At 37.4% G+C, this 144179-nt stretch overlaps 1 protein-coding gene and 2 pseudogenes across 2 annotated transcripts; 2 read left to right on the forward strand and 1 right to left on the reverse strand.

Annotated features, from left to right (window-relative positions):
• The first annotated feature begins 14610 nt into the window (after positions 1-14610).
• On the forward strand, positions 14611-96500 carry PGR (progesterone receptor). 2 transcript variants are annotated; one of them, XM_036745314.1, is made up of 8 exons: positions 14611-16262; positions 17703-17854; positions 46491-46607; positions 72559-72864; positions 83752-83896; positions 85496-85626; positions 95398-95555; positions 95959-96500. In XM_036745314.1, exons 1-8 carry the CDS (start codon positions 14611-14613, stop codon positions 96112-96114), a joined length of 2817 nt encoding a protein of 938 aa, XP_036601209.1. In that variant the 3' UTR covers positions 96115-96500. The 2 variants fall into 2 exon arrangements, with proteins under 2 accessions (XP_036601209.1, XP_036601210.1); XM_036745315.1 differs by lacking the exon at positions 72559-72864 and having other exon boundaries at positions 95959-96266.
• Positions 61502-69606, forward strand: LOC118839905 (annotated as a pseudogene).
• A 7606-nt stretch (positions 96501-104106) lies between the features above and the next one.
• LOC118840540 lies at positions 104107-104204 on the reverse strand (annotated as a pseudogene).
• Positions 104205-144179: the final 39975 nt, after the last annotated feature.

Genomic DNA, 144179 nt, shown 5'->3' on the forward strand with positions numbered 1-144179 from the left:
ATTGAATATGCCCATTCTGGTCCCTTGGTGTTTTCCTTCAGCTACACCTAGCAGAAGACAGAAGGCACAAGGTACATGTCAGAGGAACTTTTGGCCCCTCTTCTTGCCTGAGGAGGCTGTCAAACAGGTAGCAGTAGAAAGTGGTAGATTCCATTGCACAAGATAAGTCCTTTGGGACAAATGGAATACACCCAGCCCTGCAGGTCCCTTCACATTTTCCCTCAGGGGATATGCTATACCCAGCAGAAGGAAGGCACAAGGCTGGAGGTGAGAAGAGCTCTTGGCTCCTCTTCTCACCTTAGGAGACTGGCAAAGAGTCCCTCTCTCTAATTTGTTTATAATATTACCTTTTATAGTTATGTCATGTTTCTATTTTGAGCTTTTTGTGGTATGTAATGTTTGTTTAACTCTAATTTCTACCATACTGTTTTATAGTTTTCCCTAAAGGTTTGGTCAAATCAGGAGTTCTTACCTAAGTAGATGACATCTTTGAGGTTTATCAAGCACTATGCTACTATGTTTAATTGTATTTAAGATATAACTACAAAATCTATACCATTGATCAAATTTTCTATTTTTCAACCAATGATAGTTTTGATGAGTACCACTTTGTAGTACGATTTGAGCATTTGTACTTCTGGGCACATTTCCAACATTTGGTGAGTTTTTTTTTTCATTATTCCCCCTCAAAATTCTGGACCTCTTCCTCCATATGTATTTTGTTATTTCTTCTAGCTTTATAAAATAACCATTTCGTAGTTTGGTTGATATAGCATTCAGTAAATCATGTTAGGTGGTACTATCATTTTTATTGTATTACAAAGTGCTACCATAAGCAATTAATGTTTCTACAAAATAACAAAATTCGAGAGCTGTGACATCAGAGGCCATCTTGTACAGACCATAGACAAACATAAAAATCCCCACTATGAGATCAGTAAGCCTCTGTTTGAAGGCGTCCAAGGAAGGAGATCCTGCTTCAAGTCGAGTGACATTTATTCAGTGTTTACTATGTGTCAGGCATTGAGCTAAATCTGGAGTTATAAATACCAGCAAAAAGATAGCCCTTACCTCCAAGGCACTTACATTCTAATTGGAAAAGACAGCACACAAAAAAAGATGAAAAGTGCTTGGGGATAAGGAGTAAGGGAAAGGTACATGCATAGGGACCTGCTGGTGAAGTGAGGAGTTTCAGAAGCAGAACCACTAGCCTGAGCCCTTCTTCAAAATGAAGAAACTCAATAATGGGAAAGGGAGGCTGCAAAGGTAGAGGGATAGCTCAGAATACTAAGACCACAGAAGACAAGGGAACTTCCAGGATAAGAAGGCAGCAGGGGCATGATGGTAAAATCTGAAGAGTCAGAGGCAAAGATAGAAGAGGAATTCAAGACCTCAAGATAGGCCTAGAATTCCACTTTTTGATAGCTGTAATTACTAAGTTTTCCTGACATCAACTTAATATGGCCTCTCAAAATTTCTACCCATTGCTTCTTGTTCTCTTATCTCACAAGTTGAAGAAATCTAATCCCGCCTCCAAACAGCCGTTTAAATGAAGAAAGACAGCTATCATGTTCCCTGAATCTTCTCTTCCTGATTAAAACTACTCTATTGATTCAAGTGATCCTCTATATTGCAACTAAGTTTAGTCCAGACATGGAACCATCTTTCTAAGTTGTTGGTTTTATAGGGATATAATTAGAGTATTTTAAATAATAAAAAGAGTATTTAGCAATTTCCTTTATTTCCCATTTGTTGTGCATTTTCCTTTTCCATTTTTGATACTGGCAATTTGGTTTTCCTTTTTTCAATTAAATTAGCTAATAATTTACCTATTTCATTGGTTTTAACATCTCCTGGGTTAATATAATGAATGATTCGGGAGTTAACTTTTTTAAAAATTGTGTTAATTTTTTCTTTGAAGTCCAGAATGTCTGCTTTAGAATTTTTTTTTTCATTTTGTTACTTCTAGTGTTTTAAATTGAATGTCCATCTCTCTCTCTCTCTCTCTCTCTCTCTCTCCCTCCCTCTCTCTCTCTCTCTCTCTCTCTCTCTCTCTCTCTGAGATATAAGTTTTTCCCTAAACACTGCTTTGATCATATCCCACAGAATTTTGATATGCTGTTTCATTGTTGTAATTTTTAAATTTTTATATTTGTGTGTGTGTGCTGTTTAACCAACCATTTCTTTATGATTACTAGTCTCCAATTAATTTTTAGTTAAAACTTCAATGGCCCCTCATAAAATAAAAATTTTATTGCATTGTGATCAGTAAAGGGTATATTTTATATTTCTACTCTTATGCATTTCTGAGATGTATACTGTGATGCATGGTCAAATTTTTAAGGTTATATGCACATCTGATCAAGATGTGTAGTTCTTTCCACTCCCATGCAATAATAGCCAGAGGTCAATCATATGTAACTTTTCCAAGATGCTATTCAGGTCCTTACCATCTTCTTTTTTTTGTTATATTGTCTAAGAATGAAAGAGATACCTTGGTTTGTAATTATAAACTATGGTTATAATTTTACTATTTTTTCCTCTATCTTGTTTAGCTTTTCCTTTATCTGGGAGCTTTGTGATTTGGTACATACACATTAGGTATTAATATTGTCTATGGTACCTTTCAGCAAAATGTACTTCCTCTTTTCATCTCTTTTAAGTACCTATTTTTGATGTTCCCTACTTTGAGATCATGAGTAAGCCTGCCTTTTTAGTTCAGCTGCAGCATATTTTTCTCCAGTCTTCCCCACACATTTTTAACTCTGTATACATCTTTATGTTTCAAGTGTGTTTCTTGTAACCAATATATTTTGTAGATTTTGCTTTCTAATCCATTCTATTTTCTTTTGTGTTTTGGTGAATTCATCCCAATCATATTCACTTATGATGGTTGTGTATTTTCCTCTATACCTTTCCATTTTTCCATTTTTTTTCTTTTACCTCTCTAATTTGGTTTTTAAAGTCTTCCTTGAGTTCTTCTAGGTATGCTTTTTGGACTGGAGACCAGTTCACCTTCCCTTTTGAGGTTTCAGATGTGGGTATAGTGTCCATGCTGTCCTCTTCTGAATTGGTATTTTGATCTTTTCTGTCTCCATAATAGGAATCAATAGTCTTGGGCTTTTTAGTATGCTTTTTCATGGTGTTTCCACCCCACCTCACCCCTGCCCCAGCTTTTAAAGTGGATCTCTACTTCTGGGGCTCAGGGAAGCTTCTGGTGTTGGGAACTGTGGCCCTGCTCACTGGCTTTGTGTGCTATGGCCTCTGGTTTTGTGAGGTGTGGGGGAGGGATGGTCTGATTGCTAGAAGTCTCCTCTTCCCCAGGACTGCTCAATAGCATAGGTAGTCTCAGCTGTTGTCTGTGCTGGTGTCTGCCACTCCCCCTGGCTATGCAAAGGCATGCCTGGGGTCCTGGTGTTGAAGTTTGCTAGCTCCACTCCCCTGGGAATCAGTAACTCTCCTTGTTCCGCTGAGATGGGGCTTGCTAGGATACCTCTCTTCCTGCACTAGTCTCCTTCCGCCACCATAAGAAGGGCCCTCTCCCCAATTTCCCTCGCTAAAAGGCTACTGAAGTCCTACTTCTGGCTCCTCTATTTCACATATCTCCCAAGGTGATATTCTCTGGGTGAGGAAGGAAGGGAGAGCCAATTTACCTGGCCATCATGGCTCCTGGAAGTTCAAGAAGGTGAGTTTCAAACCTTTAGACTGTGTGTGGGCTGGAGGCCTCTGGGGTAGCTGCTCCCATGGCTGAAGGCTCTGCGCTGGTGTCTCCTAGTAGCTCTGACAGACTCCCAGTCCTAGGCTGAGACACCTGGGACTCAATTGCACCATAGCTGGTACTTCTGCCCTGGGCCTACTCCTGTTCCTGCTTTTCGCTTACCCAGCTCTCTCCCAGACTGGCGCACTTGCTGGGCTTCTCTGCTGCTCCTGGTTGGTGTGGTCTAGTGCCGTTCTGCATGCCCCATGCCCCTGCTACTAGTCTACTAGTGGCTTCTCTCTCAAATCTGCTCAGATTCACTTTTTTAGATATATCTGACAGAATTTGTGAGAGAGCTCCAGTGGTTCCCTCCTTTCACAGCACCATCTTGGCTCTGCCCCTGAACTTCCTCTATACCTTTCTTTTATACTTTTGCCTTTCTTTGATCCCCATCCCACATTAAGAAGAGAGTAGTGAAAGACAATTGTGTTCTGCATCAGTGCTCTAAGTTTAATGCAATCTTCTGCTTCTCTGACCTTCTTTACCTCACCTAGATCTAAATCAAAAGTGGTTATGCTTCCTTTCTTTTAAACTCCTCTTATGAATCACTGCCCCCCCAACCTAGAGTTTGTTTTATGACTAATTCCCCACTGAATCTCTTATTCTCCCTTCTCCCCTCTACATATTCCCTCCTGTTTCTTTTTAAAATTGTATTTTTCAGTCAACAAGCAATTTTCCTTCCCACCTCCCAACAAACACATGGGAGAGAGGGAGAAGGAAAAACGAAATGCTTATAATGTGAAAAGAAATGCAAAATGGCAGAAAAACCTCATGCTTCTTATTCCTCATATTCACCTTTTTAGCTTTCTCTCCATCTTCATATATACATTTCAAAGTTTCTACTCAGCTCTGGCCTTTTTGTCTATAATTCTTGCAATTCTCAATTTTATTAAAGGTCCGCATTTTTCTTTAGTTTTGCTGGCTAAGTTATTTTTGGTTGTAAGCTATACCATTTGCTTGCTAGAAAATTGTATTCCATGCCTTCTGCTCCTTAAAAGTAGTAGTTAAATTTTGTATAATCCTGACCAGCTCCTTTATTTCTGGCTCTTTGAAACATTTTTCTTTTGAACTGGGAGTTTTATATGTTGGTTACAATGATACTTGGATTTTTATTTTGAGGTTTCTTTAAGGAGGTGATTGGTGGATTCTATTTTCACTTTGTCCTCTGGTTTAAATGGTCAGGACAGATTCTTCTACTGATTTCTTGAGATATCTGGGCAATATTTCTGGTATATTTTTGGGAGGGTGGTCATGGTTTTTAGGTAGTTGAATGATTCTTAAATTATCCCTCCTTGATCAGTTTTCTAGATCAGCTGCTTTTAATAAGATACTTCAAAGGGCAGCTAGGTGGCACAGTGTGTAGAGCACTGGCCCTGGAGTCAGGTGGACCTGAGTTCAAATCTGGCCTCAGACACTTGACACACTTACTAGCTGTGTGACCTTGGGCAAGTCATTTAACCCCAATTGCCCTGCCAAGTCCCCTGCAAAAAAAAAGATACTTCACATTTTCTTCAATTTTTCAATAATTTGACTTTAATATTTAATATTTTTGTCTCATAGAATCATTAACTATTTTTGGTGGAAGAATATTTGGGTAAAGTTTGGACTTGAACTAAGCACTTAATTATTCTTTCAAGTCTCCTCCAAAACTCTCATTTCTTTTTTGATTCTTTCGTCTAGTATCATAACATCACTTTAAATTTTTTAAAAAAAAATTTGCTCCATTTCTTCTAAAAATTCTAATTGATTTTATAGCCAAGTTTTTTGAGGTTTTATTTGTAGGTGTTTTACAGTTATTTTCTTTTTCTGGGTATGGTCTTGGGTACCCCTGGTACCATAAAAGCTCTTCATTATTGTGTGTGTGTGTGTGTGTGTGTGTGTGTGTGCGTGTGTGTTCTAAATTCATTCTTCTAGTCTTACTTCCCATAAGACTTTGCTCTAGGATCAGATTCTACACAATTTTGGAAGGAATGCTAAGGCCTTGTATGATCTTGCTCTGTATTATTTGGGGTCAAGCTACTATGTTGAATGTTGTGTTCTTTATAAAAATCACAGGAGTGGCTCAAGCAAGAGGGCTACAAACTTTCAGCAGGCACTGTGTAGTCTGCACAAAGACACAAGCTAGTTTGATCATTGCCCTCCTGGACTTTCAAGGTTCCAGATATGTCTGGGACTAGGCAATATAACTTGAGACTTATTCTTGGGTGAAGCTCCAGTAGCCGATTGCTATCCCTGGCCCATCAGCTAGCTAGACAATTCTGCAAGTTCTGAACAACAGAGCTGTTGGCTTATCCTGGAGTTAAATCTGAGCTCCTGTTAAGGTTAGAGTATGAGCACCATGGCCCACCTATTTCACAATTCCTGCTTTGGTGTTTTGCCTATGGGCTGAATTTTTTGACAAATGGTGATTTCTCTTTGCATTTCCCAACCACTACTCAGGTTTGGTCTTATTTTTAGAGCAGTTGTGGGGAGACCTTGGCCTTACTGCTTCCACCCACTTCACCATCATGGCTGGTTTCCCATTGTAGTATGATACTAATTCGTAATGTCCCTTTCTTTCCATCATCTTCCTTATGCCTTACATCATCTAGGATTCTCTGGAATCTAGTCCCAAAAGCACCAATTATTGATGCAGTTCTAATTATAGGGTGCAGTAAGAACTATTCCTACTGGGGGGAGAAGGGGAAGCAGGAGCAGATCTTGTCACTTCCTTTTGATGTTGGGCAACTGTCCCTTTGAACTTATGAACATCTGATCTAACTTCCCTAAGTTATACTTTCCCAGATTCTTGGTCATCTATGAGGTAGAATTGAGATTCATTGTAGGACCTTTGTACCATGAAAGGTTGACACAGAATGCTGAACTTGAGAATTATGTAGATAGGCTCAAAGTCTTTCTCAGATACTTGTTTTGTCAAGTCACTTGACCTCAAGTTCTCATCTTTAAAATGGTGTTTAACTAGATGGCTTCTAAGGAATCTTCCCATTAAACATCTGTGAACTCTATATCCTTTGATATCTGCCCTCATGTTTTGATTCATACTGTTACCTGATTGTTCTCATTTAGCTCACTATATCTATCTTCTATTCCTCCCCCTGGGAACTGCTCCTCTATTTCGGTCCTTACTCTCCTACCACAAAAATGGAAGGAAATGTCAATCCTCTCATCCACCTCTCCTTTTGAGTCCCCACAAATAATTACCTGGTGCTCTGTGATTCACCCTGTCTTCTTCCCAATGAAAAGGTATTCCTTTGAATTATATTATCATGTATGGTATTCATAATAAAATGAGAATTTTTTCCTTGAAATATTTACTTTCTACTTTTATATCTTTTACTCCTAAGATTCTTTAATTCATTGAGGCTGGTTTTGCCTTTTCGTAGCCACTCAATGTTGAATTTACTTTTTATTAAAGAAAATCAAACAAGCATAAATTCATGTCCCACTCACATTCATGACCTCTTCTAGGCCTATACATAAGAAAACAAATGTTTGATTTCTATAATCTTTATTACTATCTAACAGAATTTAACTCCCTGCCATTTTGTCCATTGCATATTCAGTCTCTTGCTCTTTTTTGAAGGAATAACTTGAATTCCTCCCTTTTATTGAATATCCAGTTACTTACTTTGATCTTTAGGCTTAGTTTTATAGGATTTTTTTTCTCCTCCAGCCAATACCTCACACCCTGTACCAGTATAAGTTCCACATGAATACATGACCAAGATATACAAGGCCACATTATAAAAAGGACAGCTAGGTGGCACAGTGGACAGACTGCCAGGCCTGGAGTCAGAAAGACTCCTCTTTGTGAGTTCAGATCTGGCCTCAGACATTTACTAGCTGTGTGACTCTGGGCAAGTCAGTTAACCCTGTTTGCCTTAGTTGTCTCATCTGTAAAATGAGCTGGAGAAGGAAATGGCAAACCACTCCAGTATCTCTGCCAAGAAAACCCCAAATGGGGCATGGAGAGTCAGACATGACTGAACATTATTTAAAAATTTAGAGGAGCAAGGAAGACATTATCTTTTGGATCTATAGATGAGGAAGAGTTCACAATTAAGCAAGTGATGAGATCACACAAAATGAACAGCTCTCATGATATAATTTTTAAAAGGTTTTGCACAAACAAATATAATGTATTAGCTAGGTGGCATAGTGGAGAGAGTCCTGGGCCTGGGGTCAGGAAGATCTGAGTTAAATTCTACCTGAGACCCCTCCTAACTGTATTACCCTGTTTGTCTCAGTTTCTTCAACTGAAAAAATGGGGTTAATAAAAGCACCTATCTCCTAAAGTTATTGTGAGGATCAAATGAGATATTTGTAAAGCGTTTAGCACAGCACCTGGCACATGATACACATGATATAAATGTTAGCTACTATTATTAACAGCTATGGTCAAAATCAGATGAAATTGGTAACTGGGGAAAAAATTCTGTGAAAAATTTCTGTTAGAGATCTCTTATCCAAAATATATATGGAACTGATTCAAATTTAGAAAACAAAATCATCCTTCAGCTGACAAATGGTCAATAGATATGAATAGGAAGTTTTCAAAGGAAGAAATGAAACAAACATGAAAAAATATAAGTCACCAGTAATTAGAGAAATGAATTCAAAGCAACTTTGAGGTTCTACTTCATACCTATCAGACCCTAAAAGAGGGAAATTATTTATAAATGAGGGAGTGGCAGTGAGAAGATTGGTCACTAGTGCACTATTGCTGGAGGTGTTAATTAGATGAGCCACTGTGGAATTTGGACCTATGCCCCCAAAGCTTCTAAGTGTACAAAACCTTTGACCCAGATACTGGGCCTATATCCTCCAAGAAATCAAAAAATAGGGGGAACTATATGTATAAATGCATTTATAGAAATTTTTGGGATAGCCATAAATTAGAAACTTTAGAGAATCCTGTTGTAAATAAATTATAGCATACGAATGTAACAGATTATTATTATGCCATAAAAAGAATGAAATGGACAGCTACAAAGGAAATGAAAAATTGAGCAAATTCTGGAAAATAAAGCTTTTAATCTATAGTTACATAATCCAGCAAAACAAAATTCCTACATTGGCCATATCTGCACTTTAAGTTCATTATCTCCCTGTCAGGAGGTGAGTGGCCTTTTTAAAAAATCTTCATTCTTTTGGATATGTGGTCTGTCATTTTGTTGATCAGAGTTCTAAAGTCTTCCAAAATTATATATCTGTATAATGATATCACAGTATAAATTATTCTCCTAGCTGTGCTTACTTATTTGTGCATGTATAACCTATATTGAATTGCTTCCCTTCTCAAGGGGGGAGGGTGGTGGGGAGGGAAGAAGGGAGAGAATTTGGAACTCAAAGTTCTAAAAAAAATATTAAAAACTGTTTTCTTACATGCAACTGGGAAATAAGATATACAAGAAATGCAGTATAGAAATCTATCTTGCCCTACAAGAAAGGGGAAAGAAGGTTGGGGGGGGTTGATAGAAGGGAGGGCAGACTGGGGAAAGGGGCAATCAGAATACATGCCATCTTGGGGTGGGGGAAAGGGAGAGATGGGAAGAAGATTTGTAACTCAAAATCTTGTGGAAATGAATGTTGAAAACTAAAAATAAATAAATCAATCTTAAAAAAAGATTTAAATTTAAATTTTTTAAAATTATATCCATGTGCAATATTCTTATTTTAACTGAATAAATGTATAAATTATCTATATAAAACAATTTCTAAGAGCTTCCTTTGTTTACCAAGTCAAACTTACACCCTTTGATCTTGTTCTGTTTTTAAATTTGTTCCATTATTTCTCCTTCTGTCTCTGCACTTTTGTGTTCATTTGCTTCAAAGATATAATCAAAATAAAAGTCACATACAGTTTGTGTTCCATACGAAAAGCAGTTTGCGGATATTAACCAATATACTTGCTCAACCAACAATATATTCAAAAGTAAAATACACTTAGTATAAAGTAGGTGCAAAATAGCAACTTTTCAATTTAATTTTACCTTATTAATGCCTTGGGAAAAAAAAGAACTAAATGAGTCCTAGAATAACAACACACATAAACCCTGCGCCCTAGAATATATGTCAAGGAATATGTCAATGTGCAATCTAGAAACATATTAGAAAATATATCTTTGGGACTGTTGCAAAGGTTTTAGAGCAGTTTTCATCCTATGTGTCATATCTATCCATATCTATACTGGATTTGGAGTCAGAAGACCAGGATTCACATCATAGTTTTACTAATACTGTGTGATCTCGGGCAAGTCGCTAAAGCCATTAAAGGTTTGAACTGAATGATCTCTAAAGTCTCTTCTAATTTTAAATTCTGTTTTCCTATGCTTTATTTCAGTGCTGTCAAACTCAAATGGAAACTAGACCTCTGCTGTCCACATAATGATTTAGAAAACCACCAATGAACATTATGTTATATTTTTATTTATTTTGTTAAGTATTTCCCAATTACATTTTAATCTAACTCTGGCCTGCAGGGAAGTTTAACACTTCTGCTTTACATCATTGTCAACATATACTCAAATTATGATTGATTTACTGAGTGATTACATTATTAATTAGTGATACTACAAATCTTTCATAATTTCTTTTTAGCTGGTATTCCTCGAAGTGGGTGCTCATGTACTGATTATAGTTACCAACCACTTTTACCTGCCTTTCCTCCTAGGTCAACTTCCAGACAACTGATTAGTTGCCTGGAACTCTGTCTTAGTTGTGCTTCACTGGCCCATTATATCTGAGGAGAAGTCCAGTTGTGCTTCACTCTACCCCAGGCTTTCTTCCCCTAGAACCATTGCCCTTTCCACACCACAAATTCCAGTTCTGGAGCCATAAAAAACTAATTCTGCCTTTTTCACTACAAAAGTCATTTATTTCAATCTACTCCTCATTGGGCTGTACTCACTCCATTTCTCTAATTTCCCAAAGCAAACTATCTCTTCCAGTTCACTACTACCCTATATGTATTGTCTTATATTCGAAGGACTGTTTTGCTTTTGTATTTGTATACCTGGTACTTGTTACAGTATTTGCACATATTTGCATATTTATTAAACACATGAAGAGCTTAATGCTTTTTTTCATACATTCAATCAAGATAATTGCAATACCATCAATGTTCACTTATGCCTTTGATTACATTGGAAAGGTCTGATATAAGTAATTCTTTGAGTAGCATACATTGCCATTGTCACAAATTCATATAATTTTTTGAATACAGGCTTCCTCCAAATGCATGAACAGTTTCTCAATACAGGAATTTCTTCTGTGGTACCCCTGAGTTCTGACTCTTCTTGAATACCTCCAATGATAAGGAGCTTGCCATCTTACATGCAGACTATTACTCTCATCAGCTCCAGTTGCTACAAAGTATTGTTATATTGAGTCAAGATCTTCCTTCCAGTAACTGTTAACCATTGATCCTAATTTTAGTCAATAGAGCACTACAGAACAAGACTATTCTTCCTCCATGGTTATTACTCATCTATTTGAAGACATGATTATCTCACTTTAAACTCACATGTACACATGTACACATGTACACAAAGACATTAATAATTCCTTTTACATTTTTGGTCCCCATTCTAAACAAGCATGGCTTCTTTAGCCTTGCCTCATAGGGACTATTTTCAACATTGTTGATTCATTTAATAATGTCTTGATGAGTTTTTCCAAATGCAAAGAAAGGTTGTGTGGTATGGTGGAAAGAAGACTTGATCTGGAAGCCCAGATCTTAAATTCTAGTACTGGTTCTGCCACTTACTTGTTTAAGTAATCCTCTTCTTGTGGCATCTACCTCATTCTACCTTGTATTATTACAGTTATTCATCTATATGTCTTTGCTCCCCCTTAACCCCATCAGACTGTTAACTAGAAGCCACTAGGCATCACAGAAGATGAGTGCTAGGCCTGGAGTCAGGCAGACCTGAGTTCAAATCAGATACTAGCTGTGTGACCCTGGGCAAGTCATTTAACTTCTGCTTGCCTCAGTTTCCTCAATGAGGTACCTATCTTCCAGGGTTGTGGTGAAGATATCAAATGAGATATTTATAAAGCTCTTAGCACAGTACCTGGAACACAGTAGATATTTAATAAATGCTTGTTTCCTTCCTTAAACTCTTTGAGGCCAGGACTCTTTATATTCTCTAAAATACCCAGCAGTTATAGGTGCTCAAGACTGATAAATTGATATAATTAAGAAAAAACTTTTAAGCCTATTTGAAAACATGGATAAAGGAATGGAAATTACCTCTAGGTGTCAGAAAAAATTCATGTCATCTACATGAGAGTATAGTGGTATGGATTTTTAAAACATTAAGAACATCATTATATACAATTGAATATAAAACAATGCTGCCACTATACTATTTGTTGGACAAAGAATCTGTGCCTCATTTTTGATAGTTAGTACTTTAGTGCTTTAGTACTTTTGATAGATAGAAAGTAGTCTAGTCCCTGCTTTGCTATTAACTTGTTGAGTGTCATTTACATCTTTTGGGAGTCACTTTACCTTTCTGGATCTTCCTGTTAATTCACATACTAAAAAATGAGGAGGTTGTATTGCTTGATCGCTAAAGTATTTTCAAATTATAAAATGACATGAACTTAGAGACAGTTTGGCGTAGTGTTCCAGTTCCTGGGGCCCAGCAGAGGTCTTAAATGTTAGCCAGATATAGATGATAGCCTGCACAGAGAATCAGCGTGGAGAAATAGAATGTCATTTGCAGGGAGGCCAGTTTGGTTGTAAAGTTGAGTGCATGAAGTAAATAAATCTGGAAAGGAAGGTTGCATCCAGATCACCAATGGCTTTAACAGCCAAACAATAGGAGTTTATATTTTATCCTGGAGGGGAGAGGCAATAACTGGAGAGTGACATAGTCACATCTGTACTGAGGTCAACCAAGCAGCTATATGGAGGAAGGATTGAGAGGAAGAGACCAAATGTTTGGAATCCAATTAGGAAGTTATTGTAATACAATCCAGTCAAAAGATGAAAAGGACTTCTACTATAACATATGTGAGTGGAGCAAAAGGGGAGATGAAAAACAGATAATGGAAGTAGAGGGAACAGAACTTGACAGCTGAGTGGATTTTTGGGGCAAGGCAAAGAGAAAAGCCCAGGATGACTCCCATAGCCAAGCATGGATTGGACATAAAGACAAAATTTCCTGAAAGTAGAGACTGAAATTGGAATGCATTAGAGACAGAAAAACAGAAGTATGACGACTAGAATTTAAACTTCTTGTGTAAAATTACAGTGACAAATAACGACTCCTTGCACATACATTGCTTTATAGTTAACAATTCTCCCCTTTGCTATCAATAGTTTGTGTTATACTCCCAATATTACAAAGGAGGAAACAGGGGCTAAGAGAGAAGATACCATTATTTGGCTTCCACTTCCAAATTCCACTGCCACTTCCTTTTCCTCTTCTCCCGTTGCACGGAGAATGAGCATTAGGGAGAGGATACCATGCTGCTCCAAATAAAGGAGATCTGGAAATGGTCCGGCTTTATAGAAACTTTGGTGTGGTTAGGAAAGAAAATTATTTTTAAATTTTAAGACAATGAGCCGTCAATTAAGAACACTAATAGAGTTTTCTGTCCAGTACTTTAAATTCCTAACATATTACTCTATAAATTGCAACTATTTGTGTCTATGTCATAGTGGTACAATTTATGAGATTCAAGAGAATTCGTTGTATCTAATAGTATTCTTCTTATGATTTGTAAGGAAAGGGGAAATTATTTGTCAGCACATCTGACCAGACATCTGTAAAGATTCTATTTTTTACACATTGTAACTTGCTCATCCGACTTCTCTGGGTGAAGATAATACTTCGTTTCCCAGCCTCTGGGAGATGTCTGGGTACGAATGTAGAGACAGTGAGCTCTCTCATAATTGGCCGGAGGGAAGGGCCTTAGGCGGGGCCAAACAGAGGGAGACGGGTGGTAGCAAATCGATCCAAAGACTGGAGCTACTCCAGGTTGATAGGATTCCAGCTTCTTTCTACCCAGTGTGGGAGGACTCCAGTGCAGGACAGCATATACTCCAGTCACTCTGTGGTGTTAAGAGGGATTTCAACTAAGGAGCACCGAACACAATTCAGCGAAGCTCCTGCTTATTCAACCTAAGGGGTTGGACGATAAGCAGGAGCTGCAAAGACTGCGGCTCCTCCGAGTTTAAAACTGGGAAGTATCTTCTCCTCTTAATTCAGTCGGGGCGGAAAAAAGGAGCACCTAGCAGACATTGAGGGGGCGGAGGCGAATATTTCTTTAAGTCCTCCACGCTATCGTGCTGCACCCAGATTTGACTCGCACGAGGACTTGACGCACAAAACGAAGCTGGGAGAAAGGGAAGGAGTCCTATCTTAGGTTCAGTGGCTTGGGTTTGGCTGAGCTTTGCAGCCGAGGAAGTGAGACCTCCTCCGAGAGTCTAACTATTTGCCCAGTCTCAGTGCTAGAGTTGTGAGTCTACCAATCGCGCTAGAACTCCTAATGGCAAAAAGAGAAGCCGCCTGAGTTCTCTCCGCTGGAACGACATTAACAAAAAGATATCCCCACAATCACTTTCTCCGTCCACCCCTACCCCCCTAATCTACAAACCTGGGAAAAACATCCAGCCTCCACCCCTTCACAGAGGATGGAGGATCAGTGTAAAGAGTGACCAGCTTCCGCCCTTTTTAAGCCTAGAAGATTGACCATCCCCTGGGCTTAACCAAAGTGAGCTTTTTTTTTTCCCTCCCCTTCCTCTCAGACATCTCTGCCCCCCCCCCCCCCCCTTCTCTTCTCTATTCCCTCCTCCCTGCGGACGAGGGCGGAGGAGAGGAGGGGGTATCCCGGTCGTCATGACAGAGCTGAAGGCAAAGGATCCCCGGACTTCCCACGTGGTGGATGGTGCACCTTCCACCTCCGATGTTCAATCCCCCCTTTTGGATCAACCGGACCCCGACCCTTTTCAATCCGTCCAGAACTCGGAAACCTCTCCTGTGGTCACGGCGCTCCCCATATCCCTGGACGGATTACTCTTCACCAGAAGCAGCGACGAAGAGGAACCGCCGGACGGGAAGGGGGAAGGAGAGCAGGCGCTGCCCGAGGTGGACGGCGCGTATCCCGTAGTAGGAGCAGGATCAGGTGGAGGAGGCGGAGGAGGAAGAACTGGCAGCGTCCGACCCGCAGATAAGGACAGCGGGCTGCTGGACAGTGTCCTGGACACGCTGCTGGCGCCCCCGGGGCCAGGACACGGTCACGCCAGCCCCCCCGCCTGCGTCGCCACCCCCTGGTGCCTCTTTGGCACAGAGCTCCCTGAAGACCCTGGGGCCGCCCCCTCATCCCAGGGGGCGCTGCCGCCGCTCATGAACCGGCTGCCGGCCAAGGAGGGAGAAGTCTCAGGTGCTGCGGCCTCGCACAAGGTCCCGCCGGGGGGACCGCCTCTGTCCCGGCCGCTGCTGGCCGCCAGCCCCCAGTGGCCCGACGTAGCCGCTAAGCCGCCGCGGGCCGAGGATGGGCCCGAGAGCTCGGCGGGGCACCTCCCCAAGGGCAGGTCCAGGGCCTTAGCAAGCGGCGGCGCTGGGGCGGCGGTGGCCACGGCCCCGACCCTGCCGCCCGCGGGAGGCGTCCCCCCGGTACCTAGGGACGATCCCCGCTTCTCAGCGCCCAGAGCCGGCCCAGCGGCCGAACAGGAGCCGTCGACGGCCCCGGGGCGCTCCCCGCTGGCCACCTCGCTGATGGACTTCATCCACCTGCCCGTCCTCCCGATCAACCCAGCCTTCCTGGCGGCTCGCACCCGGCACCTGCTGGAGGTAGAAGGCTACGAGGGCGGCTCCGGAGCCTTCACGCAGCCCCGGGACTCGCCCGCTTCTTCGTCCACCCCGGGAGCTGGGGGCGACTTCCCGGACTGCGCCTTCCAGCCGGACGCGGAGCCCAAGGACGACGCCTACGCGCTGTACGGAGACTTCCAGCCGCAGACGCTGAAGATCAAGGAGGAGGAGGAAGGTGGGGACCGCGCAGCCCGCTCCCCGCACTCTTACCTGGTGCCCGGCCCCAACCCGGCTGTCGGCCCAGACTACGCGCTGGGACTCCAGCTGCAGCCTCCGCCGCCGCCGCCGCCGCCCCCGCCCCCGCCGCGGGCGCTGTCGTCCAGACCCGGGGACTTGACAGCCCCAGCCAGCGCTTCCTCCTCGTCCTCCTCCTCTTCGTCGTCCTCCTCCTCATCCGCAGCCGCCGCAGCCTCGCTCTCCACCCTCGAGTGCATCCTTTACAAAGCCGAGTCGGCGCCGCCTCAGCCCAGCCCCTTTGGGCCCCTGCACTGCAAAGGGCCGAGCGGAGTCGGCTGCCTCCTGCCGCGGGACAGCCTGCCCTCCACCTCGGCCTCGGCCGCCGCCGCCGGCTCTCCCTCAGCCCTCTACCAACTGAACGGGCTCCCGCAGCTGGGCTACCAGGCAGCAGTTCTGAAGGAGGGCTTGCCGCAGGTCTACCCCCCGTATCTGAACTACCTGAGGTGAGTGGGGCAGAGGAGGTGCGGGCTAGGGGGCTGGGAGCCTGCCTGCCGTAACGTCCTAGAATCCGGGTCCCCGCAGGGGAGGGGGAAGAGGGCGAAAGCTCGGGAGCGGAGGAGCGGGGTTGGTAGGAGGGTAGGGATGGAATTCTGTGGTTCCACATAGCGTTCGGAGATAACCGTCGTGATGGTTGCGCCTCGCGCCTCGCGCCTTATCAAGGCGCGCCTTATCATATTACAAGAGAGGGTGTAGGAGCTGTTCCGGAGGATACGCTTGGAGGAGGGAGGGAAGAGATTACATTTTTTTCCCCTTTTTTCTACTTCCCACCTTCCCTTTCTCCCCACCTGGCGTTCGGAGGTTAGCCACCGGGAAGGCGCTGAGGGTTACCTGGGGCCTCGAAAGCCCTTGGTAAAACTTGGGAGCTCAGCTAGAACCTGCGGGCCAACACCGCCCTTGAAAAATGTGCCTCGTCATCCTCGCTGGGTCAAATCTGAGTGGCGAGGGGCGGAAGCGGCTAGAGGGATTTGAAGGAAAAAAGAGAAATGGCGAGGGCTGTCGTTTTCGTTGTTGTTTTAAACTTGGGAGTTTTTCCGTTTCCACTTAGAATCAAGTTAGTGTGGCGTGAAGAGCAGCACATCAGAAACGAAAGCAGAAAAATCTTACGCTAAAGGAGCACTTAGTTTCCAACGGATCTTAAAAAGTAAAACTACCTTTCTTAAAGATAAAACTTTGCATCAGGCTTTTTGCATGGCATTTAATGCGCTGCTATACCCTCATGCTGCCTCAGAAAAGACAACTAGTCGCATATTTATACTTGTCAAACAAAACCACGAAGATTCTGTTATACGAGCCCTGAAAGTGGTGGGCTTGATTAAAAACAATACCTTTTTATCTATTTTTATATCAGTTACTTGGTTAGGTGAAGTGTGTACATAGTAAAGTCTATTTGTCTTTTCCTTTAAGTATTCCGTAGGTAAACATCTAGTTGCTACAGGGGTAAAGGAAAGAACACATTTCAAAGAACTCTTTAATTTAGACCGAAAAAAAAGTATTTTTACTGTCATTAAAAAAAGGCTAGCATTTCGGTTGACAGCTTCTAACTTCAAAGTTTACTAGGAAATAATTCATTTTTGCTATGGACATTGCTCTTCCCAGGCAACATGTCTTCAGTCATTTGTTGACATAACTTGGTGCTACTGAGTCTGGCTAAAAAGTTTGTGCCTGTGAAGAATGTTATAAATGAATAGTCTATTTATAAAGTTTATAAAGAAAAGAAAATTTGAAACTGTTCATCAGTACATTTTAAATTACTTAAATTTTGATTTGGAATCATTCCAAATCAATGTTTTGTTTTTTAAAATTAACGCTGAATTCATGGTTTAAAAAAAAGAGTTCATTGTTGAATATTGAAGATGTCAGCATATTTTTTATTTAATTCAAAGGCCAGATACAGAAGCCAGCCAGAGTCCTCAATATGGTTTTGAATCATTACCTCAGAAGATTTGTTTAATCTGTGGGGATGAAGCTTCTGGTTGTCACTATGGAGTCCTTACCTGTGGAAGCTGTAAGGTGTTCTTTAAAAGGGCAATGGAAGGTAGGAATGTTTACATTTAGTTATTATACTAATGTAAATGGAGTCGTTCTATTCATTTCAAACTTCTTGTTATACTTGCCTCTAAGAAGATAAAATCTAGTTTAAAATATTGTGTGTACCTCTGGGACATTTAGTCTTTGCCACTTAAAAATAGGACCTAGTAAATGTTATGTACCTTTAAGGCCTCTTAACTGATACTTTAAATATTGTATATGAGGCATTATTGTGCTGGTAGAATTATTACTAATTATAATTTAATTTTAGCAATTCAAAGGAAACTTCTTTATTCAATTCATATTTTTCCTGTTAAGTGCTTAAAATTAAATCTCTGATGAATAGAAAAAAAATTAATGAGCTAATGGGATGCTATGCTATGCAATATTTTATAAATAAGATAAAATATTAATTGCTAAGTTGGACTTCATCAATTATTTTATAGTTTGCTTTTTCACTACATTAATGTACTGTCCTGTTCAGTGACATTTGCACAATAAAATTCTATTTTTGAACACCTTGAAAATTGTTTCCTTTTTAAAATGCAGATGTTAATGTACTTTCCTTTGCTGTAATTTTAAGCATATTAATTCAAATTAAGACAAATTTGGATACCTTGTGAAGAGATGCCATTAATGGAGTTCTTTTACTATAAGTAACATGTGCTATTTGTTTTGTAGTGGTGGACTTAAAAAGTTCAAGTTCATTGAACTAGTTACTTTGACAATATAACATAAAATTCTCAAATAGACCTTTAAGTTCACTTTACACTTGTGCTCTAGACAACCAAACACATTTATATTTAAAAATTAGATTTTTTTTGCAGCTAACAACATCTACAGCAATAAAACCTTTTTTTTATCTGCTCATACCCAATCTTGGAATCTCCACAAAGGAATGGAGTGACTCTTAAGTCAGATAGCACAAGAGAGTTATTGATCCCTAAGAGTTCTGTTCCATTGGTTTCTGATCTCAGGGCGCTCCTTTTTTTTTTTTTTTTTGAATTCAGGAATCTCAGGTCTAAAGACTTCATGAAAAGAGGGAAGTAGAATGTGGTAACTTCTTGATGCTTTCAAATGGGTTTGAAAGATATTTCTTCCCAGAGGTCTAATGACTTTTTAAAATGCATTTAATTAAAAAAGTACACTGTGGATGCCAAACAAGAATTGAATATTTGATGTTGTGTAGAATTGAGAAATATTTATCAATATTCATGTAATATTTAAGTATTTTTTAGAAAATGTTTAATTATGTAATTCTAAGCTGTGAGGTATTTCTGCAGATATAAGAAAGCACCTTTGAAAATAACAATGACCAAGTACTAGAAAGCCCTTCAATTGGTACTCCACATTAATAATATTTATAAAAATTTAACAAAGAAATACTTGTATGAGAACTCATTCACTTATGCTAATTTACCATTATTTCTCAACTTTTCCAAGTGCACTTATAGGTTAGATTCTCTTGGAATTTTAGCAATATTTTTCTCAACTTTCTTGATGAATAAAAGTCTCAAATTAATTATTAAAGTGTCTGGAGGTATCCACCCCCTTTATAAAATAATCATCAGTGGAAGACGATGCTTATTGAGAAGTAAGAGTATCTGAAAAGTTTGAAGTATAATTTTCAATTGATGTTAATTTAGGTATTGCCTGTATATTTTCATTCATCTTACCTTTCATTCCTGCTTTCCTTGTCTTTCCCTTCCTTTTCTGTCATTTTTAACCTTCTTGTTCTATTATTTATATACTTATACTCTTGCCTTTGTTCATTCCTAAACTTAATCAGATCAGTCACCCTAATCCTGGGTTATATCCCATTTTCTCTATTCCCATTTTCAGTATCCATATGTTGTTAAAAAAAAGTCATAAAACTGTATTGACTGAGGCCAAAATAAAATCATACTCCTTAATCCACCTCTAGTCTTTCCCCCCAATACATTTTACGTACAATGTCAGGTTAATCTTCCTACTGTACAACTTTGATCAAATGATTCCCCTGTTTGAAAACCTTCAATGGCTGTCAATCTCTTATGAATCTTAAGGTCATAGATGTACAACAGGAAGATCATAGATCTATAACAGGAACAGACTGTAGAGATCATCTATGATTCTATGAAAACATCTATATGTGAAACATTTAATAATTATGTGGTACAGAATCTCACAGAAATTGCATTGAGAAATAGTCAGAATTTAGATGGAAAAAACAAAGAATAGAAGATGGCTTTTAAGGCTAAGCATATCATGAGCAACCGTGATAGGCTGAGCCACATGTGTTCAGGGGACTGTGAAGGGAATTAATCTGGCTAGAGTGGAAAATTCATGTTGGGAATACGTGAAAGATAAAGACTAACCCTTGAGTGAGTGTCCTATACATGCATCAAGTGTATCCTTGATGACAGTATGAAAAAAGAAACAAACAAACTTTCCTAGATAGAAGAGAGAGAATGGAGAGAAGGAGACCAGTTAAGAGGGTATTATAGTAGTCCAAGAAAGATGTGGTAAAGGCCTAAAATATAGTCAGGGTGGTGGCATTGGAAGTGGAGAGATAATTCTGAGGTGTAATCAGAAGGAATTGGCAATGGATATGCAGGATAAGCAAGAGAAAACTGTCAAGGATAATTGGTGTTTGAACTTGGGTGACTTGTCCTAGCATAATCCTTGGTACCTGGAACACTACATGGACCATAACTGATACTTAATAAATGCTTGTTGAGTGGATGCATACATTAATAAATGGATGGGAGTTTGGTGATACCATACAACAAAAAAAGGGAAGATGAGAAAGGGGGTAAATTAGAGGGAGAGAGGATGAGATAGATGTTGAATTTGAGATTCCATTGAGATATCCAGTTGTAAACATTAAACAGGAAGTTGAAGTAGCAGAACCGGAATTTAAGAGAAAGATGAGTACTATATATAGAGATTTAGGAGTCATCTGCCAAGAAATGATAATTGAACGAGTAGAATCAGTCAATCAACAAGTATTTGTTAAGTTATTTCTATATTCCAGACACTGCTAATCCTGGGGATACAAAGCAAAACAAACAAACAAACAAGATAATCCTTGTCCTTAAGGAATTTATATTCTAATAGGGGAGATGACCTGTGAAGAAGCATACAGAATAGATAGAAAAAAAACTTAGTGGAGTAAAGGTAGTAGCAGCTGGAAGGAACCAGGAAAGATCTGCAGCAGAAGGTAGTATTTGAGCTGAGTCCTGCAGGCAGCCAGGAATAATAAAAAGCAGTGATGAAGTGGGCATGCATTCCAGGCATGAGGGACAGAGCCAGAGCATAGGCAGTGGAAACCATTAAATGAGTTTTGAAGAAGGAATGATGAGGGAGCTCACAGTGAATAACCTCAGTTTTTTCAGGAAAGAAGGATACAAAGTCATGATGAGAGGAAGCAGACAGGCTAGAGTTAGACTTTGATTCAATTCAATTAAAAATTTATTAAGTTCTGTCTTTGTGTAAGGCACTCTGTGCTAGGTACTGGAGAAATAGATAAAATATCTTTGATTTCATCAGCATTTAGAGATATAGTGCATGAATGCCTCTGATTCAACCAGGCTGTCATTTAGGAGAATTCCTAGGTAGTTGCACATGTAGGTTAAGTGACTTGCCCATTTGACCCTCTGGTTTCCTCTCTTCAAGCTCAGCAATCTATCCTTCTATTCCATAGTGTTCTCTGTGGATATACAAACAAAAGAAAATTTTTCCAACCCCAAGGAGTTTATTTTCTAGGGGTTATGGATGGGGGAAGAAAACATATTCATAGATACATCAATAAGTAGAGTAATTTGAAGAGGATAAAAGCATTAACTGGAGGCATCAGGTAAACCTTGAGGAAAAATACTGGTTGAGCCAGTGCTAGGGAGTCAAAGAAGTATAAAAGGATTTCAGTGAAACACTAAAACTTTCAGTGGCCCTGGGCCACATGATTTTATAACGTTCTTCAACAATGTTCAATGGCTTCAGAATAGGGAAAGAAAAGGTGAATGCAAAGGATGGCACACTTTGTTGAAGACTGGCAGAGCATGAAAAGGGAAGGACTAACAAAAGAGATGGCTCTGAAAGTAGAAGACAGTAACTTGACCTGTTTAATTTATATTAGGTGAATATTATGAAAGATAGAGCAGGAGTTATGAACTAGGAAAACAGAAAAGAATTGAAGGATCACAGCTTTTAGTGAACACCAAAAAAGGTATAAATCAATCAGAGAGAGAGGTAAGGACATTTTCTCTGAATAAATAGATTTCAGTTTCATGGTTCAAGATAGTCAAGAGGCAAATTCAGACTTGAACATCTGTATAATTTTTGTTCAGTTATTTTCAGTCGTGTCCAACTCTTCATGACCCCATTTTGGCATTTTCTTGGCAAAGGTGCTGGAGTGATTTGTCATTTCCTTATCAAGCCCATTTTTCAGATGAGGAACTGAGGCAAACAGGGTTAAGTGATTTGCCTAGAATCTGACTATGTGAGGCCAGATTGAAAATTATGGAAATAAGTCTTCCTAACTAGGCCCCACCCTCCATCTATATAATTAGAGCTATCCAAAAGTGGAATAAACTTCCTTGGAAAATAGTGGATTCTATTCTATAGGAAATTTTATAAGCCTTTGGGTTAAAGTTAAAGGTGAGGATTAAGGTACTAGATAACCAGTGAGGTCACTTCTAACTCTGAAATCCTGTGATTCTGTGATTGTTCTTGTAGATGAAACAATGTTAGATTATCACGAGGACTAAGATGGAAGACCACTTAAGTGGGTGGCTGAAGGGACCACAAATAGAGCTCATAGGAGTTCAGGGTGATGAACTTCAAATAGTGAACAATGCCAACCATGAAGTCATCATGAATGAGAGCAGAGTTTGGGGGTGGAGAAAAGAATTATGAACCAGTTACTGTATGGAAGGTGGGAAGGTGAACTGGAAGGCAGTAGATCATAGTTACAAGGATCTGGACAGGATGATACATTCAAATGGAATAAAATTCAAGGAAAATTTTCTTGGTGAATAAGTGTGGTGCGGTGAGAGTTTGGAAATATCAAAGAGCAACAAAAACCCCAAATCCTAATACTGGCCATGTATGTTTCAAGGAGAATGAAAGGAGTAGCCAATATTTATTTGAAAGTGAGCCAAGGGATATATAGTGATTAGATGAGAGGCAAATTCAGTAATCACCTGAAAATAGAAGCATGGTGAGAGAAAAGTATCTAAGATAATAATGGGAAATTTGTTAAAAGTAGAGAAGTGGTTTCAGAGAGCACACTGGATAAACAAGATAGAAAAGTGTAGAGGTTGGTTAGAGGTAGGACTGAACCAGCTAGGAATAGGGATGAAAGTAAAGGGAGAGATAACAGGTGAGTGGAGATTTGGTATAGGCAGATAGCTTTTATGGATCCTGGGGTTTAGAGAAGCAAAAGGTAGAAATTTTCCTGCCTTAAAAGAAGTACAAAGTAGGGAGAAAGTTGTAGAATAACATGCCCCACCAATCTTGCTAAGGTACCTTTACAGATTTTTGTCTCAAATGGAGTCCTCTCAGTTGCTTGCTCTCAAAGAAGAGGAGATAGAGTCTTACTGTGTTTGAAGGTTGTTATTATTAGACTTTGAGCTCCTTGAGAGCAGGGGCTGTTTTTTTCCCTTTCTTTATATTCACAGTACTTAGCACCATAACTGGCACACAGTAGGCACTTAATAAATGTTCATTGACTTGACTTGAAGGTACTGGTATAAGATCAAATATATTCAACATGAGTTCCCTCAACTCCATTCCTCTTTCCCACAAAATCCATCATCAGCAACTAATTTTTCCTACTTCCTAGTGGTCACAAAAGAAGTATGTCTGTTCTTCACCAAGACTAATCCCTTTAACTGTACCGTTGATTGATTTCCCTCTTCCCTCCTTCTGGACCTTGTTCTTACACTCATTTCCTCTTTCTATCTTCAATCTTTCCTTCTCCACCAGCTTCTCATCTACCTACAAATATCCTCAGATCTACTTAATACTAAAAATAACCTTTCTTTTAACTTTAAAAAGACTACCCTTGAACATTTTACCTCTATCTAGATATTGTCCTATCTCTTTCCCTTCTACTGCCAAACTTCTTGAAAAAAATTTTCTGTGCCCAATACCTTCACTTTCTTGACACCTACATTCTCCACAATCTCATGCAATCTGGCTTCTGTTTAACGCTTCTGAAACTACTTCCAAACATCACAAAACTAAATCCAATAACTTTTTTTCAGTCCTCATCTTCCTTAACCTTTCTGCAGCCTATCGTTCTGTTGAACAACCTCGGCAACCATGGCAACCATATCCTTTCTCCTCTCTTGGATTCAGAATAATTACATTTTCCTGAGTATCCTTTTGCCTCTGGGACAGTTCTTACTCTCTCCTTTCTATTGACTCATCATCTACTTCCTAACGCCTAAGGATCGTTTTCCCCAAGTTTTATTCTTATGCTTCTTTATTCTCTTTCCCTGGGCAATCTCATAACTTCCATGGCTTCAACTCCTATAATTAGTTAGATGACTCCCAAAAATTTAGCCCTAATCTCACCTCTTAGCTCAACATGTCCACATTGCTCACAAAGCTTCACCTGTATGTCCCTTCAGATATCTTCGATTTAACATGTCTAAAACTGAGCTTATTATCTTTCTCCCTGACTTTATCATTCCTCGTTAATTTCACTAATTTTGTCAGTGACAAACATCCAGCTTCCACATAAAGGCAAGTAATAGAAGGTTAATGCAAAAATGCAATATGGATTTATAAAACTGAGGCCAATGAAGAAAGCAAAGAACAAAACAAAAGAGTTGAGGCTTTTGTTTCCTATATTGTCTAGTGATAGAATAATTATAATTAAGACAATACTGTCGCAATTCTTAATATGGTTCTGTTTCCTTTGTCAAGGTTATAGTGGTGTTTGAATTGAAAAGACAAAACACATAACTAATAGAGAGTTAATACCCAAGATGAATAAGAAAATGGTAAGAGAGCATCTAGATGCTCTTGATTTGTTCAAGTTACCTGGTTCCAATCAGCTCTGTCCTTGCAGACTGAAAGAGCTAAGAGATGTGATTGCTTAATTCTTGCTAGTTGTCTTAGAAAGCTCCTGGGGAGTGGTAGAAGTACCACATAACAAGGCAGATGTCCTAATTTTTTTCAAAAAGCATGGGGTTAAGGAATGGATTCTTCCAGGTATAAATCAATGATCTTGACTTCAATTCCTAGCAAAATTCTAGAACAGCATTAGAGAGATGGTTAGTTGACATCTAGAAAAGGAAAGGGTAATCATAAAAAGCTAGCATGGATTCATCAAGAACATGTCATGTTAGCAAACCTCATTACTTTTTTTGTCAAGGATGTTGGATTGATAGGTCAGGGGAATGCAGTAGAGACATGGTTAACTTATATTTTAGCAAGTATTTGGCAGTTACTCATGTTACTCTTGCAAAGATGAAGAGATTTAGACTAGACAATAGTATAATTCAGTGGTTTCAAAACTGGTTGAGTGGCTATACCCAAAATGTGATATAATGGTTTGCTGTCCACCTGGAAGGAGGCCAGTGGAGCACTTCAGGCATTTGTGCTGGGCCCTGTATTGTTTAACATTTCTGCTGATGCCTTGGATAAGGCATAAGTGATATGCTTATCAAGTTTTTAGATGACACAAAACTAGGAAGAAAATTAGCTAACGATGCTTATAACAATAATGATATCGTAAAGATAAGAAGAATGAGGAATAATAGTATCTGATTTGAACCTTACAATGATTCAATGGTGTAAATGCTACAGCTATTATATCTCTATTTTACAGATGGGAAAATTAAGGCTGAAAGAAATTGAGACTTGTCTCAGGTCATGCAGCTAGTAACTTTCTAAGGCAGGATCCAAGAACCAAGTCTAACAACTCTATCCACTGTGTCATGTTGGTGGAGAAAGCAGGATCCAAAAAGAACTGGTCAGAATGAAAAATTCACAAGGACAAGACAGGTGGGGGGTGGCAGGGCATTATAAGCAACAGTTTAGCTGAAAAAGATCTGCAGATGTTACTGAACATCAACTTCAGTGTAAGTCAACAATATGATATGATAGCCAAGACCATTAAGACAGGCATAATGTCCTGGAATAATCAGGGGTTAGTACTCCTATATTTTATCCTGGTCACTTCATATCTGTCAGTATTTTCTCCAGTTCTTGAAGCCACATTTTAAGGACTTTTTAAAACTGGAAGGCATCTAGAGGAGTGCCACCAAGATGGTAAAGAACATGTAATTCACATCATACAAGAATCAGTTGGAATAAGTGGGGTGGTTTATTGAAATGCTCTAAGGGCTCTCATCTTCTCATTGCTGATAATTTATTAGCATTATAGTTTTCTTGCCATAGAGAAGTTTAAATTTTTCCTTCATACTTCTCAACAGTAAAGTCAAACTCTTAATGAATATCCACGAAATGTGTTTGTGTTCAAGTTAAAATATAAAGTAGGTAGTATTTTAAGAAAATAAATGTATAAAGCATTTCACAAAAGTATATCTTTGTAACATTTAGTAATTAAACATTTCTCAGTGGAAGATCATATAAAAGTGGAAGAAAACATTTGTGACTTTTGTTGTCACTATAACTAATATAATTTTCGGTAAATAATATTTAATAAATACATGTGCAATTTATTAATTGATAGATTTCTGAGGTCAATATAATTTATACCTTATATTCTATATTAACTGGATAAATTCTTATCCTATGCCCCCCTCAAAAAAGGCCAAGAATGATCCTTAGCTATAAACCACCAATTTTTGTCTTACTCTCAGTTATTTTTCATAATTTCTTTGTGTAAAATATGATTTCTCTTTTGTCTAATGTGGTTGGCATAGTAGAAGAAGCCCAAAATTTAGAGTTGGAATACCTGCAAAACCCAGTTCTGACACTTAGTATATATATTGACCACAGGCAAGTAACTTATTCTCCTTTGAAGCTCACATGGCCTTTAAAGTCCTTTCCAGCTAGTTTATGATCTTATGGTCCTAATAAGAACTCTTTCAGCTCAAAATCTGGTGGTCAGCTACTTAAAATTCTTTGTGATAAAATCAGATTTGAAAGGATTTCTGAGGTTATTCAGGTGAGCTAAATTCAAAATAATTTGATTCGAATTATATCACTGTACTAGGTATTGTGAAGGATTTTGAAAATTTTATATCTTTTCCTTAACCCTTGAGGAATCTCTTGTATCTTTGGGAGATAAGACTTGGAAACATGAAGTAATTAGAGAGTTATAAAATTGTATATTCAGTATATTAACTATGATATAACTCTACTCAGCCTTTTTTAAGTTAAAATTTTTAAGAACTACTAATTGCTTGAGATATTTCAGAGACACTACTTAGGTTTATGTCTCAAAGTAAATGCTTTCTATAATATACATGAGTAACATGTCTAAATCAAGAGATTCAGGCTGGTTTCTGATAACCTTACTAAAGCTCTTCTGCAATTTTTATTACATTTTTTTAGTGATTCAGTATTAGATTTTAAATAACATGTTTGCAAAACACTATTCTCACAATTGTGACTCATTTATAATCTCTTTCCCCACAATGATTTTTTGAGGTAGACAGTACAGTATCATCATTCCCATTTTTTAGGTGATAGAATTGAGGTACAAGGAGGTTAAAGTTATTTGCCCAGAAGCATGCTGCTAATTAATTAGTACTAGCTATGGGCAGCTAAGTGACCCAGTGGTTGGAACACCAGGCCAGGAATCAGGGAAAACCAAGCTCAAATTCAGCCTCAGGTGCTTACTAGTATGTGATCCTGGGCAAGTCACGTAACCCTGTTTACCTCTGTTTCTTTATCTGCGAAATGAGTCAGAGAAGGAAATGGCAAACCATTCCAGTATCTTTGCCAAGAAAACCCCAAATGGGGTCACAAAGAGTTGGACATGAATGAAATGACTGAACATCATCAAATTAGTACCAAATCTGTAAATCAAAGTTGTCATCAACCTCCAACATTAGTGCTTTTTCCTCAACAGCACAATTCCTTTAGGCCTAGCATAATTCATCACAAATTTAGGTAATAAATATGGATCAAATGAATGGGTACACATATGAATTAGAAGATATTATCCAGTGACGGCCATTCTGAAATTTTTTGTATAGATTTTAACTTACTATCAACATGCTTCTGAAAGATTGCTGCTGATACTTCATGTTTTCTCCTATTTTAGGGTATTCTCCCCATCAAGAAAACTTACAACCCCTCTCTAACTTGATAGATGGCCTTTCTGAATATCTGTAGGCCAAGATTTTATCACCCTACAGCCAACCTGGTGATGAAGGAGCCTTTCTGAACTTAACCAGTAGTTTGTTGTTGGAATCATATTTCAATCTCTTCAACTCAGTTGAACCCACCAACGCTTGTGCTTTACTGGAATAGCCTTCAAGAGTCATGGGTCACCTCTACACCAAACGAAGCTTTAGAGTAGAACCTTAGTGGATGATGATATGAATCTACTTATAGAACGAGGAATATTTTAAAATAGGAAACTAAATATGGAGATATCCATTGGAGAAACTCCAAGCCAAACTAAAACCACCAGTTATTGTTTTTATCCGATTCTGTGATCTTATTGGTGTGTAGAATTTCAAGTATGGAAACTCCCTACCAACAGCGTAGCTAGGCATCCATAACTTATAATCTTAGATAGTTGCCTAAGGTGGTCAGTGGTCACATAGACATTACATGTCAGATGAAGGACTTGAACCCAGATCTTCTGACTCCAAAGCTATCTTCTCCACTACAGTAAATCATTCAGCAAACATTTATTAAGCATTCCCTGTGTTTAATAACTGAAGTAAGCTATGGGGTTTAAACACAAAAATGAAACAATACTGGTCATCCAGGAGTTTGCGTTCTATCTGGCAAAACAATACACACCCACATCACACAAAGTATGTACAAAATAAATACAAGTGGGAGTGAGGAGAAGCTTTAGCAGGAACAAGGGTCAGGGGTCAGAACAGGAAAGGCCTAACAGGAGGTAGAGCTTAAGCTGAGCACTGAAAGAAGCTAAGGATTCTAAGCATAGATGAGGAGGGAATGCATTCCTACTTTATGTAAAAGAATGGAGACCAGGAAATAGAATGCCTTGTGTGAAGTACAACAAGAAAGCCAGTCTGGTTGGGACATAGAGTAAAAAAGGGAGTAGTAGCCAGCATAGTACAATGGAAAGAACACTGGTTCTAGAATCAAAGGACTTAGAGTCAGATGCTGATTGTGACCTTACAAAAGTCATTAAGTTCTGTGGGCCTCAATTTTTGTTACCTTGAAAATCAAGAGGTTATGCCAAGTGACTTCTGAGATCTCTTCTAGCTCTACATTTAATGCTGAAAGGAGGCATTTGCATTTTATTCTAAAGACAATAAGGAGCCACTAGAGCCTTTTGAAGGCAGAAGAGTGACATGGTTAGAACTATAAGAGTATTATTTTGGCAGTTGCATGAAAGGATGGATTGAAGAGAGGAGAGAATTGCAACAGGGAAACAAATTAGGAAGTTGACTCTCAGAAACTATCCATATTAAGGTGAAAATTTTAGATAATTACACATGAAGTTTTAATGGTTTATAAGTTTATAATTGTACATGAAGATTATCTATATAATGTATATAATATTTTAAATCTTTCCATAATATCTGAGAGTATTGTGGTTCTCTGGGTACTAAATGATAAATTGATATAGGTAATACAGTATGACATATGTCTTAACTGATCTTCTGACTTTTGACAGTTTCAGTAGAAATTTGACTAATATTTGATTGTTTTTCCTTACTATATATTGGGAATTTAATGCATTTAGTTTAATAAGGATATGGTAGAGAAAGCAATAGACTTTCGATGAGAAACCTGGCTTCAATTTTGGGTGAGGGAAATCTTAACCTCTGGATACAATTCATGCCACTTTTTCACTATCAGGAAGTTTTTCCCTTAAACTAAGTCAAAAATCTGCAGTTTCTATCCATTGTTTCTAGTTCTGTCCTCAAGCTAAGCAGAATTTGCCCAGTTGCCTTCTTTGTCTTTGACCCTGGTATGTAACCCTTCTTCCTGGATTCTCTGCTATTTAGTTTCTTTAATAATCCTCTCTCTGTTCTCCTTCTGAAATTCTTCTGCTAGATTATTATCCATCTTCTCAACTTCTTAGGCTAAGTGTCTCTCAAATTTCCATAAAGTAAACTATAAATAGAAATTATAATTGAACAAGGAATTAATGAGATTAGAAAAAGAGAGTGGGGAGGAATAAAAGTGAGCCCAAGACAAAGACCTAGGGTACATACTTAGGGAGACATTGATAATCCAAAATATTCTGAGAAAGAATGATGAGATAGATTGGAGGAAAGTCAAGAGAGCACTGTCACAGAGGCCAAGGAACAAGATCATGTTTAGGAAGAACATGTGGTCAGTACTATCAATTGATTGTTGGTGTGATTGGAGAAATGAATTTCAGGCATTTATCAAAATCTGAGGGCATGGGTTTTATGTTGGCACCTTACTAGGGTTTTGTTTCCCATAAATTTCTGGGCATATCCATAACCATTATTCTATGTGATATCTAGGTTAGCAGCTTAATATGTATGTATATATACATAGATGTGTGTTTGGTTTCATATATAAGTGGTTTTCTCCTTCCTCCTTTTTCTTTTTAAAGTCTTCTTACAACATAATATTTCAATCAAATAGATTCTAACCAGACACGTTTAAGTACGGTCCATCACGTCTAAGAGTCCCTCATCCTTATATTTTAAGTCTTGGTCCAGAATCCAAAATCCGTTCTCTAAATACCACTTTAACCCATAATTACTTTCCAAATCTGCCTCTCTTCTGACAGTTGCACCTTCCTTTTTCAGAAATAATGGGGAAAAACCACTTATTACCCTAAGGTCTTTATTTTCTTGCCTAAGGCTTTATAGTTCTTATCAATGCTTTCTAGATTCTATCAGTAGCATTAGTGCCTGAAGGAATAACCAGAAGTGCGTAGTATCTGGTCTGTTGCAAATATGAAATTACCAAATTTCCAACAAAATGATATTTTTGGTTGCTCTTCAATACAGAGAAAGCCAGCTTCAGCAATTTGTGAGCTATTCTTCCATTGAGTTGTAACTTTCTTTGGTCTTCTGGTTTCTTATACAAAGAGAATGTATATAACTCAGTTTCTACAACAACATAATGTTTTATTGGCCACCTGGACATGGATCTTACATTTGTATTACTAATAACTGAGTTAAGGTTTGTAGGTGAAAATGGCATGATTTTAGTAGCCTAGGTCCTCTCTTCCATTATTCTTGTCATCATCATTGCAAAAGCAGAGGGACTGAGGGTCATTTTGCATTTTTTCTTGCTTTATAGGTTTACATGACCAAATCATTCATCAAATTACCACTGTTTTCCAAGGAATTTATTCCACTTTGGGCAGCTCTAATTATACAGACAGAAGGTGGGGCCTAAAGCTAGGAAGACTCATTTTCATGATTTCCAATCTGGCCTCACACAACTCAGATTCTGGGCAAGTCATGTAACCCTGTTTGTATTTGGTCTCTGTATTTGAAACCTTAGCGTTTGGCACAAAGTAAGTGTTTAATAAATACTTTTTCACTTGTTCTTTCCTTCTTTTCTGTAAAACATATCAGAAGCTTATGAACCTAGTGGACAGAAAAAGTTGAAAAGCTAATATTGGGGAGAGGAGATAGATGACCAAGGAGAATGTTAAAATATGGTGAAATAATTTTGCAAAGGTAGGAGAAAAATAAAGACAGCATAGCATCATAAAAGTAAAGGTCAAAGAAGGTATCAAAGAGATGCAGGTGCTATTACTCAGTATCATTACCATAGGATTTCAGATCTGAAATAATGCTAAAACTACTATGGGTTATACATTTAGACTTGCCTTACCTTACCTTACCTTACCTTCTTGAGTCTTGAAAAGTTCAAAAAGCTATAACTCACATTAAATCATTAGAAATTATCACTACTAATGATATTCTAGATTATAAGCCCATCCATGTCCTAGACATCTAAAGATAAATCACAGAATTCCTATTCAATCAATTCAACAAATAGCTATCAAATGTATGTCATATACAGAATACTCTTCCAGGCAGTAGTAAAGGTACAAAAATCATTCAGACACACCCAGCCTTCATAGAGTTTATGATTTAGTAGGTGGGTTAAGCTACATATACAAATATAAGGGATACAAAGAATTCTAGGTGTCAGCTGGTCACATCAGTCAGTAAGCATTTATTAAATGCTTACTGTGTGCTAGTCACTGCTAAGTGTAAAGGGATAGAAAGAGAGGTGAAAACAAGTATTGCTTTCAGGAAGCTCACAGTCTAATGGGGGAGACGACATGCAAACAACTCTATACATTTAAGTACATATACAGGATAAACTAGAGATAATTAGTATGTAGGAAGGAGCCAGATTATTAAGGGTTATAACAGCCATATAGAAGATTTTATATTTGTTTCTGGAAGCAATAGGGAGACACTGGAGTTTATCATATGGAGAGGGAAGGGTGAGAGAAGAAGGATGTGTGACATAAGATCTGTGATTTAGGAAGATTTGGAGTGAAGGATGATTTAGGAGTTGGGAGAGCTCTGAGACAGGCATACAAACCAGCAGGCTATTGCAATAGTCTAGGAGTGAGGTGATAGGACCTTTTCCAGGGTCATGGTAGTGTCAGAAGAGAAACTGGTACAAATACAAAAATGGTTCAAAGATAGAATTGACAAGATCTTTCAGTAGTTTGGATTTGGGGGTAAAAGAGTAAGAAGCTAAAGGCAGTACCTAGGTTGTGAGTCTGGTTGACTAGGAGGGTGGTGATACTGCACAGTAACAGGGAAGTTTGGAAGAGGGAAAGGTTTGGAGGCAAACTTAAAGGGCTGGATTTTAGACATGTTGATTTTAGACATCCAAATATCCAATGAACATGTGAGACTTGAGGTCTGGAGATAGGTCAGAGATAGGTAAATAGATCTGAGAATCATCTGCATAGTCATGATAATTGAATCCATTGGAGCTGATGAGATGACCAAGTGAAGTAACCTAGAGAAAGAGGAGGCCAAGAACAGAGATCTGGAAGATAGCCATGATTAAAGGGAGTAGTCTGAGAAGGAACAGTCAGGCAAGAGGACAACCAGAAGGGAAGAATGTCATGAAAACTTAGAAAAGTAGATCAGGGAGGAGAGTAATTGACATTGTCAAAGGCTGCATAAAAGTCAAGAAGGGTGAGGATTGAGAAAAAGGTATCATGTGACAATTAAGAGATCATTGGTAACTTTGAAGAAAGCAGTTTCCATTGAATAATGAGGCCAGAAGCCAGACTACAGAGAATTAAAAAGAGGGTGAGAAGAAAGGAAACTGAGGCACCAATTATTGGTAGCTTTCTGAAGAAGTTTAGCCACAAGAAGGAGAGATATAGAATGAGTTCTGGCAGGGGTGGATGGATCAACTGAGGATGTTTTTAAGGGTCATGGAGATAGGAGCTTCTTTACAGGCAACAAAGAAGAGGCCAGTAGACAGGGAGAGATTAGTGAGAGCAAGGGGATGATGGAGTGGGCAGTCTGCTGGAAAAGACAGGATGGAATAGGATCACTTTTGTGCTATTGGAGAGGATTGCCATGATGTAAGTAGTAAGGCCACATCTTCATCTGAGAGAGGGGTGAAGGTGAAAAAGTGGGGAAGGGCATCTGAAAGATGTGAGAAAACAAGAGAAATGGGGAACTCTTGTTGAAGGGCCTCAGTTTTTTCAGTGAAATGTGAAGTCTGGTTCTCAGCTAAAATGGTGGAAGCAGAGTGGACTGTGAGAGGTTTGGGATGAAAAAGTTCAGAAACGTATAGTGGTGGATAAGATAGTAAATGAATTAGGGAATTCTAAAAGGTTTCCTTTGCTTTAATGATATAACATAAACTTATAGTGGACCCAGTCAGCACAGTTTGTTATTTTCTCCAGCTCCATTCAACAGGATGAGAACAGGAAGGAAGGCATTGATAGTAATATCATGGCATGAAAGCAATAACATAAGGAGGCAAGGGATACAAGCCATTGAAGAGGATAGTGTAGAGTTGAACTGGTTCACCAAGGGATCAAGATGGAAAAGAGACGAGAGTGTAGCCAGTGCAGGGGTGAAATTCCTTCTACCAATGCAGGTTAGCACCTTCTCTGAAACTCTTGGCTATAATATGTAATAGAACAAAAATGCCTGGGAAAAAGTATAAGTCTTATGCAAGCTCTGAGTAAATAGAATTTCATTTAAGCAAACATTTATTAAGTTCTTACTGTATGTAGACCACATATTCTAGGTGGAGATATAAATGAAAAATGACCCTATTTTTAAGGAGCTTACACTCTACTGGGATGTACAACATGTAAACAGAAAGTAAACATAAGACAACTTGATGATATTGAGAGCACTAACAGCTTGTGAGGATGAGGAAACAAAAATTGAGAAAGGCTACACTTAGTAGATGTCACTTGTGGAAATAAGTATATAATGTATTCCAGACATGTGGGACAGACAGGCTGTGCGAAAGTGTGGAGATAGGTGGAATGCTGAGTTCAGGACCAACTTGGCTAGAAACATAGAATGCATGAAGGGGAAGAATAAGAGATAAGCCTAAAGAGGTAGATCAGAGCCACATTGTGAAGGGCTTTAAATGTTAAACTGAGTAGTTTTTATTTATATTTACCTATGTATTTCATCATAAAGGTAATATGGAGTAACTAAAGATATTTGGTCAGGAGACTGGTATGGTCAGAGCTATGACTTAGAAATGTTATTTTGGCAGTTGCATTGAGAATGGATTGGAGAAAGGAGAGATGGAGCAATTAGAAGGCTATTATAATAGCCCAAGTGAAAGGTGATAGATTCCCAAACTAGGGGTGTAGCTATGTTATAAACAAAGGGAAAAATATGAAAAATGTTGTAGTGATAAAATCTCCAGAACTTGACAACTGACTAGATTTAGGGAATGAGGGAGAATGAAGAGTGAGATTACTCTGAAATTGATAATTTGAGCAATTGGAAGGATTGAAATTTCTTCCTATAGAAAAAAAGTTCATATGTTGGGAAGGTTAAAGGGGAAAAAGTAAACTATGGATATCTCAAGTTTGAGATGTCAATAGATAGGCCTTTGAGGCAAAGAACTAACAGGATCCAAGGAGGGCAAATAAAATGGTTAGAGACTTAAAATCGAGCTTCATGATAATTAGTTGAAGTGGTTGGGAATGTTTAACTCGAAGAAAAAACTTAGGCAGATTTATGACGTAGCATTCAAATATTTGAATGATGTTAGCTCCCCATATCATCTTGGACCTAGAGAATAGAATTAGGACCAATTGATGCAAGTAACAGGGAGGCAAATTTCAGTCCATCATGTGGGAAAAATAGCAGTTTTCCAAAAATTGGATATCTTGGATGAGTAACGAATTCCTCTACATCACAAAATGTTTGTTAATCTGGGTTTTTGAAAATGGATTCATGTTTCAAATACAGGCTAAATTTGATGAACTTTTGAGTCACTTCTAATTCTTAAAATGGGATTCTGTTACAATGCCAATGTTATAGACGTAACGTAAGGAAGAGGATGAATGACTCAAAAGTGGTAAAAAAGAGTTCTTTTTCTGTTTTTTATTGTGATCCTCTTCATTTATAGCCATTGAAAATAATTTCTGAGGACACCTTTATGTGTAAGGACATTTTTGTTCATTCTAGTGACATTTAAAAATGGATATTTCATTTGACAGTATTTTCAAATTAAAGCAGATTCTCCTGGCCTCCAAAGCTTATGTTGTGCTATAGAACAGTTTCTATTTTAGAAATTCATTTTAGCATTTTGCTGAGGGATGGGTTGGGGTAGCTTTACACATAGTATTAAGCCAAAGTATGTTTGGGTGTTCATATATACATATATATGTATATATGTGTATATATGTATATATACACACACATATATGTACACATACATGTGTGTATGTATATATCTATATGTATACACATATGTATTTACTAACATCCCCTATCAGTAGACTATATACAACTTTCCAGCTCTGCAGAACTCACCTCTTTGATAAATTTGAGTAGGCGATTTCAGTGCAAAAGATCAGCTTAATAGAAATTCTGTTATAATTTACACAGTTTATATATGTGAAAATTATTAAAAGATGGTGCAATATTATGAATTCAGATAAATTTAAACTCTTACCCCCACCATTTTAAAATCAAATCCTGGATTTCATTGATCCTGCTTCTGTATCTCCTTATCACTGTTTAGCTCTTATCTTCACAAGTGGCTTTTTGGGGTAACCCTATTCTGTTTGCAAGCAAAAACAAGGTACAGTATAGAAAATTTTCCTGCAGTATTGTCAGTTCTTACAGTAGTTTCTGGTTTTCTCATTTTCCTTACTGACACATGGTTCAAAGGTGCTACATAAAAATTTGTATTTGAAGCATTATTGTATAGTTGAAAGAATGCTGGCTTTGGAGGCAGGCGACATCTAGTTTTGAATTCTTCCTCAGGTACTTATTAGATGTGTCATTGTGGGCAAGTCACTTACCTTCTCTAAGCCTTATTTCTTCATCTTTAAAATGGGGGTAAAAATATCTATTGTATCTACTTCATAGAACTGTTTTGAGAATAAAGTGAAATAAGGTATATGAAGACTTTTATAAAATTGTAAAGCTTCACATCGATGTCAGCAATCACTGTTATTATCATAAAGTTGAAGGATCCAAAACCAGTCCACCAAGAGTTTCTCAAGCCCATACTTTGATATTTTGAAAGAACTGTGATTTCATTAGGATGAAAGTATTCCTTTCACCAGCACAAGTCACCACCCCTCCAAGTTTCACAAAATGGCATCGCTGAAAAATTCATCACTTGATGCAAACCTTTTCACACTGAGCAGGCTGATTATTTTACCACAGACATATAATCCATCATCTGGTCCATACTTAAAGCCTTTTCATCTTGGTAAGATCTGCCAGAGCTTCACCTCTGTTAATATAATTTTAGAGAGTCTATGATCAACTCTATGGCACAATGAAGAAAAAAAAAAGTACTACTTAGTGTAGTTCTCAATTTCATACTTTAAAACATAGATATAAAAATACTAATTTTCACTGACATTTTTCTGTTTTTTTCTTTCTTATTTATTTTTTCCCATATATTCATTTCTCTTGACACTTGTCTGTATATTTCTCCCTACTTTGAAAAGGAAGCAAGGGAAGTGGTTAACTTGTATTAAGGTCTAAGGAATTCATTTTCTTCATTGACATTGAGAAACTGGTTGCTAGGAGCCACAACTACTGCAGATTTTCAGTTACTGGGAAATGTCTAGTCCTCATTTGTCCATGAGAGATTTAAGTTCAGTTACATATTGAATAATTTTAAGTTTTAGTTGTAGCTAAAAGTGATTGTAAGTCACTAAACAAAATAATCAAATAATCTAATCATACTACTGATACTGAGTTTTTATTGTGGGATATGATCTTTTTTTAACAATAATGATATTTTGAAATTCTTTTGTTAAAATTTAAATTTAAATAAATAATATAGATGTTAAATTAACATTTAAGTAATTCTCATTAACAATTCATGATGTGTCCATCCTTTCATGGAAGGTTAGGCTAAAATATTCCAGGGATAATTTCATTTTCAAAAGTTTTGTTTTTAAGGGCAGGTGGTCAAAATATAAATGTTGTTGAACTTAATGGCTGGATGTAACTAGTTACCAATTCCTTCTAAAGAACAGAGCTAGCCAAAAAAAGTCAAAAAACAGTTATGATGAATAAAATTGAGGAGAGTAATTATTATGTAATAAATGGATATAAAATTTCAAAAGATTTCTTTGACAAATATATAGGGGCCACTGAGGGTTGGGGGAGAGCCAAGATGGAAGCATGAAAACAGGGACTCACTTGAGCTCTCCCCCAAATCCCTCCAAACACCTCTAAAATGACTCTAAACAAATTCTAGAGCTACAGAACCCATAAAACGACAGAGTGAAACAAGTCTCCAGCCCAAGACAGCCTAGGTCACTGGGAAGGGTCTATCACACAGTGCTGCGACAAGAGCATAGCCCAGCTATGGTAGGAGAGACCAGGCCAGAGCAGAATGGGCGGAACAGGCCTCAGGGCACTGAATCGCTGAGCTATGGCTGTTGCCAGACTTCTCAACCCACAAATGTCAAAGACAACTTAGCAGGTCAGAGGGAAAACAGTTGGACCTAGGTGAGAGAAGTGCATGGTCCAGCCCCAACCCCAGGGCAGCAAAGGTGGCTTCAGCTGGAGAGGCTGCTTCTGGAGGTGCAGGACCACTGACAGTGCAGGAAATCAAGCAGCTGATCAGAGTGGGAGTGCAGGGATCTCTTTGCTGGTATAGAGGCAAGGTGCTCTTGCTTTGCCCTGCTTGGATCTGGGTTACAGTGCTGGTTGGCGGTCCTTGGGGGAGGAGGAGTGCTGATGTGGCACAGCTTGTGGTGGCTGTGAAGAGGGAGTCCTCCTGGTAGTTACACAATAGAAAGGAGTGCTTGCACTCACGGACCAGAGCACAGGCCAGGATCAGAGTATCATACCACCTCAGAATAGAAGTAGCTCTGAAAACAGCATCTCAAAACCCCTGAAGGTTGGGACAGAGCACTCAACTCTGGAAGCAGTCATACCATGACAAAGAGCTCAAAAGTCAAGTAATTGGCTGGGAAAATGAGCAGGCAGTATAAAAGAACTCAGACTGTAGAATCTTTTTCTAGTGACAAAGAAGATCAAAACATATAGCCAGAAGAACTCAACAAAGTCAAAGATCCTACATCAAAAGCCTCCAAGAAATGTGAATTGGTCTCAGGCCATGGAAGACCTCAAAAAGGATTTGGAAAAGCGAGTAAGAGAAGTAAAGGAAAAATTGGGAAGAGAAATGAGAGTGATGCAAGAAAATTATGAAAAAATGAGTCAACAACTTGCTAAAGGAGACCCAAAAAAGTAATGAAGAAAATAACACCTTAAAAATAGACTAACCCAAATTGCAAAAGAGTTCCAAAAAACCAGTGAGGAAAAGAATGCCTTAAAAGGCAGAACTAGCCAAATGGAAAAGGAGATCCAAAAGACCACTGAAGAAAATACTGCCTTAAAAAATTAGAATGGAGCAAGTGGAAGCTAGTGACTTTATGAGAAATCAAGAAATTATAAAACAGAACACAAAAGAATGAAAAAATGGAAGACAATGTGAAATATCTCATTGGAAAAACTACTGACCTGGAGAACAGATCCAGGAGAGATAATTTAAAAATTATTGGACTACCTGAAAGCCATGATCAAAAAAAGGCCCTAGACATCATCTTTCAAGAAATTATCAAGGAAAACTGCCCTGATATTCTAGAAGCAGAGGGTAAAATAGAAATTGAAAGACTCTACCAATCACTTCTTGAAAAAGATCCCAAAAAGAAAACTCCTAGGAATATTGTTGCCAAATTCCAGAGTTCCCAGGTCAAGGAGAAAATATTACAAGCAACCAGAAAGAAACATTTTGAGTGTTGTGGAAACACAATCAGGATAACACAAGATCTAGCAGCTTCTACATTAAGAAATCAAAGGGCTTGGAATATGATATTCTGGAGGTCAAAGGAGCTAGGATTAAAACCAAGAATCACCTACCCAGCAAAACTGAGTATAATACTTCAGGGGAAAATATGGACTTTCAATGAAATAGAGGACTTTCAAGCATTCTTGATGAAAAAAACCAAAGCTGAATAAAAAATTTGACTTTCAGATACAAGAATCAAAGGAAGCATGAAAAGGTAAACAGGAAAGAGAAATCATAAGGGACTTACTAAATTTGAACTGTTTTGTTTACATTCCTACACAGAAAGATGATATTTGTAACTCATGAGACCTTTTTCAGTATTAGGGTAGTTGAAGGGAATGTACATACATACATACATACATACATACATACATACATACATATATACATACATATATGTATATAGACAGAGGGCACAGGGTGAGTTGAATATGAAGGGATGATATCTAAAAAAATAAAATTAAGGGGTGAGACAGGAATATATTGGGAGAAGGAGAAAGGGAGAGATAGAATGGGATAAATCATCTCACGTAAAAGTGGCAAGAAAAAGCTGTTGTAATGGAAGGGAAGAGGGGGTAGGTGAAAGGGAATGAGTGAATCTTGCTCTCATCAGATTTGACTTAAAGAGGGAATAACATACACACTCAGTTGGGTATCTTACCCTACAGGAAAGTAGGGGGAAAAGGTATAATGGGGGAGCTGATAGAAGGATGGGAATATTGGGGGAGCAGGTAGTCAAAAGCAATCACTTTTAAAAAGAGACAGGATCAAAGGAGAAAAAATTGAATAAAGGGGGACAGGATAGGATAGAAGGAAATATAGTTAGCCTTTCACAACATGAGTATTGTGGAAGTGTTTTGCATGATGATACATGTATAACCTATAATGAATTGCTTGCCTTCTCAAGGAGGGTAGGTGGGAAGGGAAGAAAGGAGATTTTGGAACTCAAAGTTCTAAAAACAGATGTTAAAAAAGTTGTTTTTACATGCAACTGGGAAATGAGATATATAGGCAATGAGGTATAGAAATCTATCTTGCCCTACAAGAAAATAAGGGGAAAGGGGATGGTAGGGGGATGATAGAAGAGAGGGAAGACTGGGGAAAGGGGCAATCAGAATACATGCCATCTTGGGGTATTTTGTAACTCAAAATCTTGTAGAAATGAAAGTTGAAAACTAAAAATAAATTTAAAAACTAAAATAAATATATAGGGATAGATGCAGAGAAAATTCTATTTTAGGGTTAAGTATACCTGTATCTAAAAGAATAGTAATTAATGGAATGTAAATGGGACTTCATCTCTTACTTCTGAGAGCACATAACTGTTTAAAGGAAATAAAGCTGTTGTAAATTTTAGACATTATTTCCTTTTTCCTAAAGCATACCTGCTACACACTATGAAGACTGACACTGAGGAAGGTTAGGTAGCATTCCCTATATGAAGGTGAGATGAGTATCTGTGAAGAGATACTCCTTCCCCAAAGTATAGTATAAAAGAATCAACTAATGAGTCAGTCAAGGCAAAATACCTTTTCTTTTTAGTGACATCTACACTAATATCAGAGAGTCAGGATGGCATGATAAATAGAGTGCTAGCCCTAGAACCTGGTTTCAAATTCTGCTTCTGACATAGCCTAGGAACTCATTGCTCTGTGCAGCCCTAAAATGCAGCAAAGATGCCAGTTTGCATTGGAAGAAAGACTCTTCTCACCTCAGAGTTCTCTAAGCCAGTGAAATCGCAGGTCCAGCTCCAGTCCTATGTGTTAATAACAATGTCATCAGCTGCGGCATTTTAAAAATGAAATAAATCTGAAAATTACTAAGATTCCTTGAAATCTGTGTGCTTTTTAGTAGACTGCCCAGGGAAGAGACGATGTGATTTAGAGCTGTACCTCATCTGATTGATAGTGTAGTTGACAGAGACATAGGCTTTCAACAGTGCCTACATATTCAGTCCCATTTAAAATTTCAGTTTCTATTGACTCTTAGAGATTCTAAGAAGCAGAAATACATAGGTGCCCTGACTGAGAATCAGCCAGTAAGGAAATTAATCTTTCTACTCATGTGCTTATTTCATATTGGCTTCTATATTTTATTTTTTTATGGGTTTGGGTAAAGTTTCCACTCATAGGAGAGTCTCTATGACACCTTGATAAGGTCATTGAAATATGGCAGCCTCCTTATATCATGTACTGTTATTACTTTATTGATTTGGGTCCATAAAGCCCAACAAGCATCAGGAAGTGTAGTGTGTATGTGCGTGTGTGTGTGTGTGTGTATGTATGTATGCACACATGCATATACACACATGGATATGCACATCTCATATGTGTGGGTACATTATTAAATTAGAGAAAACTGCTACCAGGAAGTTATTGGTACCTTGTCCAAACAGCTTTCTGATAAGTGAGGCTAGCTAGAAAAAAAAAGAGTAATGTATTTTTTTTCTATAAAAACACTTTATTAAAGTAACTAAGCATAACATTAATAATTGAAAATTATATAAACTTTAGTGTCATAGGATTTAGATCTAGAAGATTAGGTTAACCATTCATTCAGACATTTAATACGCATCTATGTATAAGTATATAAATAAAGGATGCATTTTAGACAAGATTTAATGAATTAGAATACAGGTATAATTATGCACCTTACTAATGCCAATTGCTATCTATTATTGCTTAATTTTATGCTGGCTCCACCTCGAGGTTTAAGTAGGAGTCCTTTGTTCAGAATTTTTAAACTTAAATCAAAATACTTTTTAGCTTCCCTCATATGGGAGGGCTTTAGCAGCCTTACCTAGTGCCAAAGCCCCATAAGCTTTCCTCCTGTCTCCCACAATCACCAAGTCTACAGATCTTGTCAAACACAAAATATTGCCAATTGTCTTTTTATAATTTATGAAAAGATAGGAGCTAATTTTATCTCATTTCTCTCAGGCAGCAGAAACAGAATAGTAAAAAGCTCTGTTCTACAGGAACCACTTTGATTTCTTTTCAACTATCAGAAGTTTTTCTTTCTCGTTCTTACTTCCACTCATCTATCCATGTAAATATATATTTAGATACACACATAATATTTTGCTTATACTTATAATTGTTCTCCTTATTATTGCTTCTAACTCTTAGAAATAGATAAAAATTACTTCCTGTTATTGGATTTGCAATGCTTTTCATTTCCAAAGTATACTAGAGAAGGGTGTCAAATACCGTGGTCATGGCCCACTATTCTTAAAGCAGGTTGAAATGTAATTGAGAAGGGCAGCCAGGTGGCACAGTGAGTAGAGCCCTGGAGGCAGGAGGACCTGAGTTCAAATCCAGTCTCAGACACTTGACACACTTACTAGCTGTGTGACCTTGGGCAAGTCACTTGACCCCAATTGCCCTGCCTTCTCCCCTCAAAAGAAACTGTAATTGATAAACACTTAACAAAATAAATATAAATACAGTGAAACATAAATAATATTAATATATTGCTTTCTAAGTCAACATGCATTGGCAGAATCCCTACATATGGTTTAGTGGCCACTGTTTCTGCTTGATTTTAACACCATTGTATTAGAGCATTACTTTTAAAGTCACATCAAAATGGAACATACTGAGGAATGCACTGAGGAATTCTTTACAATGCTCTTACCATTTTCATAATAAACAAAACATTAATGTAATTTTAACTACAGAATTCATTGTGTATTTTTTGTAGCGTGCCAACATTTAGATCAAAGGAAGAGCTCTAACAGAACTACCTTCTAGATTAGGAAAACAAAGGCTAACTTTCTTCTGTTCTCTTCACGTTTTACTATAACTAGTGGAATTCATTGTTTTACTTAGAGAAATCATATTATAACTTTCTTGCTCCATAAATGGTAAAAATAAATTTTTATAAAGAAATACATTAAAAATGTTGGGTATATTTCATATTTTTCCTGTGTTTTTTTAATCCAAACTATTTGACCTGCTCTCATCAATACTTCAAAAACCTGTGATTTATCAATGTGGTACTCTCTCTGCTGATATACATTGTATCATTTCCTTGCCATAGAAGAGGGCCTTTATAGTGACTGAATTGTGAAAAATTGATCATCTGCTTCTTAATCCTCTAGAAATAAGCCTTTGTGAACTTGACTAGTGTGGACCATAGATAATAGACACAGAGTCTGTCAGTGGGCTCCTGCGGGAACCCATACTAGATTGGTAAGAATTGCCAGTTTATTCTCCACTCACATAGAAAACCCAACATCACTTTTTCTGTATAGATTTGAGAGACTTCAGAGTAAGAATTGGTTTGACATAAGAAGTCATATTGTAGTCTGTTGAATTAAATCAAGTTTAGTTTGTTGAATTAAATTATCAATTTTATTGGAGTAAAATACAATGCAATGTGGTAAAAAAAAACTTTGAACTTAAATCCTATGAGTTTGGTTCTTGTCCTGATTTTACCGTTGACTAGCTGTGCGACTTTAGACAAGTCATATACACTCTTTGGGCCACAAGATCCCCAGGCAAAATGAGGGAGCTAGACTACTTAAGATATAGTAAAATATTCATCTTAACTTGTATCCCTTTCAAATCTGGAAGGGCACTACTACCACGGACATGGAGAGATGAGTTTTTATACTGCTTCCTGGTTCACTAGGATTGCTAGATTTATGATTGGCTATGTATAAGCTGAGAAAAACATTTTCCATTTCTAGACTTTCTATGTGAAAAAAAATGTCTCAGAGGTAAAGGGATTAGGAAACCAAAAGATATGACAAATTCTCTAGCTGTTCACCTAGAAGGAACAATTCTCCCATTCCGTGCCCTGCCTTTTTCTAGGACTTCATGACCCAGAAGCAGATAGATGCAGCAGATACATTTCTTTGTTCCCTTAGCATAAATGTACATATTTACATATGTAGTTAATACTCTTGTTATCTACATAAGAGGAAGAGTTTAATATGCTATGTTTTTATACTTTTAATATTTGGGACTCATTTCTTCCTTAGGGAGAAGGCAAGCTCTTGTAAAACACTATTGTTGTAGTTCTATTTGTACAGATTTATATAAAAGAAAAGAATCCTTTTTCAGTCTATAGCCACATACTTTGTTTAGTCATTTTCAGTTGTTTAGTCATTTCCAGTCCTGTCTGACTCTGTGACTCCTTATGGGGGTTTCCTTTGCAAAGCTACTGAAGTGGTTTGCCAATATCCTTCTTCAGCTCATTTTGTAGATGAAGAAGTAAGGCAAACAGGGTTAAGTAACTTTCCCAAGGTTACACAACTAGTACGTGTCTGAGGTTTAATTTGAACCCAGGTCTTCCTGGTTCCAGGCCTGACACTATATCCACTGCACCACCTAGCTGCTCCCTTGTACACACAATAGCAAAACTAATAATAGCTCAGATTATATAGTGCCTTGTAATTTATAAGCACATTACTTACAACAATCTAGTGAAGTGGGTAGTGCAAATACATTTATCCTTGTTTTACAAGTAAAGTTAAGTAACTGGAACCCAGTTTTTTAGTTTCCTCTCTTGTGCTCTTTGCTTTGCACCATGCTGCTTCTTGTGTAGAATAGTACTGCAACATGTCTTCACAATGAGGGGTGTAAATATCCCAAAAGAGCCATTTGGTGTGAAGGTAAGAAAAGGTATTTGCCCATTTTCTGAAGCCCAGAGTCATGTCTATATTCCTCTCCAACCTGCAGTATTAGACTCGTAGATAGAAGTGGTTTTGTTTATTTGTTTAACCTACCTTTATGTTTAGTAATGGGTAGAATTTCAGAAATACATAAACCAAAGCGTTTGTTGTGGGCTATTTGCTAAAAATGGATGTTTAAGGAATGAATAGCCAAAAGCTCTTTGATGAATTTTGGGAGGCTAGAGAATGCTACTCTTATGATGATCTGCCTCCTTTACCAACTTACCTCAGATTAAGCATCTACTGGTTATGCTGCTCAATTGCAGAGATCCCCTTGAAGCCCATGGCTTTTGTGTTTCACCTTTCACTTTCTTAATTAAACACTCACTGAAGGTATCTCCTAGCCTACGATATATTTGCTGGTGAAAGAATCTGAGAATCAAGCTTGTTAAATTAATAGACTATTTTATATTCTACTCTAGATTATTAAGCTCTGAAAGAGGGTCTAAGTGACAGATTATGTTCCTTGCTATCTAAAGATGCTTTGTATGCTTATTTCCATGTCTGTGGCTGCTGTGGATGGTTTAGGTTATTAGAAACATGACCACAGGATAAAATGGGCACATTACTGTCCACTTAGGAAAATGGAAACTAAGCAATTGCCACTGCAGTTGACCCAGAAATTCTAGGGCTTGTCAAGGAAAACTGAGCCCATGTCATTAAAAAGAATATTTTAAAATGGTCAAAGGAATTTTTGAAGAAGCGTTGTGATTGATGATACATCAATAATCAGTGAAACCCAAAATTAAGGGCTTTATTCTTATTGGTAAATGAAATGGAGGAATGTGAAAAGCACAGCCGACATTCAGCTGGATAAAGAGGATAAGTAGCAATTATGACAAAAAGCAATGACAGTGGTAGAAGAAAAGCTGAGATTAATACAAACAGGAGTGATTTTGAGGGTGTATCTAGGGCATAATACCTACTCAATCTAGGTCCTGTACTTACATAGATGGTTAAGTATACTGTTCAAAATGATAACCATGAGGCTTATTATGATCCTTAGTGATAAAAAAGTATTTTTGATTATATATTGAAGAGGGCAAAAAGCTGAATGTGACTTAAAAACATTTTAAAAACAGAAGTTAATATGAGTACAATGGTCAGAAAGTTGACTTCCATTTACTAGAAAATTAAGTTAACCAGAGTATTGCATTCCATTCTGCAAGATTCTTGTCAATTGAGTTGTTTCTTTAGTTTAATACAGTGATATCAATGCCAAAGTGTGAGCTATTATTGTTGTTGAAAAATATTTTTAATTATTTAAACCTTTACTATTTTATAAAATTTTAAAATGTTTTTTCAATATCAAAAATTATTTCTTTTTCAGGACAGCATAACTATTTATGTGCTGGGAGAAATGACTGCATAGTTGATAAAATTCGCAGAAAAAACTGTCCAGCGTGTCGTCTAAGAAAATGCTGTCAGGCTGGCATGGTCCTTGGAGGTAAAAATTGTTATTTTTCTTTGTCAAGAGTTATATAGTATTTAGAATATGAAACTGAATCAGGAAGTCTTCTGTTCTTGCATAGCATCTGCTCCTGATTTGTTTTGTTTCCTGGATTGCTTTTTTATCTCGTTAAGTAAATAATTACCATAATGCTCTCAATAGATTTTCAACATTTTGCATCTATACAGTTTATTGAACATATGGGACCTCAGGCACCATATAGTACAGCCCTTGGCTGACTTAGAATCCTTTCTACAATACTTGGCAAGGGGATTAACTTTTATTTGAAGACTTCCAGTGAGAAGAGACCCATTTTCACCTAAGTTATCACCTTCCCTTTTTAGAAAGCTGTAATAGGAAGCTTTTCACCTTCTACACATTGTTCGTAGTCCTGTTTCTGGTGGTAAGCAAACAAGTCTAATCCCTTGATATATAAGAATCCATCAAATACTTGAAAAAAGTACTGAAGAAAGTCTTCTCCAGCACAAATATCCCCAATTCCTTCAGCTGTCCTTCATATGATATGCCCTTTAGTCAACTGTGTGGCACAGTGAATAGAGTTCTGGGTCTGGAATCAGGAAGACCTGAATTCAAACATAGTCTCAGACATTTACTATCTTTATGACCCTAGGCAAGTCACTTAAAAGCTATCTGTCTCAGTTTTCTCAACTGTAAAATGGGGATGGCAATAGTATCTGTCTCCTAGGGTTGTTGTGAAGATCAAGTTAGATAATATTTGTAGTATTTAGCTCAGTGCCTGGTACATAGTGCTTAATAAATGCTTGTTTCTTTTCTTCCTTCCTCCTTTCTTTTCTTCCTTCTAACTCCCTCCCCATATACTAGTCACTCTGTTCTGGATTTACTTCAGCTTTTTTATATATTTCTAAAATATGATGCCCAGAATTTAACACAGTCTTTCAGATGTAGCCTTACTAGGGCAGACTGTAAAAGATCTATTACCTCTTTCTTTCTGGATCCTGTTTCTTTTATTAAATTTCATACAGTTTCATTTTTTTGGATCCAAAGTGTCATCTAATCCCTCCAACATTCATGTTATCTGCAATTTAAAAAGCATGCATCTTTGTTCTCATCTAAGTAATTGATAGAAAATATTGAACATCAGAAAGCCAAGGAGAGTTTGCAGAGGTTCAGTAGTACATTAAGACATTTTTCAAATTACCATTGACCACTTACTGACAACTTATTGGGTTCAGTCATTTAATCTCTTACAAATCTAACTAATTACACTACCATCCAGTCTTTATCTCTTAGTTTTGTTCATAAGTGTATCATAACACTGTCAAATGCTTTAGTGAAGTCTAAGTATACCCTGAAAATAATTTCTAGTTGTTTTAAGAATTTAATTCTTAAGGAACTCTCATCCTTCTTACACTGGGTTCTCTATTGAAACCATTAAGATCCTTCTTTTCCTTTCTGTGAACACTTTGGAACTTGTATTCCCAAAATCTAGGTCGCATATAAGATTATACCTGGTTTTCACCTACTTCACGATAACTATGAGAGAGTGGTCATTTGACGTTGAAATTCCTTTGTTGAGTTCTCCCTTTTTTTATCAAACACTATTGTTGTTCTTTAGTTGTTTGCAGTTGTGTCCAATTTTTTGTGACCCTATTTCAGGTTTTCTTGGCAGAGATACTGGAGTGGTTTGCCATTTCCTTCTCCAGCTCATTTTACAGATGAGGAAACTGAGGCAAACAGTGTTAAGTGACTTGCCCATGGTCACACAGCTAGTGTCTAAAGGCCAGATTTAAACTCAAGAAAATGAGTCTTCTTGACTCCAGGCCCAGCACTCCATCAACTGTGCCATCTAGCACCCATTGCGGCAGAGCAGTTCTCCCTGCCACCACCTTTACTTTTTGAAGGAGGAAATTATCTTTTAGGGAAGCCACAAATTTATCACTGGCTCGAATTTGGTAGAAAGAGCTCTCCAGCATCAGAAGACCGAAAAGTTGAATTCTCCCATCACTAAACTAGTGCTAGATGTTATCTGTTTCCCAGACTCTTCATCTAATCCCTCCTATCCATGTAGGCTAAAGTAAACCTTAAAAAAATTACTTGTATTTCTTCTTCCCTTGTTCCTTACCCAATTTTTTTTACTTAGATTTACTTTCCTAGATTTCCATACACAAGTATATATTCTTAATATACATTGCTACTCCACCTACTTTTATGTTTCTGGTTTCTTTTTGAATAAGATATATCCCCTTCTGGCCAAATTCTAGTAATAAGCCCTATCCCACCAAATCTATGATATCCCTCAGATCAAATTTTGGGGTTTTTTGCATTAGGATCTCTAATTCAACTTATTTATTACTAATACATGTTGTATCAATATATAATCATATGAGGCCTTTTAAAAAAATCTGATTATTTTGTGTATAGTTTCTGGGAGTATTGGCCCCCTGTTTTTGCACCTACTGTACCTTCAGTATCAGGCTTGCCATATCTATGCTACCAGTTTTCTGTCTTCCAAAGTCTCTTCAGTTCAAAACCCTCTTGATCATATTTGTAAGACTCTACAACAATGTGCTTTTGCTGGCCATTTTAGAGTAAGACATCCATTTCCAAGAGTCCATATGCTATATTTTTTAGGTCATGGTCCAGAAATCCCATCCCAAGGCACAGTCTTTGTTCCTTCTCTTCTGAATCCCTTACTCTTAAAAAACAATGGTGATTTAAAAAATAATATCCACCTTGACCTCTGCATCTTCAGTTTTTTGCCCAATTCTTCATAATTCTGAGAAATATTTTTAGGCTCCTTCTGGTGATATTACCAAGATTGCATAGTAGATTCACATTTAACAGTTCTCAGAAGGTTTTCTATAATACCCTAGATAAATGCCCTGAGAAAACATCAGACATTTCTGTTTTCATGTCAAGTTAACAAATATGCCACTGGATTCTTCATCATAGAGTCCACCACCATCATGTTGGTTCAACTACCATTTCTCTTTTCTTTGACATTATTAGGTGATTCCTCACCTAATATCAATTGTGGATCCATATTCCTTTGAGCAAAAGAAATTGCTTCCTCCATAAATGATACATTTCTTCCATTTGCAGGAAAAACCACGTATCTGTTACACATATCTGTATGGTTATATGTCATATTTTTCTGCACTTCAATGTCTAGACATAGATGAGGATTGTCCTCTTCTTTTTTATATGCTTTTTCTTCTTTGTTTCCTCCATAAGACACATGTTCCATTCTTTCGAGGAACATTTCAATCTCCCTTTAAAACTGGAGAGCAGGATACCATTCTTCTAGGTGTTTCATTCTCTCTCCTAGAAGAGAACCCAACTTGCATTTTGTTATAATAAGTATTAAATTATATTGGCAGACACATAAACAGAGTACACTGCCTACAGTTTGCAGCATTATTCTCCTTGCCCTTCATGCATGCTTGAAGCAAGTTTCAGCATCCTTTGCCTTCTTTTTGGTAGCACTCTTGGATAACCCTTGTGGCTGACTACTGCAGCTAACTATGAAACATGAGACTACAAGACACAAATTATTGGGATTCACTCATCTCATTTGACTTTGCCACAGTGGCAGAACCTTCTCTCTACTTTCCTGGACACTAAGTTATCTTCTAGAAAGGTATTTAATTCTTAGGAAAGAACACTGACCTGAATTAGATGATCTGGATTGTAGTTCTAACTTTGTCTTATCAAGCTGTGTTGACATTCATTGGTTAAGTCAATTTGCATTGTTGTTTCATTTTTTTCCTGGTTATTAAAAATATTAGGTTAAATAATAATATTGTTGATTAAGTAGTATGAATTTGTATTTTCATCTAGAGAATTCATAAACTCTACAAAATACAATGTGATCTAATGGAACTGTCAGAGAATTAGGAAGTTGGGAGAAAAAGTTTCAAGTTATAAGTCTGCTATTGTTCAATGAAATATAATATTTGAAAACTTATTTCTTTATTTCTTAAGTTTCTCAGCCTTTCATTGGGCTGTCACAAAAATAATAGAAACCATAGTGGAAGCATGTCAAAATAAGGAAAAACTTCCCATATTGTATGTTTCATAGTGACAGCATTACCATACTTGAAAAAAAAATCCCTGAAAGTTTTGGGAAGTAATGGTACTGGCCACAGCAATTGAGATTTGACTGTCATACGGATACATTGACTTCCACAGCACTTGAATTCCTTCCCCATATTCTTATTGGGTATAAAATAATGGGATTGGCTCCATATTTCCTACTGTGAATTGGTTGCTACTACTATTGCTTTCCTGCAACTGATCTATGAAAAAGGAAATCTTTCTCAGTTTCTAGGTGTCGCCACTTCAAAGGGTAAAAAATTGGCTTACAGAATTGGACCATTTAGTGATCCACAAAGTGACCACTAAGTTAAACAGTTCTACCAATATTATAATAGCCTATGGTATTATGTCATTCCATTCTCACTTGCATTTTTATGTAGAGTACTATGGTTTCTTCACCACTAATAGGATAACATATATGTTACCCATTACTTCCATTAGGAGAGACTTTCATTGTCAATTCTCATGACCATGTTTTAAAAGTACATGCAGTTTTCCTGAAAGAAAAGGAAGTATAAATATGTATTTATCTATGCTATACATATATGGTATACATGTATGTGTATCTATATGTATGTCATATTTTACAAATAAAAGCTGTATAAAATAATATTTTAAATGTCCATGAATTTCATTTTTTTCTTGTTATTTTTTAATTGACTATTGAGCAACTATGGTGTAATTAAGAGAGCACTATATTTAGAATCATAAAAAACTCAACAAAGTGGAAAGAGCACTGGGTATGGAGTCAAAGAAATTGGGTTCAAAGGGTGATTATGACATTTATTACTATATGATCTTTGACAGTTGTTTAACCTCCCTGAACATCATTTTACAAATGAGCAGGTTGGACCAGATGACCTATTAAGTCCCTTCCAGTTCTAAATCTGTACTCCTCTGATTTGGGCCTGGCCCTCTTATTAATTTTATGACCCCCACAAGTTACTTGCCACAGATTCCCACAGCAGAAAACAAAAGTGTAGTTTATGGAAAATAGTCATGTTTACTTCCCAATTCACCTACCTCTCAATGCCTTACTGAAGAGAGGGGAGTGAACATTGTGAGATGTCCGTCCTTTGTTTAAACTAAAACAGTCATTCCAATCCATAGTTACATTTAAATCTAATTGCATACAAATGCACTATATATATATATTATATATACATACTTTAAATTTCATTTTTTAACTGTCTATACTCTAACATTCTCAAACTTAACTTGTCAATAATCACCAGAATGCCCCTGATCTTTCTGTTTTCTCCATCTGTACAGTTGATCTTTTTATCTGTAACTTGGATAATGCATAGATAAAATACTTCTCAAGTTTGTGAATGACAAAAGACCAGGAGGGATGGCTGACCTATTGGAACATAAAATTGAATTGAAAAAGATTTCAAGAGGCTTGAACTATGGGCCAGCTCTAATAAGGTGAAATTCTTCAGTAACGACAAATGTAAAGCCCTGAACTTGAGTTAAAAAAAAAAACTAACTATACATTTACAGGAGTTTGGCTGGGTTATTTCACAACTGTTTACATGAAAAAATCTGTGGGTTTTAGTGGACCATAGGGTACAATAAAAGTTGCAACAAGAAAAAAAAAGCTAATGTGATTTCAGGTTATGTTATGGGAATATATTGTCTATAATGAAAGAGGTATAATTCCACTGGCTGATATCTTGATCAACACACAAGCCATCTTTGACCTCTAGCTACTTTGCTTCTAGGCCAGGGATTCTTAAAATTTTTTGTATACGTCATTGACTTCCTTGGCAGCCTGTGAACTCTTTTTCAGAATGTTTTTAAATACATATAATATTTAGGATCACAAAGGAAAACAATTTTAGTTAAATACAGTCACAAAAATATTTTAAAAATAAGTTCATGAATATCAGGTTAAGAATGGAATAACATGAAAGTTTAAAGTAAACATTGAATGACCACCACCATCAGCAGCAGTCCAAAAAATTCTGAAATGATGGTGAAAATATATTCATCTTTGGCATTTGTGCTATAGATTACTATTGACACTGCCCTATCGTAAGATATGAAAGAGAGAATACTGATATACTCAACCACAGATTTTATAAAATTCTTCCATGGAAAGTGAAACTGGAAAAACAGAAACATTGTGTTTTGCATACAGCCCTGGAAAAAGAATTTATATTAACAAACCTACACAAAGGTTTCAACTTCATAGTTACTTTTTTTTTTCTCATTTGCTTCAGTGGCAATGGTTTGATTACAAGAAATGCGTCCTAGACTCTTCTTTGGAATGAATCACTTACCTTACCTTTAGCAGGTTACTTTGAATTTTTATATTCAATTCATGATTGTTTGAAACTCAGGAATGTCCTTCAGGATAGTAACTTATACCTAAATTTAGAAAGCATTCTTTTATTTAAGATTATGTGTACTCTGTCATACATGATAGCATTTCATATTAATGAAATGTCTTTTGTATTTGCAAAAGAAACATTGAGTTCTGCCATCACATTAAGAGTATTTTAAAGATTCAATTAAGTTCAACAAATATTAAATGATAAAAAGCTGATTAAACATGAAATTGCTATATTTTTTAAATCAAGGGTCTGGTTTTACAGAATTTTTTTCCTTGTAGATAATATCATTTCCAGTTTAAAAAAAATACATTGAGCCAGAATACTCCACCCTTCCTTCCACTTCCAGCTTCCCTTGGCAAGGACATTAAAGACAACCTCATTTGCCTTCTGGGGAGAAGGAGAGGAGAGAGAGATGTTATGGAGTGAGAAATGTGTTTAGCTTCCTTATTCTTGAATTTAGAGCAACCTTAAGCAAAAACTCAACTGAATGAGATCCAAATAGTATATAACTGTATCATCTGAACAGAAGAAATAAGAAGCAAACATTTTAGAAGTAAGTTTGCTAACTTCTCTGTAAAATCCCCTGAAGGTTTTTCTGTGTGTTTATAACTATTTTGCAATGCTGATGTAAACCTATTTAGATTGGTCCAAGGTATCTATGGGGCAGCTAAGTGGCACAATGGATATAATGCCAGGCCTAAAGCTAACAAGACTCATCTTCCTGAGTCCAAATCTGGCTTCAAACACTTATTAGCTGTATGAACCCAGGCAAGGAACAACCCTGCTTGCTTCAGTTCCTCATCTACAAAATGAGTGGAGAAGGAAATGGCAAACAACTGCAGTATCTCTGCCATGAAAACCACAAACTAGGCCATGAAAAGTCAAACATAATTAAAAAACAAATAAACAATGACAAGAAAAAGGTGGCTACAGTAGCTGTAGATATTTGATTTTCCATAAAGAAGATGTGATTCTCCAGAGGAGCAAACCTAAAAATACAAAGAGATTAATCTAGAAATTCCTTGCATAGTGGTGACTCAGATTTAAGGTGATATTAGGGTTTAAATAAAATACCACTTCCTCAATCCAATTGATACAATGGTTCAAATTTATGTCTTTCTTTGAAGTTCACACGCTTTCCTCACAATAGCTTTGTGAAATGCATAAGCATTATTATCTTCATTTTACAAATCAGAAAAATGAGATTCAGAGAAATTAAATAACTTAACCCATAGTGTAATAACAATGCTGCTAGCATGCTGTGGAGGTATAAGGCCAATAACACCACACAGGAGGGCAGCTAGCACAGGTTCTTTGATCCGCTTTTCTAAGGAAAGCAACTTTAAGCCAAGCAAATAACACAGATCAGCAGACAGGGCTTCTAATTGTCTGTCCATAGTAATACGTACATAATTACCAGAGAGAGAAGCACTAACCTCTGGGTTTTCAAAGCTTGGGGGGTGCTTTTTAACAGCTATGCAGAGTCTTATCTGGCCAAGTCACAGGAACAATCTTCCAGTGAGTGAGCCCCCAAAGCAAAATGCTAACCTGAGTATATATACACTTCTTCAGGCTCAGCCCACAGAGGGTGTCACAACCATGTGACTTGGGCTTTCTTGTTACTTAAGCAGGTCATCAAAGACTCTTGATTAATCAAAGACTCTCGATTCAAAAAAGGCAAGTCTCAATCAAAGGCATTTGATTACCTTAGTGCTGAGAAGAACTAGAACACCAAAAGAAAAAAGAGTAAAACAAAAAGTCCCACTTTGTTTGCCATTACATTCCACCCCTCTGGGATCCTTGGCATTAGATCTAAATCTAATCTAGTCTAATCAATCTAAATCGCCATGGATCTTGGAAGAAATGGAGGCACTATACCTTGCAATCCCATCACATATGACTTACTAGTAAATTGGTCACATAGTCTTCAATAAAATATATCCTTCAGTATATCTTATAGCATTTCTCAGAATACCTACACAGCATAAATTATTGTTCAGTAAACTAAACCATAACATTCATAACAACATCCTTAAGCAAAACATCATTCAGTAGAATTCACCAAAATACTTGTTTACACAAGCAGGGGGTCCCAGACCATGGTCTTCCCTAACACAACATGTCATCCTTAAGGGATAGCAGAAAATACAAATACCGTCCAGCCCTAGGAGACAGCAAGTTACAATCTCTTCAGTCAATATAGAGTGTCCAAGTAAAGTCCTTCTTGGGGATGTGTTCTTCTCCCCATACTGCCATTGCAGGCTTCCTCCTGGCACCCTCAGGTTCAGTCATGCTTTAATGAACAAAGTCCTAACACAAACAAAAAAATCCAAATAAAGTTCTCTTGGGAGTGTGTACTCCCCACACTGCTCCAGCACCACCAACTTCCAAGTCTTGAGGGTTGGCTGGACAACAAAGCCAACAGGGTAAGGTCCTTGGGGTCCAAGGCACTTCCCCTTACCCACCATAGGCAACTCCAGCCTCCCTCTGGGTCCCAAACCTTCCCAGGACAATCTGTGCCTTGCTGCAAAGTTTTTATCTTGCACCAGGGCTGAATTCTGAGCTCCTGGATTCCTCCTCCTCCCACAGGAGCTGGCTGCTCCTGGCTTCTGCCTGAGTCCCAATGAATACAGCTCTACATTCCCACTGTCATCTCACCAAAGGCAGTGCTCTGCTCCTCTGAGCTCTCAGAGATCTCCTCTGACTCTCAGAGGCTCCTCTGTGCTCTTGGAGCTACTACTGCTTCATGGTGTTACAACAATGTTGCTAGCAGCTATTATGGGGATGAAAGACCAACAACAAAAGCACACAGGAAGGCTGCTAGCACAAGTTTTTTGATCTTTTCTAAGGAAAGCAACTTTAAGGGGTTAATAATCTCAGTTTAATTAAACATACATATATCATTCACTTAGTTAAGGGGAAAAAGTCAGCACCCTGAACTTCAGAGAAAACACAAACAGAAACTACAAACAAATCAACATATAGACTTTGTCTGATCAAGACATCATATACATAATTACCAAAAAGAGAAGCACCAACATCTCAGTTTTCAAAGCTGGCGGGGCAGGGGTGGGACAGCTCTTAACAACAGCTACTCAGAGTCTTATCTGGTCAAATAACATGACACTCTTCCAGTGAGTGAGAACCCCAAAACAAAACGCCAACCTCAGATCTTATATACCCTTCTCAGGGTCAGAGTGCATCGCAACTATGCTACATAAACCAATGTGAACTAGGCTTTCTTGTTTCTTAAGCAAGTCAGACACTTGATTGAACCAGAGAAACAAAAGACAACAAAAAGTCCACTTTTTGCCATTACATTTGAAAGGCAAGACTCATCAAAGGTATTTGATTACCTTAGTATTCTAAAAGAGAAAACAAAAAAGTCCCATCCTAATTACCATAACACATTTCTCCACAGAATCACAGCTACCACAACTGGGAAACACAATTATCCCAGCCCCCATACTTTCCTTTTACTTTGCTGATCCTATCTGACTATGCCATTTTGTAACAGTGCTGCTAGCAGCTGCTGTGGAGGTGTAAGGCCAGTAACACCAGCACACAGGAGGGCTGCTAGCACAGGTTTTTTGATCTGCTTTTCTAAGGAAAGCAACTTTAAGGGGTTTACAATCTCACTTTAATTAAACATACATATATCATTCACTTAGTTCAGGGAAAAAAGTCAGCACCCTGAACTTCAGAGAAAACACAAACAGAAATTACAAGCAGAAGTTATATAAACAGAGCAAATAACACAAATTGAGAGACAGGGATTCTAACCATCTGTCTGTAGCAATACATACATAGTTACCAGAGAGAGAAGCACCAACATCTGGGTTTTCAAAGCTGGGTGGAGCTCCTTAACAGCTATGCAGAGTCTCATCTGGCCAAGTCACAGGAACAATCTTCCACTGAGTGAGCCCCCAAAACAAAATGCCATCCTCAGAGTATATATACACTTCTTCAGGGTCTGCTCACAGAGGGTGTCACAACCATGTGACTTGAATTCATGTGACTTGGGCTTTCTTAACTTAAGCAGGTAATCAAAGACTCTTGATTAATCAAAGACTCTTGATTCAAAAAAGGCAACTCTCAGTCAAAGGCACTTGATTACCTTAGTTCTGAGAAGAACTAGAACTCCAAAAGAAAAAAGAACAAAACAAAAAGTCCCACTTTGCAGCTTATAAGTGAAACTGCCTAGTCTTTTGATTTAAAATTTTAATCTTGATCCACTATACCATAGGAAATGAACGGAAGTTCCCAAAATAAAATTCATCACCTTTGCCCCAAAACTCAGCAGTCTTCTCAACTTACCAATTACTGTGAAGGGAACCGCATTCCCCTTAGTCACTCAGGCTTACAACTTTGTTCTTATCAACTTTTAAAAAAAATTTTCGTTTGTTTATTTTTAGTTTTCAACATTTAGTTCTATAAGATTTTGAGTTCTAAATTTTCTCCCCTTCTCATTCCCATCCCCAAGAGGGTGTGTGATCTGATGTAGCCTATGTGTGCAATTGTATTAAACATATTTCCACATTAGTCATGATAAAGAAGAATTAGAACCAAAGGGAAAAAACACAAGAAAGAAGGAATAGAAAAAAAGAGAGAAGAGTATGCTTCAATCTGCATTTAGACTCCATAGTTCTTTGTCTGTATGTGGAAAGCATTTTCCATCATGAGTCTTTTGGAATTGTCTTAGATCCTTGTATTGCTGAGAAGAGTTAAGTCTATCAAAGCTAGTCATCTCACAATGTTGCTATTCCTGTGTACAGTGTTCTCCTGGTTCTGCTCATTTCTCTCAGCATCAGTTCATGTAATCCTTTCCAGGTTTTTCTGAAGTCCACCTGCATATCATTTCTTATGGAATAATAGTATTCCATTACATTTGTTACCATAACTTGTTCAGCCATCCCCCAATTGGTGGGCATTCCCTCAGTTTCCAGTTCTTTGCCACCACAAAAAGAACTCTGTAAATGTTTTTGCACATGTATATCCTTTTCCCTTTTTATGATCTCTTCGCGATAGTAGTGGTATTTCTGGATCAAAAGGCATGCACAGTTTTTTAGCCCTTTGGGCATAGTTCCAAATTGCTCCCCAGAATGGTTGATCAGTTCACAACTCCACCAACAATGCATTAGTATTCCAATTTCCCCACATCTTCTCCAACATTTATCATTTTCCTGTTTTGTCATGTTAGCCAATCTTATAAGTGTGATTTGGTACCTCAAAGTTGTCTCAATTTGCATTTCTCTAATCACTAGTGATTTACAGCATCTTTTCATGTGACTATAGACAGATTTAATTTCCTCATCTGAAAAATGCCTGTTCATATCCTTTGGCCATTTATAGATTTGGGAATGACTTGTAGTCTTATAAATTTGACTCAATTCTCTATATATTTTAGAAATGAGGACTTTATTAGAGACACTGGCTATAAAAGTTGTTTCCCAGTTTTCTGCTTCCCTTCTAATCTTGGTTGCATTGGCTTTGTGAAAAACTGTTTAATTTAATGTAATCAAAATTATCCATTTTGCATTTCATAATGTTCATTGTCTCTTGATTGGTCATAAATTCTTCCCTTCTCCATAGATCTGACAGGTAAACTATTCCTTGCTCTACTAATTAGCTTACAGTCTCACCTTTTATGTCTAAATTCTGTACCCATTTTGACCTTATCTTGGTATACAATGTAAGCTGTTGGTCTGTGCCTACTTTCTGCCATACTGTTTTCTAGTTTTCCCAACAGTTTTTGTTAAATAATGAGTTCTTATCCCAGAAGCTAGAGTATATGAAACAATAGATTACTATAGTCATTGACTACCATGTCTTGTATACCTAACCTATTCCAATGATCCATCACATTTTTTCTTAGCCAGGGTAGATTACTATGGATATTGACTACCATGTCTTGTATACCTAACCTATTCCAATGATCCACCACTCATTTTTTAAGCCAGTACCAAGTAGTTTTGATGATTGCTGCTTTATAATACAGTTTTAGATCTGGCATGGCTAGGCCACCTTCCCTTGCATTTCTTTTTATTATTTTTCTTTATCTTCTGAACCATTTGTTCTTCCAGATGAATTTTGTTATTACTTTTTCTAGCTCAATGAAATAATTTTTCAGTAGTTTTATTGCTATGGCCCTAAATAAGTAAATTAGTTTAGATAGAATTGTCATTTTTGTTATATTATCTCAGTCTACCCATGAGCAACTGATATTTTTCCAGTTATTTAGATCTGACTTTATTTGTGTGGAAAGTGTTTTGTAATTGTGTTCATATAGCTCCTAGGTTTGTCTTGGCAAATAGACTCCCAAATATTTTACACTGTCTACAAGTACTTTAAATGGAATTTCTCTTTCTAGCTCTTCCTGCTGGGCTTTGTTAGTAATATATAGGAATGCTGATGATTTATGTGGGTTTATTTTATATTCTGCCAGTTTGCTAAAGTAGTTAACTATTTTAAGTAGTTTTTTAGTTAATTCTCTGGGATTCTCTAAGTAGACCATCATATCATCTACAAAGAGTGATATTTCTGTTTCTTCATTGCCTATTCTAATTCCTTCACTTTGTTTTTCTTCTCTTATTGCTAAAGCTAACATTTCTAGTACAATATTGAATAACAGTGGTGATAATGGACATCCTTGTTTCATCCCTGATGTTATTGGAAATGCTTCTAGGTTATCCCCATTACATATAATGCTTGCTGATGATTTTAGACAGATGCTACTTATCATTTTAAGGACAGCCCCATTGTTTCCTATGCTCTCTAGTGTTTTTAATAAGAATGGGTGCTGCATTTTGTTAAAAGCTTTTTCTGCATCTATTGAGATAATCATATAATTTTGTTACTTTTTTATCAATATGGTCAATTACGCTGATAGTTTTCCTAATATTGAACCAGCCCTGCATTCCTGGTATAAATCCTACCTGGTCATAGTGTATTATCCTTGTGATAAATTGCTGTAATCTTTTTGCTAATGTTGTATTTAATTTTTTTCACCTCTATGTTTATTAGGAAATTGGTCTATAATTTTCTTTCTCTGTTTCGGCTCTTCTTTGTCTATTTTTTCCAAGTTTTTATATAGCATTGGAATTAAAAGTTTAGTAGAATCTACTTGTGAATCCCTCTGGTCCTATAGATTTTTTCTTAGGAAGTTCATTGATGGCTTGTTCAATGTTTTCTTTTTTGAAATGGAGTTACTTACATATTTTATTTCTTCAGTTAATCTGGGTTATTTATATTTTTGTAAATATTCCTCCATTTCATTAAGATTGTCAAATTTATTGGCATACAGTTGGGCAAAATAACTCCTAATTATTGTTTTAATTTCCTCTTCATTGGTGGCAAATTCACCCTTTTCATTTTTGATACTGGCAATTTTGTTCTTCTTTTAAATCAAATTAACCAAAGGTTTATTTATTTGTTTGTTTGTTTTTTCATAAACCAGCTCTTAGTTTATTTATTAGCTCAATAGTTTTCTTAATTTCAGTTTTATTAATCTCTCTTTTGTTTTTTAGAATTTCCAATTTGGTATTTAATTAGGGATTTTTAATTTGTTCTTTTTCTAGATTTTTCAGTTGCATGCCCAATTCATTGATCTCCTCTTTCTCTATTTTATTCGTGTAAGAATTTAGAAGTATAAAATTTCCCCTAAGAACTGCTTTGACTGCATCCCATAAGTTTTGGTATGTTTTCTCATTATTGTCATTCTCTTGGATGAAGTTAACGGTTGTTTCTGTGATTTGTTGTTTGACCCACACATCCTATAGGATTGGATTGTTTAGTTTCCAATTAATCTTTAGTCTATCTTTCCATGGCCCTTTTACATGTAATTTTTAATTGCATCATAATCTGAAAAGGATGTATTTAATATTTTCCTTTCTGCATTGGATGTGAGGTTTTTTGCCCTAGTACATGGTCATTTTTTTGCGTAGGTTCCATGTACTGCTAAGAAAAAGGTATATTCCTTTCTATCCCCATTCATTTTTCCCAAGAGGTCTATCTTATCTAACTTTTCTAAAACTCTGTTCTCCTCCTTAACTTTTTTGTTTATTTTGTGGTTAGATTTATCTAGTTCTGAAAGGGGGAGGTTATGTTCCCCCATTAGCATAGTTTTGCTGTCTATTTCTCCCTGTAACTCATTTAACTTCTCCTCTTAGAATTTGGGTGCTATACCACTTGGTGCATATATGTTTAGTATTGATATTACTTCATTGTCTATGGTACCTTTTAGCAGGATGTAGTTTCCTTTCTTATCTCTTTTAATTAGATCTAATTTTGCTTTTGCTTGTCTGAGATCACTCTTGCTACCGCTGCTTTTTTAAACTTTAGCTGAAGCAAAATATATTCTGCTCCAGCCTTTTACCTTTATTCTGTGTTTCCCTCTGCTTCAAATGTGTTTCTTATAAACAATATATTGTAGGATTGTGGTTTTTAATCCACTCTGCTATCCACTTCCATCAAATGGAAGATGCCCAGAATGTGAAAGAACAATAATTGGCATTGGGTTGTCAGAAAGTCATCAGGAAACATCCTAGTTCAGTGACCAAAAACAACTCCTTGGATCTCCCCTGACAGAAGGATGGGATGCTAGGAGCAGTGGTTAATCATAATGAAACATTTTGCTTTGTTTCTGGAAGACTCTCTCTCCCTTGCTGCTCATTCAAATATAAAGTGACTATAGTGGAGATCCAGTGAAGAATTTGTTCTCCTGAATGCTTAAATATTTCCTTGTTGTGTAGTATCTTGAGACTATCTAAATCCAAGAAGGGATCTTTTCCAGAAAACTTGGATAAAGTCAGTTTAAATCTTCCAAGCAGAAGTAGAAAAGCTCTTAAAGTGACATTATTGACTTCCTTGGTAGAAGGTGAAGTTTTGCATCTGGCCAGAGATTTTGGTTATGTCTGTGAAAGTGGGTTTCCTTCTGAAGCAGTAGCTGACTACTTAACCAGACCACATTTAGGAAGGACTGAAATCAGTACCAGAAAGAACATGTTGTTTGCTACTAAACAAATCTGTAAGGAATTCACAGATCTTCTCATTTGGGACCAGACTCCCCATAGAGATGCCAGACCCAGCCCAGCTCTGGATGCTACCATCCAAGGCCACCTGACTCATTTTAGTCTGATAATGCATGGTTTTGGGAGTGCAGCCATATGTGCAGCCAAGATAACTGTCCAAAACTACCTAAATGAGGCATTAAAAATAATAGACATGATCTACATGAATACAGGCTACTAAAGCTCTGATGAGTCTAACAAAACTGTTGAGAAAATCACTCTGCTATCCACCTCCATTTTGTTGGAGAGTTCATCCCATTCACATTCACAGTTATGATTACTAATTGTGTCTTTCTCTCTATCCTATTTTCCCCCATTTATGCTTTTCTCTTTCCTTTTTCCCTTTCCCTCTTTTCAAGTGTTTTGCTTTTGACCACTGCCTCCCTCAATCTGCCCTCCCTTCTATCTGTACCCCCCCCTTTTTCCCCCTTCCCCTACTACTTCTTTCCTCCCTTCTGCCCTCCTTTCTACCCACCTCCCTTTCTTTACTTTCCCCTTTCCCCTCCTACTTCCTATAAGGTAAGATAGATTTCTATATTCAAGTGAGTGTGTATGTTATTCCCTCTTCAAGCCAAATTCCAGTGAGAGTAAGGTTCAAACAATGCTCAACTCCCTCCCTTCTTTCCCTCTACTGTAATAGGTCTTCGCTCCTCTTCATGTGATATAATTTATCTTTTTCTGTCTCCTCCTTTCCTCTCCCCATAGTACAATCCTTTTTTCACCCCTTAATTGATTAATTTTTTGCCATCACTTCAATGTCAACTTGTACCCACACCCTCTGTCTATGTATACTCCTTCTAAATATTGTAATAAAGTTTTAGTTCTCAAGAGTTGTGAATATCATCTTCCCATGTAGAGATGTAAACAGTTTACCCTTATTGAATAACATTTTTGTCTTTCTTGTTTTCCTTTTTATGCTTCTCTTGAGTCTTATACTTGAAGATCGAATTTTCTGTTGAGCTCTGGTGTTTTCATCAGGAAGGTCTGGAAGTCTCCTATTTCATTGAATGTCCATCTCCTCCCCAAAAGATTATGCTCAGTTTTGCTGAGTACTTGATCCTTGGTTGTAATCCAAGCTCCTTTTCCTTATGGAATATCATATTCCAAGCCCTCTGAGCCTTAATGTAGAAGCTGTTAGGTCCTGTGTAATCCTGACTGTAGTTCCATATTTAAATTGTTTCTTTTTGGCTGATTGCAATGTAATGATTGCAATGAGATTTGTCTCCTTTATTAGATAATATTCCATTATTTTCCTTCATATTAGCTTGTTCAAGGTGTTTTGGTTTTTCTTTAACGTTTTAATAATCTTTCCATTTTTATGATCCTCTCTGTTGGTTTATTTTCTTATGAGGTGGATTTCTATCAGCTTTTCTCTCTTGATCCTTGGTCTTTCAGCTTTTCTCTTCCCTCGCCTTTGGGATTCTTCTTCCATTCATTTGCTTTTATGATTCCTTCTCACTTATGGTCCCTCACCCTTTCACTGTTACACAAACCTGTGGAGTCTAAATTGCTCTGTGGCCTCAGCTTCCTCATTTTCAGGAGCATTGGGGTCATCCAGCTTGAGTCCAGGCTTGAGTAATGTCAGGGAAGAGGGGACTGATACTAGTTGGATTTCCAGTCTGCTTTCCCTCAGGCCAGACACTCTTTCCCCACCAACCTGTGGCTCTGACCACCACATATGTCTTTCATCATCCACAAGCCTGTCCAACTCTACTCCAAGTCACCGTCCATTTCCTTGCCACGATTGGACAGAATCAATTTATATCATCTTTTGTGGTATCAGTGGGGTTTAGGCTAAGTAACTGTGATGGGAAATGCTCACAGTCAGACCCTGAGTAACAAGACTACAGTTTTCCTTGTATTTGCCACATCGGTCACAAAAAGTGGTTTGGGGGTATGGAAACCAAATAAGAGATATAAGTATTAAACTTCTCCAGAATTAACTTATTTGTATTTTACCTTTTTAGAGCTTTTGACTTAGTATCTAGCTACCTAAGAAACATGGTAGCACAGTGGGTAGATTGCTGGACTTGAAATCGGGAAGACCTGACTTAATATCCTGCCTCTGATATACTTACTACCTGTGTTACCTTCAGCTAATCCCATAACCTCTTAGTCACAGTATCCTTATCTATTCAATATTGATAATAATAGCACCCTTCTCAAAGGGTTGTAGTGGGGAGCAAATGAGATAACACATTATTCTATTAATCCCAACTGTGAGGGAATCACTTATGGGGTGAGAGAGAAGATTCCTTTGTTAGCTTTTACTTTCTCCCAGTAGGTTCGTGGTGTCATGCTCCTCACATGGTAGGATAGCTGCTGATAAATTAAAGTCTGTGGATCAGAGTTGGGAGCACTTGGACAACATGGACCCTTAGCCATTGGAGGAGTGTTCAAGAGGCAGGGTTTTAAGACCCCATTCTGATGAGGGTGGGATGACCTAAATCTTTCCAGAATCCCCTTGGTGTTTGCTCATTAAACTATCAATATCATCTCAATGTTATGAATGCAAACTTAGCCTTGCCTTATTATCATAATATTTCTCTGGTTTTACTGTACATGTCTAGGGTTTTTCTGTAGCTTTTAGGCCAAAGACCATTTATTGGGGTCTAGCTGGCTTCTCCTAATTTAGTGGTCTCTGGATGTTTAATTTAGGAGGCAGTTTTGGCAAATGGTTTCTATGTTCCCCTTTAAACTCTTAGTTCCTATTTCCTATTTATTGCTACCTTACTCTGCCTACTTATATACCTACTTACTTTACTCACTGGTGCAGTGTTTGGGGGAACCATAATGATACAATTTCCACACATGTGTGTGTACTTTGCCAACTTTAAAGTGCTATAATAAAGTGCTAATCGTTATTATTACTATTATTTATTATTATTATTAGCTTATGTCTTCATCTGTAGTAATTGTCTATCTGTCTTGCATAATTTTTTTTCTTTTGAGACTTTGGGATTGGAAACAATTACAAAAAACAACTCCATCATCTTGCTGGTCATGTTGTATACACATCTTATAAAGGCTACTGTAAATGGATAATAAACTGTGCTTAGAGTTGAATAGGAGGAAGGAAGCAGGCTATATCCCATTGGAGAATTTTAGCAGTTATTTCAGTGATTGAAATCTGCTTCCTGTAGCAAAAATCCATCTTTTTAACAACAATATGCTGCAGATGATGCTATATGACTGCAATCATGAAATACTATGAGCTCTGAAGAATGATTATAGAGATTCCGTAGAAAGATGCAAGGGAATGTAAATAGGCTGTAGTATATTACCAATGAATATTCACATTTAAAAAGTAGTATAAAAGACGTTATCCAGGATGTACAGGACCAAAAAAATTGCTTTACACTAAGAAAGTCAAACCCTTGATCTTACTATCACCAACAAATGTATCACTCCATGTTGAAAAATTCTGAAATCGCCTTGTCTGACCATAATCTATTAGATTTTCACCTCTCTCTCTCCCTTCCTTTACCACACTTCAAATCCACCTTCAATCTCTCAACTTCTCAGTTTCCTCCCAGGCCATCACCCTTGTACTAGTTACTCTCTCCTCTTTTCCCCATATTGACACCTTGGTGAACCAATTCAACTCTACTGCGCCCTCTTCTCTTGAGTCCCTGGCCCCCTTATCATGTCACTAATTGTGTCCTGCCAAGCCTTAGCCTTGAATTACTCTCACCATCTGCCACCGTCACTCCTACACACATGCTGCTGAATGAAGATGGATAAAATCACAGAACTATTTTGACTAAGTCCACTAGAAATTTATGTTACACAACCTCCACTAGGTCCTCACTGTTGCCAGGGAATCCTTTACTTATCAGATTTCTATCTTATTCTACACTGCAGCTCTTTCAAATCATTTCATCTCCCCTCAGATTTCCCATGACTCTCTTCTTATTCTCTTAGCTGAGAATATAGCCTCATATTTTACAAAAACAATTGAGACCATTCACCATGAGTTCTCTCTTCTCACTTCTCCCCCATCTCATAGCACTCAGATCAATTAATCAATAAATATTTATTAAGCATCTGATATGTGCCAAGAACTGTGCTAAGCACTGAGTAAAAAAAAGAGGCAGAAGACAATGCCTGCCCTCAAGATGCCTACAGTCTAATGGGGGAAGCATGCAAATAAATACAAAGCAAGCTATATAAAGAATAAATGGGGAAAATTGACAGAGGGAAGGCACTAAAATTAAGAGGGATGGTGAAAGTTTCCAGTACAATGTGAGATCTTAGTTGAGACTTAAAGGAAGCTGGGAAGGCCAATTGGTCGAGCAAAGGAGGGAGAGAATTACAGGCATGAGGGACAGCCAGGGAAAATGCCTGGAAATGGGCAAATGCTTTCTGCCACTAACTCCTCCTTCACCCATTTCTTACATGAAGGAAGAGGTGGCTTTATTCCTTACCAAGGCAAACCCCTCTACTTGCAAAAATAATCTCATTCCATCTTATCTCCCCAACAGACTGCCCCTTCTGTCATCTCCAATCTTCAGTCTCTCCCCGTCTACTGGCTGCTTTGTTACAAACATGTCTATGTCTCCCCAGTCCTCAAAAAACCCGCACTTGATCCTTCTAACACTGCTAATTATCATCCTGTATCTCTTCTGCCATTTGTGACTAAACTCCTTGTCTACAATAAGTGCCACCTTAACCTCTTACTTCTGACGTTACCATTCTACTGAAACTGCTCCCGTCAAAGTTACCAATGATTTCTTAATTGCCTAAATCCCATGGCCTTTTCTCAATCTTCATTCTTCTCTACTTCTCTGTAACCTTTTGCACTGTTGATCACCCTTTTCTCTTTGATACTTTCTTCTCTTTAGGTTTTTGGGACACCACTCCTAGTTCTTCTCCTACCTATCAGACCACTACTTAGTCTCTTTTTCTGAATTCTCATCTAAATTATGCCCTTCAACCATAACTGCCCCACAGGTTCCTGCCCTGGGCTCTCTTCCCTTCTCTCTCTGTTACTTCATTTGGTGATCTCATCAGCTCTTAATTATCATCTCTATGCTAATGATTCTCAAATCTACCTATCCTGCCCTAACCTCTCTTCAGTGTTACATCCCCAAATACCCTTCTGACAGTTTGTACTATATGTCCAGTAGACATATTAAACTCAACATGTCAAAAACTGAACTCATTATCTTTTCTCCTAAACTCTCCCCTCTTCTAAACTACCCTACTACTGTCAAGGTTACCACCATTCACCCAGTCTCCTAAGCTCACAATCTAAGTTTCATCCTTGACTACTCGCTATTTCTTCTCTTTGTAGTAGATTTTATGGAAGACATAGCACAGGATATGAAAGTGTGGATGGGTTGATATCTCCATTGGTGAAAAAAGTACCCATATCAGGGATTTCACAGCTTTAAATGCCATATATAATCTAGCCCTTTAAATTTCAATTATCTAACCTAATTTTTCACATCTTGACTCATTCTCCATTTGAGTAAGGCTGGTCTAATCACTAATCACAGGACTCATTATTACTTCCATGCTTTCATTTATGTGATTCTCAGTCCCTGCTTATAATTCTCCTCTTAGATTCTTCCTTCTCTCTTCTGATAGGCCAAATCCTTCCTATTCTTTAAAGCCCATTTTAAGCTTCATTGCTTTCATGAGGGTTTCTTAGACCAATCCATACCATCATTTTCTTACTTTCTTCTGGAGGCCTACATGAAGTCCCATATGATCTCCACAATTTAACAATTTTATGCTGTCAAATTATTTGCTATTGCTTCATGTATCTATGGCTTTCCTTTCTAACTAGACTAAGTTCCTTGATAACAAGAATTATATCCTAAGTAACTCAGAATACCACATTGCCTAGCATTGGAGATGCCAAGTACTTGTTTAATTGATTAATAATGGTTGTGGTTGGGAAATAATCATCATGTTTAACCAATGTTCAATTTTAAATGCATAAGACCCAGAAATATTAAATTAATTTAAATGATAGCATATTGTATCAGCATCTTCGATTTGGTTCCATAGATAACCCCAGGAAGATTCACAACTTCAAGTCAAGATTATTTTAAAATAATAAGCCATGTTTACACTTGAATCAAAATTACTATAAAAACATAGAGACTTTCAATGGCTGTAGGCATTATTTCAGATGGCACTGCCTGAGGCACGGCCTCAGATGGCACATACTATCTTCCAACAGTAATAGAGGATCAGTATTTCATAACACCAGGACAATTGGTTTGTTCTTCCTCCTACCATAAACTGTGTCATAATAACTGAATTCATTTACTCAGAATGCCCCCTTTTTCATGACATGTTTTAGCTCCATGAGAGTATAGAATAATTCTTAGGGAGCTGAATCTTAGAGCAAGGAATATTTGGGTTCCAGTCCTATTGCTTTAACATACTAACTTACCTAGAATGAGTCATTTAACCTCTCCATGCTCTTGGCTGGTGTTCGGCAAACTTTTTCTATAAAGGACTGGATAGTAAATAGTTTAGCCTTTGTAGGCTAAGGCAAAATTAAGGATATTATTTAGGTACTTTTATAATGAGAGAAAAAATTCCACAAAATTTTATTGACAAAATTTGAAATATTATAATAATTGAGTACTTAGTGAGAAGAATTTGTGGGGGCAGCTAGGTGGCACGGTGGATAGTGTATTAGGCCTGGGGTCAGAAAGACCTGAGTTCAAATCCAGCCTCAGACACTTACTAGGTATGTGACTCTGGGCAAGTCACTTTTCCCCTTATCTGCAAAATGAACTGGAAAAGTAAATGGCAACTACTCCAGTATCTTTGCCAAGAAAACCCGAAATGAGGTCGCAGTGAAACACAACTGAACAACAACAAATGAGAAGAAAAGAATTTTTTGAAGGATAAGATTTCACATAATTGGGGTTCAAAGTTAGTGTTTCCTTGTCAAAATTAATTGCAAATGCTCATCTGTTAATGCTGATCTGCAATGGGATTTTACATATTTCATGTTCGAAAATGTCTTTTCACCCAGAGTGGTACTGCCAAATTCTGATACCAGTTCACAAGAATGTGGTTTTAATTGAGCAAATTCACTTGGAAGGCATTTGTAGAATTCTGTTAGGTTTTTCTTTTAATATGTGCTTTTTAGTGTGTCATTATATTAAAAAGTAAGTACTTCCAGTTGAAGGTTAGGTGAAAGTTCTTCAATTCCACAGTTAAATGGATTTTGAAATATGGACATTTGTTCTACACTTGTTTCAAGGTCCAAAAAATGCTTTTAGAACTGTAGTTTGAGCTCAGAACTACACATTTATGTGGAAAGGGGATTTTGCTTATTGTTTTAACTTTTGATAGCACAGGAAGTGTTTAAAGCAACTTAACATTACTTGTGAGTCAAACAATGTTAGTTGTCATTTAATTGACTTTACCACAGTATAAATTTCCTCTATAACTGCTACTTTGCCTTCTAATTTTAGGTTGAATTCATTAAGAAGCATTATCAAGTTTGCAGCCAAAGCTAATTTACAAAGCCATTAAGTTTTCAATAATAGTGGGTTTGTTCAGAAAAAAAAAATTGAGGGCTGTTTGTTCAGAAAAAATTTAAAGTTGGCCCTAAGTAAAAATAAAATCCTAATCATTTTTTTATCTTTTTTGACATGATTGCTATGCACTAGTAATTAAAAAATAAAATGTTGTGATTCAGCAATATATGTGGCAGTTGAAACACTGTCAAGATATAACAGTCACTGTGATTTATAGTACTAATCAGCAGTAGTGCTAAACAATAAGAGTACCGCATAAGACACTACTTCAGTATCAAGCACATCTAAATGATTGGGCATGGCTGTGCTCCAAAAAAACTATATTTAAAAATGTAAAAACTGTTTTTAGCTTTTGGGTTCAACAGGCAGCTGGTTGAATTTGGCTTATATTTATTAGAGAGCAAATATCATAACAGTGCAATGGTTTAAAATACAAATGATGTCCACTTTAAGTCTTGTACACTTAATACATTTTTAAAAGTAAATACTACCCATTTATTCCCAATAGCAGTAATATCTATAAAGGCCCTAACCCTTTATGGCAGTGAATTTAAATACTTTGTTTTAGTAGCAAGATGATACAATTCATTTTCACCATTCCCCTTTGGCAGTGTAATTTAATGCCAGAGTTTTAATTCAGAGCTATACCACCACATAGCATTAAGTTATATTGAAATAAAATGTGGCATATCTTAACATAAATAGCTCATTTTTAAATTATTCTGCCCCTCTCACTAAGCAAGAAAAGAAAAAATCTTCAATACGTAGTTTCATAGTTCATAATAACAAATTCCCACATTGGATGTCCAAAAATGTCTCTTTCTTCCTTTTAAATTCATTGCCTCTCTATCAAAAGGTGAATGGAATGTTTCATATTCATTCTTTTGAACTCATGGTTTACAATTGCATTGTTCAGAATTCCAAAGTATTTCAAAGTTATTTTTCTCTATAATGTTGTTATTGAATAAATTGTTCTCCCCTTTCTACTTACTTTAGCTTTGTTATCAGTTCATACAGGTCTTCCCAGTTTCCCCTGAAACTGCCTGTTTTATCACTATTTGTGGCATAATAATATTACACTACATAACTGGATATTTTGGGAAGGGTAGGATTCTACCTGTCTTCTCAGTCTCTGGTTAGTTGACATACAGTTCTTGGGGTTAGGCCTTAGCCCTCTCCAAAAAGGCACATTCTTCACTTTGGAGACCACTACTTTAGGACATTTGTCAGTATGTAGAATTCTCTCTTTCGATGTCTCAGTCTCCTACTAGACTATAAACTCTTTAATGATAGTAACTCCATTTTTTCTAAAGTTTTTATCTCTTCCAGAAAAAAGTATTCCATTACAGTAGGTACTATGTTTGAAGTATTATATCTTATAATATTTATCCTTTCTTCTAATTCTGTGTTGATTTTGGCTTTAAGCAGTTGATATCTGCCCACACATAGCCTATTCTGTTTCTTTAAGATATAATTGGTTTCACTTTTATCATTCTGTTTGGTGCTAATCATGTCTAGAGAGCCTTCTGACTTCTTGAAGCAAGTTCAGGCTTCTAAATAATCTGCAAGTTTGTTGTCTCTCTTATTTCTTAAATCTCAAATCAATTTTCTGAAATATTGTTTGCTATAATTCCCTTTACTTACCTTTGCATCAGGGTCACCAGGTATCAAGGTATTCATTGACATAATATGTAGGCTATTGTCAATTTCTTTGAAGAATTTCTCTATTTCTTCATCCCCCTACAGAAGATATTGTATAAGCAGGCACTGTAACCTAATGATTTCCTTGCCAATGTTCATCATGAGAAGGTCGACAAGAAGAGATGACCAAAAGTCCCATAAAATAATACTTAGGAAATTAACTCTTCTAATGCTTATTTCCTCTCTTCTAGTTCTATGTGTAGCAGAAATAGGACTTCCACAGGAATGAGCTGTTTTGTATTTTTATTTGTTTCACAAGTACTTATGTCCAAAGAATTTGTTACCTAATTTCCAACCTGCTAGTAATGAGAGTCTCTACACTTAACTAGGCTTTAGTGTGTTTCTGGGACCATACTTAAAATATGTTCAGCTTACTCAGACCTGACAAGCTTATGCTCCCCTGGTCCAGCCTTGGAACAGGCTGAGTCATTCCCATTCCATGATGAAACACTACCATTTTTGATGGTATATTAACTATATTTTAGAAGTTTTTAATTTTTCTGAGCTTGTGCCTAGCATAATACCTTCACCCAGTAGGTGCTTAATTGTTGCTTGTTGAATTGAATTGAAGTTATATCTTACATCAGGATATGTTGAAACTATATATTCTAATATACGAATGCTGCTTTAGTACCTAATCAACTTTGAGAGGAAGCTGCCTTTATTTGAGGAGTATAGATTGATCTCATCCTATTAGATTACTGGGCCCAAAGCAAGAAGATTAAATTTAAGTGTTAAATGTAAATTCCTGTGGTTAGGCTCAAAACAATCATCCTTAAAAAACATAGCATTGGAAAAATTAGAGAATATAAACAATTATCCTGAAAGGGATCCTTGGATTTAATATCAACATGCGAGAGGATAGCCAAAAATGGTGATGTAATCTTAGGTTACATTGAAAGGCACTGTGTGAATGATGGTTCCCCCCATACTTGCCCTGGTCAAATTATATTTTGATTTTTGTATTCAATTTAACCAAATGCTGTTTGGGAAGGAAAAAAGGATAAAAAGGAACAGAAAGGAGAAAAAAAGTAATAGGAAGAAAAATATCATTGAGTTATTGTGGTGAAAAAATAGAAAAGGGGATATTTCACCCTAGATCTATAATCCTTAATTTTTGTGAAGTCAAAAAATTACCATGTAACATGCCATTTTTATACTTGCATATTGCTTGATATGTTATATTTTATATGGATTCAACTGATTATACTTTTAAATTTATGTGTGTGTGTGTGTTTCTTTTTAGGTCGAAAATTTAAAAAGTTCAATAAAGTCAGAGTCATGAGAGCATTAGATGCTGTTGCTCTCCCACAGCCAGTGGGCCTTCCAAATGAAAGCCAAGCTCTAACACAGAGAATCACCTTTTCACCAAATCCAGAAGTTCAGTTGATCCCTTCACTGACCAACCTGTTACTGAGCATTGAGCCAGATGTTATCTATGCAGGATATGACAACACAAAACCTGAAACATCCAGTTCTTTGCTGACCAGTCTAAATCAACTAGCTGAGAGGCAACTTCTTTCTGTAGTGAAGTGGTCTAAATCACTGCCAGGTAAAAATAATGTATATATGATGAAAAATAATCTAAAATGTACTATGCCTATTATAGTAATAGATTATTGATGCAATAAACTTCATATCAGATAATAGATGACAGATTTTAATGTATCAACAAGTATTTATCGACTGTCTACTCCATGCCTAGTACTGTACTAGGTATCACAAGGGATGTAAAAGAATGAGAAAAGACCATTCTTGTCTGTGAGTTGCTTACTATCCTGTTGAATGGTCAAGAATTATACATGTCAAACACATAGAGAGTAGTACCAGGTAGCTTATCAATAAGAGCTAGACATTGTGGTTCTACATTATTAGGAATTCAGGGAAGAAAAAGAACAATGTGAATTGATTTCATCTCTAAAAAAATTCCAGTTCATCATGAGTTCAAACTAACTAGGTAAAAGTAGTTGAAAATGATTTTTTTTGAAGGGGGAAGGCAGGGCAATGGTCACACAGCTAGTAAGTGGGTCAAGTATCCGAGGTTGCATTTGAACTCAGGTCTTCCTGACTCCAAGTCCAGTGCTCTACTCACTGTGCCACCTAGCTGCCCCAGTTGAAAATGATTTTAAAGATTTGCTTGCAAAACAAATCAAAAGTTTTCACAATGTGTTAGGGGCTTTTAAAAACAAAAAAAAATAGAAATCAATAAAAAGTGATTTCCTGAAATAAAGCCATTTTTTAAAACTCTGTGAGTCTCTTAACAACTATGGTTTCAGCCAGATCTGTGCCTAGACAGAGAACACAATAGTCCATCAACTGCCAGTACCAGGAACCAGGTTAACTCAGCATAACAAGAATATCAGTGCTTAACTTAAAAGTTTGTACTTAACCCACCAACAGAGTCCCCAAGGAACATAGCTGGGGAGAGAATCATGGCAGCAGCAGCAACAGAACAGGTAGTTTTCTCCTGGATTATTTCTCCTGCTTTATTTTGGACTGCATGACATAAAGAAAACATAATGCAGTTGTACTGCCTTTACACCCATGCATAGAAAAGGAAAAAAAAAACTTGTCATTTCTCTCTTCCCTCCAAATTACCCACACAGCAACAAAATCTTTATAAACCTTTAAGCAAACCTGCTTCTTCTATGCCTTATGCATAATTAAACCCCATTGAATCACTTTAGCCCAAACAATTTTGAAATTTTGAAAAATATCTCTCAGTCTAACAATTCCCACGTACCATCCTCCCTCAATGGATGTAGACCACTAGACCAACATTCTCCAACTGATGTTACTTAGAAGCTTACTTTTCTGCACAATATGAATAAGGATACTGTTAGAAAGTTTCTATGCTGTTAATATTTTCCCTACACATTTTAAAAATAAAATGAAATTACATATCTGTAAAAATATTTCCATATATAAAATTTATGTAAAAATAACTTTGATTTTTCCCTATTTTTTCACGTATTTTCCTGGACCCTTTATCCCAGGAGAATTCCATACCCCCAAACTCCCTGTATCAGACTTTATGAAGTCTACCAATGTATTTCAAGGGCTAAAGTTTTCCAGGGGCATATTAATTTAGAAAACACTGGATTAGATGAATTATTAATAAAATTTCAAGAAAATATCAAGCATAAAGAAAATGTACATCTAGTTATATCAGATCCTTTTTAAAAAAAACCCTTTATGGATTTTATTCTCATTTATAAAACAATGATTTGAATATACTCAAGAAACAAAGATGAATGGAATCCAGTATTCTAATAGAGGTGAAATATTATCTTCCTGTTTATAGGCTTACCAAAGTCAAAATTCCTGAATTCCCACTAGTTGCACTCTTATTGCTAGGAGCTGGGCAGGAAAGAATATATTTGTTCTTCAGTTTTCCGACTTGAAAAGTAAGAATGACAAATACCTTAAGTATTAGTAGAATGTTTTTGAGCCCACTGATGACAAAGGTAGCTGTGGTTAGTTTTCTTTTTTTATAAAGCAATAGAAATCAAAAATCCTAGATTCTAATATTTGCTCTTTCAGTAACAAGCATCAGACCTTGGTCATATTATTTAACCTCTCAAGGCCTTATTTTTTGATGATTTACTACAGTTATTGGAATTTAGCAAAAATTATAATTACCCACAATAGTAGTGAAATTTGTGTGAAAAACAATTTTCTATTATTTATAAATGGGTGCTTATATGTTTTCTTCCTCCTCTTTTTATTGTTAGGGGATACTTTTATTTTTGCTGACATATTTCTTAGCTTTTGTTTTAATGTTTAGTTTTTAAAAATAAGCAGAAAAATAAACCTTAGTGTTCAAGTCAACCTTAGTAAAAATAATTTTTGTAAGTTTCAACTTTAGCAAAAACCTGAAATGTAGCCCCCAGAAGTGAGAAAGATATTACATGTAAATTTTGCCTCGTGATTAATTTATACCAAATTTTATTTACAAGTCTAATTATGATATGTGAGAAAACATGTTTGATACGTCCCAGTGACTAGAATCTTACCTATTAACTAAAAAGTATTCATCCCCGTCCCTAAGTATTGTTTACATAGTAAGATTAAATTTACCAGCAAATTCTGTAGCTTGTAGTTTACAAATTCTCTTTAGAAAGAAGTAGAAATAAAAATAAGGAGATGTGGAAGTGCAGAGTTCCACATTTTAACTGCATTAAAATTTTAGTGAAAACATTTTCTGCCTATTTTTAAAAATACTTTTCACAATTTTGCTTTGAAAGACTGATATTCCTAACTGTTGTATTAAAATACTACACTTAGTTTCTTTGTTAGGAAATTGGGGCAAACAAAATTTTCCCAGATATGCATGTCAGTATGTTAATATTATCTTTCAGGGTCAAAGTAACTTTGTTTTAAAACATAATTTGGCTTCCCCAGCTGAGACGGATACTGATGCCAGTTACTAGAAAGTTTTGTATAACAAGTAACTAGGATCTGAAAAGAGGTCACATGAAACACCAAAAAGTTATCAGATGAAAATAATGTTCACTTATTGGTGACCTACATATATATTTAGATAACCATATAATCAACTCTTGTTTACTCACAATACTTGAAGAAAGCCTTGGCATGGCCACACCACATGACAATGATTCATACCATTTTTTTAATGCTATGTAAAAAGTTATACTAATTCTTTAAAACCCAGTAGAAATACCACAATTGCCACATAGTACAAACATGATGGAGATTTTCCTGTTGCACAAGAAATGAAGAAAAATGTCAGAAACTCTTGTTATTTTGGACCTGAATAATTATAAAATTGAAGAATTATATGTGCTATTAACATACTATTTGATTTTTTATCTGTTGTCTCTTTTTTGGACTCCCTTTTGGTATAGAAATTTTATAGAACAGTAACATGGCCTAAAGGTTGTTTGGTGTGTGTGTGTGTGTGTGTGTGTGTGTGTGTGTGTGTGTGTGTGTGTGTGTGTTGGGTGGGGTAGAGGAAATACATCAAGTAATGGCTTTTTAGATCATATGTTAAGGCTTGCAAAGTTTTTTACTTCCATTATCTCATTTGTTCCTTACAACAGCCTCATGGGATACTTACAGGTATTATTATCTGCATTTTACTGTTGAGGAAACTGAAGGTAAAGGATGTCATCCAAGATCATATAGCTGATAAGTATGAGTGTTGTGGTTTGTACCGAGTGTTCACAAGACTAAGTCCACCATACTTTCCATTATACCTGGAAAGGAAAACTATTGAAGAGAATCTTCTCAGCATAGAACTTAAAGATGATTTTCACATGAAAAAATGTTTAAGAATGTGTAATTTGCATTGTTTCAGTTAGTTTCAAAGTCCTGTTAAATTAGTTGATCAGATCCAATGGGTTAGAAAGGAAAGGTCCAGAAATAGCATGGAAATAAACTTTTATAGTCTTACTGACAACATTTACTACCTTCATCCAAGTTGTCAGAGATAGGCCTAGTCCTGAGAAACAACAAGCAGTGGAACAATCCTATCTTGGTAAATGGCCTCACCTGACATTATTACAATGATTATGTATGGTTTACAATTTCTGGATTACAATTACAATTTCCTTTAATAAGCAACCTGAAGTACAGGCAGCAAGCTCATTATGCCATTTGAAGGAAGTTATGTCACATTCAAACTGTCTCAGTTCTTGTGGTCATTCTCAAAAATGTTCAGCCATGCAAGTCAAGTCCAGTTCCACATCCCCAGAATGCACTGGGGTGATACACATAGACAAGTATTAAAAGAGGTAAGCAGACAACAATGTATTACATTGCCAAGCTTGTTTACTGAGTGAGTACACTAAGAGAAATTGAGAATGTTCACCCTAACAGCTAGATGGAGTTTGGAAAACACTTATGTTTGATTTCTTGCCGTATCTGATGAGCTATTTAAGCTGAAAACTGTTCTTATCCATTCTTTAAAGCATTTTTATTTGTATTGGTCAATGAGATGAGTTAAAAAGATTTGCCAGGTTATTGTCCTTAAATACTACTGTGACTAATAAGAGAGTTTGGTCATATGTAAAATGACTCAAAGTGGTGAATTTTTTGCCTGATGGATTTGAGGGCCTCTTTCTCTGGTAAATTACCTGACGTTGAAACAAAATGGGGAGTGGGATCCACTTATTTTCCATTATCATCTCAGTTCTTATCATCCCTAGTTGGTCATTTTCATATTGAAGGATTTGTGTAGGCACTATACCCATTTTGTGTCAGTTTCATCAATTCACTTCACCAAACATAAAGCTACTGTGTGTTGTACATTCTGAGAGATACAAAATTTGGATAAAACATAATTTCAATACTTATTGTGTTTATGGGCTGATAGGGGCATATGACACATACATTGAGAAATTATGGTACAAAATAATATATGAGAAGCACATCAGAGAGGCCCAGAGGACAATATTAACTCTAACGAAGAAGCTGGAAGATGGAAAGGATTCTAGAAAGGCATACTAATGAAGTATTTAACCTCGGCTTTAAAGGACAGACAGGAATTCACTTGGTAGAGGAGGGAAAAGGTGTATTCCAGACAGGAATTTATGTGAGAAAAGCACAGAGCCACTATCCACTGCGCCATGCTGCCTTTCAAACCAGTAGTACTCAAAGCATTCCCAAAACTGCAGAGAAATGGCTGAAGCTCTAGTATTATTTCAGATATCCTTTTACAAACCAAATGCTGTGGGTGTCAAGATGAGAATATTCTCTTCTTTCTTGAGAACAAGCATTTATTAGGTGCTAATAATAACAATAATTCATGCTTATGTAATACATGAAGGTTTAGAAATGGTGTCCTCACAACAGCTCTGTTAGATGATTTATGTACAAGTATATTATCCCAACTTTATGAATAAAGAAACTGAGGCTCCACTCAGCGAAGTTAAGGAAATAGTATCATAGACAGGATTTAAACCCAGTCTTATGATTGACTCTAAGATCAGAGCTTTTATCTCCATACAACATTGGGGAGGTTAGAGAAAGTTTCTTGGAGTAGACAACATTTGAGCTAAGCTTATAAGAATGAACGAATATTTTGTTTTGTTTTGTTTTTGAGGAGGGAAGACAGGGAAATTGGGGTTAAGTGACTCGCCCAAGGTCACACAGCTAGTAAATGTGTGACGTGTCTGAGGCCAAATTTGAACTCAGGTCCTCCTGACTCCAGGGCTGGCGCTCTACTCACTGTGCCACCTAGCTATCCACGAACAGGTGTTTTTGCCTCAGAAATTAAGAATATTTAATGGAGTCCAAATGAAAGAGTTGTTACCTATATAATATGAGGTCCTGCCAATTCTCCCGTATGCAGATGCACTTTAGCTATTGCATCAAGTCCTAGAAAATTGCAAGATCTATGAAGAGATCCATAATCACTTGAATAAGCTTGACCTCACCATCCACAGAGGAAAAACCATGTGAATGGAGAGTCTTATGGTCTAGAATAATATATAATTGGTTGAACAACCTGTAATATTTTTACATTAAAAAAATCTTGGACACACTTAGATTTAAAACCTGACCCCTGAATTGAATGCGAGAAAGAAAGCAGTTTGGATTGCAGTATTTTATGTAGAAAAAAATATAGAGTATTTAAATGATCCCAAGCTTCCTCCAGAAACTAAGACTCGCCTTTTTTGCAACATATATTTGGAACACTTTGACACTCTTAATGCTGCCAGGTTAGCATAATTTTTAGGACTATTATGTTGCACTATTGATTTATCAAAATCGCAGTCCACTAAAGGTCCTAGATCTTTTTTCATATGATGTAGCCACATCTTGTTCTTGAGAAGCTGATTTATTTTAAAACACAAGTGTAGGATTTTGCATTTCTCTGTTATATTTTACTTGAACCATTAATGACATCGAGGCTGTTAAAAATGACTTTTAGGGTCTGGTAATTCAATCAGTCCATAATACACCAAACTTTATTATCACATAGCTCCATGTCCATGTCTCTCCATTTCATCTTGTCTCATTTCTCTTCTGAGGCTTGCCAGCTACATAGGAAAATTTATCTTATCTCTTTATGCCTTCCCTCTCTTCATTCCTTTTGTGATCCAGTTATTTAACCCAAGCATAGTTGATAGGCATGAATCATGCTAGTGACACAACTACGTCGAAGGAAAGGCAAAGGCAAAAGTTTTGCAATGAAACGACATAACCACTGAAATTAGCTTCTATAGCCTGGGAGCATATTTCTTTATTAGGTCTAACTTCTCAACTTAATGATTTTTCTTCTACTTGTCACAATATGCCATTTGTAGTATTTTTGTACCTATTATGATTGGGGTGAGAGAGAGAGGGGGAAACAATTTTCTTACAATATTTGGTTCAGGGTTCATTCCTTAAAATTGAAATTAAGCTGGACAGACATTAGGAAGATGGAAATGAGGAGATGAATCAAAGAATAGTATTTGAGAAAGAAAATCTTTAGGCTAGAATTTAATGAGTTTTGAGCAAGGAAATATCTTTCTCTTCAACCTTCTAGAATAGGAATTTTTAATCTTTTGTGTTTTTGAGCTCTTTTTCCATTTGGGAAAGTCTATGGACCCCTTCTTAAATAATTAAATGCTAAATTTCATTTAGATTTTAGTGAAAATAAAGATGTATTCTTTTTCCATCAAAAGTTCATGGCCCCCTTGAAATCCATAGACTCCAAAACACCTATTCTAGAATTAATTCATATTCCTTTAATTAAACCTGCTTCCCCTTAAGCACAAAGATAAAAACGTTTCTAAATTTTGCTGCTTTTCTGTTTTGTTTTATTTGTATTGTCTTCTGCTTTTCATTATAAATAGATATATCATTTAAGCTATTTTTTGGGTTAAACATGGGTTAAATAGGCATTTGTGAGCTGTCCTAGGAATACCTATTCACAATTTATAACATTGTTTCTATCAAAATATGTCCTCAATTCCAACCAGTCTGCTAATGAGCTTTTGAAATACAATTCCATAATAAGATGAGGACATCCTATTAGCAGGCAGTTTTATTTCTGTTTATAATTTTCCAATGTATTTCATTCCATAAGACACGTTTTCCTACAAAGTGAATGTTTCATATAATTTTATCAAAATTACAAGTAATTGTCATTTGTTATTGAATATTCTTTATTTGTATTTTTTCATTTGGAATGGTCAAATACATTGATGTAATATGAAGAATAGAATTATAGAACCATATTGTTTCTAATTCCTTAGTTCCAAATCTATTTTCTTCATTGTTTACACCTTTCTAAAATTATGTATATTGATTGTCCATACCACTCTTCGTGGTTAGCACTTAGGTAAACTGTACTCAATTTTGTCTTTTCCCTATGCTTTGCCTCATTTTCTGGGGTTAAAATTTAACAAAAATATAATCTAAAGTATTCATTCCAATGCCTCTGTAATAGTTTTTCCTTCAAATAAAAAATTTTTAAATCACTATTGAAAAAAGAGGCCCTTAAGTCCCTGATCAAAGTTCCTTAAAATTCTTCTAAAATTTTTTGAAATATTCAAAGAAAGCTGATAGAAATGACAGAGAAGCCTACTTGAAATATAAGTTGGAGTTTAATATATGCTTTTCTAATCTCTTTTAGAAATATTTTTCCCAATACCACAATCAAAGAAAATAAGTTTTTGTTATGTTCTTAGATGAATGTCATCTTCCTATCTGTGATGGACTTAAATATTTTTCCAGTATATTTTGATGGTGGCATGTATACTTTGTTTCTTTTTTGTGCTTATTTCACTTGTTTTGCTACTGTCTTTATTTATGACAGTAGCTACAGCCAAAATTGTGATAACAATAATAACATCATCTGTTGTTATCATTATGATTACTACGATTATCATCTCATTATTATTTCATTAAAATCTATTACTTCTTTATTGAGGCTTAGCTCTTGCTTTACTTTGTAACAATTGAACATCATATGATGTTCCCCACCACTTCTCAATAATTGGTCAGGTACTCATATATCAAGATACTCTATTCATGTCCAGAACTTAATCTACAGTGCTGTACTTTACCCAATTTCTGGTTTCCCAGAAATGGTCCACTAGTAAGTGGGTAATCCAGACCACACTTCCCCTGGCTAAACAATACTTAGGCCACTGCAAACAGTAGTCCCAATTTTTCCCATATCTACCATAAGATCCCTAACCTATAGTCAAAGTATTCATGATGCAAAGAGTACTACAATCCAGCCACCACCACCACTACCACCACTGTTGTCCCCAAAGTTAACAAACACTGCATTTCTTCACAAAGTTAATCTTTTGATGGCATCATAACATTTTACATTCTTGTGACTAAAAGAAAGAAATAAGATGGGGGAAACCTAGCAGGTCACAAGTCATCTCCAGAATTATACCTTTTAAAGCCTTTTCTATTTTTGAGATTGGACACCTTTTGACAGTGCTCTTATAAGAAATTAATGGGTAAAACTACTTATGATGAAAAGATAATTTTTTCTACTCATGGCTAAACAATTAGCAGTCATCAGTTACCTCTCTACATGAAATCTTGTCATTTTGACCATCATTCCAAATACCCTGTTTACCCAATCATTATCTTAAGGAGAATTTGATCTCAGTGTTCCCTTTTTTATATAGGAATATAACAATATATGATATACATAAAACTGTATTTGAAATGTTGAAGTCAGTTTAGTACTGCCAAATTCATCACTGGTAAACACTGTAAAGGGGAAAGTAATTGTAGTAGTAATTATTCAGTGCAATTATACAGATAAGACAATGTTTCAACAATCCAGCTAGCAGCTGTTGTGGGGGTGAAGAGACCAACACAAGCCCAACAACAAGCACGCTATCAGCACATTGCAAAAGCCCAGGTTCTTTTGACCTGCTTTACTAAGGAAAGCAACATTAAGGGGTTGAGAAGCTTACTTTAATCCAGCATACAAATATCATTCACTTAGTTCAGGGGAAAAAACCAGCACCCTGAACTTCAGAGCAAAATACAAACAAAGTACAAACATCAACAGACAGACTTTGTCTGATTCAAATCCTAATACATAGTTACCAGAGTTTAACAAAGTCTCAGCATCCGGGTTACAAGCTGGAGGGCTCTTAGCTACAGCTGCCTGAAGCCTCCGCATCAGCATCACCGAGAGTGGGAGCCCTTGGGCAAATGGCTCTGTCTTCTCTTCTTACAGCATTTCGGACATCATCAAACATCATCTGAATGACCAGAACTTAGGCTCTTATGATCGGCTCTTGAGTTAGCACCTCCCCTTAGTACCCTGGGAGCTTCACACTCACATAGGCTTAGCACCTGGGTTTAGCACCTAGTAAGACTCAATGAAATATACTGAATTACTCAAAGAAAACAAAAGCCGAACTCTTCAAGGGCACTTGGTTGAACTGAGTGCTAAGAGCCATTTTGCTTACCAACACAGACAATAATTGCTGATAATTTGGTGTATTTGAAATTTAAGGTATTTCAACAAACTTTAGCTTTGCTGCTGTGTAACTTACGTTCAAATCTAGCCTCAAATACTTCCTAACTGTATCACCCTGGCAAGTCCTTTAATTCCGTTTGCCTCAAGTTCCTCATCTTTCAAATGAGGGGGATAAGGAAATGGTAAACAATTCCAGTATCTGTCATGAAAAAACCCGAACTGGGCCAGGAGAGTCATGACTAAAAACCAACTGAACAATAACATCTGCCATATACGAACACAGAATAAGTGCACTTAATTAGGTTTGAGTGAAGTGTAAAGGAAGAGAGTCGAAGAAGTTGCCACTCCTATGAAATACTGTTTTTTTCTAGTTCTTAGGAATTACTCCCTCCTCTTACCGTTTTGAACTTTTTTCCTTACATCCCAACTTCTTCCCTTCTACCCTGTAACAAAAGACATAAAAAGAGACCCAAGACTCCTTTCTTCTTGTATGCCCCTCCACTAGAAATGGTAGATATTTTAAATTTATGAGTAGGGACCAATAGATCTTTCGCAGAATTCACTCCCTGACTTGAGATTTCAAACATCATTCAAGAAATGGAATTCTTCACTCTATTGACTAGTAGTAATTGTTTGTTTGTTAGTGGCAATTTTTAGTTTTTTTCCAAACTTTTTGAGCAGTGCATGGGACAACAGATCACTTGCAAATAGATTTGAACCTTGAATTCGAATGAAGTAGCTGTAGTAGATAGTAGTTTCAGAAAGTATGTCAAGTAGCTTACGGAAATGCAAAATCTCAATTACCAACTTAAAATTACTTCTTCATTTCTGTGTTTGTTTTTCAGTTGGGTTTATTAGCGATTGGTATTTGGTACTGTAACATCATAGCTTGTGAAATCAGTATTGATAATGTTTTACTACAATACAACTCATATAACTTGATAAGAACTCCAAGTGGTTTTTAATTCTTCTAACATAATGTAATTCTTTTTAGCCTATTTTAATTTTGCATTTGATTTCTAGGATTCCGTAACTTACATATTGATGATCAGATAACTCTCATCCAATATTCTTGGATGAGTTTAATGGTGTTTGGACTGGGGTGGAGATCATATAAGCATGTCAGTGGCCAAATGCTATATTTTGCACCTGATCTGATACTTAATGAGTAAGTATAGCGCTTGCCTATTAAGAGTTTTTTGAGATGGTTAAAGTTTCATTTTGTTTAATAATTCTTCCAAGTAGAACATGCTGAATAATGAAGATTTTGCTGAAAGGGTCGACTATCACAAAGAGAATGGTTTTCAAGAAGATAATTTGAAAAACATTTTATTTACATTAAGATGACCAAGATTTCTCTTTTTCATCTGTTATATCTGAGTTTTAAGAAATTTTCTCAATTAAAATATTTTAAATATAATTTGAAATATTTAAGACATAATTCTAGTTGTATAGTATCGTTATTTAAAGTTAATAAAAAAGAAAATGCAGGAGTACTTTGTCTTTTAAAAACTTAAAATATAGTTAAACATTAAAAGGAATACTTTTTTTACTGGAAAGATTAGACTCCAAAGAAAATGAGAGAAAAAATAACTAAACTAATTTAGCAATATATAAATTTCTGTAATGCTCCTAGTATCTATCATGAAGAAAAATCTTGTCACAAAATAATTTTATTATTAAAATAAATTATAATTGCTAATTTAATTCTGCTTGTTTCATTTGTCTTAAAAGTGACCTTTCAAATTATATTTATATAAACTTTAAGGTGTGCAATGCACTTTCCATAACTTTATTTGAACTTCACAACACTATAAGGTAGGTACTGTTATTGTGCCCATTTTACAGATGAGGAAAATGAATCTGAGAGAATTTAAGTGACTTTGCCTAGGATTATGCAGCTAGAAAGTATCCAAAGTAGGATGCAAACTCAGGTCTTCCTAACTACGTCAAGCACTATACTACCTAGGTGTCAAAAGGAATGTTAAAAATCCAAAGCAAAATACCATAAATTTCAGATTTTTATGTGATCTTATAAATTATTTTAAACTTACAAACCTATGCCAATTTAATTTTCTGTGTCCTCTCACCATTATGTGGTTACCCAAACAAAGATGTTTATAAGGCTCATTTTTGTAAAATGAATATTTCTGTCAAATTAATTGCATTACATTGATATATGCAACCATTGCGACTGGGAACTATGGGTCCCATCTTGAAAATCATCCTATGAAGTAATTTATCGATTTCCAGACTCTAGGAACTCTACTCTCCTTATTGTACCCCCAAACCATACTAATTTTTGCTATTACTGAGAATCACTTGCTTCTTTATTTACAGTTATTGGAATTTTTCTCCCTTCCTCTTTTGGTCTGTGTACTTAAAATTATGATTCAATAGAATGTGTAACTAATGACTTTTAGAATTTTTTCTGTCTGCTTGACTACCTTTGCAAAAACTGTTCTTCTGCACTTACATTTCTAACTTTCTAATAAGATTTACCCGAATCTGAAAATTCTTTATCATCAAAGCTTTAGGTAGTATAAAACACATTATTTCCCTACTTTGTGAAACACATTTTTGTTGGACTAAAATTCAGAATGTTCAATTTGTTTGTAAATGCAAGGACCTTTTATGCAAAAATAGACAAAATTGTTTAGTGGTATCACATTCTCTGATAATATTATAATGTTTGATTGTCTGAGATGCTGTATTGTTTTTTATTCTTGTTTATTTATTTGTTTTTATTTTTTTGTGGTGGTGCAAGACAGCGAATGAAAGATTCATCATTTTATTCCTTATGCCTTACCATGTGGCAAATCCCACAGGAGTTTGTCAAGCTTCAAGTTAGCCAAGAAGAATTCCTCTGTATGAAAGTGTTATTGCTTCTCAATACAAGTGAGTAATTAACTCTTCTCTTAGGGTTCATTATTCAAATATAAGATAATATAAGACTTGTTTGATGTATAGAGGTCATTTATAGTATCTCTAAAAGAGAACTACCTTTAAAATTTTACTCAGTTCAAGAAACACACATTAAACCAGGCATTGTGCAAAGCACTAGAGAAACACAGACAAAAAATGAAAGTCTCTACCTTAAAGGAACTTCTAGAATATTGAAGAGAAACAACATTTTGACAAATACAAGGTAATTGGTGTTGTTGGGATGGGGCTGTAGTGGAAATTCACTCGCACTGAGGAAGGCCCAATACAAGAAGTGGCATTTGAGTTGCACTTTGAAGGAATTTTAGAGATTTCACAATCAGATCATGGAGACTAATAGTCTGTAAAAATGCATGGAGTAGGGAGAGCCAAGATGAAAGTAGCAAAAAGCAGCACAGCAAGCTCCCCACCACTCTACCCTCTTCCCCTACCCAAGCTCATCCTCCCTCAAAAAACAAAACAAAACAAAATTTCCAAACGTTTCTAGATAAAGTACTGGACTGAATTCTAATGAGGAAATCAAAGGAAAAGTTATGAGTCATTTTTCTGGCACAGGTTAGCATAAAGGACAGATCCAGAGGTCTTATGAACACTGTGCCAACTGGTAGCTTCATTGCCCAGTTCTGTATCACAGGGCTAACTAAGGAAGGTCTTATGCCTGAAAATGGCATTCTTGACCAAGGAGCAGTCACAGACCTTGGAATGCATATGGCATGGGGAATGAGTTCAAAAGCAACCACAATAGTGTGGCTCAGATTCCAGGAGCAGAGCTAGGTCTAGGTTCCAATTTCTAACCCATTCCAAAGCCTGCAAAGGAATAACCAAGATAGGAATTCCAGTCCAAAGAGGAGCGTACAGTTCTCGCACTGAACTAGCAGAATTTCTCAGATGGCTGATAATGTCTGAGTCTAGCATCAGTCTAGTGTTTGTTCAGACCAGTTTGGAAGTACTGAAAATTTACATGTCCTGAGTATGATCTGTCCCTAAGATCCTTCAGTAGCATAACTCTTAATGCCCCCATAAAGCTGTGACAGGACCAATCCAGAAGTGCTTAGTGCCCAGCACTAACATCAAAGTTGCAGTCAGTTGAAGTCAGGCTGGAAGAATTAGCAAATAAAAAAAGTCTTACTTCATTTCTTACAAGAATTCTGGTTCAATCTGTACCCAACCTATATTTTTTATAAATGAAATATGAAAGTTGGAGGAAAATAATTGGAAAGAAATGAGAACTATGGAAGAAAGAATTAGAAGCTTAGCACAAGAGGTACAAAAACCTTGCCCAAGTAATAAATTCCTTGAAAATTAGAATAGACTAAATAGAATCCAATGACTCCATGACATAACAAGAAATATTATTTAAAAAATTGAAAGATGGTGGAGTAAAGTCAGGGACACCTGAGCTCTTCCCCAAGCCCCTCTAAATACCTTTAAAAATGACGAAACAAATTGTAGAGCGACAGAACCCACAAAAAGACAGTGAAACAAATTTCCAACCCAAGACAGCCTGAAAGGTTTAGAGGAAAGGTCTGTTGCACCAAAGTGAGAGAGGCACGAAGTCGAGCATAGGCTGGGCCACCATAGACCCAGCCCCAGCAAACCAAGAGCCGGCCTCAGGGCAACTGAATCACTGGCAGTGGTGGTAGTTTCTGGACTTCTCAGCCCACAGGCACCAAAGACAACTTAGAAGGTCAGCAGGAAAAGTCTGTCACACCTGGGTGAGAGTGGAGTGCAGGGCAGCACAGGCCACACCAGCACAGCCCTGGCCCCAGCAAACCAGGAGCAGGCCTTGGGAGTGACTGAATCAGCTTGTGGCAGCAGCAGCAGCTACTTCTGTAGCTCTCAACCCACAGATGATAAGGGGGTCAAACAATGGGCCAGAAGGAGTTTACAGGGGTCTCTTTGTTAGCACTAAGGCAGGACTTTGTTGTTTCACCCATACTTGGATCCAGATTGCAGTCCTAGGTAACAATCCCAGCGGTGAAGAGTACTAGCATAGCAGAGCTTGTGGCAGCAGTGGAAAGGGAACCACCCTCACAGTTCCAGGACAGAAAAGAATACTTGTGCTCACTCACACACCAGAGCACAGACCAGGAGAGGAGCAAGCACCTGTTCTTAGGTCATACCACTTTGGAAGAGCTGAAAACTTCCAGGTCCCTAGAATATCTCTGAAAATAGCTTGCACAAAACCCCTGAACCTTGGGACACCTGGAGAGTATCCTCCAACCTGGAAGCAGAGTGTTACTTTAACAAACAGTTAAATGAACAAACAATGGAAAAAAAAACTCTGACTATAGAAACTTACTTTGGTGACAAGGAAGATCAAAACGTACACTCAGAAGAAGATAACAAAGTCAAAGCTCCTACATCAAAAGCCTCCAAGAAAAGTATGAATTGGTCTCAAGCTATGGAAGAGCTCAGAAAGGAATTTGAAAATCAGGTGAGAGAAACAGGAAAAATTGGGAAGATAAATGAGAGTGATGCAAGAAAATCATGAAAAATGAGTCAACAGCTTGGTAAAGGAGACACAAAAAATACCGAAGAAAATAACACCTTAAAAAACAGACTAGGCCAAATGGTTAAAAAAAAGTACAAAAAGCCAATGAGGAGAAGAAAGCCTTAAAAAGCGGAATTGGCCAAATGGAAAAGGAGGTCCAAAAGTTCACCAAAGAAAATAATTCCTTAAAAATTAGAATGGAACAAATGGAAGCTAATGACTTTGTGAGAAATCAAGAAATCATAACACAAAACGAAAAGAATGGAAAAAATAGAAGATAATATGAACTATCTCATTGGAAAAATAATCCAGAAGAGATAACTTTAAAATTATAGGACTACCTGAAAGCCATGATCAAAAAAAGAACCTAGACATAATCTTTCAAGAAATTATCAAAGAAAACTGCCCTGATATTCTAGAACCAGAGGGTAAAATAGAAATTGAAAGAATGAACCTATCACCTCCTGAAAGAGATCCCAAAATGAGAACTGCCAGGAATATTATAGCCAAATTCCAGAGTTCCCAGGTCAAGGAGAAAATATTTTGCTAGCAGCCAAAAAGAAACAATTTGAGTATGGTGGAGCCACAGTCAAGATAACCCAAGATTTAGCAGCTTCTACATTAGAGGACTTGGGCTTGGAATGTGATATTCCAGAGGACAAAGGAGCTAGGATTACAACCAAGAATCATGTAGCCATCAAACTGAGTATAATCCTGCGTCAGTAAGGCAAGATTAATGACCTCAAGGGTGACCATGAACATGCCTGTATGGTTCAGAATCGCAAAGTATGAAAAACTCTCTAGGTAGAAGGCAGAGGAAGTATAACATTTATTTAGACTCCAAAGGATAAAATCCCAAGACCAATAACTCCAATTCAATATAGCAGTAATTATATTCTAAAACCAGTAAGCCCACTTCAGTGTAGCAACAAGGGAATTATAACACAGTATTATAGCAAGGAACGAAGTCATCCCGTTACCTAGCCCCCTGCTAGGGCCTTCCTGTAAATAATCACTCAGGAATCCTAGCTGTCTGCTTGCCTTCCTCCTCTCCCCTCCTCAGTTCTCTGGTCTCTGCAGCTTCCTGGTTTCCACTCTCCACTCCAGCATTCTTTTTGCAGCTCTGTCATCCTAGAGTTCTTACTTCTCCTCCTTAGGCTGGATTCTGAATTCTTCCTTCTGACTTTTGAATTCTCAATTATTAAGGTAGCCTTCTGGGTGTATATGTACTCTTTTTAGGGCCCCAAGGGCTTCATGCCCAATGGAAAAAGAGTGTGGGTCTGAGGCTTAGTGCCTAGTAAGTAAAGGGATTAGACCTGCCTACAAACAAACCTCTAATTAAGCTTCCCTTAATTGGCCCCTCTTGATGTCTATTGAGTGAGTGGGAAAAGTCTTTAATCCCTGATTGACATCACAGAGGTTTGGACCTGCTGCCTGCCTGTGGTTCTCCCTTTGTTGGCCCCACCTGAGGCCTATTGAATGGGCAGGAAAGATCTTTCACTTACTGATTGGCCTTACAAATCCATGAGAGGAAAAATGGACATTCAATGAGAGAGAGGAATTTCAAGCATTCTAGAGAAAAGACCAGAACTAAATGGAAAATTTGACTTTCAAATACAAGACTCAAGAGAAGGATGAAAGTAAACAGGAAAGAGAAATCATAAGGAACTTATTAAAGTTAAACTGTTTTTATTCCTACATGGAAAGAGGATACTTGTAACTCATAAGACCTTTCTCAATATTGGGGTAGTTAGAAGGAGAATATATACATAGAGGGCATAGGTGTGAGTTGAATATGAAAGGATGATATCTTAAAAACAAAATTAAGGGGTGAGAGAGGAATTTATTGGGAGAAAGAAAAAGGGAGAGGTAAAATGGGGTAAATTAACTTACATAAAAGAGGCAAGAAAAAGCTTTTACAGTGGAGGGAAAGAGAGGGGAGGTGAGAGGGAGTGAATAAACCTTACTCTCATCAGCATTGGCTCAAAGAAGGAATAACATATACACTCATTTGGGTATAGAAATCTGTCTACAGGATAAATCTACAGGAAAGTAGGGGGAGAAGGGGATAAGAGAAGAGGGGAGTGATAGAAGGTAGGGCAGATTGGGGGAGGGGGTGTAGTGCCAGTGCAATACCCACAGCAGCGGCTATGAACATGCCAGAGTAGTTCTGAATCACAAAATATAATAGACTCTCTTCATGAAAGACAGAACCAAAGCATTTATTCCAACACCAGAAAGCCAAATCCAACATAGCAACAAAGAAATCTATAGATACTATCAATGCAGGGGGCACTGCCATCCCCAAGCCTTCCCATAGACTCCTTTAAGCAAAATCATTTCCTCTCCCACTCACTCTAGCTGCTGCCTGCTCTCTCTCTCTCTCTCTCTCTCTCTCTCTCTCTCTCTCTCTCTCTCTCTTTCTTTCTTTCTTTCTTTCTCTCTCTCTCCAAGCAGCCACTCCCACCATCTCTCTCCCAGCTCTGACTCCAACTTCCTGCTCCAACCTTTCCTGCTCCATCTGTTTAGCAAGATCCTCCCACCACAGGTTCCATGTGACTTAGACTTATGTGACTCAGGCAGGTCACACAGGCCTATTAATGGATAGGAAGGATCTTCCCATTTTCATTAACATAATAGAGGGTAGTCAGAAGCAAAACACTTTTGAGGAGGGACAGAGTGAAAGAAGAGATAGAAAATAGAATAAACAAGAGGGGGAATAGGATGGAAAGAAATACAGTTAGTCCTTCACATGACAGTTATGGAGGTGTTTTGCATGAATATACATGTATAACCTATATCAAATTGCTTGCCTTCTCAATAAGGGGGGTGGGGAGGGAAGGGGGAGAGAATTTGGGGCTCAAAGTTTTAAAAATGAATGTTAAAATTGTTTTTACATGTAACTGGGGAAAAATAAAATGCTAAATAAAACTAATTTTAAAATTGAAAAAAACTGAAGAGATAGGAGAAAATGTAAAGTTATCTCATAGTAAAAACAACTGACATGGAAGATGGATCAAGGAGGAAAAGACTTAATTATCTGGACACCATGACCCAAGAAAGAACCTAGGCATTTTATTTCAAGAAGTCTTAAAATAAAACTGCTCAGATTTCATAGAACCAGAGGGCAAAGTAGAAATAGGAAAATCTACTAATTACCTACTGAAAGTGGTAACAGATTAAAACTCCAGAAACATTTAACCCAAGTCTAGAACGTCCAGGTCAAAGAACAGTTCTGCAAGTAGCCAGAAAGAAAGAATTCAAATACTAAGGAACCATATTCAGGATCAGACACTACTCAGTAGCCACCATGTGAAGGAGCAGAGAGCTTGGAATACAATATTCCAGAAGGAAAGATATAGGCTTACAGACAAGAATAACCCAGAAAAACTAAGCATAATGCTAAATGGGAAAAACAGATCTTTAATAAAAAACTTTTAATCATTCCTGATGAAAATACCAAAGCTGCCTGCCTTTCATTCTGCAAGGAAATAGGAAGAGTAGGGGAAAAGGAGAGAGGAGAAGGAAGGGAAGAGAGTTTAAGGGAGAGATTAGTCCTAAGAAAAACAGACTCTAATGATAAGCAAAAATCTTTTAAAATATTAATAAAAATATTTAAAGCTCTTTTTGATGTGGCAAAAGGGGGAACATAAATTTGGGAATGGTTCAACAACTTATGACATGTAAATGTGATGGAATACTATTATGTTGTAACAAATGATGAAGGGAATGGTTTCAGAGAAACCTGGGAAGAGAGAAAGTTGTTTGAACTGATACAAAATAAAGTGAGCAGAACCAGGAATACAATTTATACAACGACAATAATATGGTAAATAGAAACAACTTTGAAGCATTTAGGGTCTTTGATCAGCATAATGACCAACTACAATTTCAGAGGACTGCTGATGAAACATGCTACCAACCTCCAACCAACTTACCCACTGTCTGGCAGAGAAGTGAAAGTTTCAGAGTACAGAACCACATGTTTTTTTTTTGACATGGCCAAATATAGCCAGCATGGAAAGTTATTGTTTGATTTTACATGTTTGTACAGTTTTTTTTCCTTTTAGTTCTCATTTGAAGGGGTGGGAGTGATAGAAATAAGATTTTTGCTGATTAAACTTTTTAATGAAAAAAATATATATATGTAGAAGGATAATGGAGGGTCTTGTTGAAAACAACAAGAAACCCCTATCATTGATCTTAGGGCACCTGAGATAGAATAAAGTATAATAAGAAGGCTAGAATAAAGGCCAGTTTATGAAAAAGTCAAACAAAGGATTTTATTTTCAATACTAGAGGAAATAGGGTACCACTGAGTTTATTGAATAGGAAAATAACATGGTCAGACCTGCACTTTAGGAAGATTACCTTAAAGGAATTCATATTTTATCATAAAGGCAGGGAGAAGCCACTAAAACTTCTTGCAATGGAAAGTGACACAGTGAGATCTGTGCTTTAGGAATATTAGTTTCATAGCTGTATGGAAGATGGCAGCATCCACTAAAGGCCTAGAACCAATTAGAAGGCTATTGAAATTTTCAAGGCAAGAGGAATTGAATGAAACATTCCCCCTCCTCAGGAGAGAGGTGGCAGGTGCTATGTAGGATGCTATACATGCTATTAGATATGGTTGATGTGTCAGTTTGTTTTGCTTAACTGTTTTTCTTTGTTACATGGGTGAGTTCTGTGGAGTGATTATTGGGAAATTATTATTATAAAACAAAAATCCTTTTTTCCCCAAAAGAAACTATTAAGGGTTAAGAAAGGGTTAGGGTTAGTCTTCATATTTCCCTCTCATCTCAAAGATAAAATATGAACTCCTCAGCCACACATTTAAAGCTTTCAACAGGTTAGCTCCAGTCTCTTTCTTCAGATTCATTTCGTAATACTCAATTCATACTACTCATATTCCTAATATTCAATTTACGATACTTCACTATACTCCTCAAATTGGCATAATTGTTTTCCCTGTGCTTGACATTTGATTTCCTGCCCCTTAGTTCACACAGGACTTCCATGATCTCTTAACAGTTAGTGTTCTTTTCCTTCTAAAATCAACTTATTTTAAAGTATAGTTATTTATATTTTCATTTTATTCTTTATATGCATAATATATGGCAAAATATCTTGTGCATAGTGATCCCACAATGACAGACATTTATTAAGTGTTAACTATGTACTAGGCACCATGCTATGTGCTAGGGATACAAATGGAAACAAAAAGAATCACAATGTCTGCCTTCAAGGAGCTTCCATTCTAATGGGAGAAGACAACACATAAAAGGGGACTTGAAAGAGAGAAGGAAATCATAAGGGGAACTTGGTGGCTAAGATCATAGAATGGTGAATGGCTGGTCTGGGGACCTTTCCTGAAATGGAAGTTCTGAGACAAAATTACCATTGGAGAAGGTCCAGCAAAAGTGGAGTTAGGAGGCAGCTATGTGATAGCATGGTATAGAGCATCAGGGATGGCTAGTCAACTGAATTGAATTAATTGAATTGAAAGAGATAAAGGCCTAAAATTGGGTGATTGCAGTAGAAATAAGAAAGAGGAGCTAGACATGGCATTATGGAATCAGAACTGAGTTTGTAGTCGTTCATCAAAAGACAACTACCAAGTGATGAATTTTTATGGCCCTGGAAGCTTATAAGTACTGTATATTAGTCAAAAAGCAGGTTTCAATCTCTGTTAATTAGAATTTCAAGGGAGTGCACACACCGATGAAATCAAGGGTCCCTGTTTCATTCACTACCATTTTTGACCTCACAATTTCTAGCTTGGTACTGTTAGGTTTTGAATCTTAGATTGGGAGGCAGCAATTGAATAGTAGAGTGGAGTCACTGTAATAGATTTGTGACAAAGAGATAACAATTTAGATATACTTTCACTTCCATGATCACCATAGACTGTTGCCAATTCAGAGAGAAATTATCCTAGCCATTATGGACCTCTCTATTATGGGTATCTGCATCACTTCTTAAAGGGACCTTCTCTGCCTTAGTGGTACATCTTATTACATTTAAGATTATAGAAAATTTGAGCTGGATGGGCATGTCTAGTAAACCAAAGCAGATTTAAAAAAGAAAAACTAGAACTTCTTTCTTCAATAGATAAAAGATAATAGAGGATTTCTCACAAGTGCATTAAACTAGTGTAATTTTGTATTATTTTTAAATCTTTCACTTAAATTGATAAAGAGTTGATTAAATATTCTAATATATATTATAAAATGGAATTTCAGTAACACTCTCTAAGTGTTGAGTAGTTAACTATATTATTTTCCTACTACTATTATGAGGGACAGTATTATTTTCCATTTTTTAGATTTGCCTAAAGCTAGCTATTTATCTTTATTTAATAAAAGATACCATTTTGGTATATCCTGAATTACACAGAAACTTGCCCCCAATTGTGTGTTTAATGAATCTTTTTCACATATGTTATGCAAATGAACATGTGAGCAGCTTATAAGAGTAAATACTCTTTATTGAGCTTCAATGGGCAGCTAGGTGGAGCAGTAGATAGAGTACCAGCCCTGGAGTCAAAAAGACTTATCTTCCTGAGTTGAAATTTGGCCTCAGACATTTACTAGCTGTGTGACCCCGAGCAAGTCATTTAACCCTGTTTGCCTTAGTTTCTTCATCTGTAAAATAAGCTGGAAAAAAGAAATGGCAAACCACTCCAGTATGTCTGCTACAAAAACCCTAAGTAGGGTCACAAAGAGTCTGACACCACTGAAAACAACCAAACAACAACAATAATATTAAGCGTTAATGGCCACATCAACATAAGACCAACCATCTAAATATTTGTAATCATGCATAAGGTTGACTGGTTGATTTTTTTGTCCATTCTTTTATTCTGATGTTTATTAGCATGTACATAGAGTACATGCTGATAGAATTAGATCTTAAGAGTTGATCTTTTATAACAAAGCTGATACTTAAAAATAATTTACAGACTTTTGTTGGGAATTTAAAGCTACATGAACTTTCCCTGATTTACCTAGTTGGTCTAATGAACCAAAGGCAGCTTGCATATGTCCTCATGTAGCCATGTAACACACTCTTCACTATTTAATTAGAATCAATCTATAGTTAAATATCCAGAGAAAAGCAAAATCATGACTAAATTATTCAGGGATTAACTATTCCTGTGTCAAAAAAATGTCTAATATATTATTTTTTTCCAAGAAATGTTACCCACAATAATAATTATCTTCTTTTAGTTCCATTGGAAGGGCTGAGAAGTCAGAACCAGTTTGATGAGATGAGATCAAGCTACATTAGGGAGCTCATCAAAGCCATTGGTTTGAGGCAGAAAGGAGTTGTGGCTAGCTCACAGCGTTTCTACCAGCTTACAAGATTTATGGACTCCCTGCATGATGTAAGTGTTTTCCTTTTCACATTACCAGTAGCTGACTCCTGCATTTCTGGTTTTTTTTTTTTTAATTATTCAAACAAATTTAATTTTGCATGATTCCTCCAAAGCTTCTATGTATAAATATTACAAAAAGTATAGTTATTTATACCATGTTGTTGTAAGCTTATGCTATTTCTTTGTCATAGGCATGATTAAAATATTCTTTTTAAAATCTCTATGAAAAGATTCCCATATTATAGAGATGTTTTTCTTTCTGACTCTGAGAGAATTTATGGTACTACCTACCTAACATGCTCCTTAAATATTCTTGCCTGTTGACAGTATATTGTGTTTTTTTAAGTAGCTGCTGGATTTGGATATGTTGTATCTTTTTTCTTACCTGTTTCTTACCCATTTGTCAAACCAGCTTGTGAAACAGCTCCATCTCTACTGCTTGAACACATTTATCCAGTCCCGGGCACTGAGTGTTGAATTTCCAGAAATGATGTCTGAAGTTATTGCTGCCCAGTTACCCAAGATCCTTGCAGGGATGGTGAAACCTCTTCTCTTTCATAAAAAATGAATGTTGATTTTTTTCTTCTTAAAAAATGGATTACATTTTGTGGAATTTCTGTTTTGTTTTGGTCAAAATTTTGGTGTCTTAAAATTTTTAAATATTCTGCTAATGCCTTATATTTGTAATATAACATGCAGAGCAATTTTAAGAGAGATATTGTGGAACACAAATGAGTTTTCTTTATAAAGCATAATTAGCATTTTGTAAATGTTTTGTGTACTCTTATTTTCTTTAAAAATTCACAAGATTGGAAAAGTACTTAAAATTGAATGTTAAGCGGAACTTCATTTACATTTTATTTCATAGAATTTAAAGAGAATTTTTTTCCCTATTACATCTAACAAACCTTCAACTTAAAAGACAAATGTACAGAAAATAAAGTGTTCATTACACACTTTGCTTCGATTTAGTTCTTTTTTAATTCCTCCTACTTGCCTACTACTTGTGCAGAAAATGTTGTTCTAACTTAGCATTTCTCAAACTAAGGAGCCATAAACCTTGATGGTTTTATACATACATACATACACACACACACACACACACACACTCACAAACCAAACAAAATTGTTACTAAGAATGGAGCTGTAGGCCTCTAGCTATTTGGTGGAGTGATATGTATGGCTTTTTAGCTTTCCTCCTACAATGTCTGAACTCTTACTCTCTGTTTTTACCCTTTCGTGTGATCCTCCCTTTCTTACCATCCCACATTACTATTATAATCCAGTACCAACTTGTCTATCTGATGTTCTTCCTCCCAATCAAAGACTTCCCAAAGCAAAATTAAGCATCTACATTATTCTTACTGTCACCTTCCCAAAAGCTCCCAAATTTTGAGTGCCACTGATCTTGTATCTTAAACATAATCCCTTATAAATGAATAAAACAGTGCATACAAATAGAATAACTAGAAGCAAAATGTACATACTATAGTATTTTGTGGAATACACCTATGACTTGAAAAGGCAACCAAATGTGGGTTCATTATATTTTAAGTCACCAGAGAAATTGTTCCAAGAGAAGAAGAAGCAGATACATGTCTCTCCTACTACTCAAAGTAAATTGGAGAAATACACATGCCTTTAAGTATCTTGAAGCTAATCTTCAATTATGGTATTATAGTAATTATATAAATTATATAAAATTATAGTAATTTTTACCAGTTTATGACCTCTAAATATTTAGCTTGACCCAGATATTTGTAGAATATTTGTAGACTGCTTTTCTTTCTTTTTCTAAGGATATTTTTTCCTTTTTAAAAACATTTAATATTCATGTCTGAGTATAAAATTAATGAAAATTATCATCTTTGTGGTTTTCATGAGTTTTAAAAGATACAATCAAACTATATGCAGCTTGTCTATTATCTAATTATGAAATTTATTATTCTGGGCTTTTTTGATCCAAGAGAATAATAATTTAGAAGGCAATAGTGTTCCTACAAGTTCTGTCTTACTTCAAGCAAACTAGAAAGAAAATGCATGTATTTATTAAGCACTTACTAATGCTGCACTAAAAAACAAAAAGAAGAAAGCTGTTCCCTACTTTAGGAGCTTATGTTCTAAAGGGATTGTTGTTTGTCCTTCATCTTCAAAGAGGGCCAATGACAAAACGCCACGAAGTCTTGATTCTTGAGTGAATTAGATTTAGGTGAGGCAGAGTTGCACAGAATCATCAGCTTCACTCTATCTTTGGAGTCACTGAAGTCCAGTGGCAAGACAAGAGTCAAGATGACTGAATTCAGATGGCCAGGGATGCAGCGGATGACCTTGGAGTCTTCAATGCCTGACCAAGCTCTAAGCACTCCATAATAACACCTTCTTCAGCCGCCTTTGTGGCCATTGGAACAAAGTGTTTTCATTCACCCACTTCCTAGGTGAAGTGTTCACATGCTTGGAGTAGACACCCCCCTAATTCGCCGACAGGTTTAAGGCCCCTTAGTTACCCTCAACTTATTTTAGCCCACCTGCTGAGACTAAAGGAGTAAGGCAATAAATACATTAAGAGGAACAGGAAAAGCGTTGGAGCAAGGCTACCCACAGAAGGGAACGGCAGCTGATGTAGAGGTAAAGCAAACCAGAGAGCAAACCAAAAGTGACATGAGCAGCATGGGTAAGGCTTTTCATGATACGGCAATCCTAGGCAAGGATAGATCAATCAGCAAGTAAGCTTTATAGTGGAAGTTATCCTCAGGAGAGCAAGGCAGACACTGTAGAGGTAGAGAAGGACAAAGAGTAAACTGGGAGTGAAGTGAAGCTAGAAGGAACTCAAAATATTCATCTCTGGATCTGTGAAGTAAATAAATTTTGAAATAATTCATTTAACAAACTATTTCTCCTTACACATGGATTAACTACACTATTTCTATAAAGTCCAAGTTATCCAATAGAATTTTTTAAAAAGTCACTCTATAAACCAGATGAGCCCTTTGTATGATTTCATCTGACAGTTTCCAAAAGGTAATAGATAATTATTCCTCTGGAGCTATACACTAAAAATTACCAAACATTACATGATATTTGATCTAGCTATACCATTACTAGGTCAAAGATCTCTAAAAAGATCAAAGGGATGGGAAAAAGTCCTACATGTAAAAAAAATATTTATAGCAGTCATTTTTTGTGGTAGTTAAAAAAGTGGATACTATAGGCAAATTTCTCAATTGAGAAATGGCTAAATAAATTGTGGCATATGGATGTGATGGAATACTATTTTGCTATAAGAAATTAAGAAAGAGGTGACTTCAAAGAGACATGAGAAGACTTATGAACTGATGCAGAGTAAAGAAAGCTTGACCAGAAGAACAATTTATAACATCAATATCTTTAACATGAATAATGTCAAAGACTTTTACAAACTTATGAAGAATAAAATAATCAAAAACATCAGAAAATGTTATATAATAACAACACTATAAAGAGAAATTACTTTGAAACTATAAGAACAGTACAGTGAATATCCATGGTTCCAGAGGACACAGGATGAAACATGCTATCTAATTAACAGTTATTTTTATATGCAACTCATGAGGAATTTTGTTATGCTTGACTATGCATATTTATTGCAAGAAAATTATTTTTCTTTTCTCATTTTTCAATGAAGTAGGGGATGAGAGAAATAAAACATTTGTTTACTTAAAAAAACTTTTAAAAGTAGAGAGGTTGGGGGAGCTACAGATAGGGAATGTTGCATGCTCTTTCATCTGAGGTCACCATATCATTATTTTGCTTAATTGTTATACCTTTTTAAATAAGTGAGCCTGTGGAAGGTAATCTGGAAATGGTTGTAATATAAAAAGATAATATTTCAAGAAAACTTTAAATGTATATGTATTATTTTATAACATATACATGTATATACATACATCAATTAAGCCCCCCCCCCCAAAATGAGACCTTTATCACAGAAATTTACTTCAAAGATCTTTTTTTCCCAGTTATCTGCTACCCTTCCCATTTTAACTACAATGGTTTTGTTCTAAACCTTTTTAATTGATATAATCAATATTGTACATTTTATCTTCAATGATCCTCTCTATTTTTGGTCATGGATTTTTCCCCTATATGTGGATCTGAACGGTATTTTTTCCTTACTCCTCTAATTTGTTTATAATGTTGCCCTTTATATTGATGTCATTTACCCATTTGGAGCTTATCTTGGCATATGGTGGTGGGAAATGTTAGTCTATACCTAGTTTATACCAGACTGCTTTACAGTTTTCCCAGCAATTTTGTTGAGTAGTTGAGTTCTCATCACAATTAGTAGAATATTTAGATTTATCAAATATCAAGCTACTCTGTTCGTTTGCTTCTGTATGTTGTTTAATTATTTATTCCACTAATTGAGTTATTTCATATCCAATACCAAATTGTTTTGATAATTACTGCTTTGTAGTGTAATTTGAGTTCTGGTACTACTAACCTATCTTCTTTCCCACTTTTTTTATTATTTCCCTTGAGATTGTTAACCTTTCATTCTTCCAGATGAATTTTATTATTTTTTTCTATATTAGCTTTACCTACCCATGATCTATTTCTCCAGTTACTTGGATCTGTCTTTATTTGTGCAAAGAGTGTCTAATAGTTGTGTTAATATAGTTTCTGTGTGTGTCTTGGCAGGCGAATTCCCAAGTACTTTAGAAATTCTATAGATATTTTAAATGGAACTTCTCTTTCTATCACTCCCTATGGGATATTTTGCTAATATGCAAAAATGTTGATGATTTATTCAGGTTATTTTATGTCTTGCAGCTTTGTTTAAATTATCATTTCAGTTAATTTTCATTGCCTCTAAATGCTTCTCTAAGTAAATCACCAGTGCTCTAGGTCTAATGCAGGCTTCTGCTCCCTTGCCTCTCTTCTCTTTCCCTCATCCGTAGCCCAGTTATAAGTTCTTATCCTTTCTTTCTTTCCTTTTAAAATCATCTTAGTGATCAACCCTCCCTGGTTAGAGATTTGGGGTTTTAGTTCCTCCCTGAATCGTCTACCCTTCTTCTTATTCCTCCATCTCTCTTTCTGTTCTTTCTCTCCTATTTCTCTGTTGAGCAAACTGTATTTCTGTACCTAACTCTATGCTTATGTATTCTTCTCTCCTTTAACTAGTTCAGATGAAAATGAGATACAGATATTGCCTGTTCTCCCTACCCCTTTCCTCTTTGTTTGCATAGTCTTCAATTTGCGTATCATAATTGTGTAAAATAACTTTGCTTACCTTCTCTGTCCTTCCCCTACCCCCCAAACTAGGGCATTTTTTTCTCTCCCTTTTCTTTCTTTTTTAACATCCTCAAAACATAATAAAACTAATCTCAGGCCTTCTGTCTGGGAGACATTTGTATCATCTCACCATATTAGAATGTAAACACTTCATCCTTGTTTTATCTCTTATGTTTGTTCAGTCATATGTATCTTTTTTATATATCTCTTGACTCCTTTATTTACATTTAAGAATTTCTAGTCAGATTTAGTTTTGTCAGCAATAATATTTGAAAGTCCTATATTTCATTAAGGTCCCTCTTCCCATCCTCACCCCCAGGCCCCAATATGATTATACTCAGTTTTGCTGGGTGATATCAGAAGCTCTCATAGATTTAATTACTACCTTTAACTTGATATTCTCAAATCTACATATCTAGATATCCTAACCTCTCTCCTAATCTCCAGTGTTGCATCTTAAGTTCCTTTTAGACATCTCAAGTCGCTCAAACTCAACGTATTCAAAATGGAAGTCCTTTCCCTTTAAGCTCTTTCCCCCATCCCAAATTCCCAATAACTGTGAGCAGCAACACTGTCCCCCCAGTTCAGTCTATTGTTGAGGCCTATCATTTTCACCTTTGCAACATCTCTTAAATGTATCCCCTTCTTTTCTCTGACACTGCCACCACTCTAATGTAGGCCCTTCTCCCCTCACTGATAGATTATTACAACAGCATGCTAGTGGGTCTCCCTACCTCAAGTATTTCCTCACTTCAATCTATCTGCTATTCAGCCTCTATAATTATTTTCTTAAAGTTCAGATCCTACCAGGACCTGTCTCCAGTATCAAATACAAAATGCTCAAAGGTCTTCATAACCTAGCCCTCTCCTACATTTCCAGTCTTATACCTTACTCTCCAGCATGCATTCTTCAATCCAATTATACTGGCCTCCTGGCTGTTCTATGAACAAGCCACTTCATCTTTCAGCTCTGATCATTTTCTCTGACTGTCCTCCATGTCTGCAATACTCTCCCCCTTTGTGTCTGCCTCCTGACTTCCTTGGCTTCCTTTAAGGCTCAGCTAAGATCCTATCTTCTGCAGGAAGACTCTCAACTTTTCTTACTTCTGGTGCTTTCTCTCCTTTATTTCCTATTTTCCTTGAATGTGTTTTGTACATAATTGTTTTCTTGTTGTGTCTTCCATTAGATCATGAGCTCCTAGAAGAAATGGGCTGTCTTTTGCATCATGTTTACTGAATGACTGACTAAATTATTCTTGCCCAATATCTTTTACCTTTAGGAATATCATATTCCAAGCTCTCCACTTCTTTATAGTGGTAGCTACTAAATCCTGTATTATTCTGACTGGAGCTTCTCAGCAGCTAAATTCCGTTTTCCCATATGCTTACAGTATATTTTTTTTTCTCTGACCTGGAAGCTCTGGATTAAGTTTTGGGGAGGTTTTTTGGTTTTGGATTTCTTTCAGTAGGTTACTGGTGGAATCTATTTTCATTCTGCCCTCTGTTTCTAAGAGAATCGGGGAAGTTTTCTTTTATGATTTCTTAGAGTATTATACTTAGGCTCTTTTTTTGGTTATGGCTTTCAGGTAGTTGAATGATTCTTAAATCATCTCTCACTAATATGTCTTCAGGTCAGTTGTGTTTGCTGTGAAATACCCTACATTTTCTTCTATTTTTTTCATTCTTTGGACTTTGTTTTTAACATTTCTTGTTGTCTAATGGAATCGTTAACTTCTTTTAAATAAGTTTTTATTGATGTCTTTTGTTTTTTTACAGTATCATAGTTTTTCCCAATATCTCTTCCATCTCCCTTTGAAAGAGCCATACTATAATAAATAGTATTTTTAAAAGAAAGAAAAATAAAGAAGGGAAGGAAAGAAAAAAGAAAGAAGGAAGGAAGGTTAGAAGGAAGGAAGGAAGGGAAAGGAAAAGAATGGAAAGGAAAAAGGAAGGAAGAAAAAGAGCAAAAAATCAGGTAAACCAATAAATACATCAAAAAGTCCAAAAAGATGTACAGTGTGAAATAACCGTGCACCTCCCACCTCTGCAACAGGGTGTGTTGAGAGTGTTCTTTCATATCTCCTCTGTCAAGCCATACTTTATCTTTCTAAATTTGCAACATTCTTTTTTTTTATTTTGGAGCATGTTGTTGTTCTTTCCATTTACTTGTTGTATGCTATTTTCTCGGGTCCATTTATTTAAATTCTGCATCAGTTCATGTAGTTCTTTCCATGCTTCTCTGTATTCATTGCATTCATAATTTCTTACAGCATAGTAATATTCCATTACATTGATCACTATTTGGTTAGCTGTTCCTTAACCAATGGGCAGCTATTTTGTTTCCAATTCTTTGCTATCAAAAGTTTTGTGATAGATATTTTGTTTTATTTGGGGACTTCTTTTCAATGACTTCCTTAGGGTATAAACCCAGCAATGGAATACCTGGGTCAGGGATTATATACATTTTAGTTACTTTATTTATATAACTCCAAATCATACTACAAAATAGTTATACCAGTTCACAGCTCCACCAACAATCCATCAGTATGCCTGTCTTCCCATAACTCCTGCCAACATTGATGATTACCTTTTTAATCATCTTTACCAATTTTCAGAATGTGAAGTGAAACCTCAAGGTTGTTTTGTTTGCATTTCTCTTATTTTTAGTGATTTGAAGCATTCTCTTATGTGGTTATTAGACATTGCAGTTCTTCTTTAGAACTATTTATTGATATCCTTTGACCACTTATCTATTGGTGAATGGCTTTTGGTCATATATATATGTTAATTGTTTATATATCTTGTATACTAAACCCTTATCAGAGAAATCTGGTGGAAAAGTTTGTTTTCATTCAACCATTTCCCTTCTTTTTCTAGATGCCTTAATTTTGTCTGCATAGAAGCTTTTCGCTTTTGTGTAATCAAAGTTATCAACTTTATCTTTTGTGATTGTGACTATCCTTTATTTGATTAAAAATACATCTACCCAAAGCTGTGAGAGGTATTTGACCTACTTCTCTTCTAATTTTTTAATTCTATGATCATTAATACTAAGATTAGGTATCTATAGAGGATGTATTGTAGAATGTGGCTTGAAGTGGTGGTTTAAGCCTAATTTCTCTTCCAGTCTTCTCATCAGTTTTATTAAATATTTTTCATAAGCAACTTATGTTTTCCACTTTATCAAACACTAGGTTATCAAATTTCATTGTTTCTTATTCTCCCTTGTCTAGCCTGTTCCACTGATCTACATCCCTGTTTTTAACCAATAACATGTTTTTGACAACTAAAAAGCACGGAACGATTGACAGACTTTCATGTCATCCTTGTTCAGTAGCTATACTAATCTGTCTAGTTCCAATTTTGGTATTGCTAAAGCAAATACAAAATCATTCATTTCTATTTGACCCATTCCAATTTCCAAGGAATCTGTTCATTCTGTTCTTATATTTCTTGTGCTAAGCTATTAGTTCTCCTTCCGAGTCTTCCCTCTATACCTCCCATTTCCTTTCCAATTCTTTCCTTTAGTACTCATTTCATTTGTAAAATCATTTTTAATGCTTTTTTAGAATCTTGCTTTATTTCTTCCAGGAATTCTATTTGTGTGCCTAAGCTACGTTTTTCATTGAGTGTTTGCTTGTAGATATTTTCGAGTCATCATGTTTCTGTCTTGGAAATCCTTGTCACCATAAGAGGATTCATTTTTTGTTCATTCTTCCAACCTTACATCCTAACTTTGGATTTTACCTTAGAGTTAGGTTCTTCTGGAGTGAATATCTGGGCCAAAGTCCTTGGTCCGGGCCAAGGAGCTTTTATTTCTTGTTCTCTTTGGTCCTGTCACTGCTTCCTCCATGTTTTCAGGGTTACATTCTTTGAAGATCTCAGAGAATAGCTCAAGCCAGAAACTTGTAAGCTTTCAGTATTCCCAAAACCATCTGATTCTGGACAAAATCTAGTCACTGGCTTCCTAGTCTGAGCCTTGCAAGTTCCTACTGGCTTTGGATCTGAGCAACATAATTGTGGGCATGCCTCTGGTTGAAGATACAGTAGACTGCTGCTATAAATTCAATCACTGTCAGCTACCTGGAAAGCTTTACAGGTTCAAAGCCACAGAATTGCAAGAACTCCCTTTTGGTCTAAGCTCCCTGCCCTAGTTATTACATAGCAAGTTTCAGTCTGGGCTGCAAGCTAGGTCTGAGACCCCTACTGTGCTCCTGGTATCAGAGACACAGCTGATGCTTGCTTCTGTTCCTGCTTCTTGCCTGGTACACAACCTTAACTAGTGACTGCTCCTTATTCTAGTCCTCTACTTCTAAACAATCTTAGTCTTCACTGAACCTGGGACTCAACTCTAGAGTATGGCTGCCAGAGCTGCCAGTTGACACTAATTCTTGCCCTATGCACAAGATCAAGTCCTCTGTGCTGAATCTGGAACCTCTTTTTACCCTAGTGAACAGGTACAGGCCCTCATTCACTCCCTGAACTAGAAGGCTCTGAACAGCACTCTCCTGTAACTGCCATCATACCATTCCCTGTATCTGCAGACCACTTTCCCTATGCTGACCAGGGTAGAGGGTGGGTAGGGGATCATTGTGGCTATTTTCTTAAACTTCCTAATAAGAGCTCAATCTCGTACTTTTTAAAGGTCTTTTTGGAGTACTTGTGAGAGGAAGCTGGGCTGTACTCCTCTTGCTACTCTGCCATCATGGCTAGACTTCCAAATACTTTCTTTTTTAATTTATTTTTTATTTTTAGCTTACAACACTCAGTTCCACAAGTTTTTGAGTTCCAAATTTTCTCTCCCTCCCTCTCTTCTCCCCTCCCCCTCAAGCCGGATGTAATCCGATATAGGTTTCTAAGTATACCCTCCCATTACATTTATTTACATAATAGTCAAGTTGTAAAGGAGAACTATAACCAATAGAATAAATCATGAGAAAGAAGAAATGAAAACAAAAAAGGAGGAAGAAAAGAGAGCAAATAGTTTGCCTCAATCTGCATTCAGACTCTGTAACTCTTTATCTGGATGTGCATAGCTTTTTCCATTTTGAGTCTATTGGAGCTGTCTTTGAACTTTTGCAAATACATCCTTACCATAGTCATATTCTGACCCTGAACAGAAGTTTTTCAGCTCTATATTATGATCCACAAATCCAAATCTTGTTTTCTGACACTATATTTGTATCTAGCTGTTCACTTCCTAGATTAATTTTTCTCTTCTGCATCCCTTGCCTTCAAGGAGTAAAGGTAAGTAAAACACTTTTGTCTTCATGGTCTTTAGTTTCTTACCCAAGACTTCATACTCATTGACAATACTTTTCAGGTTCCTTTTAAAAGGGACTCTCATTTGTGTTCACATCAGTCACAAGAAGTGGAGAGTTGTAATCTATTTTGATAGATATTAAAAGGTTCTTTTTTGCGTTTCGGATATGTGCCCAGGAAGGCAACAATCCTTTCTACTGATGTTATCAAGTCAATAAATAGCTGCCTGAGGGCTCCTGAGCAGGGACTCCCCAGCACTGCTACTTTCCTCTTTTTTCCTCTGCTCCTTACTGGACATCTCTCATTTGATAGCTTCTGTGACTCTATTGTTTCTTTTTTGGGAAGACAAGCAGATTTTTGTCTTGGAGCATCCAGATCTCTCTTCTTAAGGGAGAGACTAAAATCTCTTTTTGAGTTCTAATTGCACAGGTGCCCTTTTCCTTCCCATTCTCCTCTGTATAACACCCTTCTATTCACTATGCTGCTGACAAAGTTAAAATTTCCCCTCCTCCACATCACCCTTTTATCCATTGAAGCCTTATGACTGTTTCTTTTTAGACTCTTTTATTCTCCCTAACAACCTGAAGTGTAAAGTTTTTCCTCAGGTCTCATCATCTTCTCCTTCAGTAAATCAAGATGTAATTACAAGACGGATAGTGGTTCCATGGTTACTGGGTTGTGGCACAAATACAAATATCTACAGTATAATCTGGACACATATCTGGGCCCATAGAGTGTTCTTAACATTTTTCTTCCATTTCTCTCAAATTTTGGTAAATTTCTCCCTTCCAGCCTAAACCTCTCACCTATTTCACTATTTCATATCTCTCTAAGAGATAATAAGGATGATCTAAGAGATTTGATGACAATTGCCTTCTCTTTATTGGGCTCAAGTTCCTCCCTCTTCTCCCTCTCTTTTTTCCCCTAGACCTTCTCCCACATAGCTGGAAGTAGAATGGAGAATAGCTCACTGTTCTCCTTTCTCATGTGGGAAATCCAGAAAGGAAAACAACGTTCTAAAGGTCATCCAACAAGGGCTGCCATCTATGCCTAACTTAATGCATTCAAAGATTGTGTTCAGTTTTTTTATTTACATATCATCTCTTGGTTTATATTGAACTTTGAATCCATTAAAGTCCCCATATCTTTTAAAGACAAACTTATCTACTAATGTTTCCCCCAGTTTATACTTGTGAAGAAATTCATTTGATTCTAGTGCAAGATTTTAACTTTATATCTTGGAATGTTCTAACCTGTTCTAACTCTATCATACAATACATCAACTCTGTTGCCAGCATTGTATCATTGGAAAATTTCATAAATAAACTGTCTATTGGGGGATGTCCGAGAGCCAAGATGGTGGAGTAAGCAATAAATCACTGTAACTCTTCCATATTCACTTCCCAATAACCATAAAATGGTACCCCAAAACAAATCCTGGAATAGCAGAAACAGCAAGAAGATGAAGTGATACAATCTTTGAGCCCAAGAAACTTGGAAGATCAATAAGAAAGTCTCACTCTGTCTCACTCAGGTAAAATGGGAGCACAGTCCAGAACAGGAAATATGCCAGTAACCCAGCAGCAAGCCCTACCACCATATGCCTCAGCATAGCCAGGTGATCTGTTACTCTCCAGCTCTGAGAACCACCACTTGCTTTAGCATAGACCTGGGCAAATAGGCAACCTCCACTGGTTAGACCTCCACCTGCTTCAGTGTAGCCCCAGGCAAACAGGTAGCCACCAACCCAATGAGTGCTTTAAAAACAGGCAACTGCCAGGCCAGACCACCACATGCTTCAGTGTATCCGTAGGGAAACACAGAAACACCTCACTGGCCTCAGCACACCCCCATACACCAGCACTAGGACCCTGACTTAGCACCATGTAAGCTGCCAGACCCCTACAGCACCCAGCACCACCAGACACCCCACCTACCATACCCCCTCAGTGCAGTACCAGACATGAGGGTCCCTTGTGGGCCTCAGAGCAACATCAGGGCAGCACCGGGTAAATTGCCAGGGCCTACAGACACTAGCACAAGAAGCCTGAGTTAGTACCCCTTCCACCCTGGTTGGAATTTAAAAGAAAAGAAAAAAGCCAAAAAAGATCAGCAAAAAACAATAAAAAGAGAATCTCACTGTAGGAAGTTATTAGGGTAACAGGGAAGATACAAACTCAGAAGAGGACAACAATGTTTAAATACTTATGGGAAAAACCTCAAAGAAAAATTGGAAGTGGTCACAAGCAAGTGGTCTCATGCAGTGAAATCAAGCCTAATGCACAAAGCAAAAAAAAAAAAATGGTCATTCAATGAAATAGAAGGATTCAGTCTTTCATAAGAAGAAGACCAGAATTAAACCAAAAATTTAGACTCCAATATCAAAACTCAAGGGAAGCATAAACAGGTTAAAAAGGGAAAAAAACATAAGTGATTCAATAGAACTAAACTATTTACATCCTTACATGGGACGATACTTGTAATTCTTAAAAATTGTATCACTAATAGTACAGTTGGAAGGAATATACATAGTCAAAGTATATGGGTATAAGGTGAATTCGAGGTAATGACATAAAAAATTAAGGGATGAGAAAGAGGAGTATACTGAGTACAGAAAGAAGGAAGGGAGAGGTAGAATGGGGTAAGTTATTTCACATGAAGAGGCATGAAAAACCTATTACACTGGAGAGGAAGATGGGAGAGTGGGTGGCAAGCATCACTTCAGCCTCATTAGTTGAACCTTTAGCTCTCATTAGTGTTGGCTCAAAGAGGGAATAATACACATGATCAGTTGAATATAGAAATCTGTCTTACCCAACAGGGAAGTAGAAGGGGAGGAGATTAAGTAAAGGGGGAGGGACTGACAGAAGAAAGAGAAGATTAGGGAAGGTGGTAGACAGAAGCAGAAGACTGGTAAGGTGGAAAGGGTGAAAGGAGAGAGAGGACAAACAGGAGTAAGACTATGATGGAGGGATAGGTAGTAATGATAACTGTGAATAGGAATGGAATGAACTGTCCCGTAAAATTAAAGCAGATAACAGAGTAGATCAGAAACCAGAGTCCTACAATATGTTTCTTACAAGAAACACACTTGAAGCAGAGAGACACATACAGAGTAAAGGTAAGGGACTGAAGCAGAATCTATTACACTTCAGCTGAAGTCAAAAAAAGCAGGGGTACCAATTCAGATCTCAGACACATTAAAAGCAAAAATAGACCTCATTGAAAGAGATAAGGAAGGAAATTACATCTTGCTAAAAGCTACCATAGACAATGAAGCAATCAAATTAGAAGAGCAAAGAATAGCCTGCCTGTCAAATCTATGAGGAAGGGAAGAATTCATGACCCAACAAGAGACAAAGAGTGTAACAAAATGTAGAATAAATAATTTTGATCATACTAAATTGAAAAGCTTTTGAACAAACAAAAAGAATGCAACCAATATTAGAAGGAAAGCAGAAATCTGGAAATCAAACTTTATAAAGGCCTCATTTCTCAAATACATAGAGAACAGAGTCAAATCTATGCAAATACAAGCCATTCTCTAATTGGTAAATGGTCAAAGGATATGGACCAGCAGTTTTCAGATGAAGAAAGGAAAGCTATCTGTAGGCATATGAAGAAGTACTTTAAATCGCTTTTGACTAGAGAAATACAAATTAAAACAACTCTAAGGCACTACCTCACACCTATCAGACTGGCTAATGTGACAAAAAAAAGAAAATGAAAGTTGGAGAGGATGTGGGAAAATCCGGCTAGGTGCACTGCTGTTGGAGTTGTGAACTTGATCCAGCCATTCTGGAGAGCAATTTGAAACTATACCCAAAGGGCAACCAAACTGTGCATACCCTTTGATCCAGCAATACCACTACATCTAGGTCTGTAGCTCAAAGAGATCATTTAAAAAAGGGTGGGGAAGGACCTACATGTGCAAAAATATTTATAGCAGTCCATTTCCTTTTAGCAAAATATTGACAATTGAGGGGCACCCACCCATTGGGGAATGACTGAAGAAGCTATGGTATATGAATATAATGAAATACTATAATACAATAAGAAATGATGGACAGACACATTTCAGAAAAACCGGGAAAGACTTGTCCAAACTGATGCAAAGTGAAATGAGCAGAACCAGTCTCAGCAACATTGTGTAATGATCAACTGTGAATGACTCAGATCTTCTCAGCAATACAATGATGAAAGACAAGTATAAAGAACACACAAAGGAAAATGCTATCTACATCCAGATAGAGAACTGATGGACTCTGAATGCAGGTTGAAGTGTATATTTTTCACTTACTTTATTATTTTTTGTTGGGTTTTTCCTTTTGATCGGTTTCTTCTTTCACACCTGTGACTGATATGGAAATGTGTTTTACATGATACCACATGTATAACCTATATCAAAATACCTACCATTTTCAGAAGAGAGGAGGAAGGGAGGGAGAGAGACAAATTTGGAACTCAAAATCTTGTTTAAAAAACGCTAAAAAATTGTCTTGACATGTAATTGAGAAAAAATAAAATACTATTTGAAAATAAAAATTAGGAAGGGATGTGCAGTAAGGGGAGGGGATGGTCAGGAGGCATGACAAAGCTTGTTTGCTCATGAATCTTTAAGACAAGAAAAAAGAGATGCTATTTCTGCTTTTATCTCAATCACTGATTTAGCAGCTCAGAACCAATCACAGTTTCCTGTGATGCTCCCTTTGATTGTCCCATTTAGAGTAATCTCATTTCATTAATAACCATTCTTTTTTTAATCGTTCTTAATCAGCTCTGAATCCGGTATTGTATTGTTTTTCCCACATCTCTTCATCTTGTTCTCAAGAACAGCATGAGGGACTTTTCCACATGCTTTTCTGGAATCCAGATAAACCCTCTCTGTAGCATCCCCTGCCTATCACAAAGTACCTGGCATACAATAGGCGCTTAATTGGATTGATTGTTTGATCTATGAAAAAAAGTTATTCTGGCATGATTGTTCTTCATAAAGCTCTGAAAGATCTTACATAGACTTTATTTTTTTCTAGATATTAATTAACCATTCCTTTGATAGTACATTCTAGAATTTTTCCAAAAATCAAAGCCAAAATTGCTGGCCTATAGTTTTTTTTTTTTAATTTCATAGTCTTTCAGAGATCACCGCCAGTGATCTCTGGCGGTGATCTCTGCAATCATGCCTTTCAATACTTTCTGCTTTGTTCATCAGGGCCCAAAAGCTTTAACATTTCCAAAGCATCTAGACAATCTCTTACTACTTCTTTCCTTATCTGGAGTTTCAACTCCTGATTAGCCATTTTTGTTCTTTCTAATGTAAATATCCCAGTATCATAAATTTAGACCTGGAAGGCACCTCACAGCCCATCTAGTCCAACCTTCTCATTTTCCAGATTTGGGACCTGAGGCCCAAGAATAAGTGGCTTGCTAGGGTCACACGAGCAGTGTCAGGGATGGGATTTGAAGCCAGGCCCTTGGACCCCAAAGCCCTTGAGCCAAGTATTAATTGCTTAAGTCTTCTTTTCCCTTATAATGTACCCTAAAGGGTAGTACTATCCCTTTGACCTTTTCCCTAAAATACCTGGAAAGTCCTATCTTGTTTATCATTAGCTTTTCCTTGCCAGTCTTATCTCTTTCTGAACTTTCAAATTCTCCTTGGAGAACCATGCTGTGTTTTCACCTTTCTTGCCTGCCCTTGTTTCTACTTTCTCTATGTTTTTTCTTAATCCCCATTTATAGTTAAGGAAATCAAAGCAGATAGAGGTTAAATGGCTTAAATCAGGATCACACGGTTTAGTAAATGGCTTAGGCTGGATTTGAACTCAGGTATTCCTGACTCCAAGCTTATTGCTTTATCCGCTACACTATCTAGTTGCTTCTCTCTATGCTTTTTTAAAAAAATATGTTATTAAATGAATTCCCTATGAATCCACATTAAGCTCTTTAGATAGCTTCCCATCATTCCAAAGCTGACTTCCCCTATAACATTTTAGTCCACGTAATCCTACATGTCTTTTATCTGAACATGCTCTCCCAAAGAGCACTTATCAGACTATACATAGCTTTTCTTTGCTTTCAATCACAAATTCTAAAATGATCCCCATTTTTCCACTTCAACAACCAGTTTTTCTTTGTTGGTAATCATTAGAGATTCAGAATAGCAGTGACCTTCTATGGGACCTCCACTTTTTGAAAGATGAAATTCTCATTAAATTATTAGGGCAAATCAAGACATTATTCACTGTTCTAGGAGAATGAGAGGGAGATAAAGAAGGATAGGTAATGGAAAAGAGAGAAGTAATTGAAACCCCACATACTACCGTATTATATTTTCCAAGTCAGCCTTTGATCTCTTAACTGAAATCCCCATCTCCTTCTGTCTAGAGAGTATTGTGAGTATCAGGCATAATACCATTTTGAGGTTTGTCTCTGATCATCTTTTTTTTCTAATTTAATTTATTTAATATATTTAGTTTTCAGCATTGATTTTCACAAGTTTGAATTACAAATTTTCTCCCCATTTCTACCCTCCCCCCCACTCCAAGATGGTGTATATTCTGGTGGCCCTGTTCCCCAGTCAGCCCTCCCTTCTGTCACCCCACTCCCCTCCCATCCCCTTTTCCCTTCCTTTCCTGTAGGGCAAGATAAATTTCTACACCCCATTGCCTGTGTATCTTATTTTCTAGTTGCAGGCAAAAACTTTTTTTTTTGTTTTTGAACATCTCTTTTTAAAACTTTGAGTTCCAAATTCTCTCCCCTCTTCTCTTCCCCCCACCCCCCCACCCCCTAAGAAGTCAAGCTATTCAACATAGGCCACATGCGTATCATTATGTATAACCCTTCCACAATACTCATGTCGTAAAAGACTAACTATATTTTGCTCCTTCCTAACCTATCTCCCTTTATCCAATTTTCTCCCTTGACCCTGTCCCTTTTCGAAAGTATTTGTTTTTGATTACCTCCTGCCCCATCTGCCCTCCCTTCTATCATCCCCCCTTTTTTATCTTCTTCCTCCTTCTTTCCTGTGGGGTAAGATACCCAATTGAGTGTGTATGGTATTCTCTCCTCAGGTCAAATCTGATGAGAGCAAGATTCACTCATTCCCCCTCACCTGCCCCCTCTTCCTTTCCAACAGAACTGATTTTTCTTGCCACTTTTATGTGAGATGATTTACCCCATTCTATCTCTCCCTTTCTCCCTCTCTCAATATACTCCTCTCTCATCCCTTAATTTGATTTTATTTCTTTTAGATATCATCTCTTCATCTTCAACTCACCCTGTGCCCTCTCTTTCTCTCTCTCTCTCTACATATATATATATATATATGTGTGTGTGTGTGTGTGTGTATATATACACATATATATGTATATATACACATACATATATACATACATACACACACACACACACACACACACACACACACACACACACACACATATATATATATATATATATATATATATATATATATATATACACACATATTCCCTTCAGCTACCCTAATACTGAGGTCTCATGAATCAAACACATCATCTTTCCATGTAGGAATGTAAACAAAACAGTTCAACTTTAGTAAGTCCCTTGCGATTTCTTTTTCTTGTTCTTTTTTGTGATTACCTTTTCATGCTTCTCTTGATTCTTGTGTTTGGAAGTCAAATTTTCTATTCAGCTCTGGTCTTTTCACTGAGAAAGCTTGAAAGTCCTCTATTTTATTGAAAATCCATATTTTGCCTTGGAGCATGATACTCAGTTTTGCTGGGTAGGTGATTCTAGGTTTTAATCCTAGCTCCATTGACCTCTGGAATATCGTATTCCAAGCCCTTCGATCTCTTAATGTAGAAGCTGCCAGATCTTGGTTTTTCCAATGAGATATTTCACATTGTCTTCCATTTTTTCATTCCTCTCGTTCTGTTTTATAATATCCTGATTTCTCATAAAGTCACTAGCTTCCAGTTGCCCCAATCTAATTTTTAAGGTAGTATTTTCTTCAGTGGTCTTTTGGACCTCCTTTTCCATTTGGCTAATTCTGACTTTCAAGGCATTCTTCTCTTCATTGGCTTTTTGGCGCTCTTTTTCCATTTGAGTTAGCCTACTTTTTAAGGTGTTGTTTTCTTCAGCATATTTTTCAGTATTTTGAGGGGTCTCCTTTAGCAAGTCATTGACTTGTTTTTCATGGTTTTCTTGCATCCTTCTCATTTCTCTTCCCAATTTTTCCTCTACTTCTCTAACTTGCTTTTCCAAATCCTTTTTGAGCTCTTCCATGGCCTGAGACCAGTTCATGTTTTTCTTGGAGGCTTTTGGTGTAGGCTCTTAGATTTTGTTAACTTCTTCTGGCTGTGTGTTTTGGTCTTCTTTGTCACCAAAGAAAGATTCCAAAGTCTGAGACCGAATCTGGGTGCGTTTTAGCTGCCTGGCCATGTTCCCAGCCAACTTACTTGACCCTTGAGTTTTTCAGCAGGGTATGACTGCTTGTAGAGTAAAGAGTACTATGTTCCAAGCTTGGGGGATGTGCTGTTGATTTCAGAGCTGTTACAGCCACCTCTGCCACACCAGCACTCCTCCTTCCCCAAGAACCCCCAACCTGGACTGGACTTAGATCTTCAGTAGGCTCTGCACTCCTGCTCTGATCTGCCACTTAATTCCTCCCACCAGGTGAGCCTGGGGCCTGAAGCAACTGCAGCTGCCCCAGCTCTGCTGCCCCCCAGGGCGGTGGCTGAATCTTGAACTCTATCCCCCTGTCCCCAGCAGCTTTTCCCATTAACCTTCTCTGTTGTCTTTCATGTTTGTGGGTTGAGAAGTCTGGTAACTGCTGCAGTTCAGTGATTCAGGGCACTAGGGCACACTCCACCTGGCTCCTGGTCTGGTTGGTCTGTGCTGCCCACGCTGGGCTCTGCTCCGCTCCACTCCACTCTGCTTCCAGCTCTGTGCGGGATAGACCTTACCCAGAGACCATCCAGGCTGTCCTGGGCTGGAGCCCTGCTTCCCTCTGCTATTTTGTGGGTTCTGCAGTTATAGAATTGGTTCAGAGCCATTTTTTATAGGTTTTTGGATGGACTTGGTGGGGAGCTCACGCTAGTCCCTGCTTTCCAGCCTCCATCTTGGCCCCACCCCTCTCTGATCATCTTTATCCAAATGTTTTTTGCCTCATTTCTCATCATCTAGTTCCTGGATTTTCTCACATGAGTATTTGTTTTTAATATGCATTTCTACACTGCTCTCTGTATTCTTTACCTGCCCAAGTTCTTTTGAATAAATTATGCCCATCTAGAGTCATAGCATAGTCAGGCAAGGACAAATTTACCTCCTGACTTTAGAATCACTAAGGCACCTTTCCCATTGCCTATACTTCTTGCATTTGTGCACAATAACTTTTAGTCTTATATTTATTAAATAAAATATATGGCTCTTATCCTTAATTTAAAAATTGCATGAGTGGGATGTTTTATATTTCTCAATGTCCCAAGGGGAAAAAACCAAAAACACATAAGTTAAGGGTTTTAAAAAAACTCAATTGGCCTTAAATTGTTTTTGTCTATGAAATATTCATCTTTCATAGGAAAGAGGTTCTCCATTCCTAATGTAAAACATATTTCCTTTGCCTAAATTTTGATTTTTGCACAATTTTTCAGGAATAAAGAGTAAATTGCTCTTATTTACATAACACTTTACAATCAAACAAGATCCAATACACATTTTCAATCAATCTCTCAATAAGTATTCGTTATGCACATATCATGTGCCAGGTACTGTATGTTAAGCACTGGCAATACAAAGACAAAAATTAACAGTCCCTGTCTTCAAGTTCTTCACATTCTATCAGGGCAACTAAGCAAACATATAAGTAAATAAAAATATATGCAAAATTGAAATACAATAAGTGAGGACACTAGGAACTGGGTCGGAGACACATTAGGAAGTGGCCCTTGAACTGATATTTAAGGGTCCGGAGAAGAGGAGACAATGAATTCCAGGTCTGAGCAGCATGCAGTAATGAGGGCAGATGGGATGGGATGACAAAAAAAGAAGAAGCCAATTTGGCTACAATATAAATTGTATTAAGGGGTATAATGAATTACAGGCCTAGAAAGGCTAGCTGGAGCTAGATTGTGAAGCTTTTTGAGTGGTGGAGTGCATCATCATGTATATTTTACATATGAGGAAACTGAGGGCTAGAGAAGTTCACTGATGTGCTCAAGGTCACATAACTAGAAAGTGACAAAGCCAAGAATTCAGCTCATATCATCTCTCTGCAAATCAGTTGCTCCTCTTTATCTATCCAAGCTCTTTTGAATAAAGCATGCCCATCCAGAGCTATAGCATAGTTATTTGCTTTGGTTTTTTGTTTGTTTGTTTTTTTGGTAGAGCAATTGGGGTTAAGTGACTTGCCCAGTTGGGGATCCTTGAAGAGTTTGGCCTTTGTTTCCTTTGATTAATTCAGTGTCTTTGATTGAGTCTTACTAGGTGCTAAGCCCCAGGCCCAAATCCCTATCTTTTAGGTGCTAAGCCTATGTGGTGAATTGGTAACTAAGATGGGACTACAGGTGGGGCCAAGGAAGGGAGGTGCTAACACCAGAGCCAATCGAAGGAGCCTAAGTTCTGGTCACTCAGGTGATGTTTGATGACATCTGAAACTGAATAAAAAGAGAACACAGAGCTATTTGCTTAGGGCTCTCAGTCTTGGTGGCGTGCTGATGTGGAGACTCCAGGCAACTGTAGCTAAGAGCCCTCCAGCTCATAAACCCAGATGTTGGGACTTTGTTAAACTCTGATAACTATGCATTGGGATTTGAATCAGACAAGGTCTGTCTGCCGATGTTTGTAATTTGTTTGTATTTTCTCTGAAGTTCAGGGTGCTTGCTTTTTTCCCCTGAACTGAGTGAATGATGTCTGTATGCTGGATTTATGTAAGATTGTCAACCCCTTAACGTTTCTTTCCTTAGTAAAGCAGATCAAAAGAACCTGGGATTGCAGCGTTCTGTGAGCCGGTTGTTGTTGGTTTTATACCCCCACAGCAGCTGCTAGCCAAATTGTTGAAACATACCTGTGTCCAAGTGTCTGAGGCCGGATTTGAACTCAGGTCCTCCTGACTCCAGGGCCGGTGCTCTATTCACTGCAACACCTAGCTGCCCCTGCAGCATAGTTATGCAAGGACAAATTTGCCCCCTGGCTTTAAGATCACTAATGCATTTAGCAAGGTGGTCCAACAAACAGAGCATTGGACCTGGAGTCAGGAAGACCTGAGTTCAAATCCAGTCTCAAATAGTTCCTAGCTGTGTAAACCTAGGCAAGTCACTAAACCTCTCTGTCTCAGTTTTTCTCAACTGTAAAATGTCAATAATAATAATAACACTTACCTCAGAGGTTTGTGAAAATCAAATGAAGCAATATTTATAAAGCACAGTGCCTGGCACATAGTAGGTGCTTTATATGTGTTAATCCCTATCCTCTTCTCTGCCTCTCAATCATTGTACAAAGTGAGATGCAGCCCTGCTCCTTTTTAAATAGCCACAAAATACCTCAGCTGATTCAGTGAAAACTAAGCATTGAGTGAAATGTTCAAAGAGAATGAACTTAGTAAGTAGGATGTAAAATTATAATGATATATAATTTGCCCTTCATTATATCCAGATGTGTTTTCTAGTTCCTGATGAAACCTGATGAAACAGAAATTGTCCAGACAACAATATTCTGAATTAGTCACATTTTCTACATAGTTTCAGTAAATCTGCCTTTGAATGGTTGGACCTCTGGGAATGGATTTTACAGCATGGCAAGATGGATATCTCTATTAAAAGGAATTATTTAATGATCATTAGCCTTGTCATGTTTAATTTAATATATTCAGGAAGACAGTTTAATGATAAAATCATTTTGTAACCTGGCCCGTGTTAGTTTGAGAGTCAAAATGAGATTTCATTGGCGTAAATCTTGTTGCACTGAAACATTGATTTCATTTCTACAGTTATTTGAAGGCATGTTCTTACTGCAACTTCTTGGTTTGGAGGAGTAGATATTGCTTCTATTTTTTTTTCTTTAGCCATATAAGAATGTATAATATTCTTAATCCCAAATAGCCCAGAATGTTAAGGTCAGAACACAAATACTATAAAATTTGAAAAAACAGCAATGAGAAAAGTTTAAGGTTCAGGCTCTACTTTTTCCCATACTTTTTTGGAGATATAATTGTAGGAATACAAGGATACATTAAGTAGAGGCTCCAAGCTTCAAAATATTTTTTCTTTCACCACTGACGCCTATGTACTAAATTCTGGTTTTATACATTCTTCCTGGTAGGTGTCAGATGGAATGAAATTACAGAAATGTAAGCTAAAGATTAGGGAAGATTTGGCAATGATTTGGCAATGCTAGTACTAGGAAGGATTACTAAGGCTCCAGCATTGCTTTCCTAAGCAACATTTGAGGGCTCAAACACATAGATATCTGTTTGGAACAGGTTAGATAAAGTGCTTCTTGAATCAGTAACTTCTTAAACCTCATTATTCTATGATTTTTAAATTCATTGATTCCAATAATAACCATGCTTCAAATCAAGTCATTACACACAATATTTGTATATTTCTTGATGTAACAATTAGCACATTTTAAGTCTCCATTCACAAAATCACATAAGTGAATGAATAAATTAAAAAGCATTTGTTAAGTGCCCACTATGTGCCAAGTACTCTGCTAAGCACTAAAGACATAATTATAAAAGCAGAGACAGTACCTACCCTCAAAGAGCTTACATTCTAAAGGGGGAGACAATACATAAGGGAACAGTGGCCAGGGAGGAACATTTAGGTCTGAAAAACTACAGGGACAGAAAGTACAACTTTAGGGGAATATCCTGACACACCATGATGATGTGATCATGGTTCTAGAACTAGAGGGTGGAGAAAGAAGGGAGAAAGGTTTACTGTTTCAAAACAGTTCTGGAGATTGCTATAAAGAAGGTAGCTGAAGAGGCAGGAGTGAAGTGAACCATGGGTGGGACTTCCCTGATAACGGTGATACAACAGGAAGCAGCTACCAATGGGGAGAGCATAGCCCTCGGGCAGAAGTCCCTAAGGCATCTGGTGTGAGTGGTCAGGTGGTTGTCAAGGAGAATGTGAAGAAGGTGGCGCCAAGAGAAAGAATGTGCCTATTTTTTCTCAGAAAAGTCTGCCTCTGAAATCTACTGAAAAGACAAGGTCTAATTTCTAATTAGCTGATACGATTCATTTTCTAAGCTACCTAGTCTGTGGAGAGCCATTAGAAACTATTATTTAATCAGAGAATTTCATTGTTGGAAGGTACAGAAGAAATCAAATTAAGTGGTACTATGCTTACAACATCCCTGACAAATTGTAATCTAGCCTCTACTTGAAGAATTCCAGTAATGGAGGACTCATTCCTTCCAAGGCAACCTATTCCACTTGTGTAAGTTTTTCCTTGTATTGAACTAAAATCTACCTCCCTGTATCTGTACCCACCAGTCCTTGTTCTGCTTTTCAAGGCCAAAACATACAAATCCAGAACTTTTAAATATATGAAGATAGTTCCCAAGAACCACTCTCCCCCTGCCCCACACACGCACACATTCACAAAGCTGTCTATGAAGTTAAACATTCCAAGTTCCTTTGACTTCCAGTCCTTTCATTAGCCTAGCTTTCCCACTCAGTTCATTCCATTGTGGCCAATAGAAGTATGGAAATATCAGTCAATAAATCAATATTTATAAAGGCTCAGTGGATAGAGTACTGACCCTTGCGTCAAAAGAACCTGAGTTCAAATCCAGCCTCAGATACTTACAAGCTGTGTAACCCTAGCTCAGTCACTTAACCCTGTTTGCCTCAGTTTCCTGATATGTAAAATGATCTAGAGAAGGAAATAGCAAACCACTCCAGTATCTTTGCCCAAAAAACCCCAAATGGGGTCACAGAGTCAGACATGACTAATCAACACAACAGGACCTATGTGCTAGGCACTGTGCTAAGCACTGGGGATACAAAAAGAGACAAAAGACAGTCTTTGCCCTCAAGAATTTTGTAATCTAATAGGGGAGACAATCTGCAAACAAATATATGAAGCAAGTTATATACATGCTAAATAAGAAATAATTACCGGAGGGAAGGTTCAGAACTAAGAGAGATTGGGAATATCTTCCTATAAAAGAAGGAACTTTTATTAGGATTACAGCTGGGGAAGTCAGTAGGCCGAGAGGAGGAGGAAGAGTATTACAGGCATGATGAGAAAATGTCCAGAGCTGAGAGATGGAGTATCTTTTTCATGATACAGCCAGGAAATCAGTGTCACTAAAACAAAGAGTATGTGTCAGGGAGTAAGGAATAAAAAAAAAACTGAAAAGGTAGGAGGGTTGAATGCCAAATAGAGTCTCTTGTATTAATCTGGGAGGCAAGGAGCCACTGGAGTTTATGGAGTAAGAGAGTGAAATAGTCAGACCTGTGCTCTAGGAAAATTACCTTGGTGACTTAATAGAGAATGGATCAGAGCAGAGAAGCAGGCAGACCAGCCTGCAGGCTAATGCAATAATATAGGTGTGAGGTGATAATGGCCTGCATTAGAGTGGTGGCAGTGTTAGAGGAGAGAAGTGGGCATATTCAAGAGACACTGCAAAGATGAAATCAACATACCATGACAACAGCTTGGACATGGAGGTGGGGGTTAGAGGTAGTGAGGGACTAGGTTTTGAGCCTGAGGGATGAGACGTTGGTATTGCACTCTACAGTAATAGGGAAGATAGGAGGTAGGGGCCGTTTAGGAGGAAATGTAATGAGTTAGGTTTGGGGCATATTGAGCTTAAGACGTCTATTGGACACCCAACTCAAGATGTCTGAAAGGCAATTAGGACATGTGAAATTGGAGATCAACCGGGAGGTTGAGACAGAATTAGTGGATCTGAAAATCAACAATATGGTAATTAAATCCACAATGAGATGTTATGGTAATTAGGGTGGGACTTACTGTTTTCTCTTTTAGAGTGCTAAGGTAATCAAGTAAGTTTGATGAGTCTTGCCTTTCAAATGTAATGGCAAGCAAAGTGGACTTTTTGTTGTCTTTTGTTTCTTTGATTGAATCAAGAATCCTTTTTGACCAGCTTAAGAAACAAGAAAGTCTAGTTCACATAGGTTTGAATCACATGGTTGTGATGCCCTTTGACCCTGAGACTTGTATGTAAGATCAGAGGTTAGTGTTTTGCCTTTGGGGCACACTTGTTGAAAGAGTATTGGTGAGGAGACTCTGGGTAAGCCATTGAAGCTGCCCCCCAGCTTTGAAAACTCATATGTTGGTGGTTCCCTGAAAACTATGTATTGTGATTTGGTTAGACAGAAACGTTGATCTGTTTATATTGTCTCTGTTCATAATTTCTATTTGTATTTGCTCTGAGGTTCAGGGTGCTGGCTTTTCCCTTAATCAAAGTGAGATTGTTAACCCCTTAAAATTGCTTTCCATAGAAAAACAGATCAAAGAACCTGCCAGCAGCCTTCCTGTGTACTTATCTTGTCAGTCTTGTGCCCTCACAGCAGCTGCTAGCAACATTGTTGTTACATGAGATCCCCAAGTTAAGGAGTGTAGGTCAAGAAGAGAAGCTGGTCCAGAACAGAACCCTGAGGAACACCTATGGTTAGAAGGTGTGTAATCTGGAAAAGAATCCAGCAAAGGCAGGAAAAGGAGTGGTCAGTTAGGTAGGAGAAGAACCATACTACAGTGGCGTCCTGAAAACCTAGAGAGAAGAGAGTATCAAGGAGGAAAGAGTAGTCAGCAGCATAAAAGGCAACAGAGAGGTCAAAGAGAATGAGGATTGAGAAAAGGCCATTAGATTTGACAAGAAATCACTGGTAGCAGTCAGAAAGCACATGGTAAGGGGCTAAGAAGAGAGTGAAAGGAAAGAAAGTGGAGGCACTTATTATAGAGTGAACAAATCATAGTACATTGATTGACTTAAGTTACAATTGCACCATTCTGTTAAGGTTCTTTCCCTGATCAGCTACCTTCCCCAAAGGCTTTCTACCTGCTGTATCTTAAGGCTAAAGAAAATATTTCCCTCTCATAACAACTGTATTAAGAAGAATGTTGAAAAAATTGTATTAAACTCTTTAAGAGCTGATCTAAACATTAACTTCAAAGCAAGGTAAATACTTAGAGCATTTCTATAACAACAGTGATAGGTTACACTTTCCAGAGTTCTTTATCACTACAAAGCACTTTTTCCTTAACTACTCAATTTGATTTTCATGACAATCCTGTGGGGTTATCACGTATAACTGACTCTTAAGTTCAGTACTTTAAATGAATGAAAGAAATGGATGAATGAAAAAGCATTTTTTAAGCACTTCCTATTGCACAGTACATATGCTAAGCACTGGGGTTACAAAGAAAAGCAACACAGTCCCTGCTGTCAAAGAGCTCATCTTCTGATGGAGGAGACAACACATGTATGTGGTTTTAGCCACAAGTCAGATGGAAAAGTCCCATGGTACTTAGGATCCACTGGCAAAGAAGCTAATAATTCCTTTCTTTTTAGCATTCTAATCAATAAAGTTATATCCAATCATTTGACAGTGCCAAAGATTTTGGTGGTGAGAGCTTTCTTTTCTGGATCTTGAGCTGCTGAGGAGAGCAGTAAAGCACCTGCAGAGGCAGATGCTAATTCTAATCCCATGAAGATTGCTTCTCTGTATGATAGCTGGGCTGGAAGCAAGGTCTCTGGGGAGGAAGCTGCTATTTCCTGGACCCTTACACTTACTTGCTCCAAAGTGGCATTTAGTCAATAGCAGGTGGGAGTGGTAGTAAGAATTGCAGACCCGTCTTGCACATGGGTGTTTCCCCTCAATGATAGCTGGGAGGGTGATCAGGGCTGAATGTGGAGCCAAAAGGGCAAGAAGGGCACTGCAAATTCTAGGGCTCTTGAGCAAAGGGTCCTGGGCTATCTCTATCAGAGTCTAAGGGGAGGTGGTAGTGTTTTGATTTGTCAGCTGTGTATTGACTTCTCTCTCTCCATTGGTGTACTTTGTTGCTTTATCTAGGTTGGATTCCCTCCCCAGGCAGTGACAGTTGATCAATAGTCGATAGGGATGGTTATCCTCTTCTCTATGCCCAGTGATGATTGTAGGGGTTGGGATGAATACAGGACTGGGTAGTCAGAAGAACATTCCTATTCCTAGAGCTCTGGGACTCAGGGTCATCGTTCTATTCATTCTGCAATGGAGAGAAACTGATTAAAATATGAACTTGCCCTTAAGGAGATTATTACAGAATCATAAATTTTCAGAGTTCGATAGGACTTCAGTGACAATCTAGTCTAGCCTGTTTGCAAATAGGGTCCTCCTCTATAACATCCTCAACAAGTGGCCATTCAGCCTTTATTTGTAGGCCTCCAAAGCAGGGCAAATCACCACATCACAGGAGAGTTCATTCCACTTTTGGATAGGTCAAAGAGTTAAGGAGTTTTTATTTAGGTCAAGCCTAATTTTATCTCTGTATTTTCTGCACAATGCTCTCATTGATGCCCTCTGAGGCCAAAGCAAAGAAGTCTAATTGGTCATACCCATAACAGCTCTTCAAAGAAAATGATCACATCCCCTGCAGGTCTTCTCTTTTCAACTATAAATTTCCACATTTCTTTCACCTGATCCTCGTAGATCATGAACTTGAGGCCCTTTACCATCCTGGGTTTCCTCCTGTGGATGCTCTTAGTTTATCAGCATCCTTAAAAATGTCATGCACAAAACTGAACATAACACTCTACATGTGATTTAACCAAGACAGAGTATATCACCGATTGACTTCTAGAAGCTGCCTAAAATCACATTAGTTTTATTCTTTTAGTTTACTCATATTGAGATTGCACTCCACTAAAAATTCCCAAATATTTTTCAGCCAACCTTCCCAAAACTACATTCAAACTATATCTGCACACATCTAAAGAGTACTTTTTTAAAATCTGAAGATATATTTATTTCTATTGTTTAATCTTACTTGACATCAAATATTAAATTATAGGTAACCAATCTTCTTCTCCATCCCCTACTTCCTGTATACTATTCTAAATTTTATTATTTATTTAATATTTTCGTTTTCAGCATTGATTTCCACAAGATTTTGAGTTATAAATTTTCTCCCCATTTCTACCCTCCCACCCCACTCCAAGATGGCATATATTCTGATTGCCCCGTTGCCAAGTCAGCCCTCCCTTCTGTCACCCCACTCCCCCCATCCCCTTTTCCCTTACTTTCTTGTAGGGCAAGATAGATTTCTATACCCCATTGCCTGTATATCTTATTTCCCAGTTGCATGCAAAAACAAGTTTTTTCTTGAGCATCTGCTTTTCAAACTTTGAGTTCCAAATTCTCTCCCATCTCCCCTCCCTACCCACCCTCCCTAAGAAGGCAAGAAATTCAACATAGGCCACAAGTGTATCATTATGCAAAACAATTCCACAATACTCATGTTGTAAAAGACTAACTATATTTGCTCCCTCCTATCCTGTCCCCCTTTATTCAATTTTCTCCCTTGACCCTGTCTCTTTTTGAAAGTGTTTGCTTTTGATTACCTCCTCTCCCTATCTGCTCTCCCTTCTATCATCCCCACTTTTTTATCCCCTTCCTCTTTCTTTCCTCTGGGGTAAGATACACAATTGAGTGTGTATGTTATTCCCTCCTCAAGTCAAATCTGATGAGAACAGGATTCACTCATTCCACCCTCACCTGCCCCCTCTTTCTTCCAACGAACTGCTTTTTCTTGCCACTTTTATGTGAGAGAATTTACCCCATTCTATTGCTCCCTTTATCCCTCTCTCAATATATTCCTCTCTTATCCCTTAATTTGATTTTTTTTAGATATCATCCCTTCATATTCAACTCACCCTGTGCCCTCTGTCTACATATATATATATATATATGTATATATATATATATGTATGTATGTTCCCTTCAGTTACCCTAATACTGAGGTCTCATGAATTATACACATCATATTTCCATGTAGGAAAGTAAACAAAACAGTTCAACTTTAGTAAGTACCTTATGATTTCTCTTTCTTGTTTACCTTTTCATGCTTCTCTTGATTCTTGTGTTTGAAAGTCAAATTTTCTATTCAGCTCTGGTCTTTTCACTGAGAAAGCTTGAAAGTCCTCTATTTTATTGAAAATCCATATTTTGCCTTGGAGCATGATACTCAGTTTTGCTGGGTAGGTGATTCTTGGTTTTAATCCTAGCTCCTTTGACCTCCAGAATATAATATTCCAAACCCTTCAATCCCTTAATGTAGAAGCTGCTAGATCTTGTATTATTGTGATTGTGTTTCCACAATACTCAAATTGTTTCTTTCTGGCTGCTTTCAGTATTTTCTCCTTGACCTCGGAGCTCTGGAATTTGGCAACAATATTCCTCGGAGTTTTCTTTTTGGGATCTTTTTCAAGAGGCAATTGGTGGATTCTTTCAATTATCATTTCACCCTCTGGATTTAGAATATTAGGGCAGTTTTCTTTGATAATTTCTTGAAAGATGATATCTAGGCTCTTTTTTTGATCATGGCTTTTAGGTAGTCCAATAATTTTTAAATTATCTCTCCTGGATCTATTCTCGAGGTCAGTGGTTTTTCCAATGAGATATTTCACATTCTCTTCTACTTTTTCATTCCTTTGATTCTGTTTTATAATATCTTGATTTCTCACCAAGTCACTAGCTTCCACTTGCTCCAATCTAATTTTTAAGATAGTATTTTCTTCAGTGGTCTTTTGGACCTCCTTTTTCCATTTGGCTAATTCTGTCTTTCAAGGCATTTTTCTCCTCATTGGCTTTTTGGAGCTCTTTTGCGATTTGAGTTAGTCTATTTTTTAAGGTGTTATTTTCTTCAGTATTTTTTGGGTCTCCTTTAGCAAGTCATTGACTTGTTTTTCATGATTTTCTTGCATCACTCTCATTTCTCTTCCCAATATTTCCTATACTTCTCTTACTTGCTTTTCCAAATCCTTTTTGAGCTCTTCCATAGCCTGAGACCAATTCAAACGTTTCTTGGGAGCTTTTGATGTAGGCCCTTTGACTTTTTTGACTTCTTTTGGCTCTATGTTTTGGTCTTCTTTGTCACCAAAGAAAGATTCCAAAGTCTGAGTCTGAATCTGAGTCCATTTTCGCTGCCTGTTCATGTTCTCAGCCAACTACTTGTCCCTTGAGCTTTTTGTCGGTGTACGACCGCTAATAGAGTAGAGTATGCTTTGTCCCAAGCTTGAGGGGCTGTGCTGCTGTTTTCAGAGCTACTTCTACACAGCAAGCTCTGCCACACCAGCGCTCCTTCTCCCCCAAGAACTGCCAACCAGGATTTCGGCCCAGATCCAGGCAGGGCAAAGCAGGCTTTGCATTGCCGCTCTAATCCTCCACTTAATTCTTCCCATTGGGTGGTCCTGGGGCAGGAAGCAACTGCAGCTGTAGCTCTGGAAGCAGCCTCAGAGCTGCACCACCTCCACGCACCTGGGCTGGCGGCTGACAACCAACTCCTTTCACTCTGTCCCAGCAGCTTTTTTCCCCACTAACCTGTTCTGTTGTCTTTGGTGTTTGTGGATTGAGAAGTCTGGCAACTGCCACAGCTCACTGATGCAGGGCCCTACAGCCTGTTCTGCCTGGCTCCCAGTCTGGTTGGTCCTGGCACGGCCCTTGCTGGGCTCTGCTCTGCTTCCACCTCCATGCGATAGACCCTTCCAAGTGACCATCCATGGTATCCTGGGCTGGAGTCCTGCTTCTCTCTGCTATTTCATGCATTCTGCAGCTCTTGAATTTGTTCAGAGCCATTTTTATAGGTGTTTGGAGGGAACTGGGGGAGAGCTTAAGCAAGTCCCTGCTTTCCAGCCACCATCTTGGCTCCGCCCCACCCCATGCTATTCTAGAGTCAATTCTTCAGGGATCCATGATTCTCTGAATAGAATCTCACAAGTATTCCTCTGACACAGATTATAACCTTGCCATTGCTTATAGTAAATTACGTAGATATCAAAGATACAAAATAGAAGTGATAGGCTGGCAACTAAATATTAGATATTTATTTCTTAGATATTGATTATTTTGAGGAAAATGGATTTTTTTGCTACTACTGGCTTTTCTGCTGTATACAAGCAAAAGTCCACCTGAGGCATGAAACCCTAAAAAAATCCAATTAATTTTGTAGACAAAGTAAATATTTTAACTAGAAATTAGAAAATAAGAGGAAACAAATTGGAATTTTCAAAGATTGCTAGTGGTGGGATACTTTTCTTTGGGAAGGAGGGAGCAGCTAGGTAGTACAAGGCATATAGTCAAGTCAATAAGCATTTATCAATGTGAACAAGAAGATGGTGGACTAGACATTTTCTCTCATCCCCGTAATCTCTCAGAAAATAAGAGAGGTAGAAGAAAATTGGGAAAAGAACTGAGAGGTATGCAAGAGAGAGTCCATACCTTAGAAAAGGAAGGATAAAAATTGACTGAAGAAAACAATTTCTTAAAAAGTAAAAGTGACCAAATAGAAAAGGAGATAGAAAAACTAACTGAAGAAAATTAATTCCTTTAAAATTAGAATTGGGAAAGTGGAAGCTAATGACTCCATAAGGCATCAAGAATCAGTCCAACAAAATCAAAAGAATAAAAAAGTAGAATAAAAAGTAATCATAACTGTGAATGTCAATGAGATGAACTCACCCATAAAATGGAAGCAGATAGCAGAGTGGATTAAAAACCATAATCTTACAATATGTTGTTTACAAGAAACACGTTTGAAGGAGAGAGATACATGCAGAAGAAAGGCAAAAGGCTGGAGCAGAATTTATCATGCTTCAACTGAAGTTAAAGTCATGTAAGTCTTTCCAGGTTTTTCTGAAATCTGCCTGTTCACCAATTCTTATGGAACAATAATATTCCATTACGTTCATATACCACAACTTGTTCAGCCATTCCCCAATTGATGGGCATTCCCTCAATTTCCAATACTTTGCTGCCACAAAAAGAGATGCTATAAATATTCTTATATGTGTGGGTTGTTTCCCCATTTTTATGATCTCTTTGTAATACAGACCTAGAAGTAGTATTTCTGCATCAAAGGGTATGCACAGTTTTATGACCCTTTGAGCATAGTTCCAAATTGTTCCCCAGAATGGTTGGATCAGTTCACAACTCCACCAACAATACATTAGTGTTCCAATTTTCCCATGTGTTCTCCAATATTTATCATTTTCCTGTTTTGTCAGGTTAGCCAATCTAATAGGTGTAATGTGGTACCTTAGAGTTGTTTTAATTTGTATTTCTCTAATAATAGTGATTTAGAGCATTTTTTTCATATGAGTATAGATAGCTTTGATTTCTTTGTCTGAAAACTGTCTGTTCATACTCTTTGATCATTTATCAATTGGGGAATGACTTGTGCTTTTATAAATTTGACTGAGTTCTCTATATATTTGAGAAATGAGGCCTTTATCAGAGATACTTGTTGCAAAAAAATTTCCCCAATTTTCTTCTTTCCTTTTAATTTTGTTTACATCAGTTTTGTTTGTGCAAAAGCTTTTTTTAGTTTTATATAATCAAAATTATCTAATTTACATTTTGTAATGTTCCCTATATCTTTTTGGTCCTAAATTCTTCTTTTATTCATAAATCTGACAGATAAACTATTCCATGCTCTCTTAATTTGTTTATTGTTTCACCATTTATGTGTAAATCATGTACCCATTTTGACTTATCTTTTTATATGGGATGAGATCTTGGTCTATGCCAAGTTTCTGTCATGCTGTTTTCCAGTTTGGGGACTTTTGAATATCATTAAAAGCATCTATCTAAAACCAAAAGCAAGCATCATATACATTAGGAATGCACTAGAACCTTTTCCAGTAAGTAAGGGAATGAAGCAAGAATGCCCACTCTCCCCACATTTATTTTAAATACTTCTGGAAATTCTAGCAATAGCAAAAAGACAAGACAAAGGAATTAAAGGAATAGAGATGGGTAGAAAGGAGATAAAAAACTATCCCTTTGATGATTTTCTTAGACAAACTCAGGGAAGCAGCAAAGATACTAACTGAAATAATTAACACCTTCAGCAGAGTTGTAAGATACAAAATAAATCTTCAAAAATCAATAATATTTCTATTTAGTATACCAAAACACAAGAAGAAATAATAGAAAGGGAAATCCTATTCCAAATAACTACAAAATGCATAAAATATCTGGGGACCAATTTCTTAAAGCACGCAAAAGACATATAGATTGGATTACGAAAACATTACTCAAAGAAATAAAGAGCAACCTAAATAGCTAGTGAAATGTTCAGTGCTTATGGTAAGGCTATGCTAATATAGCAAAATGACAATATTAGCAAAATTAATTTATACTTGTGTTATACCAGTCAAATTACCAAGGGGGTATTTCACAGAGTTTGATAAAAAAAAATAATAACAAAATCCATTTGGAAAAACAAACCATCTAGAATATCAAGGGAAACGAGGAAAAGAAGTAAGGATAAAAATGGAATAGCAGTTAGATACTTCCAAGGACATCTGGTATTGGTCAAAGGAAAAAGAGAAATAAAACAATGGAACAGACTAGATAAGGGAGATTTAGAAACAATAGAACTTGATAACACAGTGTTTGGGAAAGTAGACAATGTAAGTTACCCATAGAAAAATTCCCTATTCAATAAAACTGCTGAGAAAAATAGAAAGCAGTCTGGCAGTAATTAGGCTTAAACCAACACATTATATCACACTTCACAATACATTCTAAATGGATACATTACCTGATTATTAAAGATGATACTATAAAAAATTGAAGAGAAACAGATTATTTATCTCTCAAAGATATGGGTAAGAGATATATTCTTAAACAAAGAAGGGATAGAAGCAATTACAAAAGACGAAATACATAATATTGATTACTTGAAAGTTGTAACCAGAATGGCCTTTGTTTTCTTTGAGTGACTCAATTTATCTCAGTGAGCTTTACTAGGTGCTAAGCCCCGGGCCCAAACCCCATTAGGTGTTAACCTAATCCATGTGGATGTGAACCTCCCAGGGTCCTAAGGGGAGGGACCAACTCAAGAACCAATCACCAGAGCCTGAGCTCTGGTGATTCAGATGAAGTTTGATGTCTGAAGCCCTATAAGAAGAGAGGACAGAGCCATTTGTGTGGGGCTCTGGAGATGGTGTTGATGAGGAGACTCCAGGCAGCTGTAGCTAAGGAGCCCTTGTAACCAGAATGGCCTTTGTTTTCTTTGAATGACTCAGCTTACCTCATTGAGCTTCCCTGGACGCTGGGGCTTGCTCTTCCGGGGCAGGACCAGAACTTCCTGTGTGATGAGTCATGGGGCTGGCTGAGGGGAGGTGTTAATGTCTATGCTAGGGGGAGGGGCCAACTCAGGAACCAATCGGCCCTGGTCATTTGGGCGGAGCTTGATGATGTCAAAAACCCTATAAGAGGGGAGAGGACAGCTTGAAGATTCTCTTTTCCTTTTCCGGTTGGAGCCAGCGACAGTTACATCGTCAGTTACAGCGACCGTTACATCGTCAGTTACAGAGGCAGTTACGACAGTTACGTCAGTTACAGACACAGCTGAGGCAGGAGCTGCCAGTAGCAGAGCTGATCTACGGGAGGAAGCTGAACAAAGACTTCAGGCCAGTGGGTAATCTTATTACCATCGAGGGGGAAGCATGATTTTGCTTTACGCAATCATGCTTCTCTGTAGCCTCCTGGTTACTCTTGCAAGGCGTACTTATTGGGCCTGGAAGATTTTGATCAACATATCAAAATGGGGCTTCTGGTTCATGGGTTGGTTACTGTGGAGCCTAAATAAATGTTTTGATTCTTCTGCCTTCTACTTTGAGAGTTTCTTATATCCGGCGGTTCCGAACCTTTCAGACATGTTTATGATCCTCTTTGAGATTATAAACTCGGTCCTCCTCATACATTTGGCGTCACGAACAGGATCGCTAGGTATAAGATCTCTATTTAGAAGCAGAACAATTTCAGAGGAAGAGATGAATATCCCAGGATGGGAGGATCCATTTTATTCCTCCCTAGCAAAAGAATTGGCTAAAAAAGCTGGACCCTGTGAAAACTGGGAACCAAGGCTACGGAGAGGAGATCCTAGGGATTTGGAAAAGTGTTTACGAGAAGTTGGGATTCAGTCAGGGGCATCACTATCTAGGCAAAGCTGGATAGTGTTATCAGCCTACCGGCTAGTATACGAAAGATTGAGATTAAGTGAAAGACATGGGGGCACTCCTACCCCACAGGAAGAAGGGAAATCTCAGATAGCAGAAGACCAAACTGACTCAAATGAGAACTTTTCTATTAATGTGGCTAAGAGCAACAGGAGATCAAAAAAGCCCAGAGTGCATTTCAACCCAGCCCAGAAAGAGCCTGATTGCCTGCTTCGTCCTAGCCATGGTGGCAGAGGAAGTGAGTGGGGAGAGAATGAGACAATGTTAGGGGCTGAGGCACAAAACACTACTGGGGTTCAGGATGTGCCTCACACAGAGAATAGGAGATGGTTAAATGATCAGACAAGGGCTCGACCCATACAAAGGAGGAAGACAGAAACCCGAGGTGAAGATTCAGTTACAAGGGAAATTCAGGAAGATTTCTCACCGCAAGAGGTCACAGATATTTTGAGTAGATTCAGCCAAAGAATAGGAGAACCATTGATATCTTGGATGGTAAGACTCAGTGATCAAGGGGCCGGTGGAATATCAGTAGATGGGACAGACTGCATGAGATTCATAGGTATCAGCCATGATCCTCTAGTTCAACAAGCTTTTAGGGAACATCATCAGCAAGGAGATGGTGATAGCAGGACTACTCTGTTGGCATTAGCCGCTGTGGGATGCAATAAGAGATATGCTACTGATTCTATGTGGCCCACTGAGCACAGACCCTGGTATTCACTTAGAGATTGTATCATGAGACTAAAGGAGGAGGTAATGAAGACTGCCATTATGACAGGAACTGCAGACAAATATTACAATGATTCAATGGAACTGCCTCATAGGAATTTAATAATTAGGACAGCTCCCCCTGCTTATAAACAACTAATTTTGAATTTATTACTTGGAGAAGTAGGGAGCCGTCTTACAACAGTGATAAATAAGATTTTACAGTTATATGACTTAGGTGACTGGGGAAGGGATAGATCTCCTCAAGAGAGAAGGGTGAATAACCAGCAAACTTGGCGCCAAAGGAGAGTAACAAGGAAAGAAATGTTTACTGCTTTATTGAGAGCAGGGGTAGGTTTTGAAATGATAGATGGAATTCCAACCAATGAATTATATAGAATGTACAGAGATAAAGGCCTTGATAACAGGAGAGATAGGGAAATCAGAACTGCTCCTGCAAATGCTACAGATGTTGAACCTTCATACCCAAGTGAATCACATGAAAGGGAATACTAGGGAACAGGCCAGGCCCCAGCCCAAATTAAGGAAATACACAGGCTGGATTGTAGACCTCACATTAACTTGACCATATATTGGAAAAATGGGTCAAGTACGGTAACTGAGGCATTAATAGATACTGGGGCCGAGGCCACCCTTATTTATGGAAATCCAGACAAGTTCAGCCATGGAACTCCTATTACCATTACAGGACTAGGAGGGACTGAAATATCAGCCAGACAAGTTAAATTGATGATGAAAATTGGACAGTTGCCCAAGAAAGAATATAGTGTGGTTATTGTGCCTATTCCTGAATACATCATTGGAATAGACATTTTGAAGGGTATGACCTTAAATTTACCTGAAGGGAAATACCAATTTGCTGTGAGGAAAATAGGCATTAATGCAGTCTTAGTGGGGAAAATCAAGATGGATCCAATCACTTTGCCCGAACCTTCTGAAGTAATTACTTTGAGGCAATATCGTGTGCCAGGTGGGCAAGATGAAATTGCCAACACTATAAGAGAATGTGTTGAGGCAGGAGTGTTAGTCCCTACAACTACTCAATGGAACAACCCTGTCTGGCCAGTCCGAAAGTCAGATGGAACATGGAGGATGACAGTAGATTATAGACAGCTGAACAAAGTGACTCCTCCCTTGTATGCTGCTGTCCCAGATACGGTTACTTTAATAGAGAGAATACAAAAACGTGAAGGGACTTGGTATGCAGTTATTGATTTGGCCAATGCCTTCTTTACAATCCCAATAGACCCCAAGCAATGGAATCAGTTTGCTTTTACTTGGCAAGGCCGACAGTATACATTTACACGCCTGCCGCAAGGATATATTCATAGCCCAACTATTTGCCACAGGATTGTAGCTGAACATTTGGATGAATTAAAGTTACCTGGTGTACAGCTTACACATTACATAGATGACATCATGATACAGGGAAAGAATATAAAGGAGGTGGAGGAGAGTTTAGCATTATTAATTGACCATATGAAAAGCAAAGGATGGGAAATCAACCCCGCAAAGGTTCAAGGGCCAGCTCAAACTGTAAAATTCTTGGGGATACAGTGGAATAGAGGACTGCGAGAAATTCTCCCACAAGCTCGACAAAAAATCCAGGATTTTCCCACCCCTACCAATAAGAAAGAGGCCCAAAAGTTCATAGGGCTGTTTGGTTATTGGAGACACCACATCCCACATTTGGGACAGATTTTAAAACCCTTGTATAAAGTCACCAGAAAGAAATATGAATTTGACTGGGGACTTGAACAAAGTAGAGCTTTTGAGGAAGCAAAGGCTGCTATTCAATTAGCTCTAGACTTATGGCCTATGCAAAATGGGCCAGTGGAGTTACAAGTGACTGTACAAGATGACTATGCAAATTGGAGTCTGTGGCAAAAACAACAAAGCCGAAGTGTACCTTTAGGCTTTTGGTCAAGGAAACTGCCCTCATCTGGAGTGCAATATACACCTTTTGAGAAGCAGCTGTTAGCTGCATATTGGGCTTTAGTAGAAACTGAGCAACTAACTCTGGGTCATGAAGTGGTATTAAGGCCTGGAATTCCAATTATGACTTGGGTAATGAGTACCCCAGCTTCTCACAGAATTGGACATGCACAAGAGGCAAGCATAATCAAATGGAAGTGGTATATTCAGAATAGGTCCAGAGCAGGCAAAAATGGAGTTTCTGCTCTACATGAATCTGTGGCGAACATTGATACTGAGAGCAATGAAAAGCCCCTTGAATCTAAGCAACAGATGGTACCATCCTTAGTGAAATGGAATAATGGATATGACGGACTAAATGAAGAACAGAAGAAACATGCTTGGTTTACTGATGGGACAGCAAAATATTTAGGACAGAAGAGACATTGGAAAGCAGTAGCCTATAACCCCTGTACAAGGAGAACTCTGGAAAGTTCTGGGATAGGTGGAAGTAGCCAATATGCTGAACTGATGGCAGTGCATCAGGCCATCAGAGCAGAGAAAGGAGGACAGTGTCATATATTTACTGACTCGTGGGCGGTAGCTAATGGATTAGCTACGTGGATGCCTATACGGAGGAATCAGAATTGGGAGATTCATGGCAAACAAGTTTGGGGTAAAGAGTTATGGGAAAATATATGGGACATGTCTTTGGTTACAGATCTGTCAGTTTTTCATGTTGATGCTCATGCAACCCTGACCACACCAGAACGTGAGTACAATGCACATGCGGATCGACTAGCAAAGATTGCTACTGAATGTATTGTCCCTACTCCGACTCCAACTGATGACCCAGCCTTAGCAAGATGGGTCCACCAGACTGCTGGCCATTTAGGGGTCCAGGCCACCCATCGATGGGCACAGGATCGAGGTATCAGTATTTCTCATGCGTTGTTAAAACAAATAACAGAGGAGTGTTGTATATGCCAATTAGAAAAAGAACGAACTCTTCCTAGGATAGTTACTGGAGAAATAGCAAGGGGAAAAGTTCCAGCCCAAATTTGGCAGATAGATTATATTGGCCCACTACCCCAGGATAAAGGATGTAAATATGTATGTACGTGTGTTGACACCTATTCAGGTGTACTAGTGGCTTGTCCTTATAAAGACGCAACTCAGAAAAACACCTGTAAAACTCTAGATATTGTAAGTTTATATTATGGAACCCCAATGCAGATTCAAAGTGACAATGGGTCACATTTCAAGGGCAAAGAAGTGAAAAGATATTGTGTGTTGAATAATATAGAATGGATATATCATATTCCATATTACCCACAAGCATCTGGGCTAATTGAAAGAATGAATGGATTGTTGAAAGAACAGCTGAGAAAATTAAGCTCAAATAATTCATATCGACATTGGAAGGATAATTTGTCTATTGCCTTACGTAATTTGAATAATAGGCCCTTAGGGGGGAGTACACCTCTAGCCAGAATGATGACCCCAAATCTGCAGATCAGAGAACAGCAAACATGTGAGATCCAAAACATTGAATTTTGGACTGTGAGGGAAGATGTCCCACTACCAAGTCCAGGAACACCTGGTTCAGCAGGATATGATTTACATTGTATAGAGAATTTTAGGTTAAATAGGAAAGAGATAAGAAAAACCCCTACTGGAGTATGTATGAGAATCCCCAAGAATCATCTTGGATGGATATTACCTAAACCAGGATTAGCGGCTCAAGGAATACATGTATTGGCTGGAGTGATAGATTCTAATTATCAAAAAGAAATTGTTGTGACACTCCAGAATATGGGTAAAAAACCTGTACAATTTTGTAGAAATGATAGGATGGTTCAAGTCATTATTATCCCCTGTGAAAAAATACCCTTTGTGAAAACTGACCCTCCTCCCAAAATAACTACTAGAGGGGCAAAAGGGTCTTGCTCCATTGATAGAATAAAGTCAGGAGCTAAGGTATGGGTAAAACGGAAGCCAGATGATATTCCAAAGGCTGCAGAAGTTATAGCCCATGGGAAGGACAACACTGTAACAGTTGTTTATTCAGGGGAAAATAATTACCAAATCGTACCCCTGAACCATATATTTTACCGTGAATAGGTTATAATAATAGATTCACAGACTATTCTTTTTGTCCTTTGTTTTGGCTAACCTTGTTGCTAGTTTTGTTTCCTTCAGGCTTAAGCACCCTGCACTTTCCGGTGACTGCCTAAGCATGTAGCATTCTTGGAATTCCTGCCAGCTCGTTAAAGAAATGACCTCTGGAATGGGACTTTTTGGGGGCAGGGCCATCTCTACATCCAATTTCAGCATGAAGAAGCTATGGAAAATGAGACCTTCACCCCTCACCCCAAGATTTTGAGCCCCAATCGTTCAAGGGGGGTGGAAATGATGATAGTGTTCTGTTTACTTATTTTGTGTTATCCTTGCTGTGTTGTTTTATTGTTATGATATTATTGATCCTATGTAATGGATACAAGGATTTAGGGGTGGACATTTGAATTATTAATAATTATTTTGGGGATGATTGATTGAAGAGATTATTTTGCTGGGATCTAGGGGTGGATCGCATTTGAATCGTTAACCAATGTTTGGGAATGTCACTGAATGATATGTTTTGCTTTATAATGAATGATATGTTTTAGTTTCCTTTGTAATTGGATCACAATGTATGTTCTAGGATACATGGCTGATTAGATTATGTATCCTATAACAAGGGGTGGAGTGTAACCAGAATGGCCTTTGTTTTCTTTGAATGACTCAGCTTACCTCATTGAGCTTCCCTGGACGCTGGGGCTTGCTCTTCCGGGGCAGGACCAGAACTTCCTGTGTGATGAGTCATGGGGCTGGCTGAGGGGAGGTGTTAATGTCTATGCTAGGGGGAGGGGCCAACTCAGGAACCAATCGGCCCTGGTCATTTGGGCGGAGCTTGATGATGTCAAAAACCCTATAAGAGGGGAGAGGACAGCTTGAAGATTCTCTTTTCCTTTTCCGGTTGGAGCCAGCGACAGTTACATCGTCAGTTACAGCGACCGTTACATCGTCAGTTACAGAGGCAGTTACGACAGTTACGTCAGTTACAGACACAGCTGAGGCAGGAGCTGCCAGTAGCAGAGCTGATCTACGGGAGGAAGCTGAACAAAGACTTCAGGCCAGTGGGTAATCTTATTACCATCGAGGGGGAAGCATGATTTTGCTTTACGCAATCATGCTTCTCTGTAGCCTCCTGGTTACTCTTGCAAGGCGTACTTATTGGGCCTGGAAGATTTTGATCAACATATCAAAATGGGGCTTCTGGTTCATGGGTTGGTTACTGTGGAGCCTAAATAAATGTTTTGATTCTTCTGCCTTCTACTTTGAGAGTTTCTTATATCCGGCGGTTCCGAACCTTTCAGACATGTTTATGATCCTCTTTGAGATTATAAACTCGGTCCTCCTCATACAGCCCTCCAGCTGGTAAACCTGGATGCTGAAACTTTGTTGAACTCTGGTAACTATGTGTTGGGATTTGAATCAGACAAAGTCTGTTGATGTTTGTAATTTGTTTGCATTTTTTTTGAAGTTCAGGGTGCTGGCTTTTTCCCCTCAACTAAGTGAATGATATTTGAATGCTGAATTAAAAGTAAGCTCGTCAACCCCTTCACCTTGCTTTCCTTAATTAAGCAGATCAGAAGAACCTGTGCTGTTGGCAACTTTCTGGGTGCTGGCTGTGGTTGAATCTTATACCCCCTACAGAAGCTGCTAGCCAGATTATTCAGACAAAAGTGCACTGACAATATTAAGGCAATTAGGCTGATAAGAGTTTGGTATTCAATATAACCCTAAACAATTAATAAATGTGCATGAAACTAATGGACAGTCCCCAATAAATAAATCATCAAAGGACATGAATACTTGTCAAAAAAGAATTGTACATGACCACATTAAAAAAAAAGTTCGAAATCACTCAAAATAAGAGAAAGGTAAATCGAAACACATCTAAGTTTTTGTTCATACCCTTTGAATTGGCAAAAGAAAATATTTTTAAAATGGCAATAGTCAATGCTGGAGGGTTGTGGAAAGATAGGCACATTTATACATTGTTGGTAGAGCAATGAATGACCAAAACCACTTTGGAAAGTGCATTGGTAACTAAGGTGGGGCTCCAGGTGGGGCCAGTTGTGACCAGAATGGTCTCTGTTTTCTTTGAGTGACTCAGTTTTTCTCATTGAGCCTTGCTGGGTGCTGGGCCCCTGTTAGGGCTAACTCCAGGGAGGGCCTAGTTTACATGTCTGGGACAGCAGAGGCTTTTGGACCACATGGGTTTGGGTCCGCCTCTGTTGGGTGTTGACCTGGTCTGTTGGGTCTGCTGCTTCTCTTCCGGGGCAGGAAGCCCAGAGACCCATGCCTGGGAGCAGAGAACTTCCTGTGTGGTGATTCATGGGGCTGGCTGAGGGGAGGGGCCAACTCAAGAACCAATCGGCCCTGGTCATTCAGGTGGCGCTTGATGATGTCAAAAACTCTATAAGAGGGGAGAAGACAGCTTGAAGATCCCTTTTCTTTTCTGGTTGGCACAGCAGCGGTGGCGAGTGTGAATCTGGGCCAGCTCTTGGGCTGAACCTAGATGTTGGTAACTATGAATTGTATTGGGTCTGTCTGTTGATATTTGTAATTTGTTTGTATTTGTTCTGAAGTTCAGGGTGCAGTCTTTTTTTCCCCTGAACTAAATGAATGTTGTCTGTATGCTGCCTGAATACTGGATTAAAGTAAGCTGGTCAACCCCTTCACTGTGCTTTCCTTGTTTAAGCAGATAAAAAGAACCTGTGTTTTCCCAGCATGCTGGCAGCCTCCTGGGTGCTGGCTGTGGGAGGATCTTACGCCCCCACAGAAGCTGCTAGCTGGATTGTTAAAACACCAGTGAAGGGAGGTCTGATTGTATCTTTGCTCCCAAGTAGGCCCAAAACCCCTAGCTACTAAGTGCTAAGCTGATGTGGGGGTGAAGCTCCCAGAGTCCTAAGGGTAGTTGCTAAGACCAGAGCCAATAGTGAGAGCTGAAGTTCTGGTCACTCAGATGATGTTTGATGACGGCTAAAGAGTACATGAAAAGGGAGAACAGAGCTATTTGCTTAGGGTACTCACTCTTGGTGGTGTGCTGATGTGGAGACTCTGGTCACCTGTAGTTAAGAGCCCTCCAGCTTGTAAACCTGGATGTTCAGACTTTGTTAAACCCTGGCAACTATGCATTGAGATTTGAATCAGACAAGGTCTGTCTGTTGATGTTTGTAATTTGTTTGTATTTGCTCTGAAGTTCAAGGTGCTGGCTTTTTCCCCTGAACTAAGTGAATTATATTTGTATGCTGGATTAAAGAAACATTGTTAACCCCTTAATGTTGCTTTCCTTAGTAAAGCAGATCAAAAGAACTTGGGCTTGCAGCATTCTGTGTGCTGGTTGTTCTTGGTTTTACACCCCCACAGCAGCTGCTAGCCCAATTGTTGAAACAGAAAGCAATTCAGAATTCTGGAAATAAAGTGATTAAAATGTCCATTCCCCTTGAACCAGAGATCCCATTATTTGGTTTATCCCCCATGGAAGCCATTGATAAGAAAGGAAAAAAAAACCCATATACTCTAAAACATTTATAGTAGCACTTTTCTGATAGCTAAGAATTGGAAACAAAGTACGTGTCCATCTTTGGAGAATGGCTAAACAAATTGTGGTGCATGAATGATATGGACTACTATTTATTTTAGAAATAAGCATTTATTAAGTGCATGCTTATGTTCCAGGAACTGTGCTAAGCACTGAGAATACAAATACAAGCAGAAAGAAAGAATAGTCCTTACCCTCAAGGAGTTTACATTTTAGTGTGAGAAATCCAAGGGTAGAGCTTCCAGAGTGAAGAGATTTCTGTGACAGTAGGGAAAAGTCTAGAGAAGGCAGGAGTAGAGCCTAAAAAAGAATGAAGCACTGGACCTGGAGTCAGGAATACCTGAGTTCAAATCTGACTTCAGGTGGTTACTAGCTTGGTGATCCTAGTTAAACCATTTAAACTCTACCTCAATTTCCACATCTCAAGAAAGGAGATAATGACACCACCTATATCCGAGGGTTGTTGTGAGAACAAAATGAGCTATTCATACAGTGTTTTTCAAATGTTAACACACTATATATTATTATTATTGACTGTTCTTAAACATATGAAGCCTCTTTATAACATGATAGTGTTAGATTAAATCCAAATAAATCAGGCTTTTACTAAATGTGCTTTCCTTCCAAAGGAGATGATTTGGCCTATGTTGTATCCATGTCCATGTAGTCATAGCTGGATTGGACTACATTTAATTCTGCCACTGTAATATTCAATGTCTCATACTAAACGCTTTTATTGTTACTTATACTCCCTCATATATATATTCTTCCTTTTTCTTAATTCACTCATTTTAACCACCTTTATTCTTTTGTTTCTTTCATTGGTTCTTGTGTGTATCTATATGCTATTTCTAGAATATTTTTTAGTTCCCTTATATAATAATCATATTTTGATCATAATAATATTCTGTGGTTAGTCATCCTTTCCCTTCTAATTAGACTATATGACCAGATAATACACAATATTACCCTACATCCAAGAATTTAATAGCCATATATCCAATAATGTACAAGATAAATGATTATGTAGATAACTCAAGCAAAACTTTATCCTTTTTTCTGAGTTATCTAGATAGTTTCTGCTTTCTTTTCTTCCTGTTGCCAGAGCATCTACCCAAATAACCAGCAAAGTTCTTTTCCGCACCAAGTCTTCTTTTTCTCACTAGTCCAGAGGAAGGAGGGCACTGATTCATTTCCAGTATGTGAGATCTCCTACAAAGTTGGGGCTTTTTGTAAGATGGGACACTTCACCTGTCAAGCTTTACAGTGCCTTATGCATACTTGGTATTGGGACTGTGATGACTGGACCTGCAATTTTGTTAGCATAAGGAACTCTCAAGTAATAAAATATCCTCTATTAATGTAGGTAAGGCCCTCCTCTGCAAGTTTTTGAAAACTGACTAAAGCACTGAAAGGTTAAGTCACTTCCCCAGGATCACACAAATAGTAGACAGGAGTTGAACCCATAGCTTCCTCGTTCCCAGGTCATCTCTCTATTTACTACAACATGTTTCCTTTATAAATGCTCTTACATATACTAGGAACTCAATAAATGCTTATTGAATTGGCATTAGAGCTTCATTTTTTTTCCTTCCCTTAAGTCCAGGTAGAAAGACCACTCTCCAGTGAAACCATGTATCCTGACCATCATTTGCCTTTTAAATAAAAGTTTCTCTTTGCCACCATCCCTAATTAAAAACAACAAAACAAAATAAAAACCAATAATTGGGCTATTGGGTGATTTCTGGATATTGGAAATTCATCTGGTTTTGGTACAGATTCAGACTGGTTTGAGCCTAGGGGACCAGATATTCTTGTCGAGTTTACATGAGGATCTGTTATAGTTTGGACATACTCCCTATTCAGACTCCAGAACAAGACTCTCTCAGGCTGGTGATAGTGACCTGGGGCCAGCATGACCTGGGCCTCTGGAATACAATCCAAATTAGTATATTTTGGGGTGTCGAAAGAAGACAAATAGCCACGCCAATCACTTTTCCTATTCCTTATCACTAAGGTTAATTTGGTAGTTGAGGTAAATTAACTAGTACTGAGTAGAAGCAATGGCCTGGTCATTGTATCCTCTTACTAACCTGACCCCAGAGAAAACCAAAGAAAGAGCTCGTTACTGCCCTTGGGGATTGGTCACACTGGAAACTGGTTCTCCGGGAGCACGCCTGGAATCTGGGATCTGACTTGTCCACAGAATTTTGCAGCTGTGAAACTTGGAAGGCTATTGCTACATTGCTGGATTAGCCTCAGAATGTCAACATCATTGTAGATTTACTGGCTCTTGTTGCTTCATGTCATGCTGACCTTAGTGTTTAACACAGGTTTGTTTGCCTTCTTTCCACTAAGAGAGAAATGGGAAACGCATTACTTTTAAGTTGCTTGAAAGCTTTGTCTGACAACATTTTCAGAGAAATATGTATTAGGCAGTTTTCAAAGTGTATTCTGTCCTTCATCGGTATCCTTTTTCCTCCAGTATATATAGTACTATTAATTTCATAATTGCCATTTATTACCATGGCCAACATTTAGAAATTATGAAAATGTTGAAACAACAATGTAAATACTTACCAGACATGCACACTGATAGATTCAATATTATTTCCTCTTTAAATTGAGCTTTTCTTATATAAACAAACCAGACAAAATAGTCATTCCATTTGTCAAGTCCAAGTGTTTCTAAAAAAGCACATTCAGTGGACTTTTCCTATTGTTGAGAATATAAAAGGAAATAAATTTATGATTGTATGTCATCAATGATTATTTATGATCATTAGAATTTAAAAAGACTTTAATAGTCATTTAAACCAACTATCAATTATGTGAGAGTTAAATGAGAAACACCAAGACCAAGATAGGTTATATGATTTGCCCAGGTTAACAGTCTAGTTTGTGGCAGAGCCAGGACTTGTACCCAGACTTTCTGACTCCCTGGGGTTTTTCACTTTTGTTATAAAACCATTTATATAATGCATCTGAGAGGTTAAGTGACTTGTCCAGTGTCATCCACACAGCATGTGTCAGAGGTAGACTAGATCCCAGGTCTTATTTGCTTCAAGACTAGCTCTTCATGGAATATTCCACAGCAATGACACCATAAATTGGATAAAATAAATTAAAGTCATATTCTTCCCGAGGCTCTAAACTACATGCAAAAGAGTATGTATTCCTCATGGAATGTGTATATTTACATAATGCTAATATGAAATTGTGAAATATGATTTGCACTTGATGAAAGCTTCAAAATTACACATGCAATGCTCCAGGAAAGAAAACATATTCACATAGTCCTGCCTCAACTCTAATGTGAACAAAACAACTAGGACATATACGATGGCAAAAGGCAGGATCTATTTATTTTGAAGCCTAACCTGACCTTTCTTGCAACAACTTTGCTTGTACTTTGGCTTAGGTTACAGAAAAAGTCTCACATCATGAGACAGGAAGGAGTTCTAACTTCATATCTCTTCTTTCATTCTTTTTCTTCCTACTTGTGATGCTTTTCTGTATCTGGGTATCTTGACAATATCTATCAGGGCAAGACATATAAAAGCTTCTTAATGGGATTTGGACAAGACAAAAGAACATTTTTTTTTAATTCTGGCAAGAATCAAGATGATATATAAAAGTGAAATGAACTGTTTTCCACAATGCTGATTTGAATGTTTTCTTTTTCATCACTATAAAAAGTTGAATGCTGTTGGTAATAGGACATTTGGATACAAAGCACTAATATTGCCATCTGAAAATATTAGGGAACAGAGCTATAATTACAGATTCTTGCACGAGGGCAAATTCCGTTGAAAAAAGGAGTAAAGGTGCACAGGGCCTGCAGCTGCAGTCAAGCTAAGAGATAGTGGCTTACTCCACAAAGAATACAGCTCATGCCTGGAGTTTGGGTGGGAAGGTGAGGTTTTAGAGAGTCATAGTAAAGTGGAGAGAAATGGTGACATGGGGATGGTTGTGCCACACATAACAGACAGGCAGAAGAACATGGCATAGAAAGAAAGTATGCTACCCCCTCCCCATAACAGCAGCCTGGGGCAAAGCCCGGCTTATCCTTACTAGTCATGGTTTTGCCGAATCAATTTTTATCACTATATAATCTTTATAAAGTATCTGAACATAAAGAGGAAAAACAATCTTCTAGAGGCAATTTTTGCTTTTAATGTGCTTCATTTTCTAGTATGAATCTAATGGAATGAACAATGGACTCATAGTGAAGACATCTGTGTTCTAGTCCCATCTCTGACATGGACTAGCTCTCAGACCTCTGGACAAGTCAATTCTCTAAGTCTCAGTTCACTTATTAAAATCATTAAAAAAAACTATTAAGATAGTTCAAAATTTGAACAGGAGAAAAGTTCATGACCAAAGAAGAGAGAAAGGATTATAAAAGATGAAATGGATAATTTTGAATACATAAAATTAAAAAGATAAAGGTAATATTAAAAGGAATGCAATTCACTGGGGGAAAAATCCTTGCAGCAAGTTTTTGTGAAAATGTCTCATTTCCAGGATGGATAAGGAGGTTATAAGAATAGAAGCTATTTCCCAATTGATAAATAGTCTAAGGGTATGAATAGGCAGTTCTCAAGGAAAAAAAGGCAGC

This window comes from Trichosurus vulpecula, chromosome 2 (genome assembly GCF_011100635.1).
Source record: "Trichosurus vulpecula isolate mTriVul1 chromosome 2, mTriVul1.pri, whole genome shotgun sequence".
In the NCBI taxonomy this organism is placed as follows: Eukaryota; Metazoa; Chordata; class Mammalia; order Diprotodontia; family Phalangeridae; genus Trichosurus; species Trichosurus vulpecula.

Excerpts from the sequence above, each read along its gene's own strand:
- PGR (XM_036745314.1), top strand. The coding sequence starts at position 14,611 with ATGACAGAGCTGAAGGCAAAGGATCCCCGGACTTCCCACGTGGTGGAT. Across the intron at positions 16,263-17,702 it reads CCGTATCTGAACTACCTGAG|GCCAGATACAGAAGCCAGCC; the intron begins GTGAGTGGGGCA and ends TTTAATTCAAAG. Across the intron at positions 72,865-83,751 it reads GTGGTCTAAATCACTGCCAG|GATTCCGTAACTTACATATT; the intron begins GTAAAAATAATG and ends TTTGATTTCTAG.